A 121,896-nucleotide genomic window follows, 5' to 3' on the forward strand; every position below is an offset into this window, starting at 1 on the left:
TCATTGTTCAACAAGGCATCGCTGCCTATATATACCAGTTTTCATTTGTTCCCCTATTAGGATTGCCTTATCAGCAGCGAAATATCATTATAGTAAGTTCTTAACCTTATACATTATATCACCATACCTTATATTAGTACTTCCTTATATCATTGTTGAATTATTTTACAGCATAATTATATCATCATTTACTTTTTCCAATTAAGGCATAAGTGTATCATTTTTCATTTCCAAAATTTTGGTTTTTTTCCCTTAGCCATTGATAAAACGAGTCCCATATCTTATAAAATTGTTCATCCTCTTGCTCTCTAATTTCAAATGTCAATTTACTCATTTCGGCACAGTCCATTATTTTTCGAATAATTTCTTCCTCTTTTGGTATTGTTTCATTTTTCCAGTTTTTTGCAAATACAATTCTGGCTGCTGTTAACACATTTACAATCAAATATTTTAAGTCTTTGTTGTAGGTTTCTGGTAAAATTCCCAATAAAAAGACCTCTGGTTTAAAGTCTATTTGTTTGTGTATCATTTTTTCCAACCACATGTGGATTTTAGTCCAGTATCTTTTGGCTTCAGTGCAAGACCTGGGAATAAGATTTAATGAACTCCATGAGACTTCTGGTTGCACATGTATAGACTTGCGTTAACCAATGCAAAACTTTTGGACAACTTTGAGATGAAATGCCATTTGTACATATGGTGGGATTCATTTTTTTTTTACTACCGGTTCTGTGGGTGTGGTGTGCTTGGTGGGCATGGCAGAGGAAGGTTACAGCAAAATCCCCACTCCCTCCTGATCATCTGGGACTCGGGAGGCAGAGAATAGATGGGGCGGGGCCAGTCAGAGGTGGTATTTACCGGTTCTCCAAACTACTCAAAATTTCCACTACCAGTTCTCCAGAAGTGGTCCGAACAAGCTGAATACCACCTCTGATTTGTACACAGGCAATAGTATGCTTAATGCAGCAGAGCAGAGGTGGGTTCCTACCAATTTGGACCGGTTTGGCCAAATAGGTAGTAACTTGGTGGCCTGGGTCACTGGAACCGGCAGCGACCCAGGCCTGCCATGCCCCTGAACTGGTTCCCTGGTTGCTTGCCCTGCCCACCAGCCCTGCCCTGTCACTCCTGACCTCCCAGGTTACTTCCCTGCCTAAGCTGCCTTGCCTGCCTAAGTTGCTACATGGTGCCTGTCCCCCTACTGAGCTGTCTCCTCCTCAAGCCTACAGGTAAGTCTTGCTAGCCCCCCCTCCCTGGAGCTTGCTGCGCCTGCCCCCCACTGGATTCACAACCATACCTTCTGCCGCCCCTTCCAGGATCCCCCCCGTACCCATTTTGGCTCCCAGCAGGCTTCAGTTGGGTTTGCTAGACCCAAATTAGGGCATGGGGGCTGCCAAGCAAGCCTCTCTGCAGCCCCCTGGGAGAAAAAAAATGGGAGAAAGAAAAAAATCCTCACCGTTTGGGGATCCCCAAGTCCATGGAGTAGAGGTCTTCAAACTTGGCAACTTTAAGACTTGTGGACTTCAACTCCCAGAATTCAGCTCTGCTGGCTGGAGAATTCTGGGAGTTGAAGTCCACAGGTCTTAAAGTTGCCAAGTTTGAAGACCTCTGCTAGTTGCTATCTTTAGGCTCAGGCTAAGCTAATTAATAGTGGAACTCTAAGAATGTCAGATGATCATTGGGTACGTTCTCAGTTTCAAAATGTCTGGCTTTTCTTCCTCCTACCAAAGACCTTCTGGGGTTCTTCAAAGGGAGGGAGAAATGCTGTCTTGACGGATTCTATCGCACCGAAATCATGGGCTGAGGCCTATATAACCCTTTTGCCTAAAGCTGGAGCTGACCGCACCCAAATTAAAAACTATAGGCCCATTTCACTTTTGAATGTGGATTATAAAATCTTTGCAGCTATACTGGCAGATAGACTTAAATTCTTCCTTAATAAATTTATACACCCTGATCAGAACGGCTTCCTGCCGTCAAGTCATTTGAAAGATAATGTTAGAATTATTTTGGATGCCTTAGAATATTATGAAGCTCGGCCAGATAAACAAGTGGCCTTTATGTTTCTTGACGCACAAAAGGCTTTTGATCGGGTAAATTAGAACTTTATGTTGTCACAATTAGAAAATATGAAGTTTGGAGAAAACTTCTTAAATGCAATTCGGGCAATTTATGTACGACAAACCGCAACATTATTGGTAAATGGAGAAGAGGCAGGTGATATTGAGATTGGTAAAGGCACAAGACAAGGATGCCCGTTATCCCCCCTACTGTTTATCCTCACATTAGAACCCCTTCTTAGAATAGTGAGGAGTGACACACAAATTAAAGGGTTACGAGCTAAAGCTCAGGAATTTAAGGTCCAGGCTTTCGCCGATGACCTTGTTTTTATCCTGGAGGATCCTATGGCTTCTGGGATACAACTTTTATGTAAAATAGAGGAGTACGGTAGGATAGCGGGGGCTACGTATAAACAAAGAGAAGACAAAACTGTTAATTAAGAATATGACTCTGAACCAGAAAAGGGAAGTACAAAGCCTGTTAGGGATTAACATGGCCCATAAAATACAATACTTGGGAATTTGGCTCACGGAGAGATGTTCCTCTATCAAGGTAGATAACTATATGAAATTGCTACAGCAGGTATCTAAAGATATGACTAATTGGAGTGGTAAACAACTGTCTTTGATGGGCAGGATTGCGACAGTCAAGACATATGTATTACCAAAATTTTTGTTTCTGTTTCAAACGGCACCAACTAAATTGGACAAAATTTTTTTTAAATCTTTGGAGACAATAGTGGCTCGATTTATATGGCAAGGCAAGAAAGCACGAATTAAAGCCCAAATATTGCAAAAACATAGAGAACTGGGAGGCTTCGGAGTACCCAACTGGGAAGCATACTATAATGCAGCAATTATGACATGGGTGAAGGATTGGGTGATGTTGAGTAGAAGGCGCCTATTGGCTATAGAAGGACATGACCTCCCTCAGGGATGGCATGCCTCCCTCTGGCAAGAAAGAGACACCCCCCATAGGTACTTCATGGGACATTATATTCGGAAGATTTTGATGGGGGTCTGGGAAAAGATGAGGAAAAAATACTATCCTAGGGTTCCGTGCTGGTTGGCACCATTAGAGGCCTTAACGCATCCCAGTGTATTTAATTGGACAAGAAACATAACATATAAAGACATCATGACAGAAGATGGCAACATGAAAACAAAGATGGAATTAGAGCAGCAGGGCAGGAATCTGGAATGGTGGGAATATTTACAGGTTAGAAACAGGTTTAAAAGCGATAAGGTACGGTTTGGGATCTACCCAAATCCTCAGGGGCTAGATAAGATTTTGTTTGGTGGAGACAAGAAAATGTTATCGAAGATTTACCAATTTTTGACCTGCCAAGATGCTAATGAAGAGATGGATAAAAGCCTTCTAATAGCATGGGAGAGAAACTTTGGCTATGAAATTGAAATGGGCAAATGGTGGGATCTATGGAGTAAGACCATTAAACTTACAATATCTACAGCATTCAAAGAAAACATATACAAGATGGTTTATAGGTGGCACTTCCCCCCAGTGAGGTTAGCCAAGATGTTTCCTGGGTTATCTCCACTGTGTTGGAAATGTGGAAGAAAGGATGGCACATTCTACCATATTTGGTGGTCCTGTACTGAGGCCACGAAATACTGGAAAAGGATTAAAAAATGGCTAAAAGAGGTTACCAGGGCAAACATGGAATGGAGACCCGAGAACCTTCTACTAAGCATTAAACCAGAAAACATGAGCAGTTCAATATGGCATTTGAGCCTACATATAATTGTGGCCACAAGAATAACTTATGCACAATTTTGGAAATCCACTACCATACCGTCGGAAGATGCTATAATTAAAAAGATTTATGAATGTGCAGAAATGGACAGAATGACGGGTTGGCTTAGGGACAAAGGAGAAACGGAACATTACCTTAGCTGGAACTTATGGTATATGTGGGCGACAAGGAGAACAGCAGGGACTTAAAATGGGGAAAGTTAAAAGTGAACATGAGTATTGTAATAGATCCCTGAACTTTGTAATGAGAAGATGTGGCTTAGAGACCTAACAATGAGGAAGTTGGGCTGTGAATGACTGTCACTGCGGGGGGGGGGGGAAGGGGGGTTGTATGTTTAAAATTGTATTTGTATTTGTATGTTTTACTCTTTAAAAAATGTATAACTAATAAAGATTACTTTAAAAAAAATGGATAACGAATAAGGGGACCATGAATGCAAAATAGAAATGTATAGAAGGGAAAACACTATCTGTAAAGAAACCGATACGGAACTGCTGTATGATATATGATGGAACTTCTTGTTCCTATGTTGTTTTAAGTCATGTGTTTGTTTTTGTTGATGTGCTTATGTGTTTAAAATAAAAATTAAAAAAAAACAAAGGGAGGGAGAAAGGGAGGGAGGGAGAGGGGGGTAGGAAGAAGGGATGGAGGGAGGATGGAGGGAGGGAGGGAAGGGAGAAAGAGGGAAGGGAAAGGAAAGTGAATGAGATATGGATGGATGGATGGATAGATGGAGGGAAGAAGGGAAAGAAAAAGGAGAGGAAAGGAGGACCACAAACCTGGCACTAGACACAGCTTCAGAGGATGCTTTGAAACAGCACAGCAATCCATGGCTGGAAGGGACCCCAGAGGTCATCTAGTTCAACCCCCTGCTCTAGCAGGAGACCTTATACCATCTTGGTTATTTTGGTGCCTCTAACACAGGGGAGATATTACCAGAAATTCCCAGGCATTGTCAACCTCTCCACCCCCCCCAGTAAAAAAAAAACCTAGTGCAAAAACTTCATGCAGTATTAAAAAGAATAGAAAAGGGGACTGCTGTTTATTGTTTAGTGGACTGCTAAATTGGCAAAATGGACAGCTAAATTGGCAATGCCCACCCAGTCACATAACCGCCAAGCCACTCCCGCTCAGTCACATGACTGCCAAGACACACCCACAAAATAAACAACGCCCACAGAATTGGTAGTAAAAAAATTTGAAACCCAACATTGCATCATAGTTAACAACAGTGAATGGGTTAAAATATTTTTGTTAAAATGCAGGAATTTGCAGAAAAAACAATGCATACTATTTGTGGTATCTTAACATTCAAATGGTTGGTGGACTTTTTATATGCATTTGCAAAAGATCGGTTCTACTAACTCCATACATGTGCCATTAAGTGGTACATGTAATGTTATATTACGTTACAACATTACATGTATAATTTCATCTTTGTGTTGTCTTGGTTTTGCTAAACAAAGAAATAAGAACAAAAACCTTAGACTTTGTCTAAAGTTCTGATAATTAAACTTTTGAGTTTCCTAATCAGGAAAGTAAGCTGCTATTGAGCAATGGAGGAAGTAACAGATTTTCAGTAATACAGGTAGTCCTCAAGTTACGAATGTAATGGAGCCTATCCAAGGATATCAAGGATTCGTGGAAATGAATCTTGTACCTTGAACGGAATCATGCTCTCCTTTCACCCACGTATTCGCTAATCAAATGCATGTCTTGTTAAGTGCACATGAGGTATCTTGGGGAAGGGAAGGCCAGAGGTGGTGGTGGTGTAGTGATGGAACAGGTCACCTGCTTCAGACCATCCAAGGCCTCAACTGACCCACAGATACCTTATTCTACCTCGCCTGAGATTCCCCCCCCAAAAAAATTGTTTCACCTCCATCTTGCTACACTGGGTCACTTACCTTATGAAGATTTGTGTCCTATCCAGCCTATTTCTTTGCCTGCTTCCTCCTTTTTTGTCAGTAAAGGTATTGTTGAGGCCTCCAACGATGAAAAAGGGCCATACACAGCCTTCCGGACTTCCTTTCTCACTGGAGATTTGCTTCACAAAGATTCCGGCGATGAATAATCATCAAGTGGATCGCTGGAGAGAAAGGAGGCTCGGAAGGCCATGTGCAGTCCTCCGGACCTCGTTTCTTGTCAGCAAAGCTCTTGAGGATTGCGTCCCTCTAGGCTTTGGGAGCCCTTTTCAAAAAGCCTTTGCCAGTATGAACACATCTTTGGAGGGATGTGCCCTCTCCTCCCAAGCTCAGCTGGTGCCAACAAAAACTTTTTGCAAAGGGCCGCCAAAGCCTACTGGAACGCAAACTCCCTGCAGGCTTCGGCAAGGAAAAGACAAACTGAGGGAAGGACTGAAGCCTTCCATCTGTTTGCGAACACCCAGGCCTCAATTCGCAGAGAATAGAGGCCTAAGGTGCAAGATCACACAAGATCAGTAGCACAAGATCTCACGGTACATTCGATTTCTGTTCTCTGCAAATGCACCGAAAGCCTGAAGCAATAAAGCAGGCAAAGAAAGCGCAACAGAATTTCACAAGGTGAGTTTCCACAAGCGAAGTGCCTGTGAAAACCTGGCCAGGGAGGAGAATAGGTGGAGGGAATGTTGCATAGCCTCTGTGGTTGTTCAGAAGAGCGAACCACTGCTGTGGTCCTGCAATATTCATAATTTTGGGGGCTTGTTCGTAAATGCTTATTGCGTTTGCTAAGGGAATGCTCATAATCCAAGGTTTACCTGTAATAATTTTCCTTCCTTGGTCCTAGATATTGTTTAGTTTCATAAAGTAAAGGAGATATTTGGCCAAAAGGTGGCAGTAGCAAACTTTCTATACTTTTCCCAAGATAACTGTGTGGATGTGCTGGAGAAATTGGAAGGAGTTGAGTGACTTTCAATGGGTGTGCGTTGGATGAATTGTAAGAATAGCTCCTGGGACACCTTGCCCCAAACTGATTGTGTTTGTGTTGTTGCCTTGTGCCAAGAGATTTGACAGGCAGTGGTCAACTCATATGTTAAGCACCCTAATCTAAGTAATATGCTTCAGGGAGAGTGTTGAATCACTCAGAGTACTGAACTCCACTGTTACCTGACTTACCTGAATCCTGATTATAAAACATGAATTCTAAGGGACCAGGTTTTTAGAAAAGTTGTGTGGAGCGACTCCGGAGCCCACTTGCGACGCCAAGTGGAAAACATAGGTGCGCGCACAGACACTGCACAATTACAGCCCCGGAGAGTGGAGACTCTTGGAGGGAATCCAGAGGCAGCGGGGCAGAAGTGTCCTTTGCCCTCAGAGGGAGGAGGGGCCAGTTGGAAGAGGGGTTTTGGTCCTGCTGCCTTTGGGGAGAGAGCTTTACTGTCCCACAGCGAAGATTCCATCCCTCATCCTGGAGCTTTCGTAACAATTGGAACTTGTTCTCACTTGCCCGGACTTGTGCAGAGGCTTCCCTCTCTGGGCCTATAATTGTGCGTGTGTGCACGCTCCTATCCTTTCCATGGCATGTGGCCACAGCTGGAAGACAAGGAACGTGAGGGGGACCACAGAGGCCTCGTCCTTCTGAAGTGGACCTGTCCCGAAGAGAGGAGATGTGGTGGCATCGGCCTTGGGATGTTCTGCGGAGCCCCCCAGGGAAAAACGCCACTGCCAGGTACTTTTAATCATATATTTTGGTCCTATGACTGCAAAATGCTGCAAAAAACCATAAATGCAGGCCAGTTGTTCAGTGTTTCAAATATGAATGGATCACTGAACAAGGTGACCACAGTATATATGTGTGTGTGTGTGTGTGTGTGTGTGTGTGAACGAGAGAGATAGATAGATAGATAGATAGATAGAGAGAGAGAGAGAGGTAGAGAGGGAGGGAGGGAATAAGAGAGAGACTGACAGACACAGAGAGACAGAGACAGAGAGAGAGAGACAGAGGGGAGGCAGGGAGGGACAGATAGACAGAGACACACAGAGTGAGTGATTAAGTGAATGAGTGGGAGATAGACAGACAGACACACACATACATACACAGAGTGACAGAGAGAGAGGAAGGGAGGGGAGAGAGACAGACACAGACACACACAGAGAGTGAGTGAGACACACACACACAGAGTGACAGAGATGGCGGGAGGGAGGAGAGAGAGTCAGAGAGATAGAGAGACAAACAGACAGAGAATGACAGAGAGGGAGGGAGAGACAAAGAGCCACAGAGAGAGAGAGAGAGAGAGAGAGACAGACAGACAGACACACACACACAGAGAGAGACAGAAAGAAAAAGAGAGAGGAGAAAGAAAGAAAGAAAGAAAGAAAGAAAGAGAAAGTGGGAAAGAAAGAAAAAAAGAAAGAGAACTTATGACCACAATGGACCCCAAAATTTTGGTTGCTAAGAGCGTTGTTAAGTGAGTTTCACTAAACTTTCCAAGTTGGCCATGCCCACCTGGTCACATGACTGCCAAGCTACTCCTACAAAACAGGCCACACCTACAGAAGAGGTTCTAAACTTTTTTGAAACCCACAACTGTTTCATAGGCATAAAAGAATCCAGAAAAAAAGAAGGAAAAACAGTAAAACCGGAACACATAAACTTAAGAATTCAGTTAGATTGACCATCAAGTTTGTTGGCATTATAATTAAAAGAGCTTTATTTACATAGTGCATTCAAAATGAGTATCATTATTGCAGCAATTACCATTAACAGCTCCATATTCTTCATGATAGCCTTAACGGTGCTTAATTACAACAATTCTTTAGTCAATGAGAACACATCAAAATATTAAGCACAAGGCAGCACTTGTGTTATTTAAAGGCAGTAAAGTATGTTATTTTGTGCTTGTAGCTCCAGTTCAAAAGCTCCTTTTATTGCAAAAACCCAAGAACAGCTGTTCTAAAGCTATTTTCCAAAAGGCAGTTTCATGTTATAATGTCAGCAGGTGAAGGGACTATTCAAGTGGCAGAAACTGGTGATATTTTTTTTGCAATAAAGAAACAAAAGACCTCCTTCCCCAAAGAGGTCTTATCAATACTGCCATTGAAATATACTTTAGGCTAAATTATTCCTCATAGTTTTTCTTTCGGTCAGGAATGCCATCTTTCCCGAGTCACTCAAGCTTCCTATGGACAAAAGTGCCATCCAACAATTGAGAGACAATTGACCTTTGTAATTTCTAGATTAAAAGATAAACTGGTCATAGGTAGAAGTCCAACTTAAGGGACAAATCCAGCTGGGAAATCTTTCCAATAAAGCATGTAACGGAGATGACTTTTGATCTTCTCCAAAAAAAAAATGGTTAGCTATGGCAAGGGTGACCATTCCTTTCGTGGATTTGTCCGAACCCTAAAAAGAGAAAAAAGCAAATAAGCTCATGTCTGATTATTTGAATCCTATTCTCATTCAGCACTGTGTAATGGTAGAATTCGAAGCTTGCAAAGAAGGAACCAAAGAGTATCATCAACTGAAGAAACCAAAGTTTTAAAGAATTCCAAGATGCTCACTGAAACTGGTGTTAAAATGGCTGTTTTCAAAACAAAATGTTATTTAAGCCTGAAGCAGAATGCAGAAGTAGTATACCTAGCAAATAAAATGGAAGAAACTAAATTCCTAAACCTATATTAATTACATTTTATGGGGTTAGGGTTAAGGTTAATTTATGGGTCAGAAGGATGTAGAATATGTTTAGTCCCCATTCAAAAACCTGAGGAAGTGAACCTTAATTCAAACATATAGAGCAGTACATCAAGATAATTATGTTGTTTTTCTTTTGCCAATACCATTCTACATCAAAATATAATTCAGATTCTATATCAGGTAAAGGTTCCCCGCACACATATGTACTAGTCTTTCCCGACTCTAGGGGGTGGTGCTCATTTCCGTTTCAAAGCCGAAGAGCCAGTGCTGTCCAAAGATGTCTCCATGGTCATGTGGCCGACATGACTAAACACCGAAGGCACACAGAATGCGGTTACCTTCCCACCAAAGGTGATTCCTATTTTTCTACTTGGATTTTTACATGCTTTCGAACTGCTAGGTTGGCAGAAGTTGGGACAAATAACGGGAGCTCACTCTGTTACATGGTGCTAGGGATTCAAACCACCAAACTGTCGACCTTTCTGATCGACAAGCTCAGCGTCTTAGTCACTGAGCCACCGTGACTCTATATATCTAGATAGAAAAAATGATCATATTTTATAGACATAAAGGCAGTTTGAAATTTTGCTGTTAGATAAGCACACCTTTCAAGAACTTCTCTCCAGTACTAGACAAATTATAATTTGCTTCTCTGGTTTACTGCAACCAATGGTAATATATGAATAGTACAGTATACGCTACCGCTTTTGCATCTACTAATATAACCATGTCAGTAAGACAATGACAGATAATTTATACAATCTTAAGTGAACATCTGGAAACACCATGTGAGTTCAGCAAGTTTCAACTAAGCAAATACAGGAGTACAGGATTAATTTCTATCTGCTGGCGCTACAGTTGCAGGAATCTAATATTCAAGGGCATATTTGATTTAATGTATTCCTGAAATGAAAGATAAACACTTGTCATGTGAAGGACACATAAAGAAAAGGCATATCCAAATTAATAGCACTAGAAAGCAATTGTGTGTTAAGTTCAAAAGATGAAGATGAATTAATAAACTGTATCCAAAGGGCAACCCATTTAAGTAAAGAAAGGAGAGTTCTAAGAAATTAATGGGATGCTGAAAGAAGAAACTCACCTTCAGCTCGATCCAAAAGTGCCAGGGGTTGGCATGGAGCCCACGTGAATAATACACAAAATAGTCTCCATTCAAGCTATTAACAAGGGGAGTTCCATTTCCAAGAGACCAAGTGGACAGTGTTGAGCCTTGATGTGGTCGAAGATATAATGCCATGTGGCTTGAACCTAAAGCAGATGATAAACAAAAATCTCTACATGAATTCAGAAGAAAGGACAGTGGAGCTGCCATATATTTTCAATCTAAAGCAAATTATACACCACTTGCTTGGGTTTTCGTAATATCCTGGAAAGGATATTTTCCTAATCTCTGGATTAATTTATGACCTATGCTTTTAAAAACATCTAGGAAAATTTTAATACAACCTAATAAAAGAAGCTGGCATTCCTCTTATAACATAATTTACAGAATACAGAATAACACAGCTAGAAGGGACCTTGGAGGTGTTCTAGTCCACACACACCCTTCGAGCATGAGACCCTATACCTGTGATGGTGAAGATATGGCACGAGTGCCAGAGGTGGCATGCAGAGCCTTCTCTGTAGGCGTGTGCGCCATCGCCAGCTGGTCTTTGCCGAAGCACTGAAAAACAGCCCCCCAAACGGCCAAAAACCAGGCATGTGTGCACCGGCCATCTGGTCTTCGGGTTTCCGGTGCTCTGGCACGCATGAAGACCAGCTGCGTGCCGGAAAGTCAAAGATCAGCTGGCCAGCACACACATGTGCACCGGCCAACTGGTGTTTGGGTTTCCAGCATGCATGCACATGCGTTCCGGTTTGGGCACTCAGTGCCAAAAAGGTTCATCATCACTGCCCTATACCATTCTGGACAAATGACTGTACAATCTTAAAAACCTCCAGTGGCAGAGCACCCGTAACTTCCGGAGGCAAACTGTTCCAAGGACTAATTGTTTTCACTGTCAGGAAATTTCTCCTTAATTCTAGGTCTCTCTTTGATAGGTTTCCACCTATCAAATATTATTTCATGTCCTGTCCTTAAATGCTTTGCTTATCATAGTCAAAAATATGTTCAGGTACAGCTTGTAAAATGCATGTTGTATTTGTGATATGCTGTATTCACGCTGATGGGCTATCTCTGGCAACTTTGACTGAAGGTTCCTGATTTAATATTACATCATATTTGGGTAAATAATTAGATGAATTAAATAATTTGCCATAGCTAACTAGTTATCATGATCAAATAATTCCGTATAAGAATCCTCTCAAGGCAAGGAAGAATGAGATATTCACCTACCTATTACTTCAAAGGTTAGCTTTGTAGAATCCCATTGTGTTTGCTCTTTAGAAAGAAGCTGAAAGCGAATAGGGTTTTGGGGAGTAATTGCTGGTGCAGGAAGATACCATGTTTTCCTGTTAAAAAAGGGATTTTTATAAAAGTTATCAATGTAATTAACTGTAAAAGTCCTTTAAAATATTTCAAATTACTGTTAATTCTGTTCCATAAAGTATAATATGGCTAAGTATATTAAAACCTAAAATGCTACTGAAAATGCAAAATGTGACAGCCTTACATGCAAAAGAAATCAAAATGATTAGCCTTTTTCATCTTAACATAAAAATAAAAGGATAAATCTGTCAAAGTAGTGTTTGTCAGAATATTTTTATTTTTAAAAAGCCCACCCTTGTTTATCAGTTCCCCAGGAAATAACGATAAAAGGCTCAAAGTTTTGCTCAAAGCTGAAAACTTTCGCAAAGCGGAATGACAAGAGACGTGAATAACTCTGATGGTATTACTGACAGATGCGGCCAAGCTTATTCAGAAAACATTAACACTTTTTAAACATAAATAGAAAAGGGTGCTTCATGGTATACCCAGAACATTCTTTTTTTTCTTCTTTTGTGCTTTCATGTCAATGTTGATTCCTGTGACTGCTTTGTTTCTTGGCCCAATTTCATGCTGAAGATCCCTTTTGCCTTTCAAGATTAAAGGGATTAAAACAGAAAACGCTTCCTGTCCTCTGCAGGAAGTTTTAGGAAACCCCGTCAGTCCAGCAAATGATACAGGAAGAAAGAAAAATGTCACTTCTTCTCCCACTTTTCAAACCCTAAACTGCATTTTCAGACTCTTTCCAGTCTGACTGCGGCTTTGATATGGGCATTGCCCTGTTTTGTAATTGGTTTCCTTCTGGTAGGATTCGCTTAAAATGCAACAGATTTACTGATTCACTTGAAGATACTCTTTTTCAAAAATATTACATCAATGGCTATTTCTGTTAAAACTAAGTAGTTCATTAAGTGTGATCACAACCAACCGAAAAAAGTAATTCACGGGTAGAATCCAAGGAAATCCACAGAGAGGGGATCCTTCCTCACATGTGGCTGCAATAGAGTCGTTGAGCTCAGGCAGGTGGGGTGTAATGAGCGATATCCCACTGTAGTCCATCCCATTCATCCATATTCCAGAATCACTTTTTTCCAAGTGACCATCTAGGCTATGAAATCTTCTGTTTAAATGCTGGAAAAATGACAAGACAAGAAGTTGCTAAGACTTTGCCACCAGTCTGTGAGGCAGATACAAAATAACTCACTGGGGCAAAGGATGTCCTTTCTTTACAAACGCCTAGGTCAGTGTTTTTCAACCTTTTTTGTGCAAAGGCACACTTTTTTCATGAAAAAAATCACGAGGCACATCACCATTAGAAAATGTTAAAAAAAATTAACTCTGTGCCTATATTGACTATATATAAGGTGTTTTTCCCACGGCACACCTTACACTATGTCACGGCACACTAGTGTGCCGCGGCACAGTGGTTGAAAAACACTGGCCTAAGTGACTTCTCAAATATGCAATATGAGAGTTAAATCTGACTGTGCTTGTTGCAGTAGACATTTTTCTTTCTATATTTTTGGAAACCCACAAAGCTGATTGCATGATAGTCAACAGCAGGGGTGTAAAACTTGATTTCACTGAGGGTTGCATCAGGGTTTTGTTTGACCTCAGTGAGCCAGAGTGGGCGTGGCCAGCTCAACATCACTTCTGTTGGGGGCACCTGTAATGGCCCGAGCACTCTGCCAGCAAAAACGGGCTCCTGAGCTCAGTTTTCACTGGCAGTGCATTGCAGGAGGCTGTGGCAGCTCAAGAGCTCGTTTTCGCTGGCAATAGCACCACAGGCTGGTCCTTTGCTGTTCCAGAGCAGCCCCACGGGCCAGATCTAAGTACCCTGCAGGCTAGATCCGGTTCCTGGGCCTTGAGTTTAACATTGCTGGTCAACAGCATACTAATCATGACGTTGTGAGTCATAAAAAAAGAATAATGATCACAGCTTGGACTGAAGAAGCTGATAATATTACGAAAGCAAGGAAAGGTCAGAGAGGAAGTTACTGAGTGAGCAAGTAGGGTGATTATCAGTTTAACCAAGTTATAAGCAGTAATAGCACACTCTGGATACCAGCATGCCCACTCAAAGTTCAAATATAATTTTTCAGAAATGGCTGCTGCTCAGAATTGCCTTAAATCACAAGATGAGTGACAAATAAATATGATAACCTGGTTAGGTTATGTGACAAACCATAATAATAAAAATTATCCACTGTGATTTACCTGCCACAATGAAGCCAGCTGACATGGCAAATCAAGCAAGTGACATAAATCACTACAAAAATTTGATCCCTTTTCACAGTAATAACAATTTTCATAGAATAATATATTTGTCAATCTGCTATCCTCAGTTCCTAAAATAGTGCTTAACATATTTGATATTACATTCTGCAATATTACACACACACATACACACACCGTACAGAATGGTAAAATGCTCATTTATCATTTAGTTAGGAATATGCCTTTTCAAACCAAGAAGTTGCTACTGAAACTAGTTTGTAAATTTAAATTACCTGTATTTTTGGGAGTATAAGATGGACTGGAGTATAAGGCGCACCATGGTTTTGAAGAGGCAGATTAAAAAAAAAGTTTTTGCACTCTGCAAACCACCCCAAAAAGGCCCGTTTTTTGTGAAACTGGGCCCATTTTTCCCCCCAAAAAAGGACATGAATAGCCCTTAGGAAGCTTGTAGAATGTTCCTGGGGAATGGGGGGAAACGAGCAAAAAAGGCCATTTTTTTGCAAAAACGGGCCCATTTTTTTTTTGTCAAAAAAGGGCATTAGGAAGCTTATAGAGTGCTCTGGGGGCTGGGAGGGGGAAATTGAGCCAAAAAAACAGGCTGTTGTTTGCTCACTTTTGCCCTCCCCAGCCCCCAGGAGCTTTCTGAAAGCCTCCTTCAAGCTATGCATGGCCATTTTGGTGAAGGGGGCAGGGTTTCAGGAGGCAAAAAATGCTGTATTCAGTGTATAAAACGCACCCAGATTTTCAGGCTTTTTTTTTTTTGAGGGAAAAAGGTGCGTCTTATACTCCAAAAAATAAGGTACTTTAAAGTCAACAAAAATTAATTCAAATGTACATAAGATTTAAAGGCCAAATTAGGAAGTTAATAACTTGAACTACATGATTGATATTCCTAAATTAAATTATTTGTTTGTTTTAAATGTCTACACAGGGTTGTAGCTTTATATGTATTGTTATGTGAATCGCTTTACAAGACTTTGCTTTAAAGGGACTTAACATACAGTATGTACATACTGCATTAGAAGGCACGCCTGTTAGGAAACCACACTTTTATTTATTTAACAGATCTGAGTTGACAGGCTCTTTTATTGCTGTTTTATTCCACCCATTTTAACACATAGTACTTTGGTTGTATTGAACATCTAACCAGCCAGCAAATGTGGGGAAATGCCTAATATTTCTGTAGGTTGATTTAAGTAATTGTTTTGATCTGTAGGACACCTCCATTTCCATTTCTTCTTAATCAAATAAAATCATTTACAGGTACTAGTACAGATAAGACACACTTACACCCGTTTGCTTAACAATTACTGTTGGCCTCCAAAAAAGTTACACTATAAATTTGAATTTATTACCACTGCCCCACTCCTATGGTCACATGTTCATAATTTGGGTGCTTGGCAATTAGGTTGCACTTACAATTGGTCACAATATCGTGTGATCACATGATCACATTGTGTGACCTTTTTTTGCCAGTTTCCGGCAAAAACTGACATTGGTTAAGCTGGATTTGCATTTATAATCATGCGATTTATCTTTCAACCATCATAAAATGGTTGTAAAATTGGGTCCAGTCACTTGACCACAATGAAAATTCCAGTTCCAATAGCGGTGGCAACTCCAGGACTAGCTGTAGTTTGCTACCATGTGCAAGTTTTATACGTTTCAAAAACAAATGTTGCAACAGTCAAGAGTTACCTTGATATTTTGCCAGTAAAAGGATGGTATGATAAACATATGCATGGTAAAAGTTATTGTACAACAGAATATGAGTTTGTTTCAATGTTCACATCTTTATAAGGACAGAATCTTTCTGCATATAAAATGAAATGAAATCTTCTATCTAGCTCAGGGGTAGTCAACTTTTTTATACCTACCGCCCACTTTTGTATTTCTGGTAGTATTAAAATTTTCTAACCACCCACCAGTTCCACAGTAATGGTGATTTATAAAGGAGGGAAGTAACTTTACTTTATAAAATTTATAAAGCAGAGTTACAGCAAACCCCTACCGCCCACCATGAAAGCTGGAATGTCCACTAGTGGGTGGTAGGGACCAGGTTGACTACCACTGATCTAGCGGATAGTATAATATTGAGCCATTACAACATAACTCCTGGCTGAAATGTATTATTAACCTGAGTAGGTATTTCAAAGGCCGCTTTGAAGTGTGCGTTGCTATATCCCAGTTCTATACTTTTGAGAGGTTACGATATTCTGTTTTCTTTCATTTGCTTAAGCACTGCCTCACTTGATCATGTCCCAATAGTATGAAGGTCTTCTTGCAAAATCCAGTTTCATATAAGTACTTGTCAATTTAGAGTTTTCAGCAAGAATCGTATTTATCAATTAATGTTAACTGCATCAGACATGAAGTTGGAAATGAACTATTAGTGAGTACATGAACATACAAGCAATGTCCTCATTTCAGTTTTGTAAGTTTTGCCTCCAAACCTCAGGGCAACCTTAGCCACATATTTCGCCATTTGGATTAGTTTTCTTGGGCATTTTGACTACATCTTTCCAAGCCCTGGATTTAATGGGATAATGTGTTGGTTTCAAAAGGTTTGATGACAGCTGTTACAGATGCACCTCTGGAGGTGAAGAACAAGAATTTCTACTGAATTCCTCTGGGCCACTTCCATTTCACATAAGGGGCAGATTGTAAATTGATAACTACAGCTGTGTAAGAAATAGAACTCTCACAAAAATCAGTCAGAGATCTGACTAGAGATTTGTGATTATAAGACATTTGGATTGTCTTTTCCTATTTTATATAGGAACCAAGTTGCCAAGACACCCTCTTATATTAAACCATGAAATAATTGGGCAGTATCAGTGAAGATTTCTTTCTGATTCTTCTTTCCCAGTTCCAGGAATGACACGATCCAAAGGCTGAGGTAAAATGGCATATTGAAGAGTGCAAGATAAGCACATCTGAGATTGAGGTTGATGAAAATAAAGTACACATATTAATTTCAAATCACTGGATTTAAGGCAAAGTACTCCTCCTTTCAAAGGAGAGTCTTAAAAAAGCAAAAACAAATCATACATTTCCTTGCAAATTCAGAAACACTTTTTACCTGAAGAAGCATTCGCTTAGGCCTCGGGTTTGCCAAATCCGAACTGAAAGGGAAGAAGATTCCACTGGAAACAAGGATAAATGTGACTATAAAAATAGTTGTCAAAGATATTAAGGTCAACTTTGTGCTTCTGGACAGATAAATAAAGCTGAGCTAGAAAAAAATGGGAAATAAAAGAAAGCAATTACTTTTACTGAATTACTGTATTTCTAGAAAATAAGTGTGTCAAGCAAACTTAAATGTTAAATGTGTTGAAACAAACCATTTTATTTCTTTAAAACATATCTTTCCACATACAATTTAATTTTAATTTTTTAAGTTTGTGGCGAATCAGAGATCATGTTGAAAGCTAGTGACTTCCCTAAATCCACCCGCAATGTTTCTTGTAGCACAGGCATTTGATTTTGTCCTACCCTTGACTGAGAGATGGATGAAAAAGCCAAGTACACATTTCCTATTGTTCTACAAAACATGACTTTATGAACATCATAGTTTAAAGAAACTAAAATAAGGTTTAGTCTTTAAAGCTCCAAAGATATCTTAACCAATTCTCAGAAGTGATGGCGGTGGGGTCAGGAAAATGTCCTGAAATTTAGTACCCTTGGCAGGTGCTAAATAAGCTGCAAAGATCTATTGATCAATTAAGAGGGCAGACATAATTTGCAACAAAAAAGGCACAAAACTTTATTTTCTGTTACAGAATTTTGATTTATTTCTACTTCCAAGCCCATTCCATAGATCTTCGGGCTTCCGGGGCGGGACCTTGCTGATGGGGGCAGCTTAACGAGCTGCCCCCGGGTCCCTGGCCAATGTTCCCTCTAATTTTTTTTCAGGGTGAGCGGAAAAGTATAGTGTTTGAGCGGCACAGTTTCATGCCTGAGCACCTAAGAGAGCAACAGTTTGAACTTCTGTCTCGTCTGCTTGACATTTGCACAACATTCCAAGCGCCAAGCACCAATTGTGAGCGAGGTTTCAGCCTGATGAATGCCAGGCATGAAAATGTGCTACTCAAACACTATACTTTTCCGCTCACCCTGAAAAAAAAAAGACTTCTGCTCAGCTTTTAGATCATTAGACTGGCTAGAGAGAGACATGGCACCAACAGGTCCTGGGTCCTGGCATTTTGCAGGCAACCTGTCCTCTCACATTCCTTTGGAATGCAACCCATCACATTTGAATTAGATTTTGCCAATTATCCTATTAAAAGATAATCCTATTATTCTAAAATATGACTCTCGATATTAAAAATGTAAATATTTAATGCTGATAAATAATAGCAGTAATTGTTATTTAGTATGATTAAAATCAGTATTGATATATCAATATATCTATCAAAATTGACAATAAACACTAAAATAACAATACAAATATATAATGTGGAATATAAATGTAATAAATATAATATATAAATACAACATAAATGTAATAAAATAATTTATCATGAAACTCTCCCCCTTTAAAGTAATAAGATCAATTAAATAGTCTAGCAAGTTTGGACAAAATGCTATATGTTATGTTACTTAAGAATATATATGCCTCAGAATCAGATACAACATCCACATCATTTCCAACTGAGTCAATAAAATGATATGCCATGCCAAAACTATTTTAAATAAAGATATGAAATTAACCAAGTATTGCATTTATTTTTCAAAATGAATGTAGAATTTTTTTTATTATTTAAGTTTTGTACCCTATCTTTTCTAACTAACGTTAACTTTAAAAAGATGTTACATCAGACTACAATACAAGTAATTAAATGAAGACTAAAATAAGTGTTTTGGCATATTGAGCTTTTTATATTTCTTTCTAATATTGCTTCCTTAGTTGAGAACTTCCTCCTCAGCTTACTTACGCATTAACTGTTTGTTGCTTTTATGGCTTATTCATTCACTGCTCCATCTTCAGTTTTTTTCACAGGGGGCAGGGCTTCCTTCCTTCCTTCCTTCCTTCCTTCCTTCCTTCCTTCCTTCCTTCCTTCCTTCCCTCCCTCCCTCCCTCCCTCCACTCCTTTGGCCACCAATTTTGATCCAACTCTCTCTCTCTCTCTCTCTCTCTCTCTCTCTCTCTCTCTCACACACACACACACACACACACACACACACACACACACACACAGAGACACGTGTTCTTTGGGGGGGGTTGAATTACTCCGCCTCACTGCGCAAAGTCGGCTCAGCATGTGTTCGGCCCCTGCTTACGCTGAATCAAATCTGCAGCCGGCGGGACCATTTCAAAGCCGCCAGTCCTCTTGCTCCTTCTCCTTCACCGGCAAAGCAGCGGCGGTGGTGCCTCCCCCTCCGCTCGGAGCACCTCAGCTGGGCTCTGGGTTATCCCTGCCATCGCCTCCACCTCCGCCGCTTTCCTACTAGCTCCCGCAGCCTCAAAAGCACGGCAGAGGAGGAAGGGGGAGGGATAACGCGGGGGCCAGCTCAGGTGCTCCGCGTGGAGAGAGAGGCACCACTGCGGGAGCTTTGCTGGTGAAGGAGAAGAAGCAAGAGGACTGGCGGCTCATCAAAACAAGTCTGGGGAGGTCCTTTGCAGGCGGCCAGTTCTAGCTGCCTGCAAAGGACTTCCCCACGTTTGCTTTGGTAGAAATCTCTGCGCGGCAGTTAGAAATCTCTGCGCGGAGGTTTCTAGCGACGTGCGCGGCCGCGCACGCGCGCACCTTAGAGGGAACAGTGTCCCTGGCTGCGTTTTCTGCCTAAATACCTGGTAGATAAACTCATTCTTCAGGCAAAGAAGATGAGAGAGAGATCCAGCTGGCAAGAGCTTTTCTTTGAAGTTTGCAGCTTTTTTTTTTTTTTTGCTGCGAACGGAAGGGGGGCCTACCGAAGGCTGAATCACACCTCCGAGCCAGGAACTTCAGCCATAACCACTACGGCGCAAAGTAAGGAACCCCCGCTTAGGACAATTTTTGATATATCTATTTGAGATTAATACAAGCAGAGTCCGTACCCGAGAACCTTATCTGTCCTTTTTTTATTTTTTAAAAAAAGAAAGAGCTTTCTTTGTGCATCGGGTTTCTAAAAAAATAAGCTCCTAAAATGGCGGATGCCACATTCTTAACTGTCCGACAGAGAGAAAGATCAAAGGAACAGCCAGATAGCATTCTCTGACTAATTAGTTTTGTTTTTCTGAAGAGCTTCCAAGATTTTTTTTTCTTATCAACTTTTAAAAGCTGTAAAAGCCTCCTTGTTAACATAGAGACATTCTAAACAGAGATGAATATGAACTGTTTCATTACAATGCTAATCTTTTGAAACTTGCTTTGTTACAATGCTCTTTTCTGAAACCTTTTGAAAAACTTCTAAGAACAAATAAAGGGGGGACTTAATACTTTCTTCTCTCGCAAGCTACACAACGGGCCAGCAGAGTTTGAATAATTGTTGAATAATTGTTTGAAGAAAAGAAATAATGGCATCAAAATCAAAGTCGGGGAGACGTCCTGTTAGGAATACACCTCACACACTTGGCACAAAGCTGCAGCTTTTACCCTTTACGCCCCCTACTGGAGATGAGCTAACGAAAGATTTTTTTTTGAGACTCTTAGAGAATTTAGAGAGGAGATAAAGAAATTTAATGCAGACTTATATGATAAGCTTGATACTAGGATTGCCAAAACAAAGGACGATATGGTGGGACTTGTAACTATATTGACAGAATATGTTGCTGGAATGGAAGATAAGCTAGAGGTTCTTGATGAAGCCAACACTAACTTGACATCCAAAATTGAAGTGGTGCAACAAAAAGTTGAAAACGCAGAAAAACAAATTGTTATGATACACTACAAACAGATGGAGCTTGCATTAAGAGTCAGGGGGCTGCGTGAAAACGAACAGGAGAACTTGAAGCAGATTTTCTCAGAGGCCTTTAACCTTCTGGTGGGAAGACCGGGGATCAACTTTGACTGGCAGATCGAAAAAATTTATCGCATTAACTCTTGGGTGGCAAAACAGAGACAACTTCCTCGAGATGTAATTATATATTTTACTACAAGAGAGTCTAGAAACATGATACTACAAGAGTTTTATAATACCAGGCTACAAATTGGCGGACAGGACTTGATTGTCTTGAAAGAAATACCACCCCAAATGCTAAGAGCCAGGAGAGATTATGCTTTTCTAGTGGAAGAACTCAGAAACCGTCAGATACAGTATAGATGGGATGTGCCATTTGGTATTATAATTACATTTGATAAGCAAAAATATCATCTCAACTCTGTATGGGAAGCCCGAGATTTCTATCATAAGACCCTGAAGGTGGGACACCCTGAATCATCTGGATCTGGAGAAAGACTACGAGAAGGACAAGATAAACAGCAAATCACACAACTACCAGACAGAAAGTACCATCTCCTCCTTCCGGAAGGGTAAGGGACCAGAGAACAAAGACCTAGCTGTACGACTACCAGACGAATGGGAAAACAAGGCAGATTGCAACAACCTCAATAATCATCGGCCATTGATCAAGGAGTCATGTCTGAACTCTTTGCAGAAGAGAAAGAAAATATTTTACTATCTCAAACAGTTCAAGAACGATATAATTTGTTTGCAAGAAATTCATATTAAACTAACTGATCCAAAATATCTGTTCAACCTCGAACTTGGTCAATATTTTGTGACCTCTGCTACGCAAAAGAAAAATGGTATAGTTGTATACTTAAGAAAAGATATTAAGGCTGAGTGAACTGAAGCAGATCCCTTTGGAAGATATATCGCATTAGACCTAATTCTAGAAGGGAAAAAGACTTGATGGACAACTTCGAATTTTATACAAATTACTAATGATTTATCTTCTAGGGTGAAGAAGACAAAGATTGCGGCGAGGGTTCTCTTGGATCATAACCCAGTCTGGACGGAATTGGGAAGGGTAGTGCAGGCAAGAAGGTCTTGGAGGTCGAATGGGAGTTTATTTTGATATGAAAAGTATATTAATGATTGTAAAAAATTGCTATCTGAATACTTTGTTCTGAATACGAATAAGGGTATATTCAGGGAATTTGTAGGAGATGTAAGTAAAGCATATATGAGAGGAGTACTGATGAATATAAAAAAATAAATATATTGACATAAACAAGGGCAAAAATGAAAAGAGTTGGAAGAGGAAACCCAAAGAAAAATTTGAAATGTATTCAAATTGTGTTATAGAGGGAAGGAGGTACAAAGGGGACAAAATTAAGGGTTTAGAAATAGACAGATACTTAGATAAAGAGATAAGGCCCCTAGCTAGAGAAGAGTACAGGCAAAAGTTGAATCAACAAATAACTTCTGGGGAAATCCTGCAGGTAACCAAACAATTAAGATCAGGAACAATGTAAACTGCTTAAAGTTTGTGTAATGGTAAGAAGCTGAGTTCAACGCAGAGATTTTACTGACTTTTTTTCTTCTCTTTCTTTTTTTTTCTTCCCCCCCCCCCTTTTTTATTTTTTTTATTTTTTTTTCTTGGTTTTAATACATCTTAGACTGTGTTTGATAAAAAGCTATACCGTGTACGGGCTCTGGGAAGTCGGGAGGGGGGAAGGGAGGTGGGGTCATAGGGGGGAGGGGGGGAGGGGGGAAATATAGTATGTGCCAGATTTTAAAGTAACATGATTGCACTTGTATACTGTTGCTTTTTTTTAATTTTAGTGTAAAAATAAGAAGCTGAATATATCGATAGATAGTAGAAATACACCGAAGGGAGGAGCAGAGGGAAAGAAGAGGGAGGGGTAGAGAGGGTGGGAGAGAGGATCGGAAGGAGGGTGAGATGGAAGGGAGGGAGTGTATTGGGAGAAAGGAGTGATAGAGGGGGAGGGAAAGTAGGAGAGGGGAATGTTGGAGGGGAGAAAGGAAAGTTGGAGGGGGGAGAAAGAAAGGGTGTATGGAGGGTTGAAGTGGTATATTGGTTTTGTATTTTGGGGAGTATTTTCGACAAGGATGGCTGTGTTTATTGCCCAATGTTATATGGCCCCAGTCATGCACAGTATACATCTGACTGTATGGAATGAAAATGAAAAAATGAAAATAAACATATTTGCATAGATCTTGAACTGCACTCCCTGCCTTGCACAAATGAAAATTCACAAAAGGTAGAAGACATGGAGAAGAATGAGAGCTATAAATGGTTATTTGGAACTGAAATATGTGGTCACCTCAGTTCACAGAATGGAAAATTATCCACAAGATACAGCTAAATGTCTCATAATTTTTGAGCTTGACTTCTCTATGTTCTTCTGGGTCTTTTTCCCTTTTAGTTTTTGTGAGAATAAGGGGAAGCCAAGAGACAATACTCAGATGCAAAAGGAATGCTAACACAGTTCTCACATTCAACCTAAGGGAAATTGTACCTCATCTGACAAACCAGTCTATTACTGCAAATTATTTTTAATGACTAAAAAAGAATTGAGTACAGCACAAATGTATTGTCTGATTTCAAATTTTTGCCACAGGAAATTTCTAACTAGATATTGTATAGAAGAGAGACCCTAATTGGGCATTTGGAGATTTGATTGATAAAATACAAAGTCCAACCACAGACATGCTTACTGAAAAAGTAAGATTGCTTTCGAATATCAGAAGGAGGAGGCTGGAATAAGAAGGGAAATGTTGCCTGTCTGTCTGTGTCTTCTCCATTGTATACATGCAAGATAGCAAGATATGCACCTCAAAATCTTCCCAGATACCTCCATTAATTGCAATTCTGCTTGCAGTTAAAAAATTCCTTTTTTGATTGTATTTGCTCCTTCATAGCAAATGTTTTCATGCTGATGGTGCCTTCTTTCCTCAGGTGAGAACACTGACAGGACACATGTTTAAATATACTGTTCAAAAGTTATCAAATAAGTTCAAGCATAGAATTCAAGCCTTTAAAATTATCTTACCAAATAGGAAGACAGAAATATGCATATTGCAAGGACGAAAATACCCATGACTACATCTGGTGGAGCTTCAGAACCACTGCGCCCCATAATGGGAATTAGGATTTCAAATACAAGCCGGAGAAGGTACATTAAATAGAGGTATGGAATAAACATTCCCAGGAGATAAACTGTTACAAATTTCATTGTAGCACCTGTAACAGAGACATAAACCGATTACAATGTAGAAATTGTAGCTATCGACTTTAGCCACCTTCCAACTCAGAGCATTCTAGAAGTTATCTGGTACAGTATTATGTCAATATAATTCTGTTTGAAGGCAATTATTGTGTTTTTCTTACAAAACAGGTAAGATGACTTAACAGATTAAACAATGGCTTAAAAAGCAGGCTAACCAGATTTTCTGACAATATGAATCATCATAGCTCTAGTACTACCATTTAAAAAGTGGATATGCCAGCAAGTCTTCAGCTCAAGATATAATTACTCAAGAAGGGGAACAATGGAACAAGTCTGGACATGCAAGTGGAGAAAGAAATTACAGACACTAATTTTTAAAATAATTTCCCATGCCTCAGTGCCTTCCAGTGATTACGAGAGTATAATTCTAACTCATCTGAAAGCCAACAGATTGAAGTTTTCTTACAAAGTAGATACATTTATTTTACATATTCTTTCAATCACATGAAGAATGGTTTAAAAAGTAAATCAACCAGATTTTTTAAATCATTTAAAAAAAACCAGCTATTTATGTAAATCTGTACATCAAGGCACAAAAGACCAACCAGGTATGTAATTCATGCATTCTTTAAGTTAAGTTGATAAGAGAGTAGTAACTGTGTGGAAGAAAAAGGCTAACTCAAGGTTCTTTATTTCTGATTGATAAATAAGGGATTTGATAATTGATGGTACAAATTTGGTATAGTATGTCATTTCATCATAGCATGAATTATTCTTTTGGCCAGAACAGAAAGCCCTATAAAAAGCCCACAAAACAAATTTGTGCATTTCTTATAAATTGGTATGTCTGTTTCCTGATACCCTGAGTTGAGTGGAAATTACTTTCAGGCAAACTGGAACAAACATTGAGAGCCACATTGGAGTCTCAACAACAGCAAAATGCAAGTAAATTGGGAAAAATATGTATCTTTTTTTAAATTTACAAACATGTAAAATACACACACATAAAAAACTTAGACGTACACCACATTTACACAATACAATATGAACAGGAGCTTCCTGTTCTTTCTAATAGCAATTGCCAATCAATATTGCTCACCTTTCCCCTTCTATTATATTTCATTTGCATTTCACCATTCTTAACCCTCTTATCTTACTCCTCTGTCTGCTATATTGGCTCATTACCTCTAGTAAATTTAAACCACTTGGATAAAATATGTATCATTTGTAACATCACTCAATAAATGATGTGCAGTAAACGTTTTTGTTTTTGCTTCCAATTAAAAACCAAGTTAGAGGAGATATATCCGTGGTGGGTAGTATAGGTTAGCTGCTTCACATGCACATTTTAACAACTGATTTGAATAAGCTGTGTTGACCAAGCATGACGAAACTGACCTTTAGAAAGTTACACAGATTCTTTTAAAACATGTTCAAGAGCTAATTATGAATAATTTGTTCAATTTTATTCAATACCAATTATGGTATAAATACCAATTATGAATTTTAAAAGGAGGAGCAGGAAAGTCTGAACATTGATACCTAAGCTTACATATTTTAAGGGGGATAAACAAGAATTGGGCAATGCCAAAGTTCAAAATTGGTAGATGTGCTTCCTAGTACATTTTTTAATTTGACAATTTTGCTTTTTCTTTCCAACTTCCTATTTCTTCTCCTTATGCAGAAGGCTGCCAAAAAAAGGCATAGAGTGTTCTTGTCAGACATGTGAACTGTGTTTGGATTTGTGATCTCATGCCTTATAGTAAGTGTAAAGTTCCTAGTACCTCCTTATGGCCCTGGAATACTCTGGAGTAACTGACGCCAAAATAGTTTTGCCATTTTAGAGTTTTATAAGGACTAAATATGAATACTATAAACCTTACTTAAAGTTTATAGCATCTTATGTATCATTTCAATAAAATGGCCAAAATTGGGCTAATAATTCCCACGGGGATGTTTGGGAGGTTTTAAGAACAAAATAGATGCCATAAGTGTTCCAAAAGGGGCTGAAAATACCAGACTGAAGACATCACACTATCAGCACCATTTACAACATCAGCTCTCAGAGGCTACAAAAATATAGGCTTGGCTCGGCTATGGGACGATAAGTCTTGTTGCCATACCTTTTTCTTTCAATTCCTTATAGGTCATTAGTTTTGTGAGGAGTGGAAAAGCTACACATATTGCACAAACATATGCAGACGAAAGTCCTTGGTAAGTAAGCAGAAATCCTGAAATAGACCAAAGTGCAAGTGGAACATCAAAGAAGAGTTCTCCTAGGAACTGTTCATTTGCATGCTGGGAAAAGAAAAACAAAATAAAAATGTCAATCCTTTTTTATTTAAATTTAAAGACAAAGCATCAAGCATTTTAAGAGCAGAAAATTGCTTCTTAATACACAATATATAGAAAGTTCCACTTCCTGTGTAAACAGGAACCGTCCCAATCAGAAATTGTCTACTACTTCTGACTACAAACACAAGGGCTGCAAAAGGAAGCCTTAGAAAAAGCAAGTATAAGGAAGAATCTAGGTGAACACAGCAGGACAGCTTTCCAGAATCTTATCACACTTTTGAACAAATGTGGCTGTACTAGAAATTTAAAACAGTTATTTTAGGGTTTCAATTATTAAGGAAGGGTCAGCATCATCTTGTCAAAAATCACAATTTTATCCCTGGATTCTGATAGCTTTGAGAAGGTCAAAGGGCAATCAAAATGATCTGGGATTCACATACAGCCTGAGAACTGCTTATTGTGTTATAATGAAATTCACTTGGAAATTTTGCTTCGCTAAGGAATTTAGAGGAAATATCAAAACATGTAATCTACAAGGACCAAATAACAGAAAGTAGGGATAGACTTCTGCCTAGAGAAGAGTTTTACTGAGCAGTCTGACTCATCTAACAGAGATCTTTACATTTATGAAAGGAAAATAATCATTGCTAAATTAAATCATGTAATAAAACATAATAGTACTTACTTTATAATAAAATTTCTTGGCTAATGTATGCACAAAAATCAGTATAGCCAGCGCTGCAGATCCGTAGAGAAAATGGGCGACATAGTAGTGGGTATACCAGCAAAGAGATTGTCCAATAAGAGAAATAAATATTGCCACAAGAAGGATGCCAATGAAGGTGACAAAGAAACCAAGCACTATAAAGCCTAAAGCAACGGCAAATTCCTTCAGATAAGTAATTGCTGGAAGGGGGGAAAAGGAAAAAGATATTAAAATCAGAGATATACTGTTCTATTTCTTTTAGGAAGACTCTAAAGTAATAAGACATGGTTCTTGGTATAAATAAAAAAGGGAAACAAAAACCACAAAGCTTTTTCCTTTCATGGCTGAATTGCAAATTATTGCTTTACATATTTTACCTTTTTGTATTCTAGTCACAGTGTTTCTGATTTGACTTAATTGCAACATGGCAAGGCTTTTACTCTTTTATGGAAGAAACTGATTCTATACAGTATATAGCAGGTTGTGTCTTATTAAAATGAGCAGAAAAATTCATTTTGCTTGGTCCCATGGCTCTCAACTCAGTATTTTTCACTTACTCTCTAAGATGCATTTCTACCGATTACTTTTTCTTCTAGACCAAGAAGCATTTCATGCATAAGCCATCAGAAGCATCATATCAGGGTTATGAAAGGAGAAAGGCAATAAGCATAATAGGCCAATGTCTATATATTTGAACCCCTCTCTGGATCCTCTGCCTAGTTTTTGCACCAAAACCAGGGCTTCCCTACGAGCACCTGGTTCCCTCTGTTTTGGGTGAAGCCACCACCCACAACCAGCTGGATCCTTCACAGCATTTATTGGATGGAACTCATGCCTTTGGATCTTCACCTGACTTCCAGGGAAGCTACTTCTGGATTGTTCTTCTCTTCTCCCCAAACATGAACCAGCACTTGCTATGTGGGGGTGGGGGTGGGCTCACCTAACCTGCTTGAAGAGGCTGCTGGCGTGCCAACCAGCACTCCCTTAAGTGATAAGCATGCCCATTCCCAACTGCAGAAGAGCCTTGACACCCGCCCCACACTTCACATAGCAGTGGTTTTCAGGCCCACACCTCCAGTCCTATAATGGAGATTTTTCCTTGCGTTTCTGAGGATGCTTTGGATTGTTGAGGCAGCATAGGAGCATTCTTCATCCTATCTGGGACCATGACCAGGAACTGTGCAGTTCTTTGAGGTCTTGCCTAATTAGCCCTTTGCACCTTGTTCTGCTTTGGTTCCATGACAAGCTTAAAGTCCCGTTGTCAACCTTAGGGTTAGGTTTAGGGTCTTATGAAATTCTGGAAAATCTGCCTCTAAGCTTGACCTCAGAGTGCTGCAGAATTGCTACCTTCACAGCACCATAATCTCCATCTCAAAACTCATAATTGCAACACAGAGTTAATCTAGCCATCCATCATAACCCTGTTAAGTACTGGTAACTGTCAAGCATGCAACTAGTTTCACCATCTTGTTCCTTTTTGCCAAGCCCTGTGTTTTTGACATCTGTTCTATCAGAGTCCATCAAACAGTCCAAGTCATACACGGATAAGTCAGTCAATCATCAATGTCTTTCAGTTAAGGGATAATACAAATAACATCGTCCAGTATCATATAATTAGTCTGGTAATCAAAGTTTGCTAACAGTTGCAAAACTTACAATATCTCACGGCACTTTCTAACAGCATCTAACAAACAGAGAGCTAACAGTCATTCTGACTCCCTCTTATGGCCTATTGAGGAAAATAGCAACCAATCACATTTTACAGTATGATTTAAGAAACAGGTACAACATTGTGACATGATTTATATATTGCCAACCCAACAGTTAGATTATATTCCTAACATGTTCAAACATAGCAAGAAAGTCCTGTGGAACTTCTTCCTCCAACCCCACCCCATATAATTACACTGGCACAGATATGGCTTCAGTCCCCCCATCGGCCTCAGATACCTCCGCCCTTTCCAACATTTTTCCAAACAGTCCACATCCCTCCTTTTTCAGTTTCTGCACAAGCTACTTGAAAGCTCCCTCTTGGCTTTCAAATTTTCTTTCTCTTTTCCTTCACTTCTGCTCAGACTCCTCCAGAGAATCACTCCTGGCTCATACTCTCTCACTGTTGCCTCTCTTTCCTTTGAGATGTGTCACTGGTTCTTGTATACAGGGGAGTCGGCTCCAAAAGCCCAGAAAGCCAACTCCACCCCACGTGGCCTCTAGACGATACATCTACAAATGCTAGTACTCACTACTTGCTATACCACTCTTCCCTAAAACTACTAAAACTCTTGTTCCTCTACTACTTCTCTTTGTGAGCCCTAGTTTTGAAAACAATAAATCTTCTATGTTCCTTAGGCTGCTTCAGGACGTTTTAGTTTCACAAACCACCGTAAACCATATAGTTTCAATTGGGAAACTGTGACCATCCTAGACCAAGCCAAATCCAAAAACGCCAGGGAATTTCTGTGCACTGACAAATTAGCCATCAATAGACACATAGACATAAACAATAGCTACATACTATGCAAAAGAGACAATCAACAAGACAAAAAGGAGACAAAAAGACCAAAAGACGTCCCCACCAGCAATCAGCATCCAGATGAGCATAGATCCCAAGATTAACATCAGACCAGCAATCAAGTAACAGTACCCCAATCAAGAAATTGCCAAACAAGCCAACAATAACCAGCCCAATCAAAGAATTTCCTCCAACAACATCAGGGAAAGCCACTAGCATTTAAACTGAGAAACCCCACTTCTTACTAGCACTGATGGCTGTCAGGGTTTTAGGTAATGAAATACCTGCAAGAAAACAAGCAAGCTCAGACGGCACCAAGGATCCCTCAGATCTTAATGAGACAGGGCAGCAACCCAGATACTGGCCTCAAGAAGTTATCACTCCAGGTGTAGCATCTCCTGTACGCTTTGCATTGGATTTTATAAACATTCACCACAACTACGAAATGCCTTAGCAAGCTTCTGGTAACCGGTCTGTTTAGTTTCTGTAGCTTGGCAAACATTCCTCCTTGTCACATATCCATGCTTTGTGTTAACCATTGGCTCTTTAACAAGAGGGTAATTAGCCCCTTGTTGGGTGCCATTTATATGTTATAGTGTGACAGGGTTTAATTTTGAACTGGAGGTCTACCTCTGAGCAAAGGCAGCAATAGACACAGAAACACAGAACAGTAGAAGAGGCCTTATGCTTTCGACTTTATACAGATTATTTACAACGGATATAAATCACAGTTCTGACATTGGGTCTCCCTACTAGGCCTCTCTATCAGCGACCATCCACCTTTACCTCCCCTGCTTCCTCCCCGTTTCTTTCCACTTGATTAGAGAGAAGGAAGAAAAGAAAGGAATTGGCTGGGATTACTTTTTTCCATCTCAGCTTAATACCTTCCATTTCTCAATAGGGGGAAGAATCTCTCTCAGCATCTTCTGTCCAGATTTCCTCCAAAGCCAGAGCTTCCTACCAGCAGCTGATTCCCTGTGTTTCTTCCAATCTTGGGTGAAGCTACTGCTTGCAACCAGGCACACTCCTCCTAGCCCTCCAGGGTCTTGGGACTCTAGTTATTTGCTTCCTGACTTCTAGGGAAGCAACCCCTGGATTGTTATTTTCCTCTCCCCAAACAGGAACCAGCACTTGCCCTTCAATTCAGTTCTTTGATTTACTCTCAAACTTCTCTCCATATTTTGCTCTCCAGTATCTCTGGTTGCTCCAGCTATAAACATTACTCTCCCCCACCCCTTCTCTCCATTCCTTCTCTCACACTCTGTCTCCAATTTTTGGTTAAACTGGCAACATGTCCCATAGCAATTGAGGAGCTCCTAGTAGCCGATCAGCTCATCAGCCTCATGACAGCAGAGTTGTCAAAGCTAAACTTTCTTTTTTTTTCTTTTTCCTCACTCCAATGTCTGGCTCATATCTGCAAAGTAGTGGCTTTGCCAGCCCCCCAAATCCATATGCCACAATATGCAAACAAGGCTTACTTAGTCTTCCTTTACTTTTAACTCCTGCTTCTAATCTATTTTACTTCCTACTTCTTTTTCTATATTTTATATAAGATTGCTTATTCTTAAACAGAACAATATTCCTGGATAATGCCTGTGTGGGACAGAACATGATATGAACTTACCTCTTTTTCTTGGCTGTAGAACTTTTTTGCTTAGATAAAGCATGGCCACTGACGCAATGATGCAATTCATAATGGCACCGACACGAGCTGGGTAAGCCATAATAAACATGCCAAAAACATCAAAGAAGACAACATTTCCGTGTTGATACTCCTGAGATTTGGTTGATATATCTGACTTTGCTAAGTATTTTAGCACAGCTAAGATATTGTCACCTTAGGGAGAAAAATAGTATATATTAAGGATTTATCTTTTATTAAGTATATCAGCACACCATTTCATTAATAGTATATCATGAAACAATTGGAATTGGGTTTTTTTTTAATTCTCAAAACAAATAAAAATTGAAAGGGGAACAGTAAATGGCTGGACAAAATTCAATATACTGAGGGCCTGGGTTTTTAAAATATAGTTACAAAACATTAATACAAATAAAGAAATAATTCAGTATAAGGGCCAATAATGATAAAGAAGCAAGTAAGATGTAACCAGGGGAAAATTAAAAGAAAAGTGTATAAAAGTAAGATATATCTAAATTGTTTTTAGTAATTAAAATCAACTAACTTTACCCAAACTCCTTAATATAGAAGCAAAATTAATTTATCTACTTACATTTATCCATAAACTTTTTATTTTCAAACATTATCTTTAGGATACTGAGATTTTGGGTCTATTAATTTCAATTTTCGTTAAAGGGAACAATAATCTTATCTTGCCATTGAAAGTCATGAAAAACTGCAAATACTAACCTGCTCTCTGAATAGAATCTGTCAAAATTCGATCCACCGTGTCATATTTTGTATGATAGATGTAACCATTTTCAATGAAAGCCAGGTCTATTCCTGTCAGCATAATAAAATCAAATCATAATATTATTTAATATAATTTTGTAATATAACTTTACAAAGTATTACTAACTAAATTTAATTATTTGACAAATAAGGTTACATTAACTATGAAGAGCCATGGTGGTGCAGTGGTTAGAATGCAGTACTGCAGGCTACTTCTGCTGACTGCCGGTTACTAGCAGATGGCAGTTCGAATCTCACCAAAATGAGGACCCAGATTGTTGGAGGCAATATGCTGACTCTGTAAACTGCTTCAAAAGGGCTGTAAAGCACTGTGAAGTGGTATATAAGTCTAAGTGCTATTACTACTAAAGTTTCTACTAAACAATCATATTTTAATATTTGCTTACAGCTTCATAATTTTGATTGTGTACTTATTATTTATGCTTTTCTTTCTTTCTCACATGTAGCTTCGGAAAATGTTTCAGAAAAATATTAATAAACAGTTTTTATTACTCTGGTTGGTAAAGCTGACAGCGCAGAATGCAGTACTGCAGGTAAACTCTGCCCACAGCCTGGAGTTCAATTCTGATGGGGCTTAAGGTTGACTCAGCCTTTCATCCTTCCTAGGTCGGTAAAATGAGGACCCAGATAGTGAGGGGCAATATGCTGACACTGCAAAGTGTTCAGAGAGTGCTATAAATCACTATGGTGTGGTATACAAGTCTAAGTGATATTGTACTGCTAAACCAACATTTACTCAGAATTGGCCCAGCCATAATGGGGAACAAGGGAGGTTCTCCTTGTCCAACTCACCATTCTTAATAAAACCACTGTCTTTGTAATCCCACCATCATTATTTTACTTCTTTGGCTCAGAAAATCTGCTATGTGCACATCAACATTAGACATGAACATCATTGGACAGCTCTGTATCACAAGTTTTTCTTTGCTTTTATTGGCTTGACAATCCTACCACCTATTTTTCATTGTCCTTCCAAGTATAGGCCCAAAATCTGATCCTACTAAGCCTATCTAACATACCTGGAACATTGCCAAAATCTCTGTAAATACGGAAATCTGTGTCTGCAGGGATGACACCACTCTGAAACACCTCTTGAGCCACGATAGAACCAAAAGGGTGCTTAGCAGCCGAGATGTATGCCTGTACCAGCCAAGGGTTTTCAGGTCCTGTAAGAATTAAGAGAATAACTGTGAAATAAAAATAAAATTTAATGTAGTGTTCTATATTTAAATTTGTGCTTTGCCATAAGCAAAACACATGGCTTTGATTCTAAATATGATTACAAAAGCAAATTCACAGGAATTTTAAATTCCTCTTGTCCCATTCCCTTTCCCACATTTAACACGACACACCTGAGAGTGGCTTTTCAGAGGACACGCTCTACCGTGACCCAAGGGTAGTAAAAAAAAACAAAACCAATGCCACAATTCAATGAAGTCAAAGATGCAAAAAAATTGCTCAACTTATTTGTCAATTGACCACAAGTTTTCCAGATGGTATGATTGGTAATCAGCAAATTTAATTCAAGAGGAACTGTCCCATTTACCTGTACAACTAAGAACAACAATGGTTTGAGAATGTTAGCTGCTCACAAGGAAAAGTCCAAGTCATCTATGTTGCTTATAAATGTTATCATCTTAGGCCATTTGTAAAATTTTGTATGATCTCAAATCACAATATGAATCAATCCTTAGGGAAAAGAAACTGAAGGCTATGAAAAATACATGGCATTGACACATCCTTTCTATCAAGAAAAGGAGTACTTCTTGGTTTGGGTGAATTTCTGCTCAGGGCCAGTCAGGACTCAGTTCAAACTCAGGGAGAATATTATGAAACTTTGTATACTGTCCCCAATTACAATAGAGAAGATGCTTAAGGACTGGAATAACCATAAATTTTCCTATTTCCCCAAAAATGAGGAAAGCCTCATTAATCACAAACTTACCTTAATACTATCCCAGACAAGTTGTATGCAAAGAATGTGAGTAATAAACTCTAAGCTTGGATGAAATCCAAGGAAATTATACAGGACAAATAAGTTGAGATCGTCAGTCAGTGTACACTGTATTTTGAAATTATATCATTTTATCCAGGAATAATTTATATAATCAACCTTATTTGTGGCATTTTTGGACTTTTTAGTTACCTTTGACTCTACAATTAGAAAGACTCTGTGGGATAAACCCAGGAATACCAACATGAATCAGTGTCTTCTTTGTATGATCAAAAATTCGTATGCAAACTCCTTCTTCAGACTTAGATATAATAACCAAGGGCTGTTTTCAGAAGCGATATTCATACAAAGGTTTCAGGAATATATTTTGGGCCCTAATTATTGTTAACTATTCTTTAATTCTGTGACTGAGACAGTGACTAACACAGATTGTTATACCCCTAACATCTCCTATATGGAGATGATGTAGACCTTATCTCCTGCTCACCCATACAACTTAGAATGCCAATGAGTTCTGTAGTTCAGCACTGCAAACTGAATAGGTTGGTAGATAATTTCCAAAAACTGAAAATCATGACATTTGCTAAAAGAGCCAAAGTCCAAAAATGAACATAGAGTAGAATCCAACTGAACCCAATTAAATATATAGAGTGATTTTCCCATCCCACAGGAAACTGCAACAGCCAATAAAATGTATTTTTTTTTACTAACAATGAATTAGTACCAGCTGTCTTAAAACTCCTCCTAGGTAATACTTTGACCCAAATGTTGTATGCCATTCAGATGGCTGTTTAGGTAAGGAAGAATCTTCCTTATATAAATTTCGGTAGCAAGCAACTAAATACTTGCTACATCCAGATGGGTTTCTAATGCCTTTCTTAGGTTATAAAGTGCCTAAAGCTGAGATCAGTATATGGAGGTTGATGTTAAACTGCAGCTAAAACTCCAGCTCTTTCATGTTTAATTCTATTAACATTGGCAGATCACTTTCCATCAAGCTGCAGGAATGTCATACAACAAAAATGAATGTCATGTCAGTTCTCATAGACTGATATAACCCTGGGATACCACTATGCCAAACATATATTTGTGCAGAGACTAAACAGCAGTGACTTCCAGATGAAAATAAACATTTATCCCAGAGAAGCAGGACCTGGGTCAGAAAGGGCTTCTGGAAAGAGGCCAGCTCTGTGTCCTCATTTACCTTTTACACTATTCAACACACATTTACATTCACAAATACCAACTGTATTTAAACTTATTACCAAATATGCCAATTAAATTTCATAAATCTATTTATAAAAGCAATAATTCCCCTTTATCACAGTAATCTGTCTTTAAAAGGCCACAATAAAAGCTCTGTGGTAGCAATGAAACAGTTATGTAACAAAGAATCATTTAACAATTAGCCAGTCTTAAAAACCCAACTAAAAATTACATATAACAGCAAGTAATGAAAACAAAATAATTGTTTATCAGAAATGAAAATCCTATTGTGATCTTCAACTGAAAAGCTGCATCAAAAAGGAGGCATTGTGATTTTGAAATGAAATTATCACAAGACTTATATGAGCGGTATTAAAAATCTTACCAGTCTGAAACACAAGTTCTTTCCCTCCTACTCCAGCAGCCTCTAGATTAATAAATGCTTTCACTGATTTGGCCCACGGGTGTTGTGTAATGAAGCCATGACTAGCCTTGATTTAAACAGTAAAGACAATGGACAGAAAATATGTATTAGATATGTTTGAAATATCTTCTGATTGCACAAAGGAGATTCTAATTCTGGAAAAACGTTGTATTGTTTTCTTGGCTTTCTTGCTTAATTAGTTCAAAGTTTATTAGGTTACAAGCCAGCATCAAAAAACTAATAAACATATATTAAGTGTGTTTATACATTATACAACATAAAATATAAAAAGAATAAATGATATAACAATTCATTAATAAATGTTAAACAGGCCATCTTTTTCATAGTCCAAGAAGAGAATGTGCACATTTGAAAGATTAAGTAATCTAATGATTAATCTTGGCAAGCAGTAGCAGTTACACAAAACAGCCATTTTATATAGTTTCAAGGTATCCTGATCTTCCAAAAGAGCAGCTTGCTAGAATAGTTTTCCCAGCTCAAAGAGGGAAGGACCATTTTAAACAAGCACGGTCAACTCCCTGAGCATTGTAGAGAAAACTATTCTTTTCTTAATTGCAATACAGTGTTTTCATAAAACACATGCCCACACATGTGCATATAATCAAGATTAAGAACTGAACTCAGTTTCACTGTCATGATGGGAAAGAAAAAAAATCTTACTTTTATTTCAAGTATCTGTCAAATCCTTCAGTTTTATACACCTTCATAGCAATTTTAGCATCTTATTAAAAAATAAACTCTGTACGTTTGCTCATATTAAAGTATTAAGAATCTACTCAGTGTTTTCTTACCTGTAAGATACTTTCCTCTGCCCCATTAAAGAGGAATATAACAGATTGTTGCAAAGATTCAGACGATTTTGAAAGCGTGTGCAGTATTTCAAGCATTACAGAACAGCTGATAGCATCATCACTAGCACCTTAACAAAATAAGATATATAACACACTAATTACCTGACGCTGAAACATAATTATAGAACATTTAGAAATATCATAGTATAGAAGACTGGAGGAGCTCCAAACCTGGGTTATGCCCAACAGGTTGACACATTTATATACTTTTCTGCCCATAAAATTTAAACCATTTAATATATAAAAAGTTTTTTTAAAAAAAGTTTACTGTTCATTGCAAACAGGAACTGAATTGTATAACTCAACTCTGCCAAATTTACCATTACAAAATTACTGAATTTAGATCATTCAGGTAGAATAGTAGTAAAAAGAAGAAAATTCACAACCTGCAAAGACTTGCAGCATTAATTGCTACTGCAATTTTTTTTTCCAGTTGGAATGTTCTATAGGACAAATTGGGACAATGTTCAGTAGATTTTGAATTGCCCAGATGAATTCATAAATATTTTCAAGAATCTAATTAAATGAATAAGTTATATTTGTTTTTAAGCAATATAAATTTAATTAAACATATATTGTTCATACAAACAGTATGCAATTTTAAATGAATATGTTGAGAATTAGTTCAACAGAAAAAGCTGAAACAGAAGAGAAGAACAATTATTTCATTTCTCAATCCAATTAGAATAATTTTGAAATAGTTACTGTATTCAATTACACTACATTTTTAAGAATAGAAGAGCTATACCCCAGTGTCCTGTGACTGTCTTGGATGGCTAGAAACACAATGGAATTAAAAAAGAACTCAACAAATATAAAAACATTTTATTATAATGAATTAATGAAGAATTACCTCTGGGCATTAAACAAATAATTTTTCAAGTGTAATTAAACTTCATTTTTAAACAGAAAAGAAACAACACTTTTCTGTGAAATACAATTTTTCCTGTAAAATACTTTGATCTATTTACCTGAAGTATCTGGTAAAGAATCAAAGTGACAATTCAACATCACAGCATGTTTAGCTCCTCTTCTGGGTTCCAGTTTAACAGCAATATTAGTAATATTGTCATAATAACTGGTGAATCCTCCAAGAAAGTCAATACTGAAAGTGCCTGTTGGCCTCTGTATATCTACAGAGATTGTATGGGCATGATTGCTTTTAATTTCAATAGCTTTAACTTGTTTCAAGAGGTAGTCAACAGTGAAAATTTCATTTTCTGGACTTCCAACAATTCTCGGACCAATTGCAGTAATATTTTCTAAATATTTCCTGTGGGACATAAAAAATAAAACATTAGAAAATTATTATAAAATATTTCATAATTTCCACCAATCACTCCATTAAAGAATTTAGATTATTATTACAGAAACAAAAATGTACCCACTTTTTGCCAACAAGAACAGTCAGGTTTTTTTCTACATTTATTATGTATGGTAATTTTTGAAAGACCTAATTCAAGGTTCAACAATTAATATCCCATTTAAACTATTTTGGAGTTCTATCAGTAGTATATATTGCACCAATTGAAAATCACTGACTTAAAACACAGCAATTGATACACATGGGTGAAATGTACAACTCTTATAAATTCTGACTCAAGCATCAAATTTATTGATATGTACTATGAAATAATTCTAATAACTTTTTCATGATTTGTAGGTCATGAGGTTCATATGTAATGCTCTATTACCTATAAGAAAAAATGTAGAAGACTTCAGTACTGCAGCGTACGATTCATACACTTATATGTGACCTACTTAACCTTAAGATCTGGCTATCCCGCCAGGCCTGGGGATAAGATCTTCATACACCCCACCCGAATGTTGAATGAATGTTGTGTTTTATTGCTATTTTTATTTGTACTCACATATTATTTTATGTTTTGTCTTACACCCCCTTCCCATGAGTTGTAAGTCGCCCTGAGTCCCCTCAGGGAAAAGGGCGGCCTATAAGTGACAATAAAATACTAAAATACTAAATACTACTGATTTCTGTGCTTCAGATTTATACATAAGAATAAAGTCGCACTATTGAGAAAACCTACCTACTTTTATATTTACATTATCATAAAAGACTACCACATTTCCTTCAATATGCACAGCATTACATACGTGGAGTTACTGCATTAATGTATATACCGTATATACTCAAGTATAAGCCGAGTTTTTCAGCCCACTTTTTGGGCTGAAAAAAGCCGCCTCGGCTTATACTCGAGTCAGTGAAAAATTTGCCCGAAATGGAGGAGAAAAAGGGGCGGGGCCATGCTGCTGGGTGACGCTCGTGAATGGCCCGGCGCCCCTGTGAGTTTCCCCTCCCTCTGTGTCAGTTTGCCACGCAGCGCGCACCGCACCATCCCCCCTCCTCACGTTCTAATGTAATGCAGGGCTGTCTTACAATTCCCCTTCCTCCCGCTCCTGCCGCTCTGCAACGATGTCCCACCTCCTCCTTGTTATGGCAAGCAGCCACATAGCGATGTCCCACCTCCTCTGGTACAGTGATCCAATGATAGGAATCACTGTGCCGTGTGTCATAGGAGGCGGGACATCGCTCCCGCGGCTGCACGGGACATCATCATCACAGCGGGACATCAGCATCATGAGGTGAGTGAAGTATTTCATTGAATACACCGGTATTGTGTGATAATAATTTGTTATCCAGAGCAAATTTTTACAATGGCTACTGTATATTTAATGGGCACAGGCAGGCTGTATATGTTATTCAATGGACAATGGCAGGCTGTCTAATGTGTTATCCACTTACAGAGCTAGTTTACTGTTTTTCTTTGAAATAAATATTCAAAAACATTATTGGTATCTATTTTTATTTTTGAAATTTACCGGTAGCTGCTGCATTTCCCACCCTAGGCTTATACTCGAGTCAATAACTTTTCCAGTTTTTTGTGGTAAAATTAGGTGCCTCGGCTTATATTTGAGTCAGCCTATACTCGAGTATATACGGTAATACAAAATCAATCTGGAATATAATTCAGGTTCAAAATATTCTAAAGTTGAAGAAATTGTAAAAGTAGGGAAGTTTCTTCTAATGTTATTGGACTATTTTCCTTGATAAATAAACATGAAACCTGGAACTTGTAGATGTTTTTAAACAGGAACTGAGATGGGTAAAATTCAGCAGGTTCTGACAGGTTCTGGAGAACAGGAAATTTTGAGTAGTGGAAAATACCACCTCTGGCTGGTCCCAGGAGTGGGGAGGGAATGGGGATTTTGCAGTATCCTTACCCTGCCATGCCAACCAAGCCACGCCCAAAGAACCGGTAGTAAAAAAAAAATGAATTTTATCACTGAACTGAGATATTTGGCTTTTCTTGTAGCAGTAGAGGTGTAGTCTGCAACCTATCTATATGTAGTATAACAGGACTATGTATACTTTGAATATTATTTGGAAGGGCTTCCCATAAGCACAGAATCTCCCTAATTAAAGTGACTTTTTTTCCCCTCAGGAGAAGACAATGCTGGGAAAAGTGGAAGAAATTAAGAGAACAAGCAGGAGCAAGATGGATTGACTCAGTTACCATGGCAATGGGAACAATGGGAATTGGAAGATCAGAAGCACCAGATTAGGAAGAAAATTTATCCATGTAGTTACTAAGAGTTGATAGCACCTTGATGGCACATAATCCATCAACTTCTTTTCAGGATTGCGTAGAAATCTGAGAACAATGACTACTTAATATTTGCTGCCAATATTTAACTTACTGTCTTTTCCCTGTTCTAGAAGGCTAGAAGGACAGATCCTTCTTTTAGTGGATCTTAGCTGTTTGCTGCTTAGGGAATAACCTGTCCAGGGAACTACATCTTCACCTGCATTAAAGTGTCCAAGCATTTTCATAGTGTTGTATTCATTCAATATGATTTAAGTAACAGTATAATAGAACAGTATGTTATTATTTTCACTTTACTGTTTTAAATTCTTTTATAACATACATTTTCATGAGAAATTTGTAATGTACCTAGATTATATTAGTTACTAGGGAGATTTATAACATAATAGATAGTAAAAAGAAGTATTAATCTGCTTGTAAATTAAGTGCAAATTATATTAGTATGGTAGCATTCATTATGAAGCAAGGTGAGTATGTTAAAGATTCTAGACTCAAAATTAAATTATAATCAAATCAATATGAGTTAATTCTATATAAACACCATTTTGGATAGATGAGAAATTGTTCAAAAAGATCAAAGATCAAAAGATACTGAAATATAACTGATAGCTCAAATTTCATTTAAGAAATTAATAAAAAATAATGCATTCTGCATCAGCTACTTTTATTAAAAGAAATGTTGTAATTGATTTTGTTACTCACCCCTAAAGTCAAGAATAACCTACAGAATAATATTCACAGAAAGCTAGAAAAATGTTTATTTATATATATACAGGTTGGTATAAAAATGTGGATACCATATCTACAGATATAAGAAAGAAATATTCAGAGGATTAAAGAAATGGAAGCAGTATAAAAAGGGGATATGTCACTCTTTGCCCTTTCCTGATTTCATAACTTTCAAAAATATAAAGATGGATCTTACTTAAATATTGTAAGAAATAGAAATAGCAAATGTAGATCATTTGTCTATTCAGCATTGCACTAAATTGTCTATATGGTTTCCACATCAAAAGAAGGTTGCACAATTTACACCAAGGTTTAAATAAACCTCAAATTAACCATACAAAAGTAAACATTGGGTAAGGTGATACAAAAATCTACAAAAGGCATTCACTCAGAGTGATTCATTACTGGTGTGGTTATTCTTCCCATTATTCAGGTCACTGCAGGAGAAAGCCATTCAATATTTAACTGGCTTGATGTATGCCTCTATGCCTCCAAATCAAACATTTTCACCTCAATAGTGAAGTACTGCTTATTCTCTAAATATTGAAAGGAACTCTTATCAAGAGCCAAGGTGGCGCAGTGGTTAAATGCAGCACTGCAGGCTACTGCTAGATCAGCAGGTCAGCGGTTCAAATCTCACCGGCTCAGGGTTGACTCAGCCTTCCATCCTTCCGAGGTGGGTAAAATGAGGACCCAGATTGTTGGAGGCAATATGCTGACTCTCTGTAAACCGCTTAGAGAGGCCTGAAAGGCCTATGAAGCGGTATATAAGTCTACTGCTATTGCTATTGCTATTGCTATTATCTCTTTTCATTATGTTCATTTTGGCTTCTACAAATGCTCCATGCCAAGTGATATAGATTGACCGATCTTACTTCTCAATACAATAGCAGAGTTGGAAGGGACCTTGGAGGTCTTCCAGTCTAACCCCCTGCCTAGGCAGGAAACCCTATACCATTTCAGACAAATGGCTATCCAACATCTCTACAAGTTCTCTCTGCACATGCAGTGGGCCTGAGGGAAAATCAGCAAGGATTGCTCAAAAGGGAATTGTCTAATATCTGAGCATCCATTGGGACAGAGGGGGTGTAATAAATTGCATAAATAAATACATATATTGCTTAAATAAATTTGCATGAATACATTGCATAAACAAATTGCACATATAAATAAAACTCACATACAAACTCTTCAACTTCAAGAGAGAAATGTTTGGTTCTGAGCAGCAAATATTATTTATGTTCTCGTTAAATATATTTCTTTGCATACTTTCTTCTCCCAAAAAGATTATCTACCTACCTACCTATCTTGTATGCATAGGGATTTCCCATTATTTTATTCCTATAAGAACTCTTAAGATAAACTGGGCCAAAGGAGAGTGATTGTCCCAATTTCATCCTGTGAGTTTCTACGGCTGAACCTTGCTCTTCTTATTCCTGGTCTGTTCACACCACAGCCCAAATAGAGAATACAATTCATTTTTCAAAGGAGCATAAAGATAACTATGGCTTTTGTACTTTCCTTCTTGAATCAAAGTAGTAACCAATAGACTTTTACTGTCACTCTGTTATTGTCCGTGCAGACCAGATCAGAAAGCAGAGCAAGGATTCCACAAATGGCATTTTACTATTGTAAGGTATAATAAAAAAGTAATCTTTTAAAGCCTGCCAACTTCCTTCTGCCCCCTTATACCAGACTCAAAGCAATGTTATTTCAAATTTATTTGTCACATCTTCATTCTGAGGGCTGAGTTATCCCTTATTTTGCCTTAAATGTTCTTGCATCTCTTCCTTAAGGATATATACACATTCCTCTATACCAGTGTTTCCCAACCTTGGCAACTTGAAGATGTCTGGATTTCAACTAACTTCTGGGAGTTGAAGTCCAGACATCTTCAAGTTGCCAAGGTTGGGAAACACTGCTCTATACTTAATTGGAAATGTCAAAGGCCACTATCCTCTTTTACATAAAATAGAGATGTAGAACCTACAACCTGGTGAGATAAAACCAGGAATTCAGGAGAAGCCCCCCACCCTTTATGGTTTACTGAAGGACTCTATTGGCCTAAACCTAATTTCCCTCCAAAGATCAACCAGCAAAGTTTCTCGTTTAGCAATAATCATGGAAAAATGGGAAGACCCTCGCGAACGTTAGTATGGCAGCAACACTGAACGAAACGCGCAGTTTCTTCTCTTCAGTGAATTATGTATCTATATATCTCTATAAAACATCACTCGGACTAGGTGCTTCTTATTCCAAGCGGATCAATTACCCGTCCTCTATTGGCACCCACGGGGAGGCGGGATGAGCGCACGGCACTGTCAATTACCTGGCGCGCGGGGCGTTGAATTCCGCGGGGTCGCTCGCCTCGTTCACCAACTGCTGGAAGGAAACATGCACGAGCCCGCGAAGACCCAGCAAGTAGAGGAGCAGCGCGAGCGCCGTCAGCAGCTCCGGGAGGGAGCTCGCGCCTCTCCCTGCCGACTTTTTCTTGCCGTCCCGCTCATCTTCTTCTTTCTCCCAGATTTGCTTCGGAGGCTCCTGATGCTGCTGCTGCTGTCCCCGCCGTCGGCCTTGTTGCTGGTTATTATTGTGTAGCGGCGGCTCCTGGCTCCGGAGGCGCCTCACCGTGCTTACTGCCGCCGAACTCCGCTCCATTCGAAATCCTGAGCCGGTCCTTGCTAAAGATCCCGTCGGGACTTGCCGCGGTGTAAGAAGCCTACGGCAGCGAGAAAGGTCCAAAACTTCCTCGCCGCAATCAGTACCGCTTCTCATTCGCGAGGGGGGGGGGGCAGGGAGGGAGGGAGGGAGAAAAGGAGGAGGACCTTCCTCCGAGTCCGCCAATCGGCGGGAGCGCGCGGCTGCGGGAAGCTGCAGCGGCTCTGTGAAAAGGGGCGGGCGGAGAAGGAGGGAACCCGAGAGACGGGGGGGGAAAAGAGCCTCGTTTTCTCTTCTTTTTTGTCCCCGTTTTTTTCCTCTTCGCCCTCCGACTGGTCTCGTTTCTCCTCCCCCCTCATCACCTTTCCCCTCCCGCTCCCCTCTCTCGCTCTCAAACTCACCCCTCCCCTCTTTCACCCACCTTAGCGCGCGCGCCCCCTTCTCCCCGCTTTTGCCTTTTCTCCCCGCCCCGCCTCACCTACGGGCGCTCTCTCTCTCTCTCTCTCTCTCTCCTGAGCCGAGCTAAGCGGCTTTCCTCGGTTCCTTCTGTTCCTGCCATCTCCCATCCGCTCTTGCCCAGGCATTTGCCACTCTCTTCTCCCTTCCCCAATTTTCTCTTTCTCCTCGCCCCCGTCACCCACCTATTTGCCTTACAGTCCCTTTCATACCGTTAACAGTAACAGAAGGGACCTTGGAGGTCATCTAGTTCAACCCCCTGCTCAGGCAGGAGACCTATTCTAGGGATTCGAACCACCGAACTGTGGATGGACGAGCTCAGAGCCACTGAGTTACCTGAAATCCAAGAGCGGAAGCGGTGGGGACAGCGGCAGCACATCTTCCTCTTCATTCTCTTTGTTTTCTCTTTTCCTCTGCCTTGGCACTGCTTTCTACTCCCCCTATAGTGGAAGTGAATTATTTTTGAATGGTGTATGAAACTACCTCCAGAAAACAGGTCTCGACACGCCATTCAAAAGAGCAACAGAAAAGAAGTTTCCTGACACAACTATTAATCAGTGGAACAACTTGCCTCCAAAAGTTGTAGATGCTCCAACACTGGAAGTTTTTAAGAAGAGATTGGACAACCATTTGTCTGAAATGGTATTGGGCTGTGAGGGTGAACCTATGGCACGCCTGTTCCCTTTTCTGGCACACTTGCGCACACGATGATTAGCTGGCCTTCGTACATGTATCAGTGTCGGAAACTGGAAGAGCTGGTCTTCTGTTTTCTGGCAAGTTCATGCATGCTGGCCAGCTGATTGTCGCCTGCATGCGTACCAGTAACTGGAAGACTAGCTGGCTAGCACGCATGCCCATGCCAGAAACCAAGAGTTCATTGTCCAGCACTCTCCCTGGTCAGCTCCTTCCGGGTTGGGGCCCCAATGAGCGTGTGCATGATCATTTTTTGCAACCTTCTAACAAGCAAAGTCAATGGGGGATCCAGATTCATTTACTAACTTAGCAACTGCAGTGATTCACTTAACAAACATAGTGTCAGCCTCTGTTTTGCTGCTTGCTTTCGGCTGCCATTGAAACGGGGACGGGGGGGCATTGAATGTGGGTGGGGAAATGTCAGCACAGGAGGATTGTACAAAGGAGGTGTTCTCACCATCTACTGCACATGCTGCAGATAAAGGATTTGCCGCCCAGACCAACTGTCCAGCATACCAGCCTGATGATGCTTTTCGAAGATGTCTCCCACATGACACCTGTGGGGGTGTACTGATTGGACTTTGGACTAAGGTTACCAGGGGAAGGGGTAAGTTTGTGACTTTCAATGTCCATTCTTGGATTGTAGGCAAGTCTTCCTTCTTCCAGTATTGCGCCACCAAGGTGTCTTGCTGCCGTTTTGAGGTGTGGACTGACCATAAGAACTTGGAGGCGTTAAAAAAAACCCAGAAATTATCCCCCAAACAGATGAGATGGGCACAACATTTTAATAGGTTTGATTTCACTTTAAAGTATATTGCAGGGGGGAAAGAACTTTATGGCAGATGCTCTATCTAGACTCCCTCAATACAAGAGCTCAAAGCTTAGCGTGGTTCACCCAGTCATCCCAGCGAAGAATCTTGCTGCTCCGGTGGTCACCAGAAGCCAGAGCAGCTCTAATTTTGAGGTCACAAAGGACCTTGTCTCCAAACTCAAGGAAAACCTTGAGTCTGATGAGTGGTTTAAACATCATTCGAATGAGTGTACCATGAAAGACAGTCTACCTTGGATAGGGGCTAAATTGTATGTTCCTGCTGCCATTAGAACTTTGGTTGTACAATGGGCCCATGATTCATGCATGGCAGGCTATTTTGGATTCGTGAAAACTCTGCATCTCATTAAAAGGCAATTTTGGTGGCCGTCATTGAAGAAGAACATTGAGTCCTATGTGGCCAGTTGCCCCACATGTGCTGCTGCGAAGCGCCCACCAGGGAAACCCCAGGGCCTGCTCCAAAGCGTAGCCCATCCAGAGGCACCATGGAAGGAAATATCTATGGATTTCATTGTGGAATTACCAGAAAGTCAAGGAAATACTGTGATTTGGATCGTTACAGACTTATTTTCCAAGCAGGTTCATTTTGTTCCGTGCTCCAAAATTCCGTCAGCTAAATCCTTGGCTAAATTGTTTATTACACATGTATATCGCCTGCATGGTGTACCAGACCGCATTTTCTCTGATAGGAGGGTCCAATTCACCTCCTTATTTTGGAAGGAGTTTTTGAAATTGATTGGCTCCGCCCAGGGGCTAAGCTCCGCCCACTAACGGAGCTTGTGAAAGGACAAATTCTGTTTTGGAACAGTACCTCCGATGTTTCATTAATTATCAACAAGATAATTGGGTTGAGTTTTTAACCTCATGCTGAAGTGGCCTAAAACAATTTGGTGCACAGCAGCACGGGTTTTACACCATTTAAAGTAATGTTTGGCCATGATTTTGTACCTGTTCTGGAGGTGCCACGAGAAAAGCCGCAAGTCCTGTCCCTTTCAGAATGGAGCGACTAACTCCGCAAAATCTGGCCTTTGGCATACAAGGCGTTGGATGCTGCTCATTGAGCACACAATAGCAGTAGACTTATATACCGCTTCATAGGCCTTTCAGGCCTCTCTAAGCGGTTTACAGAGAGTCAGCATATTGCCCCCAACAATCTGGGTCCTCATTTTACCCACCTCGGAAGGATGGAAGGCTGAGTCAACCCTGAGCCAGTGAGATTTGAACCGCTGACCTGCTGATCTAGCAGTAGCCTGCAGTGCTGCATTTTAACCACTGCGCCACCTTGGCTCTTGGCACAAGAAACAGGCTGTCAAGAAGAGGACTAAGCGAAGGAAATACAAGATTGGAGATCATGTATTTTTGTCTACCAAATTTTTCCAAACCACCCAGAAGTCTAAAAAACTAGGTCCTAATTATGTCGGTCCGTTTCCAATTGTAAAGATTATTAACCCTGTATCGGTGCGACATGACCAGTAAAAGCACACTTAATTCTGCAAAATGGAGTTGAGTAGTTTCTTTCTTGGTTTCTGAGTGAAGCAGCCTTGACACATAGCAAGAAAAATTGTAAAATGGGACAAAACTCACTTAACAAATTTCCCACTTAGTGGCATAAATTCTGGGCTCAATTGTAGTATTAAGTTGAGAACAACCTATAACTTGTATAGTTTAAAAAAATATTCTTAGACATTCATAAATTTATTTCTCAATACAATACAATACAATAGCAGAGTTGGAAGGGACCTTGGAGGTCTTCTAGTCCAACCCACTGCCTAGGCAGGAAATCCTATACCATTTCAGACAAATGGCTATCCAACATCATCTTAAAGAATTCCAGTGTTGGGGCATTCACAACTTCTGGAGGCAAGCTGTTCCATTGATTAATTGTTCTAACTATCAGGAAATTTCTCCTCAGTTCTAAGTTGCTTCTCTCCTTGATTAGTTTCCACCCATTGCTTCTAGTTTTACCCTCAGGTGCTTTGGAAAATAGTTTGACTCCCTCTTCTTTGTAGCAACCCCTGAGATATTGGAACGCTGCTATCATGTCTCCCCTAGTCCTTCTTTTCATTCAACTAGACATACCCAGTTCCTGCAACCATTCTTCATATGTTTTAGTCTCCAGTCCCCTAATCATCTTAGATGCTCTTCTCTGCACTCTTTCTAGAGTTTTCACATCTTTTCTACATCATGGTGACCAAAACTGAATGCATACTACTGACTCATATTTAAATGGTTGTCCACTAGGACTCCAAGATCCCTTTCACAGTTACTACTGTTGAGCAAAGTATCACCTATACTGTACCTGTGCATTTCGTTTTTGTTGCCTAAATGTAGAACCTTACTCTTTTCACCATTGGATTTCATTTTATTAGATAGTGCCCAATGTTCAAGTTTGTCAAGATCCTTCTGTATCGTTAGTCTATATTCTGGAGTGTTGGCTATTCCTGCCAGCTTGATGTCATCTGCAAATTTGATGAGTTCCCCATTTATTCCCTTATCTAAATAATTGATGAAGATGTTAAAGAGTACTGGGCCTAAAACAGAGCCTTGTGGTACTCCACTGCATACTTCCCTTCATGAAGATGCAGTTCCATTGAGGACTACACGTTGAGTGCGGTTGGTCAGCCAGTTACAAATCCATCTGGTGGTGATGCTGTCTAACCCACATTCTTCTACTTTATCTAGTAGTAGGTTATGGTCTACCTTTTCAAAAGCCTTACTGAAGTCCAACTAAATTATATGGATGGCATTCCTCTGGTCCACTAATTTTGTTACTTTGTCAAAGAATGCAATAAGATTAGTCTGGCATGATCTGTTTTTGACAAACCCATGTTGGCTTTTGGCTATTTGTTTGCTTCTAGATGTTCGCTAATTCGTTGCTTGATTATCTTTTCCAGAATCTTTCCTGGTATTGAGGTCAGGCTGATAGGACTGTAGTTTCCTGGATCTGTTTTTTTCCCCTTTTTTGAAGATGGGAACCACATCAGCTCTTTTCCAGTCCTCTGGTAATTCCCCAGTGCTCCAGGATCTCTGAAAGATATAGTTCTGAGTGGTTCTAAGATCTTGTCTGCCAGTTCCTTCAGAACCCTGGGGTGTAATCCACTTGGTCCTAGTGATTTGAACTCATCTAGGGTAGACAAGTGCTCACTTACCATTTTATTCCCTATTTCAGCTTGTGTTCCTAATCTGATTTTTGTGGTGCTGTTTTTGATAGGTTGAACTGTTTTATCCCTTTGTGTAAAGGCAGATGCAAAACATGAGTTAAATAGTTCTGCTTTCTCCCTGTTGCTTGTCACCTTCTTGCCACTTTCTCCCAGCAATGGACCAATTGTTTCCTTAACTTTTTTCTTGTTTTTAACATGTTGGAATAAGTTTTTTTTGTTATTTTTTAATTTTGTGGCAAGCTGTTCTTCATTGTGAGCCTTAGCTTTTCTCACTTCATCTTTACATACTCGGGCTATTTGCTGATATTCTGCCTTAGTTATGTCCCCCCACTTTCCACTTTTTATACTTATCTTTTTTGTCTTTCAATTTGTCAGAGAGTTCTTTATGCAGCCATGCTGGTTTCTCTTGGGAGCTGTTATTTTTCTTCTTCATTGGTATTGCGCTAGAGTAGGCTTTTGTAATCTCATTTTTCAAAATTTTCCAAGCTTCTTGAGTTGTTTTCCCCTTGAGGATTGTCATCCATGGAATTTTTCCCAAGCTCTCTCTAAGTTTATTGAAATTAGCTCTCTTAAAGTCCAAGACTCTAGTTTCACTTTGTTCTACTACTTGTTTTTGCTTAATGTTGAATTCCAATATTGCATGGTCATTTGCCCCAGGGTTCCTGTGGCTTCAACACCTTCTATCATTTCCTCTCTGTTAGTGAGAATCAAGTCTAATATGGCTGATCCCCTTGTTCCCTTCTATACTTTTGGGGAAACAAAGTTGTCTGCTAGGTTTGTTAGGAACCTGTTGGATCTTCCACTTGGTGCAGAGTTTGTTTCCCAGTTGATGTCAGGGTAGTTAAAATCCCCCACTACTATTGTGGTGTGCTTCCTATATACCTTAGTTAGCTGACTAGCAAAAGGTTCATCTACTTCCTCTGCTTGGTTGGGTGGCCTGTAGTATAGACCTATGGCAATGTCATTTCCCCCCCAACCTTTAATATTGACCCAAATGCATTCAAGATAGTTCTCATCATTGTTGTGCTCTATTTCTGTAGAGAGGTAATTATTTCTTATATATAGTGCAACTCCACCTCCTCTTTTATTTGGTCTATTTCTTTTAAATAATTTAAATCCTTCTAGCTGTATGTTCCATTTGTCGGTTTCATCCCACCAAGTTTCTGTAATGGCAACAATATCGTATCTGCCCTCTTTTACTTGAATTTCTAATTCGCCCTGTTTATTCCTCATACTCTGTGCATTGGTATATAGACATTTGAGTGCATTTTGATTGACCCTGTGTTTACTGTCTTCATAACCTGTGTCATGTCTGACTGCCCCTATTTTCTTGCCACTTGTATGATTCATGCACACGGTATGGCAGTCACTATTAAATGCTTGGTTTTTGCTTGACAGCAGAAGTGATAATCTTACCTGCACAAATCTTTGTTACATGCACTGATAACCCGATTTATTTTAGATTGCTGGGGACAGAAATGTTCTGTATCAATTAATTCTCTGTCCCCACTTTTCAGTTTAATGTTTATTCAGAAAATATGTGAATTTAATGCCAAGTAACTCAGTCCCTTTCTTGGATGGATGCAAACCATCTCTTTTGTACAGTTTTTCATTGGACCAGCTGCAGACATCATGACTAATAAAACCAAAGCCTTCCCTTTTACACCACTCCTTTAGCCACACATTAAACACTGCTACACACTGGCCCTTCCCTTTTTGTTTCTTATGTACTGGTAAAACCTCTGAAAAGATAAGCCTACAACCTACACTACTAACTTCATACCCCAAGCTCTGGAAATCATTCTTCACAGAAAGTACATCTTTTTGGGACAGATCATTTGTGCCAAGATGTATAATAGTATCAACATCACAGTCCTTACTTGCATTCTTGACTATCTTAAGAATACGCTTCTTGTCTCTGCTGGCAGTAGCACCTGGCAGACACCTGACTGTTTTAAAACCTTCATATCCTTTCCTAATTTTACATCCCTTATGATTGAATCACCAACCAGAAGGTGACTTCTCTTTTTGCATACCTTGCTCTTCTTGTGCGACAGATGTGATACTTGGTTCCCCATTTTGCCTTTCTGAAGTAAGTTCTTCATTTTGGACCACGATCCCCTGCTTATTTGAGTCATCATTATCACAACTACCTTGACCTGTCTCTTTAGTGTCCCCATTAGGATCAGCAAGGGCGCTATATCTGTTATGCTGGGTCACAGCAAAAGCTTTGTGTTTATGGTTCACAGCTCTCACCCTGCCAGATCCCACAGTTGGCCAGACTGCTCTTCTCCTGCGGGATCTTTGCGGTGGGGGGGGCTGATAGCGTGGCATCTCCGTAGAGTGGAATGGCTGAATTGGACACCTAATTTCTTCTTGGAGAGCACACATTAGAGATTCTAGATAGGTAATCTGTCTATGTAGACTAGTAATTTGTTTACAAAGGGGACAGTATCCAAATTTGAAAAGAGTACTGCAAAAGATAGGTGCAAGACAGCTACTACATTGAACTAAACCGGTCATTTTGAAATAAATAAAATCACAATTTCAAGCGCCCTAATCTCAGTAACAAGTTATCAGTCTTTTTTTCTAATAGTTTCATGGATGATGTACTCACATCTCCAATATTAGATATAAATTGGTTGATTCTTCCTGGTATGGTAAAAGCTGCCAGACACTAACAATGATGTAGGTTAACTATCAAAAGAATTTCCATTTCCTTTTTTAGAATTAAAGGGAATGTATTCTTAAAAAATTGAGGAAAGGCTGCATGGGGATCTTTTGCAGAAACACTGGTGCTCTTAGCCATCACAGGAATACCTCCTTTTGATCTTAGTGTAGTTTACCTCAGAGTAGGCATGGAATTGCCTTGTTAATTGTCTTCAACCTAAGATCAGGTTGAATAATTCAATATTATGCTCCCACTTATGAAGTGGTCAATTTGGTTGACTTTGCGTTGATAGTGATTTCTCCCTGCATCTAAGAAAAGCAGACCACTGACATTTAGAATCTTAAATTCTCTGAATGTTAAATCAGCCCCTGGCAAGATATGAACGTATTAGTTATATTGTCACATGGGTTATTTGTGACTATGTGCTGTTAACATTGACAAAGAACTGTTTATGTATACGTAAACCATATCTGGTCCACATTCTTTTATGAGAGTTGTGAAACACAAAAGGCTTTCAACAGTACCATAAGCACTACCCAATGAGGAAATTCTTTTTTGAACATTAATGCCAACTCCCAGAGCTCATACTAAAAGTTCAGGAACTGAAAATGGTCCCAATCGGCCACTCAGTTGTTCAAAACCTTTGTGTTTTCATCTTATGTATGATCATCTGTGCAAAGAGACGATATAGCTGACTGGAGTCACTTCAACAGCAAGGGGCAGCAGTTAAAACTGAATTAATTAATAATTTAAACTGGTATCAAATATTAAACTGGTATCAAACTGGTGGCCTGTGGGCCAGATGTGCCATGCGCAAGCCACGCCCACCCCAGTCTGCAAAGGGAAAAAACCATCGCAAAATATCACGTGATGGCAATGTGACACCGCAAGTTTGACACCCGAGTTATAGAGAAATGTCTGTTATTCAGTTGAACTTACTCCCAGTGGACAGAAGTGGAGTCTTGCAACTTAGATGTATTTGTTTGTTTTGCATCCCATCTTTAATTCAGGAGTCAAAAGTGGCACAGTTAGGGGTCTCCATGTCAGGCCTGCAGTTATATCCCTTTTAGGATCTTTGGCCTGCCACACTTTCTCACTATTTCATTACCATAGTTGTTGGGAGGGGGGAATAGAAAGGAGTAGAATTGTGGAATGTGTTGTTGTCATTCTTTTCTATCCGCACCTCTGCTCCTGACCGGAACCAGCTGGGTGGAGATGCCAGCGTGGAAGAAGAAGATTGGATCATGTGATGGATTTGTGGGTGTGGGGACAAGATCATGAACTTTCAACTGGGTGGGAATCCGATGTAACTGCCAGAATTGGGATTCCACAGTACGATGCCAACATGTCTGTCTTATTAAATTGGAACTTTAAGGATAGTTCTGCCTTGGACTCTGATTTAATTCTGCATGATATTTGGAACGCTGACATTCCACCTATTTTCCCTACAACAGCCCCTCTTCAAGATAGGTTGTTCTATCCACCTAGAATAAAGTCCAATACATTCAGGAATCCTGGATCCTCTGCTTTATGATTGCTCTTTGTAATCTGCTAATAAGTAGCTGATATAAAGAGAATACTGTCAGATCACAGAACATAATTCTTTCTGTCCATCCACTGGTTAGTCCCAGTTGGAGTACAGTGTCCAATTCTGAACGCCACAGTTCAAAACAGACAGTGACACGTTGGTTATAAAGATTGTAAGAGGCCTGGAAATAAGCCTTGTGAGGAATTGGATATGTATAATTTAGGGAAGAGACAGCTGAGGGGAGATACAGAAGCAGTCTTCAAATATCTGAAAGTTGGTCATGTGGAAAAATGAGTTGATATACCCTAAAGCAGGGGTTCTCAACCTTTTTTTGTTCATAGCTCCCTCATTTACCTCTGAAACCACCCCTTTATAGTCCCTGTTAGCCAGGGAAGGGTACTTTATGGTTTTCCCTGTTTATGAAGCTAAACTGTATCTTAAAAAAGACTGTGCCCCCCCTAGAAATATAGCCCACCTTGAGAATCATTGCCCTAAAGTAATGGTCCCCAACCTTTGCAGCTTGGCAGCCTAGCTGGGAGGGAGTGGGGAACCGGGCTGGGGAATTGGGCCACATGAGTGATGGGCTGGTGGTAGTGGGCCGTGGCATTGGGGACCCTAAAAAATCAGAACCAATAGATTAAAACAACAAGAAAGCAAGTTTAGGCTACTTGCAGCCAGTAGTAATAGTGGCAACCATATTATAAGATCAACACAACCTTCTTCAGCTTGTTTTCTCTAGGTGTCTTGGGAATTTATCTCCCAAAATGCCCAGACAGATAATCTGGAGAACATTAGATTAAGGAAGATGACTTACTATTAAGTTGTTTAAACTAGTGGGGGAGAAGCTAGACTAAGGAATAAAAGCCATTTTATAGCTAAACCATGCCAATTATAGTGATCAAAAGCTGCATTGCCAGGAATTCACTCGTGATAGTCATGAGGGTTAGCTAATCCTAAGGAAAAATGAGAAAACCTTTCATAGCTCAGCCAGACCCTGGATGTATAGGAACTGGTAAGACTCCGAATTTTTGTTTGCTAGGTTTTATATTAAATTTCAGCTTGGTAAGGTTCCTTATTTCTGAAAAATAAATTTGATGCAATTGGTGATTATTTTACTTCAGTGCATAATTTACTATCTTGTTTTTAAACAATACCATACTTTTGTTTTTAGATTATTGTGAAATCAAATTTTAGTGTTTTAAAATTTAGTATTAAAACTAATTAACATTTTATGTACCCATAAATCAACAATCATCAAAACTAATGAATTTTTATGGTGCTTTTGTTTGTTGCTGTTTTTTAATTGTGTGATTTTTGTTTGAAAGAAACTTAAATGAATGAATGCTGTTTTGATTCTGATCTTGCAGAATGTTAGCCTGTTTACTGCCTTTAATTGGATTTACATCGCGTAATTGCGGCTAACCCAAACTGTGTATATATTTTTCTAAGGCTGAAGTCATACAAATTAGATTAAACCATTCAGCTTGATTTAGTATGGATGATTAATTTTCTTTGGGTATTTATATAAATGACAACAAAACAAATCCATTAAAAAGTTTGAGACATTAGAGAAAGTATATCTTAACAAAGCTCATTACCCCTCCTTGATTACAGGATATATACAAAATGAAACAAGTGTGTTTCTATTCAAGCTATGCATTTTTTCCATGTTCCTTCATCGTACGGTAGTTCCTCCTATATCTCCACATCTGCTCGAGCCACTTCTTGGATCAGATTTAAAGAGTATACAGAACATGCAAAAAGAGATAAATAGGTTCTGTTGAGAGATACTTGTAGCATGGATATTTAATTTTGTCTATATGTATTTTATTTCCCTATACAGACACACTTGTTCCACTCCACATTAAATACATTGTGTGATATGGTTGTAAAAACATTAGTCTGGTGCACTTGCTCCAGAGTTATCAAAAGCTATGTCAGATAAAACTAAGATCTGAAATCCTTTTACCTGTTATAACGGGAACCATATTTCTGCAGTTTATAAATAAAAGGGGTTTTACATTCAGATACCATTGTAATTTGGATAATCTACTCTTGACAGCAAAATTTAATTGCAAAATCTAACCTGGAGTCCTGTTTTTGTGTTTCTGATACTGATTGGAAAGCATTTGTCCAGGAAGTTTGAACTGATTGGCAGCTGCTCTCCAGTTTTTTCTGTAAGTAAAGGCCCTTCTTCTGTGAGTTGTTTCATTTTTAATTGAATTGTTGCATCAGTGAGCAGATCATATGTTCTGAGTATCACCTCTTTGAAATATGTAAACAGAATCAATCATTCATTGTATGCTCAAGCTAATCATCACATAAACTTTTTTTAAAAATGAAAATAGCCTTCGGGGCAGAATCAAATTAGCATTCTCTAAATAAGACAGTACTTTTTCCAAAGCACAAAGGCCATGTTTATAAGCAATCTGCACAAGCTCTAACAAGCACTTCAGAAAGCAGCACCCAGAAGAGACAATGGGAGGAGATGTTTCTGTGAAAGTGGAGTGCCTCATTTCTCTTAAGGCCCAAGACAAAATTACCATGGAGAGCTATTCTCAGCAACTGGAAATGATGAAGAATAAAAGGCTGAAGTAGCTGACAGAAATCATAGAATCATAGGGCTGGAAGAGACCTTGGAGGTCTTCTAGTCTCACCAAGGCAGGAATCCCACTCCTGACCACAGCACCAACAGAGATGGTATTCAGCTGGTTCTGACCAGTTCTGGAGAACCAGTAGCGGAAATTTTGAGTAGTTTGGAGAATCGGTAAATACCATATCTGACTTGGCCCTCATCTATTCTCTGCCTCCCAAGTTCCAGTTGATTGGGAGGAAATGGGGATTTTGCAGTAACCTTCCCCTGGAGTGGAGAGGGATTGGAGATTTTACAGTAACCTTTCCCTGGAGTGAAGTGAAAATGTAGATTTTACAGTATCCTTCCCCTGCCACGCCCACCAAGCCATGCTCACTAAGCCATGCCATGCGCACCAAGCCACACCCACAGAACCTGTAGTAATTTTTTTTGAATCCCACCACTAAGCACCAACCACAACATTGATAAAGCCTGCTGGATCATAGCCCTAATAAAACCTTGTTGGTGGAAAGGAGGAGTATAAGATGCACCTTCCTCCCCCAAAAGAGGATGAAAATCTGGGTATGTCTTATACACTGAATAAAGCATTTTTGGCCTTCCGAAACCCTGTCCTCTTTGCAAAAATGGCCGTTCATAGCCTTTAGGAAGCTTCCAGAGTGCTCCTGGGGGCTGGGGAGGGAAAAAATGAATGAAAAATGGGCCATTTTTTGCTCATTTTTGTCACCTCAGCCCCCAGGAGCACCCTATAAGCCTCCTAAAGGCTATACATGCATTTTTTTTTGACAAAAACAGGCCCGTTTTTATGAAAAATGGCCCATTTTTAGAGGTCTGCAGAGTGCAAAACCTTTTTTTAATTTGCCTCTTCAAAATCTTGGTGCGTCTTATACTCCAGTGCGTCTTATACTCCTAAAATACGTTAGTACTTCAAAACAGAAACATCTAAAGAGACTTTTAGATTTCCTCAGAAGCTTGGGGATGAGAACATAGCATAATGATGCTTGTGCTATAGTATAGTTACAACAAAACACCTTTTGCTGAAAAGTAAGACTATATTTTTGCATTTCATTTCAAAAATCTTATGGGAATATATTGTACAGACCAGGCATTGCTCTATTTGTTTTTTTTTTTTAGGTGAGACCTGAACAAAGCAAGATGCCTAGGGGACAGCATTACCTAGATGGCAACTATGTTAAGGGGAAGGGATATACTTCTCTTTCTGCAGAAGAGTAAGCATTTTGGGTCAATTAAAAAAGAATTCAATGTGAAATATATACTTTTCATTTGCGGAAAGGGCAATAGATATGAGTGTTTTTCTTCTTTGTCCTATATTGACTCCCTGGTACTACATATGGTTCACTTATGGAATTGTAGAGGCATGTAACAATCCACTTTGCTATCCACTTTGTTGTGGAATCGAAAATATATAGCAAAATTTATGTTAGATTGTACTATGAATTAACTATGGGTAAACCAAGAAACTTGCCAAGAAATGCAAGTTTTATCCATGCTTGTTCAGGATTACAGGTTGTTTTATAGTGGTTAGTTCTAGAGAGTAAGGAAGATGAGCCTGAAATAAATATGGGAGCTTTGTTATCAAAGCAATGAAGGGAAAAACACATTTTAAGTCCACAACAGCATTAGTAAGTGACTGAGATAGCACTTCCCTAATTCACAAAAGTATAAGAAAGGAGAGGAGATGCAGCAAAAAAATCAGATTTGCAAGATTCTCAATAAAAGCAGTTTCATCCTTCTTGATTTCTTGGTTTGGGCTACCAAGACACTGGCAGACTTTTACTGATTTTTTAAAATAATTGCTAAATAATTTTATTTCATAAGATAAATTGGTATGTATGCCATTTATATACCATCTCATTGGCAAATTACAGCATATACAACAAAAATACAATAACTGAATATAAGATATTATAATAGATAATATAATACAGTGCAATAAACTAACATTAGTGTCTGACCAAGGCCAGAATCTCCTGGATTTCCCTCCTCACCTTTTCATACACCTTTTCACACCTTTCTTTCATTTTCATTTTCATTTTTTTCATTTATTTGACATTTATAGGCCGCCCTTTTCCCTGAGGGGACTCAGGGCGGCTTACAATTTGTAGGAAGGGAGTGCAAGACAAAACACAAAAAGAAAGTGTGGAATGTAATAAAATAAAACAATAAAACACAACATTCATTCAGCATTCGGGTGGGGCGAGATTAGGGTCTTATCCCCAGGCCTGGCGGGATAGCCAGATCTTGAGGGCTGTGCGGAAGGTCTGGACGGTGGTGAGGGTACGAATCTCCACGGGGAGATCGTTCCAAAGCGTCGGAGCTGCTACTGAGAAGGCTCTCCTCCGCGTAGTCGCCAGTCGGCACTGACTGGTGGATGGAATTCGGAGGAGGCCTACTCTATGCGATCTGATGGGACGAAGGGAGGTAATCGGCAGAAGGCGGTCTCTCAAATAGTCAGATCCACTACCATGGAGGGCTTTATGAATGGTAAGTAGCACCTTGAAGCGCACCCGGAGATCAACAGGTAGCCAGCGCAGGTCACGGAGGATTGGTGTTATGTGGGCGAACCGTGGTGCGCCCACGATCACTCGCGCGGCCACATTCTGGACTAGCTGAAGTCGCCGGATGCTCTTCAAGGGCAGCCCCATGTAGAGCACATTGCAGTATTCCAGCCTAGAGATCACAAGGGCTCTGTAGAGTTATAGAGACAGATTAATAGAGATATTACAGCTAGACGAACTTCAGTCGGTGGTTGCCTCAGCATCCAGTCTCTACCTTTGAAGGACAGAACATGGAATTAACACCAGAGGTGGTATTCAGTAGGGTCTGACCAGTTCTGGAGAACAGGTAGTAGAAACTTTCAGTAATTCGGAAAACCAGTAAATACCACCGCTGACTGGCCCCGCTCTCATCTAGTCTCTGCCTCCTGAGTCCCAGGGAGGAAATGGGGATTTTGCGGTAACCTTCCCCTGAAGTGGGGAGGGAATGGAGATTTTACAGTATCCTTCCTCTGCCATGCCCACCAAGCCACAGAACCGATAGTAAAAAAATTGAATCCCACCACTGATTAACACCCCACCTAACTCTAGTCAAGTTGATACATTGGAACATGAAATAACATGAATAAATCTATGACAAATGATGATTTGTAATTAAGATTACATTTGTAACCCTTAACCACAATTTAACCCATGGTTGGTATTTGAATGTTGCACTAGTCCTAACTACATAATGTCTCAGCATGTTATATAAACACTGACATGAATTTCACATTGGTAGAGAGTCTCCATGTACTGAACCAATTGGAGTAATCAAAAGTCCATCTTTATTCCTTTGTTCATAATTGATCATGAGTTTCTAGCATACAGTTTTTCATAGATAAAGGAAATTTCTCTGAAATCATTTAAATATTAATACATTACTTATAAAACTATGCATTTATTAATAACAACTGTTATGTTATGTCCATTTAAATAATAAAGCTATCTTTTGTAAAGTTTGAAGTCACCTTTTCTCTGCATGTACCTTCAAAATGTAGAATAGTCATTCCAGATCCTTAGCAGTAATTAGATCAATTTGTCTATTTCAACAGGGCTACAGGTATTGGAATTCTAATAGTTGTACTTGCAGTTTTACTGATTCTTGGCTGTTGGTGTTGTAAAAGGCACAGTGGTTATACAAGGCTTTTGGTAAGAATAAACTGCTTTCATATTGCTTTATTCATTAGACCCACCTCTTTAAACTCAAGTTGCATAGAACTCATACCATATAATTCAGGTGTTGTTCCTTTTTCCCTTGTACATATAAATATTCTGTAATGAATCATTGCCAAAGGAAATACACTCTTGTCTGGAGCTGTTTAAGAATCCTTTTGTAATTACATTCAGACAACATGCTTAACCGGGTCAGCCACAATCTTGTTCACTGACCCAATTAAGCACAATCGTGTTCAAAGTTTTGTTATTTACTTTTCTCAATTTAAGTGGCTCTGTTGTTACATCGTCAAATCCCCAAAACTTTAACCTTAAACTGTTTACTATTGACCTCACCTCATTCCTAAAAGGTCTGTAAGAGGCGTTGCATAAACTCAATATCGTGCCTACCATCCCTGTCCTACTGTCCCCATTTATTTGTACCCATTTCATTCATAATGTTTATTCTTATACCTATTATCTTGTAAACGATTGACAAATCAACTAAATAAATAAATAAAATAAGTGGCTGTCCATCTCACCAATGTAACTCTGGGCAGCCAACGGGAATTAAAACACATGGAAATGCAGTGTGTGTGTGTGTGTGTGTGTAAAAAAGCTTAACTAATCAAAGAGATTCCCCAATGCATCCTTCACCAATAGTGTAAACCTGACTCTCCCAGTCTCTTGCATGGCTTTCTGAAAGAGGAACAGTGTTGGGGTCAGCCAAATCTCAAGGCAGTATGATACTCTAGCGTGCAGATCCAACTATTATTTGGGCCCATTATATGACAATCCCAAAAAAATAGATCTGGAGCCTGCTCCTCTGGTCAACCTGATGTAATTGACAGGAATTGTGTGAATAATGCAGTCTCTCATATGTGCCGGAGCCATGCCATGTAGAAATTTGTGAGTACAGTAATAAATACTTTGTACAGTAATAAGTACAGTAGTTTGAATTATACTTGGAAGCAAATTGGAAGCCAGTGCCTGGGATGGTACAACAAATTAGATTCAAATTTGATTTAATTAAGACTATGTTGAAATAATGTTTACAATATATTTAATAAATTCTTGTTGCTGTAATATGAAAAATTATGGTTTGCTGGCAAATTCGGATGGCTCTCTGAGAGCTGCATCCAAATTTTAAAGAGACCTGAACATGGGCCTTCAGGTTGGGAACATTTGATCCACACTATGGGCACAAATTCAGCTATGAATTGAGTTACTCAATAGCCATTGGAAAGTTAATCATTTTGCATTAACATAACCCGAATGTATTATCTCTTCTTGCTAAAAAGTCTTTCTAATGTTGCAGTGTTTTCCTCCTTGCATTTCAAGATCCCTTTCATATCTCCTTTTCTTTCATTTGCTTAATTTATACCCTTTCTGTTATGCTGAACTCTTTCTAATATTGATCTTTGTGCCAAAGAGTAAGAATTTTGGATTGGCCTCTCTGACCACCTCAGAAGGCAGAAGCTCCCTCAGTGATTCCAAATTGCCCTTGCGGGAATACACCAGCAGCTATAGTCATGTGGTAAGATGATTGCTTATCATTACTTTTGATAAATGCTTCAGGAGAGTACAATTTAAACAGTCAGTTTAAAAAAAAGTTAGGAGAGATATGTTTCCTAAAATAATTGAAAATGGGCTGGATATAGATTGGATAAAATAATACTAAAATTAAAAATGAAGTAAAAATCCTGTCTGCGTTCATTGCTCCTAGCAGGCAATTGAATTGAATTGAATTGAATTTCCTTTATTTGTATGCCGCCCTTTTCCCTGAGGGGACTCAGGGCGGCTCACAATTCAAAAAAGGGGGGGGGAGACAAACAATATTCCAATATAGAAACAATACAACATATTAAAAGAGAGCACAACAGTCACACAATACATATTATATACCCGTGTTTCCTTTCCTCATTTTCCTTTGGCTCCCAAAATAAGCACTAAGGCTTATTTTTTGGGGTGTCTTATTTTTTTAATGTACAGGAGGCCCCCTTTTTTCTGTTTACTCCCCACACCCTACTTACCTCAGGGCCCCCACAGCCAGGCCATTCACGCCCCAACACATGCCTCGCCTTGGGGCCGCGGCCACAACACACCCTCAGCCTCCTGCTCCATTACGGCCATGAGCAAGTAGGACCACACGGGCTCCTGCTGCACAGTGCTGCCAGTGCTGCTGCCATGAGGCAGGTGTTGGGGCATGGATGACCTGGCTGTGGGGGCCCTAAGGTAAATCAGTGTGGGGCATGGGGGCAGGCCCACCCTCCCAACTTGCCTTGTGGCCATGGCACTGCGAGTAACCAGATGGAACGGGTGGGAAGCCAGCTGCACAGGCTCTTAAGTAGGGCTTATTTTGGGGGTAGGACTTATATTAGGCGCACACATAAAACATGTTAGGGCTTATTTTCAGGATATGGCTTATTTTCAGGGAAACGAGTATGCAGAAAGCTTGTGCAAAATTGACATCCAGCCCCTTCATGCTTACATTTTACTTATAAACATATTTCCATTTTTATTGAATATATTCAGCATTGTCGATTATCCAATGGTGATCAGAATATTACACTTATTTACCTGTTAGTAAACTACTTACAAATTTGTACTGCAGCATAATTTCATCTGACTCTGATGAACTATGGAGCAGTTATTTTCCCTCATGTTGTGACTGTGCCTTTGGGTTTTGGCTTAGGGAAAAATAGTCCTGGAGAGGCAAACACTGCTCTGTACACACCGATGTTCTCTTTTCCCTTTTTGGGATTTGACAGTAAGAATGAATGTTTGGGGAAGCAGATCCACCAGGGTTGTCTTTTTAGAATATTCACACATGGTAATCTTCTACATTCACAGTGGTTTGAGGACAAGGGAAAGAGAAAGGCAGGCTAGGAAAAAGAAATAGATTTATCTAAGTAGCCAAAAATTAAAAATGAGTTAAATGAGACATCCTTGTATTGTCAGTCAAAATATATAAACACTATACTGTACATTTTGATTGACAATACAAGGATGTCTGACTTAACTACTTTTTAGTTTTGGCTACTTAGCCAAATCATTTAATTTACAAGAAATTGTATTAAAACTTTGAATTCTAATTCAACTATGCTGTTCTAATTCATGCTGTTACTAAATTCATTTTTGAAATTCCTTTTCTTAAGCTGCCACCTTGAGGTCAGTGACAAGATAGTCTGGGCACCTGAAATATTCCAGTGATTTCTGGGCTTCTGTCCTTTTTGATGTCAATTATATCCAATTACTTTATTATTTTCTCTAGTTTATCCAGTTTGTCCAATGGAAAAATTAGTAGACTAGGTGCTCCAAAAGATATAGATAGATTTGGACAGGTCTCTATGATTGTATCATAGTGGCATTCTGTTGCTTGGTAACTGGTTTATGTTTCTTTTACACAACCAGAGGTCTACTATACAAGGTCGATGAAAAGGAAAAGTCATTGCCCAAGAATGGACTGTTAGTTATATCGATGATAAATATGAATGGTTTAATGAGGGACTTGTGGCAACTAGTGACTTCTACTATTGGTCTATTCTGTAGAACAGCAGCCCCCAACCTTTTTGGCTTGGTGGCCTAGTGGAGGAGTGAGGGGGGATGGTTCTGTGTGAGCGAATATTCATGCACGGAATTCCATTTGTGCAAGGGGCCAGTGTGCGCACCTGTCACACAACTGGAGCACCCACAAGCAGCCTGATGCTTCTGCAAGTGCAGCTGCATGCAAACACACATGTACACCTGCTGCATGTGTGTGCCCAGTTGCAAACAGGCCACAGCAATGTTCTGGGGGTTGGGGACCCCTGATGTAAAAGATTATTCCTGGGAATATTTTTTTTAAATTTAAAGGTTGAATATTGAGCTTTGAAATCTTTCACTTAAACACTTGGTTATATCTTAGATGAACAGAGAAGCATAATTTGGAAACCAACCAACAGTACATACATACACACACACACACACACACACACACCAGAAACAAACATTTCCAGCTACCATCCAGTACACAAACTATTTCTTACAATGAATGCTTACAACAATCGATGAATACATGCAATAATATATTACTTGCATAACTCCTTAACATATTGACTACTAAAAAGTAGCACAGTTGTGCCTCTGGAAATTGATAATGGTGGAGGATTGTTCTTCGGAAATATTTTCATATTAGCACTGGGAATTTTGAAATTTTACTTTTCTTTGCATATTATTAACTTACTCAACTTTCATTGATACAGGTGCCAGATGCTCCACCAGCTTATGATAAGAGCTCCAGCAGCCTGTTGCCACCACCATATGCACCATAAACAGAGGAATTACTTAAGTGCTTGCTTACTTCAAGTAATTTCTAGGAGCATCTGGGAGGGAAAACGCAAGCTAATATGAATATTTTCAGAAATACTTGCTTAAGAAAATATAACTGTCCTCTTTTGCATGAAATGCTTAAGATGTTGAAGCTATAGCCTATGTATCTTCATTTTATATATCTTCATTCAATATAAGATTAACCTTAGCATGCTATTGCATTTTTATATATATAATAAATATTACAAAAAACCAAAAACCTGTCTTCTTTGAATCCTTGACAATACTAACAAAAAGGGAATCCCAAAGATGCTTTTTCAAGAGGCAACTGGACTTCTTTGTTTTTCTTTGAAGATGTTTTGCTTCTCAGCCAAGAAGCTTCTTAGATGAGAAGAAAACATCTTCAAAGAAAAACAAGGAAGTCCAGTTGCCTTTTCAAAAAGCACCTTTGGACAATCATGACCTGGATGACTGAGAATCTCCATAAACAAAAAGGGAATTTAGTTAACCTTGCTTTAAAAAATTCATCAGGATTGTGGAGATCACCTGGGAAATCCAGAGCTATGAGCTAAACTGGGAAATAGAAATTTCCTTGGAGAAAACAGTGAAAAACACTTCTACATTATGCCAAGAAAACTGCAAGAAGTTAAATTTGAGGCAATTTATCTTTTAGATATTATATTAAAGGATGCAATATAACTTTTCCCGTATTTAAACTTTGTCATCTGATAGTGTCTATGTATATTCAACTCAATAGCTTCTAATTTTGCAAGTTGTCTAAAGAAAAATAAGATCTGAAATTATGGTCTATCTTCAGTTCTGTCCAATCTGGTATAAAATGTGCACACACTCACTTTCAGGATATGGTTGTAGTCCTTTAGGATGCAAAAACTTTTAACGATCCTTACATTTTGTTCTTAGAATATGTCTTCCTGTTTACCCTTTTCCTTTGGTAGTCCTTGACTTACGACCATAATTGAGTCCAACATTTCTGTTGTTAAGTAAGACATTTGTTAACTGAATTTTGCCCCATTTTGCAATGTTTCTTGCTTCAGTTGTTAAGTGAATCCCTGCCAGTAGATAAGTTAGTACCCTGGTTGTTAAGTGAATCTGGCTTCCCCAGATTTACTTCGTGGGGATTGCTTGGGTGAATGGATGTGTATGTCTGTGAGGACTGAGACTGGAACCTGGTGCCTCCTTCACTGAGTGCTGTTGCAGAAGTGCTAGGGAGCCCAGGCCCAACCCCAGTCCTAGAATGCTTGAATCAAATGGCCTGCTGGAAGGAGCGGCTGCTACCGGGGGGGGGGGGGAGTGGGGACTACGGGCACAGGGATGAGCCGGAACATTATGGTCATTACGGGGAGGGGCAGGTACGGCAGGGACTTCAGGGCTAGCCATTACCGGGGAAGGAGGGTTCGCTATGTCACAGTGATCCCTCCTTCCGGCCCTGTTAGTTCCACTCCAAGGCCAGATGGCGAGAGTAGTCAGGGCCCTGGTCTCAGGCTGTTGTTGCTAAATGCCAGGTCTGTGGTTCACAAGGCTCCCCTCGTCCGGGACCTAATATTAGACAAGGGGGCAGACCTGGCATATATTACTGAAACCTGGCTGGGCCCGGAGGGAGGAGTCCCCCTCACTGAAATGTGCCCAGAAGGATTTCAGGTGCTTCATCAGCTGTGACCCCAGAAAAGGGGTGGGGGAGTGGCTATCATCATCCGAGGGTCTTTAGTTCCTCGAAGGAGCCCAGCTCCGGAGCTTGTCGGGTGTGAGTCCTTGCTGGTGAAGTTGGACCTTGTGGGTCAAGTGGGCTTGTTGTTAACGTACCTTCCTCCCAACAGCGTTGCAACAGACCTCCCCTTGCTCCTCGAGTCAGTAGCCGAGCTGGCGGTTGAGTTCCCCAGGCTTACGGTTCTGGGGGATTTTAACCTGCCTTCGCTCGGTGATCACTCTGATGGGACGCAGGAGTTCATGGCTTCCATGACGGCCTTGGACTTGACCCAAGTAATTCGGGGTGCGACTCACTCAGCGGGTCACACACTTGACCTCATATTCCTCTCAGAGCAGTGGAGACGTGATCTAGATTTGAGGGGTATTAAGATCTTGCCCTTGTCATGGTCTGATCACTTCCTACTGAGGCTTGACTTTCGGAAATCAATCCCCCACTGTAGGGAGGGGGAACCGATTAGGTGGTTCCGCCCCAGGCGCCTGATGGACCCTATGGGATTTCAGACGGCGCTTGGAGAAATACCTGATGCTCTCGTCCGCAGCCCGGTAGAGGCCTTGGTCGCTGCTTGGAACACAGCGGCGGCGGGGGCTCTAAACCGGATTGCGCCTTTATGGCCTCTCTGAGGTAGCGGATCCAGGAGGGCTCCTTGGTTTACCGAGGAACTCCGGGAGATGAAGCGCCAAAAGAGACGTCTAGAGCGCCGCTGGAGGGCCAGTAACTCTGAGTCAGACTGAGCACTGATGAGAGCCTATGTCAGAGCCTATCTCGTGGCAATACGGGCGCCGAAATGTGCGCATTTTACCACTCTTATTGCATCCGCTGAATCACGCCCAGCCGCCTTGTTTAGAATAACCCGCTCCCTCTTGAAAGGGAGGGATGCGGACGACCCTTTACAAGGTAGAGCTGAGGAATTTGTTCAGTTTCTAGCGGATAAAGTCGCTCGGATTTGGACAGACCTGGACTCCAATTGCTCAGTGCCAACCGAGGTACCGGGGGAAGGTATTGAGCAGAGTTTATGGACTGAGTTTCAACTTGCCGCTCCTGAGGAAGTGGACAAGGCCATGGGAGCGGTGAGCGCCTCCACTTGTATACTGGACCTGTGCCCCTCCTGGCTGGTCGCGAACAGCAGGGAAGTGACACGCGGCTGGATCCTGACGATAGTTAACACCTCTCTCCGGGAGGGATCCTTCCCGCTCCTCCTGAAGGATGCGGTGGTGAGACCCCTCCTGAAGAAACCGTCTTTGGATCCAGCCATTTTGAGTAACTATCGTCCAGTCTCCAACCTCCCCTTTGTAGGGAAGGTTGTCGAGAAAGTGGTGGCCTTTCAACTCCGACGGTTCTTGGATAAAACCGATTATCTGGATTCCTTTCAGTCTGGATTCAGGTCTGGCTACAGCACGGAAACTGCTTTGGTCGCGCTGATCGATGATCTCTGGAGAGCCAGGGATAGGGGCCACACCTCTATCCTAGTGCTCCTTGACCTCTTAGCGGCTTTCGATACCATCGACCATGGTATCCTTTTGCGGCGGCTGCGGGAGGTGGGAGTGGGAGGCACTGTCCTTCGGTGGTTCTCCTCCTACTGCTCGGACAGGTCGCAGTCGGTGTTGGTCGGAGGGCAGAGATGGATCCCTAGGCCCCTCGAGTATGGGGTGCCGCAGGGTTCGGTCCTGTCCCCCCTATTTAACATCTACATGAAGCTGCTGTGAGAGATCATACGTCGGCACGGGATTAAATACCATCAATACGCGGACGATACACAGTTGTATCTGTCTGCCCCGTGCCAACTCAGTGAAGCGGTTGAAGTGATGTGCCAGTGCCTGGAGGCTGTTAGGGTCTGGATGGGAGCAAACAAGCTTGCACTCAATCCCGACAAGACCGAGTGGCTATTGATGCTCCCTCCCAAAGATGGTCCAGCTATTCCATCTCTCAGCCTGGGGGGTGAAATTATACGCCCCTCAGAGAGGGCTCGCAATTTGGGAGTCCTCCTGGATCCGCAGCTGACTTTAGAACACCATTTGTCGGCTATGACCAGGGGGACCTTTGCCCAGGTTCTCCTGGTGCACCAATTGCGGCCCTATCTGGACCGGGAGGCCCTTCGGATAGTCACTCACGCCCTTGTGACCTCAAGATTGGACTACTGTAACACGCTCTACATGGGGCTGCCCTTGAAGAGTATTCAGACTTCAGCTTGTCCAGAATGCAGCCGCGCGAGCGATTGTGGGTGCACCTCGGTACACCCACGTTACACCTATCCTCCGCGAGCTGCACTGGCTGCCCATTGGTCTTCGGACGCGCTTCAAGGTGCTAGTCGTTACTTTTAAAGCCCTACATGGTATCGGACCTGGGTACTTGAGAGACTTCCTCCTGCCAATTACCTCCCACAGACCAATTAGATCCCACAGACTAGGTCTCCTCCGAATTCCATCTGCCGGCCAGAGTCAGCTGGCAACTCCTCAGGGGAGGGCCTTCTCTGTGGTTGCTCCGGCCCTCTGGAACGATCTCCCCGTTGAGATCCGGACCCTCACCACCCTTACGACTTTCCACAAAGCCATTAAGACCTGGCTGTTCCGGCAGGCCTGGGGCTGCTAAATCTCCCACTCGATGGTATGACTGTTGTGTTTTTAAAATGTGTTCGTCTTTTTATTTTTTTATTTTGTACCCCCTCCCCGCTTCGATTGTTAGCCGCCCTGAGTCTCTCGGGAATAGGGCGGCTTATAAATTGAATAAATAATAATAATAATAATAATAATAATAATAATAATAATAATAATAATAGACTTTGCTTGTCAGAAGGTCACAAAAGGGGATCATATGACCTTGGGACATAGTAATGGTCATAAATATGAACCAGGTGCCAAGCATATGAATTTTGATCACAGGATCATGGGTAGGCTGCAACGGTCATAACTATGAAAAATGATCATGTCACTTGTCAGTGATGTTGTAACTTTGAAGGGTCACTAAATTAACTGTTGTAAGTCGAGGACTACCTGTAATGAGAGAAAGAATAGCTAGAACAGGTTTGGAATGGGAATTAATTAATTATCAACTTTTAAAACTCTATTCAGAATAATTCACAACAAAATATTGATATATTCCCAAAATAAAATGGAAAACAAACAATTCAAATATTAATATGAAAAAAATAGCACAATTCATCAGGTTTGCATTTTATTTGTCGAAAAGACTTTGGAAAAGCTGCTAAAAATATGTTCTTCATTTTCTTCAGGTTTTGTTGCAGTAGGATTTGTTAAAAGTCTGCTATTAGCATTTTGTTTGTCTTTCAGCAATTAGATTCCCGCTAACTCACATCCTTACGTGTGAGTGATAGGTGAGGGTACTGGTAGGAATACTCTGGGACTGGGACACTATGGGTTAGATCACAACATTCAGTTTCCCTTGGTCTGGTCTCCATATTTGTCACCATTTTAACATCAATGAACTTTTGTGTGAGGATGGCATTTTCTTGTTTTGTATTCCATGGTATTTTGCACTGGTGTCGCATTGTTGTTGCAAGTCATGTACACCATTTAGGAGCTTTTAAAAAATTAAAATTAAAAAATAGCTTTATTAAATAAATATGCATTTAACTTTGCATCTAAATCTGGCAATCTTAATTCAAATTTAGATACTTAAGCTGCACTCCGTTATATATTTAGGGGTAATTGAAGTGCTTGATGAATACCTGTTTGATGAATGATCTAACTGGTTATATTATAGATTCATAAACTTTTCATTATTTTAAAATTACCATACAAGATTTGAATCTGGAACATAAAACTCTCTCCCCATTATGTCCTTTTAAGCAATCTAAATTGGGTCACTTTCAGCAAAAGAGCAACAAGTTACAATGTCCTCTACAGCTAGCAAAAACCTGAGGCAACAAATCTGGAAAATTGCATTAAGAAAGAAAGGATTAGTAGTTATTTCCTGGGCACCAGTTTTTTTTAAAGAAAAAGACACCACAGATTTGTCTCATCTGACTTCTAGTTATTTATAAAGCAATTTTAAAGAAACAGGAGGTTCAAGTCGCAAAGAACGTTGTATCAATTCAAAATTTATATTAAGTAACCACATTTGCCATTCATGCCAAAGAAGAATAATCTCTTCTTAAGCTTTTTAGTGATATAATCAAAAGATTATAATATAAATATTGTTTCCTTTTTTGGGAGCAGGGCATTACTATTTAATTTTCAGAAAGACAGCCTGGGGCATAAGAGGCTATCTCTTTAATACACTAGGATTATGAGGAAGATAACTGAAGTACCCCAGGAAACAGGTGGGGAAAACTGGAAGGTGCTATTCCAAATCAGAAGGTAAACCAGGGTGATGCTTCATAAGGCTTCTGGAAATAAGGTTTGAGTCTTGTATACTCTTCTACTTTATGGCAGGGGTGTCAAACTCGATTTCATTGAGCGCTGCATCAGGGTTGTGTTTGACCTTGGCGGCTGGGATGGGCATGGCCAGTGTGGGTGTGGTGAGCTTGACGTTACTCGTGTTGGGGGTGTCCGTTTTCAATTGTGACAGCTTCTTGCCGCCACTGAAAATGGTGCTCGGGGGGAGTTGCATGGATCTGGCCCCTGGGCCTTGAGTTTTGACACCCCTGCCTTATGGAATCAGCCAAGTCTACTATATATAAAACTGCATATGAATCTGAGATATATTCTAAGGTTCACTCCATGTCCTCTCTGGTGGGAAAATCTAAATCTCAGATCCTTGCTTGTAAAAAGTACACTTTTAAGATTTTTATATATTGCTAGCTATGGCATTATGGGAATATATTAATATGTAATCCTAAAAGCAGCATTAAATAATCTTAATGAGAAGAATGTTTGACAGTTATGTACTAGGATAGTTCTGTGTTAACCACAGTGCTCCTATTTCTGATCCAAGAGGAAATCCTAATTTTTATTTTTATTTGAAATTTGGAAGTAAATTTCAGATTAAGAGTGCTTTATGGCCATCATCCACTTATTTAGCCATGAGCAGATCGTGATTCTATCCAAGAGGTACAGCTGCAAACCACCAATGTGAAGCTTGCTTTCAAAAAATACAACCCATAGACAAATCATTGGTTTCTCTCTGATTTGTTCCAGATATAAATACTTAAGTGTGTTGAATTTGGAATGATATAATAGAAAACAAAGAACAGGAGGTGATTTCAAGTGGCAAGAGCTATTGGTTGTGTTTGAAGATAAAGTGGCTGGTGGCTACTGCATTGCTAATACTTGTCTTATGAGAACTACAACTAAACATACATCAAAAAAAGGGGAGAGGGATAGGGAAAAAACATGATGCAAACTGTGCCCTTTAAGTACTTGTTTGTGAAATCCTAATGAAAGTATGAATAGTGGAACTTACGGTGAGTAACAAATAATTGAGTAATATTTTCAATTTCAGGATTTCTTCAAAGTCAACTCGCTTCATTGTCTACCTCACAATTATTGCATTATTGTACATCATAGTGTATTAGCTGATTAGGTTTCATTGTCATTTTAATCAAGACAAACAGAAATGGTTATCTTTTAATAAACCCATTGAAATTGTGAGCAAATGTTCATGTTCTATGGCTAGTATAACACTTTAGGAGGTCTATAAATGATATACAGAAGTGCTGTAAAAGTTGAAGAAAAAGAATCATAATTGTGAGCCATTTACTTAAGGGGAAATGCCATGTTATATTGGACCATGTCTAAATATGTGTGCTTATTATGTAATATTGGAAACCTCCATTGATTTCTTAATGCATGTACATCTTACTGACAAATATCCTTTCTCCACAGAGTATTATGAAGCAGAAATACAGCAACTTTGTTTATTACATACAGATTCTTCTGCATTATTGCTAAACAGTACACTTATCCAAAATTACTAAAATACTTAAAAAACTATACATTATGTAAACAAAACATAAATAAGACAGAATAGTTCTTTTTACACATGGTTTAGTCCATACTGTTAAGGAATTGGGATTATGTACAATTTTACACCATAGATTGCATTTTTACAACACATCAATATAGAACATGGGAACATTTGAAAACAAAATAGAAAATTTCTAAATTATGAGAAAGAACAGATCCTAGTAAATGTGCTAACCAAGAACCAAACATTGCTTTCTATATCTCTGAACAGTTTTTCTCCCACTTTAATAAAAGCCTTTAAAAGCTTTGTTATTAAAGATATCTCAAGAAGTACCTTCTCACCATTTTTTTAAAAAGGAAAACCGAAATGATGCTCAATCAAACATGAATTTTAAAAAAAACCAATGATGGCTTTGTGCACACAAATCCTTGAGATATGACAGGTGTTTTAACATGTTAACAGGTAACATTTGTTGTTAACGGCAAACTGTGTAGCTGCTATCTACTGTCATCTTGGATCCCTTCCACTCATGAATTCTCAATGATACGCAAAAATATTTTTTTGCTTCATTGCTTCGTCTGCTCAAAACATGCCATTACATGCCTTGGGTTCATGGACATAAGTCAGATGTTTCAAACAGTGTACTTTAAAAAAACAATTATAAATTAATTTTATACATATACACACACACGCACACATACAAATGCCCCAATATTTCAACGGCTCATTTACGTGAAATTCAAGACGCAGCTGTGTCTGGGACACCTATGTTGGAGTTCAGAAAACTGGGGAAGACAACAGCAGAATTCTTAGTTGTAGAAATAAGGTCAGCAGAGAAGGATGAAGACAGAGATGAAGTTTCTGAAGTTGGAGTCTTTATAGCATTCAAAATGGCTCCTTCAGGGCTGACCATCAGTTTTTTAATAGATGTATCTAGGTGTAATACAGACTTATTGTTTTGTAGCTGTGAGGTACTAGTGTGAGTTGCAGGAGCTAAAGTTGTCTTAGTTTGAGTAGAAGATGAGGTGGCCGCTACCAAAGATGTAGACAGTGTTGTTGCAAAAGATGGAGTGCCTGACTTTGAAGTATTGGCAATTATTTGTGGAGTAGCATGAACAATAGGCACAGGATTTGCAATCCCAAGAGAGTTCACAATTTTGGTAGAGCTTTTTAAAGGCAGTTTTGATGGCTGCCAGCTTAAGGAATTACCCATCATTTGTGTAGTCTTCTGGGGAGTGGGAGCAGCAAACGATACACCTTGAAATCCATGGCCATTACTAACAGTCAAGAGAGGTCCAATTTTTGAATTTGCAGAAATAAGTAGAACATGACTGCCAGCTCCAAGGCCCTGAGATGGAACAACAAAACGAGTACCACTGATCATTATTTGAGTTCCAGGTGCCAAAGGTGTACAGGTGTTAATTATTATTTTCTGTTGGATATGGGATTCATTTAATTGGCTGCCTACATTATTAACTATTGATGGTGAGGATGGAACAGTTTGAATTGTAGAGGTACCAGGAGCACAGGAGAAAGCTGAAACTGGCTTTACATTAAGTGGCACTGGTGGGCAAGGCAGAGGAACTAAATTAGAAAAATTAATCACTTTACTTGCATTTGCGGATGCTTTTTGAAGTTTCGGAGTACTTCCATTTGTTGGCACTCCAGCTGAAATTCCCGCGGGCTGAAACTGAGCTAGTGTGGATTGTTGACTTTTTGAATGGGACACACATTGTGAAGTAGATGGAATTGCTGGCAATTGAGGAACTGTATGCAACATTTTAGGGACACCATTCACTGGTCCAGGCAAGGAAACTGTTACTGGCAACTGAAAAGCAGATGATAAACTTGAATGAGTAACTGTTGGTTGAGCAGTAGAAATCAGTACAGATGAAGCTAGGTGCCCTGTTTTCACAGTCGATATAGCCATAGTACTTCCAACATTAGAGGAGGACAGCCGTGTAGTTAAAACTGGTATTATTTTTGCTGGGGGTTCCATTCCACCTGCCAAAATAGTAGGCCGTGTTCCAATAGTAGCTCCACTCAGTGTTACAGAAGTAGGATCTAAACATGGGCTGCTGGTTACTGTAGTGGTATTTACTGCTTTTGCTGCAATGCTTTGACATGCCAAACTCGAACATACAGGAACTAAACTACTATTGGTTGATAATGGGAAAATTACATTATGATTATTTTTATCTTCCAAATCTTTTGGTGCTGTAGGCTGCATAATGTTAACTGTTGAAACATTCTGAGCATTGCCTGTGCTATTTATAAAGGCCTGACCAATATTAAGACCTATTTTTACATCTTTTACTTGAGAAACAGTTGGCGATGTATTGACTTTTAATGATGATCCCACAGTAGATGGAAGGAGGACAAGCTGAGGTTTCTCTGTGCTTTTAACATATGTCTTACCAATGGAAGGAGGGAAAGTCTGTTTAAGTGGTTCTGTTGTTACATTTGCATTTGACTGAATACTGGCAAGTGGAGTATTAATGAAAACCAGCTTCTGCGCACTAACACCAGTGGATGTTGGAGTAGGAATTAAGTTGACTCCTGTAGCTCCACACACAGGAAGAAGCGAAGGATTTGTGACTAACATAAGTTTTTGAACTTGGGCACTACCCAGACCTCTGCTGGTAATGGAAGTGACTTCAGGTTGTGCAACAGAATATTTTGCATTATTTACGTTGACTTGTTGATTAATAAAAGAACCCTGGGTAGTACAACACGTGGAACTCTGCCCAACATTTTCTGTAGATAAGCCCACTGCATTACCAGAACTGTTTGGTGGAGTTGTCATGACAATGTTTGATGACATGGAAGGTAAGAATGGAGAGGAGGATCCATGTAGAGTTTTTGACACTCCTTGATTCACCACACCACTATTATGAGACTGCCCAAATGTGACTGTGGTGTTTTTCCCCTTTTTTGGAGTTGCACAAGAGGAAATAGTTGGGATAGAAGTTGTTACTGGAGACATTTGGGCAAGCGTTGGGAAGCTAGGTATCGCTTTTGTCACAGCGGAAACAGTAGAAGTTGATAACTGTGTGGATTTGGGCATTAAAAATGCTTGAAGTTGGGGTGCATATGTAAAAACAGAACTTGGAGAGAAGTTACTACCAGAAATTGGTTCTGAATTTGTTTGCACTTTTACGATTCCTGTGTTCCCGCCACGTGTCCTGACAAGGATAGACTGTGAATCTCTTATGCAGATTGTTTTCAGCTCTTGTTTTGTTTCACTAATATCAGCAGTATTTTGTGGAGAGGAACTGGTGTAAGAGGTCACACTCTGTGATACTGTTGTCAAAGTCTGAACTGCTGAAGAAACAATAGGTAAAGCAACAGGGGAGGAGGCAGCTGAAACAACAGTCTTGGTAATTTTTACAGTCTCGCTTTGGTTCATTTTCACTACTGATGCTAATGTGTTACTAGTGGAAGTGACAGAGGGCAGCAGCGAAATTCTATTCACTGAATCAGGCCCTTGTGGCAATTGTATAATATTTTTTTTAATAGTTGTGTTAGGCAGAAGGGTAGTAGCAGCATTTATTGAAGAAGCTGGAATAGGGGGGACTAAAGTAGTGTTGGTGTCGGTTGACTGTGGAAGAGAAATGCAGTGTTGTTCAATTGTATTTTGCTGTAGGGGTTGGTTTTCTTTTGCTCCACTTTTACTTTCTCTGTGCTGGATAAGAAAATTTTTAGGCAAAATAAGGACTTGCTGCATGATTTTCTCTCCTGTGGTTTTTTCTCCTGATTTACCATCAACTACAGGCTGCATCTGAATCTTCACTGCATTATTGTGCAAGTCTACTGGCATGCAATGGCCAGCTGGCATTTTGTACAACACTTGCAAAGAACTCTTTGAACTGGTCTGGCAGGTCAATTCTGGTTTAATTGGAGAAGAACTGACAGTTGATATAATCAGTTTTTCAGAAGTAAAAGTGCTTCTACCTACCGTTGATGGCAACTGACTTGTTAAGGCCACTTTGTTCCCAATATTCTTAGCCAGCAAGGCTTGGATAGGTTTGGTCCCTTTTATTAAATGTGGTACATATGCTGTAGAGTCTGTCATGTCCAATGATTCTGAAGCTGAAGATTCTATCTGCCTATTCAAGCAGCTCTCAATTGACAGATCATTTTCGATGCTACAGATGGTAGCATCATTTGTGCTTAATTTTAGCTTTTTCCTTGGTAAAAAATCATTTGTGCTGTCATCTAGGTAATAGTTTTGCTTGGATTGGCGTTTAACAGATTTAGGCACTATCTTCTGCATTTCTCTACACGTCAAATCTCTTTTAAGTGGTCTGGATTTTCCTGTACCAAGGTCCATTTCTGGCGAGTTCATGTCTTCTAGGAGGAAAAGAAGAATCAAGAAGGGAAGCATTTTTAGAAAAGCAAACAATAATTCTTAATTCATCAGATCACACTGTTCCAATAAAACAAAAGATGTTTTGGTGGTACAATTTATGATGTGCTCAAAAACGTACCATATTTTCTGGAGTATAAGATGCACTGGAGTATAAGATGCACCACGGTTTGGAAGAGGCAAATTTTTTTAAAAAAGTTTTTGCACGCTGCAAAAACTTTTTGCGAAAACAGGCCCGTTTCCTCCCCCAAAAAGGCATGAATAGCCTTTAGGGGGTTTGCAGTGTGCTCCTGGGGGCTTCCCCTCCTCCCCCAAATGAGCAAAAAAGACCAGTTTTTCACAAAAACAGGCTCGTTTTTTGTCAAAAAAATTGCATGCATAGCCTCTAGGAGGCTTATAGGGTACTCCTGGTGGCTGGGGCAAAATTGAGCAAAAATGGTTTGTTTTTCACTCATTTCTGCCCTTCCCAGCCCCCAGGAGCTCTCTGAAAGCCTCCTACAGGTTCTGCACGGCCATTTTGGTGAAGGGGGCGAGGTTTCGGGAGGCAAAAAATGCTGTATTCAGTTTATAAGACGCATCCAGATTTTCAGCCTCTTTTTTGAGGGAAAAAGGTGCGCCTTATACTCCGAAAAATACAATAATTATTTTAGGTCTATAAATCTTCATTTATTTTATACTCAATTTAATATTTAAGCATTTTCTGAAATTATTTAATCAACTCAACAGAGATGATATCTCATTGTTTATCCTGAGATAGGAGATATGTTTAAAAATCTGAAATTGTTTCAATCAAAAGTATGAAAAAACATCTTGTCAGAGTTACCTATCAGCATCCCTCTGTTCCCCAAAGGGAAAGAAAGAAAGAAAGTGAACTTTTTTTTACCATTGGGACCTGGGGAAACAACATAAGTTGATTTGTCAAAATTACCAGCAGACTATGTTGTAATTAATGTTCCTTGAATTTGCATAATATTCTAAAATAAATGGTTAGTATAAACATGTAACTACTTTGTTATCAAATTTCTTTTTGGTAAGACAGCTGAAGACTCAATCAGTACTGCACCAATGAATCACAGGGTAACAAAAGTACTTACCCATATCCATATAGTCTCTTTTAAAAAATTCTGTGTGTTCTGAAGTTTCACTGGTAAATGTACTGGAAATTTCTTTGACAATATTTATTTCACTCTCCTCATTAGTCCACTGTTCTCGAATAAATTTATCATGATCCGGTTGCCGTCTGAAGTCATCATAGTCCTTTTTTAAGCGAGACCTTTGATGGAACATTGTAGATAGTAAGATTTTTTCATATTAATATCTAAAAACAAGTAAAAGATTGGTGAATTCTTACGTTTTACATTTACCAAAAATATTCAGTTAATTACCTGTTTCTATGAAATGCCTTCATTAATTTTGGTTCCCATGGTAACAACTCATTTAGCAGTCGTATTAAAGTACAGTGGAGTTCCTTTACAGCTTGCTTTCGATGATACCATCTTCCCTGTAAATATGAAAATACTTATTACAGAGTAAGTTTTAATCAATAAAGATAAAATGTGCAACTTCAGGAAAAACAACATTATGGGTTCATCTATTTTGCAGTAATCTGTTTCTCATTAATTACTGCAGGAGATGTCTAGTGTTCCACCGAAAAATTAAAGTAGAAAAAGAATATAGAACTAAATTACTACAACATGATTCAACTTTTCTTTTTTTGTGTCTTTTAACTGTAAGATGTCACTTTATTTATAAAGCAGATTAGAATTAAAACTATATAACATAATGAATGTCTATTTCAATAAAATGTCTAAATAATGTCTAAATATCATAAATCATAAATCCAGCTACTGGTACAGAATGCCAGATTGGTCTATAACAAGACCTCCTCATTCATGATTTGATGACTCAGTCTGCAATGTATTACTAAGACTTGCCTGGGTCCAGAAGAAGTTTTGCCCTTTCTGAAATTTGCCCAGCTGACTTTCAAGTGTGGCATCGGCCGAGAAGCTGGGGCAGGGGTGTTGCAATGGTTATCAAAATATCTCTTATAGTTTTTAGGGGGCATGCCTCATAGGTTCCCATTTGTGAAATCTTGTTCATCAAGCTGGACCTGGGAGAATGGTCACACTCTGGATTTGGTGTTCCTGTCATAGCAGTGACAATGTGATCTAAAATTGGTTTTTTTTTACTGTCCCCTTTGACATGATCAGATCACACCCCAATTTCAATTGGATTCTCTATAGGGAGATGGGACTTATTGGATTGGTCTGTCCCTGGTGACTGATGGACCAGAGTGGTATCAGAATGAGCTGATGGTTATTTCTATTGGTCTGCTGCACAGTCCATTTGAAATGTTGGTTTCCGCCAAAGGAACAGCTGAAGATTTGGATTGGATCACACCTATGCAATCTCTACTCTCACAGATCCCTTTGCTCTCTATGGTTTATGGAAGAGTTGAGTGAAATGAAATGGGAGATGTCTAGTGCAGTTCTAATGCTCAATAAGGAACTTAACTGAACACAAGTTCGTATTGTCATTAATAATTAGAAGTAAGGGTGGTGAAGCATTGGTGCTTCCCTAACCTTCTTGCATTTGCAAATTGCTGCCCTGCAGTCCTGTTTCAGGTGACATAGGACCTGTTGGATAAGAGACCATAGAGAACCTCCTACAGAGGCATGTGGAGGAATTTGTGCAAGCATTTTCTGAATAAGTTGCTTGGATTCGTTCCCATTTGGATGCTAACTACATGCAAGTCCAGAGAAGAAGCCTATGACAGAATCTTGCCCAATTAATTGGGAATGGTTTGAACCAATTGGATCTGAGAAAGTGGCCAGGACTATGAACTTGGCCCCCTGCTCCTTAGATCCATGTGCCTTCTGGTTCATTAAAACAGCTGGGGGATGTTGTATGAGTGGGTTCTGGTGATTATTAATTCTTCTTGTAGGAGAGGATTGTTCCTTTGTCTTTTAAAGAGGCTTTGATTCATTCCCTCAAGAAACCATTGTTGTATTCCACTATATTGGACAATTTTAATCCAATCTAACTTCCCTTTTTATGGAAGATGGTAGAGAAGGTGGTTGCACAGCAGGTTCACCTGATCTTAAATGAAACAAATTATTTGAATCCCTTTCAGCCAGGGGTCAGAGCCAGACATGGGATGGAAATAGCATTGGTCTAGCTCTGTGGCGAACCTATGGCACATATTTCCAAACTTCCAGTTGGCCCGTTGGGCTTGTTTTTTGCCCTCCCCAGGCTCTGGAGGCTTTCCTGAAGTCTGGGGAGGGTGAAAATGGCCTCCCTTGGCTCCGCAAGGCCAAAAACAGCTGGCCAGCACACGCATGTGCGCCAAAATTGAGGGCTGCCATATCAGCAAATATGGCTTTCCTGAAGCCTTGGGGGGTGGGGCGAAAACGGCCTTCCTCGGCCCCCTGGAGACCCTCTGGAAGGCAGAAACAAATCATTTCCAAATTTCTGGTCGGCCCGTTGGGCCTGTTTTTCATCCTCCCCAGGCTCCGGAGGCTTTCTTGAAGCCTGTGGAGGGTGAACACCCCCCCCCCGTGTGACTTTGTGGCAAGTTCCCCTTCTGACTTTCTAGCTGACAAGCCAAGGGTTTTAACCACTGAGCCACTGCGCTGACCCGCTAAGAGGGAATGCTTTGATCAAAATCTCCCAGATGATTTTCATGCTACAGGGAAAACTAGAAGTGGAGCTTTTCTTGCTCCTAGTCTAGCATCATAACACTTTACCATGGTGGATTTTACAAATGAAGAAGTAGTATTTTTAAAAAATATCTCATCCCAGAATATATTTATAAGACTAGATGGAGCAGTAGTCTATATGATAGGAATCTAAATTTAGGTTAAAGAATCTGGTTCAAATATTTTAATGGCAAAAATCTTACATTTATATTGAAAAGTAAAACCCACTAAGTTCAGGGTAGCTTAGGGACAGATAAATGGGCCCTACATCTAAATATATTCCTGATCAGCTCACAATTGGATTGTTATAAACATGGCCAAATGGCCATGCCCTTTTCATTTATTTTATTATTTACAAGAATACACTAAGCTGTCTGCTGTTTTGTTCCTTGGACTATGAAATAAAAATGGAGGCCACTGACTTTGTCTGCTTCAACTTATCCCATGATAAACTAGAATTCTTTGGGGCAAAGTGAAGTGTTGCAATACTTTTGGCCACATCTGTATAATGCACTCTATATGGCTTGTCCTTGAAAACCATCTGGAAACTACAAGTAGTCCAGAAAGTGGCATCAGAAAGTGGCATCAGAAACAATGAAGGAAATGTCACTTATGTTCATTGCTTTCCAAGCTGTACTAGTTGGCTCCCAGGTACTATTTAAGAATCTGACTATCATTGTCATTTAACAAAGCACTTCTTGGGATACAGCCTGGCTATCTGAGGAACCTCTTATCTCTAACTGTTTCTGCCCATCCGGTATGATCACGCAGGATGTGTTAATTGGCTTCTCTTTATCCAGTTTTAGGACTTCTGTGAACAGATTATGTTTCAGGCCATAATGTTGAGAGTTAAAAAGGGTTCACAAACTTTTTAAGCATCACTGTACTTGAATTTCAGTTGTATGTTTACTTGCACAGAAGGAAATCTTACTGAAAGAAAAATGCTTACTTCTGAGTAACCTTACAAGAATTAGCTTATAGTGTTAACTCATAACCTAACAGATGGCTGAGCAGAAGTCTTTTCTACTTGCTAAGTGAAACATTTGTTAAGTGAATTTTGTCCCATTTTACAACCTTTTTTGCCACGGTTATTCAGTGAATAGCTACAGTTGTTAAGTTAGTAACACAGTTCTTAAGTAAATCTGGCTTCCCCATTGACTTTGTATGTCAGAAGATGGCAAAAAGTTATCACATGACTCTGGAACAGTGCAACCGTCATAAATATCAGTCAGTTGCCAAGCATCCAAATTTTGATCATATGACCCATGGGGGTGCTGCAACAGTCATGTGTGCAAAACAGTCATAAATCACTTTCTTCAGTGCCATTGCAACTTTGAATGGTCATTAAATGAATCATTATAAGTTAAGCACTATCTGTAATTTCCCGTTAGTTTCATGACATAAAATCCATAATGTACTAAAGTGATACAATTATGTTTCCTATTCTGAAATCTTTCAGGAGGCAGTATTTGATCAATCTGTTAGGGGTTTGGAAGACAATATAGAAATATAAGTTGTTTTATTTGGCTAAAGTTAACATTATAAGGTGTAATAAGAGATAATGCTCAAATACTGATATCCAAATATTTTCTTTTATTTAAATTAACTGGAAACCAAATGTGTCCTAGTTAAAATCTTGTAAACTTTTTCATGATTGAAAAAAAAAAAGAGAGATTAGGGAGTCCAGATGTTGTACTGTCTCAGTCAATATGTTCAATGGTGGAAGACACTAGGAATTTTTGTTCAGTAACAGTTGAACAAGAAGATCTAATTGAGAAACCATTGATTAGCTATCTAAAAGAAATGATCTCAATAGCTTTAATATGATGCATCAAGAAAAAAAATCACATACCGATTTCTTTTTAATATGCTCAATATCTTTGAGTTCATTCTCAGTTTTTCTAATTAATTCCCTGAGTTCATCAAGATTAGTGCAAATAAGCTGGAATAAGAGAAAAAAGTTAAAACTGTTAAAAATCAGAGACATGCTACACAATCTATTAGAAAATAAGTATTACTGCACTCAATTATTTACAAAATAATTGAATATATGTTGCACCAGTTAGCTTTTGATTCCACTGAGCATTCTCTCCTATCATTGATCTGCTCATACGAGTTTTTCCCCTGAAGTATAGCTGCATGTTTCTTAAGTTTTATTGCCATTTGGGTTTCATAAAAAGCGGTGGGCAGACTTTGTGGTACATATTGTCCCTAATGATGCTGAAAGCCAGCAGGAAAATGAAAAAAAAATGATGTAATTTTTCAGGTTTGGAGGGATTTTAATAGTATGAGTGGTTGCTATTCTGCATCACAGAGGCCTTCCAACTCTACTGCAACTATAAAATATTTTCAAATTGTCCAATTCTGATCCCTCTTGGCAGAATTATAACACATACACATAAGGGGGAAATTTATGTATTTAAATTTATTTAGCCTATAACCACAGACTCTGACCAGCTATTTTAAAACCAGGGCAGAATATCTCAGTTGCATCACGACCTGGCTTGTGGCCTCCACATTATTATATAAGGATTCATAGTTGGAAAATAACCACTCCATCAATATATATAATAAATATTGAATACATAATACACTGTGGGGTCCTTGATACTCTCTGAGCTTGGTTGGTTTCTTGTAGATGTTTCACTATCCAAATAGGCAACATCATCAATGCTAGAAAGAGTGCGTTTGCGCTCTTTATATACTGTACTAGTGGCTTGCCCTGACAGTGTTGATGGGAATCGTCTTGGTGTTGAGTTGTTCTTTACTGTTAGGTTGCTTGTCTGAGTTCATAGTTTGGGATATTGTTTACTTTTTGATCTTTGATCTAGTGTTAAACTTGTTAATCTCTGCTCATCTGCGTGTTGATTGCTGATGAGGAAGTGTTTTGGTCATAGTGATTCCTTTTTGACTGTCTTGTTGAATGCTACTTGTTGTTTATCTCGAAGTGCCTGTTGATGGTTATTTGTCTCAGTGCCAGGATTCCAGAAATTCTCTAGCAGTTTTGGACTTGACCAAAGCCCTAGATCAAGCTAGATGTTCACAGTTTCCCAGTTGAAGTTATGGTTAAGGAGTTTTAAGGAGTTAAGAGTTTTCATCATGTGCTCTGACTGATAGTTGGTGTTCATGGATGTACCACTAGCATATAAAATGAGAACAAATCCCATTCCTTTGTAGCACTGTATCTAGTGTGGTAGTGAAACATTTACAAGTAAACAATCAAGCTTGGACAACATCAAGGTTTCCACAGCTCAACCCTGAGCTACAAATATTCTCTTCCACGTAATCTTCTTCTGAGACCAATTCTCAGAGTATTGTTACATGCATGGGTTACTGGATCCTAACCTATGCAATTCAGAAAAATCTCTATAATCTAGATAAAATATTCTATGATTAGTTCAGGATAAATTCTGTTTATTATTAATTTGGTAATGTTAATTTAAGTATTGTTTAGAGTGAGGGAGATATTAACCAGACATTGTAGAAGTTACCTTTCAAATCATTTATTGAACCAAATAAAACCCAAAAGGTATTACCTGGAATTCTGGGACAATAGGCTTTGTAATAGATTTCCTTTTCTTTGTAACTGCTTTTTTAGATATGGATTTCTTTCCTTTAAAGGGGAAAAAAGATTTGCAATATAACTATATAAATTCATATGTGTAAAAATATGGACTTGAAAATTAATTTTCAACAGTTTATAGGAATCAAGAATGTTTCAGTCATAGTAACTCTGCAGACAGCCTACTATTGTAAGGCTTTGTATAAGACTTTCATTCAAATTCAAGATTTGAATTTAAAAAAATCATTCTTTTATTTTTCTCAGACTAGTAATATTCTAGTAATGTTGGATTTATATTGAAGGATCTCTTAAAAATAATTTTTATAAAAACCAATATTCTTGGCTTCTCTTGTATATATAGGTCCTTTCTCTTCTTTTTCTTTATTTGCATACACAATTCGGATCTTATCTGACAGTATTCAAGCCTAAAGTTTTAAAGGAATCAACATCTCTCCCATCTGGAATATTAAAAGTAGATAGGAGCAGAAAATCCTAACTACCTTTAAAAGTAATAACTGATATTGACATTTAAGATCACAAGCTGACTCATAAATACAGGCAGTCCTCGACGTCTGATAACTGAGCCCCAAATTTCTGTTGCTAAGTTAAGTGAGTTTTGGCCCATTTTAAAACCTTTCTTGCCACAATTGTGAATCACTGCAGTTGTTCACTTAGGAATATGGTTGTTAAGTGAATCTGGCTTCCCCACTGCTTTTGCTTGTCAGAAGATCACAAAAGGTGATCACATGATCCTGGGACACTGCAACTGTCATAAATAAGAGTCAGTTGATGACGTAACGGGGGGGATGCTGCAATGGTTGGTTTGGTTTATTAGATTTATATGCCGCCCTTCTCCCAAGGACCCAGGGCGGCGTACAACATTAAAAGAAACACATAATACAAAAATTTTAAAAAATTAAATAGAATATCCCAAACAAACCCAATTAGAATTGACAATAACATTAAAAAAAATCGAATTAAAATTAACAATGATCAATAATTAATTTGTTTTGTTCAGGCCAGGCTGGCTTGCTGGAAAAGCCAACTTTTTAGGGCGTGTCGGAAGGACCGGAGGTCGGGGATTATACGAAGTTCCGGGGGCAGCTCATTCCAGAGGGAAGGTGCTCCCACAGAGAAGGCTCTCCCCCTGGGGTTCGCAAGCTGACACTGTTTGGCCGATGGCACCCTGAGGAGGCCAACTCTGTGGGATCGCACTGGATGGTGGGAGGCTACCGGTGGCAGTAGGTGGTCTTGCAGGTACCCTGGGCCTAAGCCATGGACTGCTTTAAAGGTCATAATTAGTACCATGAATGGTGTGAAAAATGGTTACAACTCACTTTTTTCAGTGCCGTTGTAACTTCAAACAGTCACTAAATAAACTATTGTAAATGGAGGGTCATCTATATTATGCAGACTATTGTATTTGGATTCAGATTGGATAGCTGTTGTTTATTATAGGCTAGACGTGATGCGGGAGGTTAAGCTGGTAGTAATTTTATTTCTGAAAAGAGATAGAAGCACAAAATATATTCATGTCTTCCAGATACTTTACCCTATAACATTCAAAATTTCTTGTCCTTAGGATTGCATCTGGAGGACCTCAGGCTGCCCCTTCTTGATCTATTTAGTTGCTATTCTAGTTCAATATTAAACATTCTTGATATTTAAATAGTGAATACAGCTGCCTCTCCACTAAACATCATGCAGTCAAATTGGCGCAGATAAGAAAATTATCAGCAAGCATGGAAAAATCTCATGTTTGCAAAACCTCCGTGCATTTAGTACTCAAGGAATGTTCATTGCGAGACAACAGAGAAAATCAAACACAACGCAGGATTGGAGAGACTAGTTTGATATTTTTAAACTTTTCAAGACTATGGCATACTGACAGTGTTCTATTAATTTTTAAAAACTGTATGACTACTGAAACTGTGAGTGGGAATCATGCTTGGTGCAATTTGGCTTGGAGAAGCAGATTTCTGTCTTCTTGCTGTGCCTCTACTTCCAACTGCTTTGTGATCAGAAAAGGGAATTTTGCTTAAATGCAGGAAACAGTTTCATTTGCTTTATGAATTGACATGGGCATTGCAATTTCCTTGCTTGAGGCACTCCAGTGCTGATCAAAGTGATAAATCAAAATCTCCCCCCTCCAGCAATTTGCCAGCAATTTGGGATCATGTGTATAAAGGTGAAGTATTTTATGAACATTCAGTGCATACTTCCAACATTTTTAATGAAATACTGCTGTTCCCAGAGTACACATCAAGGAACACTGGAATATCACTAACTAAAAACATTTCACACTGTTAACATTTTATTGCAAGGTTTTCTTACTGTTTGATTTTGGTAATAAACAGTCAGTTTGGCTGGAATATTTTATACTTCCTCCTTTATTACCTATTTCATATATTTGATAACCTATAAACCTGTACCTTCAAAGATGAGATAGTAAATTCTTATAAGCAAATGAATGACCAAAAAAAGCATATTTTTTCCTCTTAGGTGTCATGTCGAAATGATACAATGTAATATTCTTACATAATATACATTACAGGTGTTCAAATTGCAATGAATATATTCCTTTTATGGCCTATTTGATTGATAGAATAGAATGAATAAGCTACCCTCTGATCTTCAACTTACTGAAGGTCAAGCTCACTAATGTTCTATTAATGGTATTGTTTTAAAATAAACTTTTCCATGTGAATGTTTTGAGAACATGGATAATCAAAACTTAACACAGCTTTAATTTTTTTCTTCCATATTTAACATTTTAATCAAAACTAAGCAGGCAATCATATATGTCACAAAACATACCTCAATATCAATATTTAGGGGCCAGATAAGGAACTCAAAAATTTAAGGAGAATTTCTGCTATTATGAAACTAGAAGTAAAGCTCATGCGTTCAACTCCAAATAGTTGAATTTTGCTTAATTTTAGTCATTTGAGCTAAGTTTATCAATGACTCAGAAACATAAACTCTGAGAACCTAATACATTATTTGAATGATCAAAAGAAGCAATGCATTGATGTTTAATTGCTGCAATTTATGACAGTAATGGGGAAGTTTTAAAAATAATGGTCTTCAAATATTGAAGAAATTGTTTTGCTTTTAAAGGCAGTTCCCCAAAAGAGGGGCCAGAGAGACCCATAAGTTATTTATTTATTTATTTATTATTTCCTGATAGTTAGAACAATTAATCAGCAGAATGACTTGCATCCAGAAGTTGTGGGTGCTCCAACACTGGAAGTTTTTAAGAAGAGATTGGACACCCATTTGTCTGAAATGATATAGGGCTCCCTGCCTGAATAAGCGGTTGGACTAGAACACCTCCAAAGTCCCTTCCAACTATGCTATTCTGTTATATGCCACTCATTTGAAAGTTTGAGGTGACTCTGAGCAGCTATTAACAATGTTGGTTCTTTCCCCTGGAATGTCTGCTGTGCTACCTCAGCATGGTGGTGGATGAGTGAAGAACATTGGGAGTGTATAAACAATATAAAGTAATTGACAATACATTGGCAAATGATGAGCCCCTTAGGTCAGATGGCATTCAACATAGTACTGAGGAAGAGTTGAGAATCTTTCAGTATGTTAATGATGTTTATAATGTAGCTACATTAAAGCCTTCAGGAAGTCTAGTTGCTGATGTTGCCAGGAAGGAAAAGAAAATCCAAAGCTGCAAAGACAGAATTACAAAGGAAATATAGAATGTAAGACGCATGAACAAGCTCAGAACAGAGAAATATGAAATGAAACAACTACACATTGCCATCATAGATATTAGTAAATAGAATGAATTGGAATTATACTCCAGTCATGGAGTCATGTGGGAAAGACCCTCGGAGAAGGGACAAAGAATTTCTGCCTAGGGAACAGAGATAAGAGAGAGCTGGCTAGTGGATAGGGCAAGAGGCCCAGAAGTGACCCTCCTTAGTTTCTCAGGTGTTGCTTCCAATCTGGTTTAGGCTGTCACATACTTTTAGTCAAAAGATCACATTGTGATCACACTCAAATGTGATGTCTCCCAGATTTCTCCTTGAATGTCCACTCAGGGGAAGATGAGCCAATTTCCAGTTCAAGGGTGGGTTGCTGCCTGAATTACTGCCAGTTTAGCACGCAAAAAAATAATAATTGTGCAATAGAACCAGTTCAGGGGTGTGGCAGTTATTACCTACTCGGCCGAACCGATAGGAACCCACCTCTGGTCCAGTTTTCTCTTGAAAAAGCACCTTTGGGACAACCATGATCTGGAATCTCCATAAACAATGATAATGATAAGATTTTGATCATTTACCCAATATTTTCAAAGAGAATATCCAGAATCATTTTGAAATTGTGAACCAGAAGAACTTTGCAAAGAACTAAAATAAGCTGTTAAAGATTTATGGAAAAAAAGAGTGCATAAGATTAAAGAAAAGAAAAAAAAGCAAATGTCAGAATGCATAGTGGAAATTGCCAAGAAGAGAAGAGAAATTAAAGCCAAGAAAGACAAAGATTTCAGGACAAAATTTGACAAAGTATTTCAGAAAGCTGTTAGAAGAGACATAAAGCAGTATTATGACACCTGTAAAGACATTGAAAATGGAAACATAGAAAAGCAAGCAAAATCTTCCAAAACATCACTGCATTGAGAAAGAGGTACCAACTTTGAATTGGAATGCTAAAGGATACCAGTGGAAGACACTAATTTATTCAACTGATAGCAACTGATTCAAAGAAGGTCAAACAAACATGAAAGGAGTATACTGTAATTCTGTAAAGTACAGTTATCAATATCCAATATACCTTGGAAGATATTCTCAAATTTTAAAAACCTCTAGTACCAAAATATCACTAGTGAGATCCGTATACTCTGGTCACTGACAAATCAGAAGGTTGCAGAAATAGAAATAATATATTCAAAAATATGACAAGCAACAGAAGAAGAATTAGAAAGGATTCTAATTAAAGTATTCCAACAAATACAGCATGTTGTGAGAATACACAGTGGCCAACAGATTGGAAAAGGTCAACCTATATTTTAATAGCAAAGAAAGAAAATGTAGTAGACTCTGCAAACTATCATAAAGTATCCTTAATTTCAAATGGTAGCAAAATAGGGTCATCCAATGCAAATTAGAATCCTGTATGAAAAGGGGGGTGGCCAGCTATGCAACTTGATTTTGGAAAAGGCTGGAATATGACATTATTGCTAAGGTGCTCTAGATAATTAAGACAGCCAAAGAATAGGAAAAAAATATTGATCACAGAAAGACCTTTGATTATTTTGATCATGTCAAGCTATAGAATATTGTTTAAAAATGAGAATCCTACAAGATGTCCTTTTGCTCATACAAAACCTATACACAAGTCAGGAAACCACAGTTATGATGGAATATAGCAAAAAAGATTGGCCCCAGATTGGCAAAGGAGTGAGAAAAAGTTGCATACTCTTTCCTTATTTTTTCAACTTATATGTAGCATATATATGTAGCATATACATACATACATACATACATACATACATACATACATACATACATGCATACATACATACATATTGAGGAAAGCTGGATTGGAAGAGGAATTCAACACTAGGGAAGAAACATTAGTAGCCTATGTAGTACTGATGAGACTACTTTTGTAAAATACAAATCTGAAAGCTTAATATAATTAGTCTTCAATTTATGACCACAATTGGGATCAGAATCTCAGTTGTTGAGAAACTTATATTAAGTGGAATGCCCATGTGACTGCTTCATTCAATAACTGCAATCCTGCAGTCCTGCCTGCAGTCATTAAGCAACCTCCTAAGCTGCCTGCTGAGTTTAGTTCCCCTCTGTGCACAGAAGGGAACTCCTCTGAATGGTTGCAGAAAAACAATTCAGATCTTCAGGTCTGAACTCCATTCCTACAGCCCTTTGGAGGAGTTCCTCTCTCCTTTATGTGTGGGAGGGATGCTACCTATACTGTCTAGGTTGGAAAGAAAATCAAATTCAGAACAATTTTTAGCAGAGCATTAAATGTTTAAATAGGAAAACAGCCAGCAAAATTATTTCCCCCTGTTGCTTTGTTCAAGTCATCTTACCAGATTTGTGCTTCTTGTGTTTGGCTTTCTTTTTTATCATGAGTAATTTATTCTGGATCTCAGGTTTATAAGATTTTAATGAGTGGAGATGAATCTCGCGTTTTCTCTGAAGGCTTTCATTCAAAATATCTTTCAATTTCTTTTTCTTCTTCTTCTTCTTCTTTGCTCTTACTTGACTAAACATTAGTGTTTTCTGTTCTACCAGATTCTTTGAAGTCACTTCTTTAGCAACCTTGTGACAATTAAAGTCTGGATTGTCAGTCTGATTACCATTCACATGAATCTGGCACATTTTAAGTGTGTTTTCTTTTAATGGAATTCCCTCAAGTTTGACTACTGAAGATTCACCACATTTTTCTTTGTTTTCAAGAATCCTGATTTCTCCTGGGCTAAGAGGTTCCCCCAAACCATCTTCTGAAACAATGCCTTTATCTTGATTTTCTTTACAGCAATCTTTTGTAAAGTCACAATCCTTATGTGTTTTTTCTTCGCAATTATATTTGATTTCATGTTCTGGTATGACATTCAAGAGATTCAAGTGAACTTTTGCCAAGCAAAGATTTTTTTCAGGTTCTTGTTTTGTATGGGGCAACAGCTCTTTAGCGTCAAATCTAATTTCCCCATTGCTTTTGATGCCATACTCACATTTCACCTTCTCCAGTTTAATGCGTGGTACTCTTTTTACTTTAATTGGAGAAATGGGAAATTCAGGGGCATGAAAAGGCTTTTGCTTATAAATCCGTACGTCTGCACCACAGAATTGTGGGAAGTGAACATAGGCATGTTCCAAGTAATCATAACCCAGAATCACTTCCCTGCACTCATGAATAGGTTGACCAAGTACTGCATCCTGTACATCTTTTTGAGTCTCATATACGAAGTCGCAGAGGCCTTTAAGCAACCATACCTTCTGACAAAATGGAAGTTCATGAAATGGTTTTTCCTCCAAAGGATTGACTTCTCCAAGAACTTTGAAAAACTGAGGACAGAGACCAAGTTTTTCTGCACAACTGTCTGGATTATCAGTTTGCCCAACCACTGTATACCACTGTTGTACTTTCTGTCTAAGTGCTGCTTCCCAAGTCCTGTAAGGTAAACTTGGTCTTCGATGCAAAGTAGATCTTCGATGGGGAGGACTTAACAAAGAAGTCATTATTTTAGACAAAAATGGACTACACTGAGGCATCAAAAGACAGCGTTCCAATTCATAAAATACTATTTCAGGCAAATTTAAAATATGTTGTGCTAAACAAAGAAAATGGCCAACAGCTGGAATTTCCCACATGTTTTCCATTTGAGTAGGTGCTGCTTGAGACAGAAGAGACTTTTCCCATTCTTCTACTTCTTTTTGACTAGCTTCTTCTGCCTCTTTTCTTTCTTGGTCTCGAAGTCTAAAAAAAAAAGGTTTAACATTAAAAAAAGGAAGACAAATGGAAAATAGTTTGTACATAAAAGCAAAATAAACTTTATAGTAGCGTAACTAAGATTTTGACTAAGTCTTAGATAATGCAATACTTCTATAATTCAAAATCTACTAAAACAGCAACCTGATTTAGTTTGGCTACTTTATTATCTTATTGTCACTGGATATTAAGTTATTCTTCAACTAGAACAAGTTTTGTAATGTAGCACCTAGGGGTGCTGATGCAGCATATGGTACTATACTTCTTTTGCCCAAGATAAATTATCCCTCACATCCTATTTTCCTATTAATACTTATAGCATGATGTAGTATAAAGATAAAATATTATAACAGCAGACATTTGCACTGAGTGCATAAAAAAAACAAATAGTCTGTTATGGTGCCTGTGTTTAGTGAACAGCTGATGGACTAAATACTAGCAAAATATTTTTATTTATAATATATAATATTGCATAATATTAGAAAGATAATATAATTATTAATGTCTCAAATTAATTCTATTGAAATCTTACCACACTCATGCACAGAACAGAACTCTACTACTAATTTTTTATCATTATCAAGACTTCATTCTGAGATCCCACAGTATTCTATGTAAAGGAAAAACACTTTCCCAGAACACTTGCTCATACAATATAGTTCCACATGCTGCAGTCCACATAATCCCACCTGCTATAGCCTCCTGGCTTTTACCCAAGCTTTTTATTTTAAGGAGATTAACTGTAAGGGTACAAAGGATGGGAAAGCCCTGCTATTTCTGCCACTGTACTTTTGGGACCCAGGTTCTAAAGGAATACACTTTAAATCCTATCAAAGGTTTCTTCATTTATAAAGACCACCATATTGATAAATATGTCAATATATATTTTAAATCACAATATTCCATATTGTGGATACTTTGTCCATATTCCATACTTTGTCCATATTCCACAATCCATATTCCCAATATATTATCTTTTAAAAAAAAAATCAGACTACTGAATACTAAATCTTATGTTCTCCTGTGCGCTGCTTGGAGAGTCCAAGCATGGGTTAAATTTTGCCTTCTGCCCAAGGACTGAATTGAAACTTCTTTAGCTACACCTCTGGTTGCTTGTTCTAGCCAGTTTTTTTTTCCAGTCTAGCCCATACCTTCAGTTTATTTTATATTTCATCTATTGTACAAGCTATTTGGTATCTGTTTCAAGTACATTAGTGTCCTAATAATAAGCCACTTGGCCAATATCAATTCTATATCCTCTTTCTGCATCAGGTTAATTTTAATATAAGAAAAAAGATCCTCAACTCATAAGCATTGCAGCAGCTATTGATACAAGCACTGTCCATTACATTCTATGTTTCAGTGAATCTCAGAGCTGATTGGGTACAAGTTGTTACATTAATTAGTGAACAGCTGATGGACTAAATACTAGCAAAATATTTTTATTTATAATATATAATATTATAAATATTATATTATTTATATATAAAATTGCTATCTCTAGATCACAGCTTTTGCTAAACAAATTCAAGGGAAAATGACCATTGGCTTACCTGAAGGGTCCTTTTCCGAACGCTGCAGGAGAGTCCAAGCAAGGGTTAAATTCTGTCCTTCTGCCCAATGGACTGGATTGAAATTCTTGACCATGCCTTCTGGTCTCCCGGTATCTTCAGTTTTTTAATGAAGGCATGGTCCCGAAAGGTAAGTTGATGTCAAGTCAATGTTAATGTTCCATCCTTCCAAACAACATCCACAGACGAAAAGTAAGAACAACTCCGATGGAAAGGAGATAACTTTAGGGCGGGATTGGACTCTCCTGCAGCACACAGAAAAGGACCCTTCAGGTAAGCCAATGGTCATTTCCCTGTGCGCTGCTTGGAGAGTCTAAGCAAGGGACATACCCAAGCAAAGAAATGTCCAAGGGCGGGAACAAAAAAGAATAACAACCCAACCCTAATGCGTCTCAGAAACAATGGCCTGAAGCACTCTCCTGCCAAAGGCCGCATCTGTGGATGCAAATTTGTCCAGCTTGTAGTGTCTGACAAATAATGATGGGGACACCCAGGTTGCCTCTTTGCAGATCTCCTCGACCGATGCCTGAGTGGCCCAGGCCACTGTCATGGCCGCACTGAGTGTGGAAAGTGCTGTCACTCGAGAAGGAACGGGCCTGCCCTGCTGTCCACAGGCCAGGGAGATGCAAGCCTTGATCCATCTCCCAATGGTGGACGAGATGACCTTTTGACCCAATGAGGTTGGTTAAGAAGCAATAAACAAGGCCTCTGACCGACGAAGGGAAACCATGTGTCTGATGTACCTCTTGACTGCCCTTCGAACATAGAGAGAGTGCCAACGACGCTCTATCGGGTGATTTGGGCATGGGCAAAAGTCTGGGAGGACAACTTCCTGGGCATGATGAAAATATGAATTAATTTTTGATTTATAATGATGGATCGAGACGGAGGACAAATCTGTCTGGGTGGATGGTACACAAATCATCCCAGACCGATAGAGCCACAATTTCTGAAATCCTGTGGGCTGAAGTAATAGCAACAAGGAAGGCAGTTTTAGGAGACAGGTGTTGTAAGGATGCATGACGTAATGGCTCAAGGGGGGGGGGAGAGCAGTGAGCGCCCTGAGCACAGTGGCAAGATCCCAGGAAGGATAATGATGGACAACCTGGGGACTCAGGTTGGAGGCGCCACATAGGAAGCTGCTTACTTCTTGGTGCCTGCTGAGTGGCTGATGGTTGCCATAGGAGAGCACAATGGACAAGATTGCTACTTGGCGTAGTAAGGTGTTAGCAGCTAGACCCCTATCAAGGCCCTCCTGTAGAAAATTTAGGATTTGAGAGGGGGGAGTGGCTGTTGGTTGAAGATGGCGTGTTGTGCACCAGCTAGCAAAGGTGATCCAGGTGGCATCATAGATCCACGAGGTGGAGGCTCGTCTGGAGGCTTGGATGGTGCTGATCACCTTGGTAGAATAGTTGGCTCTCCTCAGGAGGTCCCTCTCAAGTGACATACGGTTAGCTTGAGCCACTGGGGCTCTGGATGCATAACTGCTCCCTGGTTGAGAGAGACCGACTCCTGAGGAATCCTCCAGGGATGTGCGATGGACAGGCACGTCAGATCGGCAAACCAAGTCCGTTGGGGCCAATATGGAGCCACCACAAGAACCTCTGCCTGCTCCTCCAGAATCTTCCTGATCAGTCTGGGAATGAGCACCAGTGGAGGGAAGGCGTAGAGCAGCCCGGGGGCCAGGGGGATCAGAGGGCGTCGACTCCTTCTACCCGGGGACATTGGAATCTGGTGAAAAATCAGGGGAGCTGAGCATTCTCCAGAGTGGCAAATAGGTCAACCAGGGAATGACCGAACCTTTGAAATAATTGGTGAAAGAGGCGCGGATGGAGATGCCACTCCGAGTTCTCTAGTCTGGTGTGGCTAAGCCAGTCCGCCTGGACATCGTTCACTCTGAAGATGTGCTCTGCCTGAATGGATTGTAGGTGACGTTCCGCCCACCAACCAATTGCCTCCGCGTCCGTCATGAGGGACCGGGACCTGGTACCCCCTTGGTGATTTATTTGTGCCTTTATTGCCACATTGTCGGTGTTGGATGCAGTGCTGGAACTTGGGAAGCTCTAGCCTGACTGCCCTCAGCTCCAACCAATTGATGTTGTGTGAGAGATCGCAAGCTGACCAGTGTCCCTGAGTCACTAGGGTGTGCAAGTGAGCTCCCCAGCCGAAGAAGCTGGTATTGGTTGTGATGGTCAGTCTGGGCGGTTCCTTGAAGTAAGTCCCTTTCAGGAGAGCTGGTGAAAGCCACCACCAGAGAGAACGAAAAACTTTGGTGGGTAGAAGTACCTTGACCGGTGAATTGCTAGTCTTCGGTCTCTGCATTGGTAGGATAAACCACTGCAGATCTCTCGTATGGAGTCTCGCCCAAGGAACAATCGAGAGACACAAGATCATCTTCCCCAGCAATTGTGATAGGGTAACAATGCGAGTTCTGGGGGAGAGGCAAACCTTTTGGATCAGTTCTCAGAGACTTTTGACTTGGTCCGGTGACAGGAAGACTTGGCAAGATGAAGTGTCTATCATGGTCCCCAAGTGCCGAATCCTGGTGACTGGAGTCAGGTGGCTCTTTTCGAGGTTGATGGTCAAACTATGATTCTGCAACGTCCGCATGGTGATGCGTAGATCTCATGTTGCTTGCGATGCCAATGACTACTGAATCAAGATGTTGTCTAGGTAACACTGTAGGCGGATCGGTTGTGACCTTAGGTAGGCAGCCACTGCAGACAGGATCTTTGTAAACATCCTTGGGGCTGACGACAGGGCGAATGGAAGAGCCTTGTACTGAAAGTGGGTCCCGGCGTAGAAGAATCTTAGCTAGCGCCTGTGCTCGGGCCTGATGGGGACGTGGAGGTACGCCTCCTTTAAGTCTATTAATGTTAGGAAGTCCCCTTGACAAATGCAGCCCAAGATAGATTGGAGGCACTGTATTTTGAACTTTTTGTAGACCACATAATGGTTCAGCTCCTTTAAATATAGTATTGCTCTCCACCACCACCCCCCGAGCTTTTGGGCACTAGAAAAAGAATGGAATAGAACCTCCTGCATTCTTGCCCTGGGGGAACCACTTCTATGGCCCTGATCTTTCTGAGGTGATGGATCTCGGCCTCCATGAGACCCCTCTTAGTTGGGCATCTGGGAGTCAGGCAACAAATGAAGTGGCATGGAGGGGGGGAGAGGAATTCCAGAGTGAGGCCTATCCGAATCGTTTGGAGCACCCACGCATCTGAGGTAATCTCCTCCCACTGTGCAGCAAAGAGTTGGAGCCACCACCACCCCATGGGAGAATTGGGATGTGGCCACTTGTTCCGATGGAAGGGCTTGTTTCCAAACCCTCTCCGAAAGGAACGCTGGGAGTAGGGCTGCTGACGGGCCCTGTCCCGAAATGGCTGTCAATCCTGATTACGATCCGTCCCTTGAGCATAGGAACGCTGAAAGGAGGAGTTGTTGTTCAGAGAATCAGCTGGGCGAGAAGCCTGCGTGCAGGAGAAGGAGGACGACTTGCGGTCGTTTCCTGGAAACCGTGGGCATCACCTTCCACTTATCCTTGTTATCAACTAAAACTGAGTCAAGGGCCTCCCCAAATAACTTGCCCCCTTTAAAGGGAGTGGAAGCAATCTTCCACTTCGAACCCATATCCGCGTTCCAGTGGCATAGCCATAAGTCTACGAGAGGTGACATTAGAGGCCATGGCGTGCAAAACAAACTTCGCCACGTTAAGGGTGGCATCTGCAGAATATTCCGCCGTGGCTACAATTTTGTTTACGTCATGCTGCAGTCTGGCGTCCCCTGCCGGGAGCCTAGTGAATAACTGGCGAAGCCAGGCAATCGTGGCCCTATTGAAGAACGAGGAGGAGGTGGCCGCTTTAATGGCCCAAGCTGCAGCTTGATGGGTTTTGTGACAAGCCCGTTCATCTGTTTTGTCCTCCGCCTTAAGTCCCTCTAGAAGGTCCGGTGGGAGCACTGAAGAGGAAGGGAGAGGCTGAACTAGAGGATCAATGGAAGGGAGCTTAAGAAGATCTTCCATGGTGGGATCCACTGAGTAAAGTTGTTTGTCATTACCACCAGGGGTGGCCAGGATCCCAGGTTGGACTCACTGGCGTTGGACTACATCTTTAAAGAGTTTGGGAGAAGGGACGATTTCCTGAGTGGGGACCTTCTCATCGTACAGGCCTTTACTGTGATCCGTAGGATCCGCAGCTGCCTGATCCGGAGGCACCACCACCTCCATGTGGGTGGACACCTTGGCCTTGAAGAAGATTGATTTGAACAGGGATGGTTGAAACAACCCAGCAACCCTGGTTTATCTGGAACGGGGTTCTCATCATCCGATAAGTCATGACTCCCCACATCCTCATCGTCCCAAACTGATTCAGCACTGGCCACTGATGGGGATGGAGATGAAGGCCTGTGGGGGCACCGTCGCTCTCCAGGGCCCCTGAGGGGTTTGTGGAGCTAGAGGGGCCTGAGGCGCTGGAGCAGCCTGAGCAATGGGAGGAGCTGGCTGTGGAACCTGTGGTTGTGCCTCAGACCTTTGAAGACCCTCAGCTATCCCCTGAGAGATTGCTGTAGCAATCACTGCCGCATTTCTGCTGAGAGGTCTGGGCCCAGGTCTTCTACTGGGCGGGTCCCCGCCATAGTGGGCCTAAGAGTGGGATCCCTAGCTTGAGGAACAGGAGGGGGGAGCCCTCCCTATCAGAAAGTAAGTTGCACTCAAATAGGTCCGCATCCCCCCCCAGGGAGGGGGAAGGGGACCTGGACCCCCGGAGAGAGAAACTTCTCTGAAAACCCCCACACACTCAGAGATAGCAGGAGGAGGAGAGGGGCCCCCAATTGGATCCCGACCAATAGGGCTTTCTGGATGATCTGGCTGGTGGACTTGTGCCACTATTTGCCTTTGGGCCTTTGCGAATTCTTTCTCCAGGGCCTTCTGGCGTCTGGAAGCATCTTTTTCCTGCGCCTTAGATGGCTGCCTGGAATAAGGCTTGCTAGTCTTGGTCCCCCCAATAGCTTCCCTAGCAGCCCTGCCCACCTTCCTGAGATAGGGCCCTGTCGGATTGGGAGACTGGCCTGTCGGAAGAAGGTCCACAGAGATCTCATCCGCATGGTGGTAGTCGGCTTCTGCGGTGGTCAGGCAGAGATCTGGCAAGTAGAGTGTCTGCTGGCAATTCGCTGGGAAGCAGAGAAAGCATGCGCCAACGGAACACAATTTAACGCTGCCAAGGGAAGAGGATTGTGAAGGAGTGTGCCAGAGATCGAAAGGCTAGATGTGGAGGGTTTCTCGGCCTGAGAAACCTCTGAAATAGCCCCAAATTCTCGCCGCTTCAAGAGAGTGCTCCAATTGCCGTCCTGACTTTCTCCAGCCACCGGTGAGAAAACACGGCAATTGTGCAAACTGCGAGAAACTTTGCCGCTCAAAAATGGCCATTGTAAGGGGGCGGCGCAAGATGGCGGCGCCCAGGGAAGTACCATGTTGCCTCCGCTGTGAAGGGGAAAGCCAGCTGTTGCTCCGCTCCGAAAGCTCACCTCCTCTGAAGACTTCGGTGTCTCACCACGTGGGCTGTCTGACGGACAAACCCCGGTGGTAGAAAACCACCCAGCTAGCAGCTCCCAGTACCCAGATTACCCCGGGAGGCCTGGAGAGCCGAGCCTCTCTGTCATTATGCAGAGAGGCGAAGGAACTTAATGCTGCTAGAAGGAAAAAAGGTCTAGGCAAGGAACAAATAAGGAATAAAAGGGAATCGAATGCTTGTAAAGAATACAGGTAAGAAAAAGAAGAAAAGTCTCAGGAGAGACTAAAAAGACGTCCTAATGGGCAATGGACTGAATTGAAAAACTGAAGATACCGAGAGACCAGGAGGCATGGTCAAGAATTTCAATCCAGTCCATTGGGCAGAAGGACAGAATTTAATCCTTGTTTGGACTCTACAAGCAGCACACAGGAAAAAAACAGTATAATCTGTACATTATTTTATTCTGTAAAGAATCAGAGCTATCCTGCTCTTGAAGAAAATTTAGGGAAAATATTAATCAAGTGGTTCTTTTTTTCGTGACTTCCAGAAAGTTTGAGACACAAACAAAGCTTCCATGCATTCATCCTTGGAATAATTATGTGGATTGTTTCAAGATTGCACATGAAGTATTAAACAAGAAAAGGGTATTTTGTATATTTAAAACTATCTTAGCTTGGTTCATATATCAATACTTGATTATATTGATATGCTTTTGTCTTAACAATGACTGGATTTACAAATCAAAGTGCTTTGTTTAAACTGAAGTATTGACAATCCTCTAAACTGCATGCAATAACAATACATAGCCAAGCATTCCTAATTATTCTGTTCCCAGATATATTTGACTCATCTATAATTAATATGCTCCTCAATTACATAGAGGATGATGGAGATTGGATTCACATATATAGAGATTAATTCAGGAAAAGTTACTAATAATTAAATGATGAATAAAAATACAAACAAAAGGATTAATATTAACTGGATTCAGACATTATGCTAAGTCATGGTTCATTTAGTAAGCCACAATTGCCTGGTTCATACACTACTTCAAAAATCATGGCTTGACAAGCACAATGAGGGAGAGCTCATGTAAGCCATCTTATGTGCCGTATGGATGAGGCCATCTTGGAAATGTCTTTTAACAGAAAAAGTTGAAGCTAGCTTAATAAAATGACTTTAGAATTACAAACAAATGTTCAGAGATATAGATACATATTTGTGGAATTAATTATAAATGTCAAATCCAGTATTAATGTTTGAGTACTTCACATTATTAACAAACTATTTTTTATAGATTAGGTGAATAATTTTCTGGATCCATATTGCAAAGGTAGTTGTAGTGCCTCAAACATTTGGCATAGCTGTCCAAACCCTTACCAAGGTCTTCTGCCTGAAAACAGCTGTGAGCAACCAATGTCTGCCATCACATCATGGTTGCTCACAGAGAACTTTGTTTGTGAATGAAGTGCCTCTCTCAAAGATATGCACAAGAGGTTTGTTTACTTTATAGACAGGGACCAATGCACCAAATATTGAATTTCTCCTAACAAATACTTTGGGCCATCAAGGTACTTAATGTGTATCTATGGGACCCTGGAATGTAAAGTGATGACTAATAATTGACCAATTAGGTAGATTTAATAATTGAATTCTATTCTTGATAGAATTCTGTCCAAAAATTGTATAAGTTTTCTATCTGTCATCAAGCTAAAAAACAAGATATCTGCAGATTTCCTATCTTAATATAAAAGAACTTCTGAACTCCAGAAATTGAAGAAGTGGTCAAAATGAAAGAATGGTGTAGTATGATTTTTTAGAAGAATGGTACCAACTAAAGACAAGAATTGTACTTTTATCTTCTCTTGTTGCAGAGGAAGATTTATAAAAATACATTATTTACAAAAATAAAAAAATTACTTATCAATACAATTGAAGATCTATACCTTTATGTAGATTTAAATAACTCTTACTTTTTCACAAACTTATTTCTATGCATATGTTTTTCCCTAAACTTTATCTCTCAAATTTGTTATGTAACTTATTTTACAGATATACTACGTTTTACAATTTGCTATATTCTTATACATTTCAATGGATTTATTATGAGTATATTTTTAGTTTCTGTGAGTCTCAATATACGTATTTCCTTCTCTCCTTTTCTTTTATACACAGGACTGACCTGCCTATACCAGTGTTAGTTACTGGGGCTTAGCAAGCTGTCCCTATCCACTCTCCTAGCTGTGGAATATAACTGCCTTTTCCTCAATCCAGGCATTCTACGACTGTTGTGTTATGGCTTAATCGTAACATGAACATGCTACATATGAGTCCTGGACATTTTTTCATTGCCATTTTATATAAGAAAAATTTGCAAAAAGGTATGCAAAAAAGATACATTCAGTTTATTAAACTTGGCTAGGAAAAAGCCATAAATTTCAGAGTTTATGATATTTACTATTGTTATCACACTAAATAAATAGAGATGTTTTGCGAGTTTACAAAGGGACTTTTGCCATCAACTAAAATAACTCTACATGCCAAAATTAATTTTCATAATTCAAAAGAGAATCTTTCCTGAAAGTTAATTATGATTAATAGTAAAAGCTTTCTAAGCCAAGCCACTCTACCAAATTAGTAGGCTGCTTTTTCACCTTCCTCCTGATTTTATATAGCCCCATATATTAATGCTACATTAAACTTAATTGTAAACTATTAATAATGTAAAATAAATGGGAGATATGTTAACTATGTTGATATTTGAGCTAAGGTCTAAATTAACCACCACAATCACCACCCCTGAAAAATGAAATGCTTTGCTATCAAATAGTTTTCTAATAAAACAAAAATACATGTTTTTTGTTCCAAAGCAGGATATTAATAAAATGAACAGTTAAGGCTACCACCACTATTATGTGAGTAGACATATTGGTGCCTTCCTTTCCCCTGCATCCTCCCATGAACTTCTGAATGCTGATTGGGAGACAAGCAGTGAAGAGAGACTGGGTAGGTGTTCTCTGAACAAGTACCTGTCTACCAGTATCTAGGCACAATTGGATGCTATCCACAAGAAAATAATGATTTAAAAAAAAATTCTGTAGTCTTAGAGCAGTTTCTAATTCTTGAAATATAAAAGTGTATTTCATGTGTTTTGGTTCCAAAAAAATGTCTTATTTTTCTAAGAACAGATACAACGGCATAATTATCTGTTAACCATTTAGATTTCTTTTGGAAATCCGTTTTGAACCAGAAATGAGGGGCAAGTGAAATGTTTAATCTTTTAAGGGACAAAGCCCGGAGGGACAAAATAAAGAAAGAATAGCTAAACACATTCCACTTTTGCCTTTTACCTCTTTTCTTCTTTTGCTTTCAGTTGTTCTTCCTGTCTCAGAACCTGAACCATTACGGATTCAAACACGCCTGTAGTCAAGCCTGCTAAACTGCGGGGTGTAGAACGACGCCTTGTTGAAGTACAAGCTGTTCCCTTCTCATCTTCCAGCCCATAGAACCCTTTAGATGTTACTGTTATTGCTGTCTTCTCTCTTAAATGCCTTGAAAGAAAAATCAAACAAATGCACAAGAATGTTTTTCCTGAGCAGCAGTAATCCAGCAACTACACTTTTTCACATTTACAAAGGCAGCTCAATTAGACTATTAATTAACACTAATTAAGTGTTATTCTGACATGTATTCTGATAGCAAAATATGCTCTTTATTATGTGCTTTGTGTTATCATATGCTCTGTAAGTAAAAATAAACTCTTTTTTCTAAAACAGTAACCTGGATTTTATTTTGTCATCTTCCATTAACACATCTGACCATTAATAAAACTTCAAGGAAAAATAAGAGACTCTGGAATGGGATAAATATTGGTGTAGAACAGAAATGCTTGCTTTTAATGTTTCTGATTTTTACAGAAACATTATTATAGTAGAGAGGAAGCAGTCACACAATTTCAAATGCTGCATTCTTACTAAGTACCCTCAAAGTACATTGTGCTAGTGATGATGCTTCCCTTCTATAACTTAACAATTTAAGCAGGGGAGATTCTGAATTGGAGGGAAGAAGTGCAAACGAGAAGGTGAAAATATAAGCAAGTGTAATTAAAGGTAATACTTGGAGATTCGGTAGGACTTAATCCAGATAATCATATATCTGTTAATACATAGACTGTACAGATATATAGGATAGTATTTTAAATGTAAGGGGTAGTTTGAGTATTTTCTCACAAAAGAAATACTGAAGATCAAGTGATTCTGAACACATTAATTTTTTAATGAGAACATGCTTTTTACAGATTACTACTCATATAGCTCACACCATTTGTGGCTTCCAGTTCTGCTTTTGTGGTAACTATGGCTTATTTTATATGCCATGATAGTTCACAGTTGTGCAAAGCACACTACGAAATGAAGAGAGCAAGAGAGGACGACATATCCAAATTCATATTGTTCAAGTCTACCAAGATCATTACAACAGGTTTTTATCCCCAATTGCCTTTTATTTGTAACCCTTGAGTTCTGCTTGTTTACTATAATTACTGCCATAACAACTATTAGTCTGAATGGCTATTAAACTTTTTGTATTAATTGTTACACTTTATCAACTATCCATAATCCCATAAGCATCTCACTCATACACAAGTGATTATGATTTGCCTTATGGATTAACATAATAGCTGACAGATGCAGAGCTTAAGCTTCTCATTTGTCTGCATTTCCTGGAAATGCATATTTTAGTTGGAACCATTACTCAATCACTTCTGCTTTACTCGTCCTGCCAGAAGCAGAATATATGAAAGCTTTTCCTTACCCCGGATTAAATAAGCCAGAATCTACAGACAAGAAATAAACATGAGTTCCAGGTATAGAAGAGCAAACTAGAGATACTGGTTCCAGCAACATTCTAAGAAACAAGGCAATGTGTTTCTTTGATCTGTTTAGTTGCTCCCACTGAGCAGCCAAGTGAAAATGACTGAGCAGGTGTGTGCAACAAGCTTCTAATTAAACAACTGTAATTCAAAACGCTTTGATTTACTCTGACATTAAATATAGCCAATGCTTCTTTTATCCCATTTCACAAGTGCATTGAAGCATTCTCTGTTTTTGAAGGATAAAACTCAGATTTCAAAATGCCCCTTTATTTGTGTCATTCTTCTATATATTAGCTGTTACAGATGTACTAAATCTTGGTTGTTATTAGGGACTGGTTTACTTTTCAAACCCATTAAGCTCATAAAGGAATATGCCCTACTTAGTTCATTAAGACCTGCTATTAAATAAATATCCAAAAAGCTGCAGCCTTTAAAATGTTACCCATTTATGGGACTTCTAGGGAAGAAATGATGAACTGAAGATGGCTACACCAAGAGCGGATTTGATAATTTGGGGTTGCCCAAAAGTGTTCCAGACAATTGCTCCTTGCAAGAACTGGTAGGTTTAGAGCCCTGTGAGATGAGGAAATTCGTTTGTCCAAACCGGTTAGCATCTTTATGCACATCCTCTAATCATTTTTAGAAATTGCTCATTAATTATTTTTCAGCTATTAATCTTTGGAATGACAAGTTTCTATAGCACTGAGTAAGTTTCCTTCACAAAATAAAATGTATATATATATATATATTTAGATCTTAAAAAATTCTTATTTGGAATAAACAACAAAAGGCTGATTAGAACATTCATTTTGGAATGTTACAAATGGACTAAGGATCCAGATGGATTTGAAATAAGATTTTGAAATTAATAAAACTCCTTTCCATGGAAAAGTGAGTAGATAAATAGGTATTATTTCAGTGGGAAAGTAACAGTTCCATATTTCACCGTACACTTTGCACTGCAACATGTGATGTTGGTTACCTGATCATGGAAACATCTTCAGACAGATGGCTCAATGGCTTAAAGAAACAAAGATGAGCACAGTCCCCTAAGTCAACTATGGCTAGCAGAATAATACCTGCAGGGACTCCTTTAACATTTTCCCATGAAAAAATGCTGTTGTTTTTATTTTAAAAAGCATGATAGGATAGGACTTTGAAAGTTAGACATTAACTGGACCAGAAGAAGCTGAACATTACAAATGAAGATGGATAATACTTACTGATACAAAATGAAGCAAAATATTTCAATATTGCACATATTGGATGATATACTTGAACAATGGAACCAGATGTTAATTTAAAAAGTGCCTGACATTTTAGACAGGCTGTGTTTAAAAAAGGTATGGATGCTTTATCAGACCAAGGCTTATTTGAAACCTTATCTGATTTAAAAATGATGAAAAAATATGTTACACCGAATGTACCAATAATACCATAATAATTAAATGGGATATACAAATAGAAAACTAAAAGAACTATCTGGATAGCTTCCTTATGTTTACAAAAGAGACTTTAGTTCTGAAGATTTTTGTGAGAAGCTACAAAGGAAAAAATGAAAAGAAATTAAATTCTAGGACAGCAGTCCTCAATCTTTCCAATTTGGCAGTCCAGCCCTGCGTGAAAGAAGGGTCTTGTAAGTGGCAGCTGCACAAGCACGCATGCAGCTTCATTTGTGCGAGTGGCAGGTGTGCACAGTCTCCACTCATGCGAAAGGAGCTTCATGAGAGTGGAGGATGCTTGTGCTCACGTGTGAACGCCACTTGCACAAGCGGAGGGTGCTTGTGTACGAAGTGCCCTCTGCTTGCGCAAGTGAAGCTTCATGCATGCATGCTTGCTCATCTCTCCCGTGGCCTGGTTTCTAACAGGCTGCAGTCCAGTAGTGGGGTGTGCCCTGGGAGTTGTGGATTCCTGGTATAGGACATTATTTGTAACAAAGACCAAAATCAGACTTGGGCATTTTACATCGTACGGGGAATCCGGCCCTTTGGTTGTCCCTGTTTGGCCCACCACAGCAGCAATGGTGACAGTGGAGGCTGCAGTTGTAGCAGTAGCTCCAGCTCTATTTGTTCAGTCCTCCACAACAGTCCCAGTTTCGCATGTAGCTCCTTGGGAAAATTAATTGCTCATTCCTGATCAGGAAGGAATATAAAGTTGGTTTATTTGATCAAGGTTAAAATAGATACTGTACGTTTTTATCTCTTGTAATCCTTAATGGACATTTGCTGACTAGGGTGAATGACAAGATTTTAAGGATTTGTTTATAGATAGGTGATATGAAAAGATCATTTATTTTATTTTTAGAGAAGATGGTAAGTTGCTAAAATTGTTTATGCATGTTATGATAAAGGGGAAAATTATTTATTTATATACTTCTTTTCTCTTCTTTTATTACATTATTCTTTTTTCTACTTTTCCACCCTTTTTCTTCTTTTAGTTTTCTTAATTTACATTCTTTTAAAAAAATATTGCAATGTTTCATAAAAACATGTTATTAGAGCAGTTCATTTTGTCTCTACTACATGTGGACTCTACATGGTGAATAGATTTACATGCTAAATTAAGAAAGTATGGCCATAACCAATATAAATTGATTTTCATATACAAGGTACTATATATAGTTCTGGATGATACATAGTTTAACTAAGACAGATAAAGAACTACAAAGTAAGCAGCTATAATTGAGCTAAATTGCATTAACATGTAATAATACATTTACAGAAAGTTTCCTTATAAAATTTACAGAAAATCTTAGTAACTGTAAGCATTAACATTTAATGTATATAATTTTGTATATACAGTAAGAAATCAGCATCTTACTTAGCACATTACTCATTTATTGGTATATCACGCTAAATTAATTTCAATTCCACAACTAGAACCCATGCTTTTAGGTAAACATATATTTAATTTGAAAATTAATTTGGAAGTCCAGTTCCCCCACCATAGTCTCCTCCAATTACGGCATCCTTTTTTCTCTTCCTGTCCTACCTGAAAGCCCTATCAATTGTGGAGCCAACCAGCGACAGAGAGCTGCAGCAGAGGGATGAAAGAGGGCGTTGGTACTTACCTGATACGCCTCCTCTCATAGTGGGGGAGGAGTATCCAGAATGGGTTGACCTTATCCTTTCATGTTTGGATTGAGTCAGATAAGCTCTTTGGGCAACGCACCCTGGCACCAGTTATTCCCCAGTTTTATTGACGAAGAGCTCTATCTGACTTGTTGCACCATTCACTCCAGACTCTTAATTCAGTTCTTAGCTTTTATTGTCTTCAACATCAATATTTATAACTTCATAAACAATGAACATGACACTTAAATCATACAAACATAGTCAGGGAGGGACTGGATCCTCCCCCCACACAAACACATACACTATGAGAAAAGGTGTATCAGGTAAGTACCAACACCCTTTCTCTATGGTGAGGGGGGAGGAGTATCCAGAATGGGACATACCAAAGCCTGCACGTCCCTAGGGAGGGAGACTCCTGAGGCCCCATATCCCCCACTCAAGCCTGTTGAGGCATGGACCCTGCCCTGTGAACCGCCTGCAACACCCTGTGGCCAAACAAGGCTTCTGCCGAGGCAAAGGAGTCCAGCTTATAGTTCCTAACAAAGGGAGAGGGGGAAGCCCACATGGCTGCCCTGCAGATTTTGGCCAGGGATGCCTGCGTGGCCCAGGCCGTGGATGTGGCTGCACTCTGCGTGGAGTGAGCTGTGATATGATTTGGTGTCTGTAAGCCCTGTGATTGGTATGCAGTGGCAATGCAGGTTCGCAACCACCTGCCTATCGTGGTGGAAGTTACCTTGTTACCCAGGGACCCTGGTTGGAAGGAGAAAAACAGAGCTTCGGATTTCCTGTTTGGCCTGGTTTCTCCTGAGGTAAATCCTCAGAGCCCTCCTTACGTCCAGAGTGTGCCACTTCTTCTCCAACAGGTAAGAAGGGTCTGGACAGAAGTTGGGCAAAATCAATTCTTGGGCTCGATGGAAGCAGGAGCACACCTTGGGGATGAAGGACGGATCCAGCCATAACACCACCCTGTCTTGGTGGAAGACGCAGAGATCCTCCCTGGTGGACAGCGCTTGCAGTTCGGATATCCGCCTGGCAGAGGTGATGGCCACCAGGAACGCCACCTTCAGAGTCAGGAACTTAAGGGAAACTGTTCGTAATGGCTCAAACGGAGCGCCTGTTAGAGCGTCCAATACCCTGTGTAAGTCCCAAGAAAGGTACCTGTGTATCGTGGGCGGTTTGAGATTGGAAGCCCCCTTGAGCAATTGCCTGACCATGGGGTGGTGCGTCAAACCCTGGTTTCTGCCAAACAGGAGAACTGATGATATGGCTGAAACCTGTCTCCTAATTGTGTTAGGAGCTAACCCTCTATCGAGGCCCGCCTGGAGGAAGTCCAGAACCTGTGGCACCATAGCCTGGATAGGATTGTATCCTCAGGAATTACACCAAGAGTCAAAGGCCCGCGACGTGGAGCCGTAGATGCGCTCCATGGAGGGTCTGCGGGCGGCCTGGATAGTCCTTATCACCCTGGGGAGAAGAGGTCTTTCCTCAGGATGCTCCGCTCAATCGCCAAGCGGTCAACTGGAGCCACTGAGGATCTGGGTGCTCCAGCAACCTCTGGCTGAGGGATATCCTCTCCTGGGGGATTCTCCAGGGCCTCTCCACAGACAGAGACTGGAGATCTGCAAACCACAGCCTCCGGGGCCAGTGAGGAGCCAATAGAACCACTTCCACCCTCTCCTGAAGGACCTTCCGTATGACCCTGGGGATCAGGAGCAAGGGAGAAAAGGCATACAGAAGGCCCCTGGGCCATGGACTCTGCAGAGCATCCGTCCCTTCCGCTGGGGACCTCCACCAAGTCAGGGAGCGGGAGACCTCTACCGGGAGAAGTACCTTGGTCTGTGAACAGCTCGTGAGCCTTCGCTGGAATGGCAATAGGAACCATTGGAGATCTCTGGTGTGGAGGCGAGCCCATGGGACGATGCCAATGGCGGAGACTATGGTGCCCAGCAGTTTAGACAGAGTGGCTAAGGACACCTTGCGTTTCCTGGCTATCGAGGAGGCTAGCTGTCTAAGCGCTATCTGTCTGTCAGGCAACAGAAAAACCATGCCAATCTGGGTGTCTATTCTGGCTCCTAGGTGAATCAGACTAGTAGAGGGGTGGAGATGACTCTTGGCTAGGTTTACCGTAAACCCGTGATCCCTCAGGACTGTCATGGTGACGTCTAGATCTCGTAGAGCACCCCTAAATGAAGATGACTGCAAAAGCAGGTCATCCAGGTAACACTGGATGCACACCGGGACCTGTTTCAGGTGCGCTGCCAGTGCTGCCATTACCTTCGTGAATACCCTCGGGGCCGAAGACAGCCCGAAGGGGAGGGCCTGGTACTGATAGTGGTATCCCATGTAGCAAAACCTGAGATATCAGTGGTGATCCTGGGCAATGGGAACGTGCAGGTAGGCCTCTGTGAAGTCTATGGAGGTGAGAAAGTCTCCCTGCCTAACCCCCTCCAAGATAGAATGCAGAGAGTGCATCTTGAACCTCCTATAACGAATGGAACGTTTCAGGCATTTCAGGTCAAGGATCGTTCTCCAGCCCCCTGAGGCCTTGGGGATGACAAACAGAATGGAGTAGTGCCCCTGACCCTGTTGCTCTGGAGGCACCAGCTGGATCGCCCTGATCTCCAACAGGTGTTGGATGGCCTCCTGCATCAGCAACCTCCGGGTCGGGTTCTTTGAAACCAGACATATCTGGAAGAAGCTCGAGGGACTGGAAAGAAATCCAAGTGAAAGGCCATGCCTAATGGTCTTCTGCACCCACCTGTCAGTGGAAGCGAGGTCTCAGTGGTTGGCGAAGTGCACTAAGCACCCCCCAATGGGGAGAATGCTGGGCCTAGCTTTAATTTTTGCAGAAGGAGTGCCCCCCACCTCCTCCGCCCCCTCGAAAGGGCCGCTTCTGCTGCCTGCCTCTCTGTTGACTGTCAGGGTACCTCTGCCTTGCAGGGAATCCCCCTTGGTACTGCCTGTTTCCAGAGAACCCTGCCTCTGACACCCTAAAGGAATCCTGACCCCGAAAGAAGGAACCAGAGTCCTGACCCCGGGAGTAGGAGCATCTGGGGTATGGAGTCATCCTGAAGCTGCCTTTCTTCTGGGTGGTAGCCAGGACCTTCCTCTTTTCCTTGTTCTCAATCAGGAACTGGTCCAGAGCCAAGCCAAAGAGGGAGTCCCCTGTGAAGGGGGCCAAAGCCAAGCGCCACTTGTGATGAACCTCTGCCTGCCACTGCCATAGCCACAGCAGCCTGCGTGATGCCACTGATGACGCGATCGCCTGGAAGCAAATCTGGCTGAAGCCAAGGTGGCATCTGATGAAAACTGGATGGCTGCCACCAGCTTGTTGATGTCCTGATGTGCCCGGACATCTGCTATGGGTGTGTGTTGCTGTAGCTCCTGCAGCCACAGCAAGGATGATCTGTTGATGAAGGAGGCTGTGGTGGCTGCTTTGATCGCCCAGGCCGCTGCTTGATGATCCCTCTGCAAGGTGAGGTCCGCCTTCTTGTCCTCCGTCTTCAAGGCATCCTCTGGCTCCCCAGGCATGTTGGTGGATGTATGAAGAGCCATGACCAGAGCATCTATGGCGGGCTGCGCCAGAAGTTTAGCCAGCTCTTGGTCCACATTGAAGAACACCCTGTCTGAAGAGGAGGGTGAGGGACCAGTTGTAGATGCCCACTGGCGCCTTACCAAGTCAAGGAAGGTCTTGGGTGTAGGGACGGTGTCCGCCTCAATGGCCTGCTCATCGAAGATGTTCTCCGCTGAGAAGCCCTGTCATTGAGGTGGGACCTCTGCTGCCCTGCTGCCTAGCTTGACTGTTGTCTTGGCCTTGAAGAGCAGGGACTTAAACAGTGAGGGCTGGAACAACCCGGCTAATGTAGGTTTAGGGGGAGGCATGCCTTCGTCCCCTGACAGCTTGTCCTCCCTGATCTCGCCTTCCTCACTTTCCATGTCGCTATTCTCCTGGGATGAATCTGAGGAGCTAGGGATCTCTTCCTCCTGGGCTTCTGGGTATTCAGGAGCCCTGGGGGGAGGGGGAGCCCGCTGTGGCTGTTGGAATGCTGCTGCCATGCATTGCTGAAATGCCTGCATCATTATCTCCTGAAGGTTGGGGGCCCCTGTGGGAGGTTTCTGGCTGGGCCCTATGCCCCCCTGAGTAGGGGGAATGCCAAGGAGGGGAAGTCCAGTAGGCAAGGCTGCCCCCATAGCAGGAGTGGTAGGGGATTGCCACCCAAAGTCCTGAGGTGTCTATAGGGATTCTTGCTGGCAGGGCTGGATTCTACACTGTGCCTCCACTGGGTAAGGGAGTGGCTGGAGTTTTCCCCCCTTTGCCTGGGGGTGGCCTGATGGCTGGCCACCTTCTTGCAGACCCTCTCTAAAGTCTTATGCCTCCTCCTCTTGTACTTAGAGGGCTTGGAAGGCTTGTGACCCTCCCTTCCTCTGGATCTGGGGGAGAGGTGCTTGCTTTTACATTTAGCCTTTCCTTCCCCCCCCCCCTCGGGCAGTCTCTGGGGAAGCCACTGACCTGGATGCTTGCTCTTCTGCCCCTCCAGTGGGGCTGCAATCCATGCTTGCAGCTGCCTAGGTTTCTTCTTCCTGGTAGTTGCTGGGCGCCGCCATCTTGGACCACGTGGGTCCTTCCGGCTTCAAAATGGTGCCGTGCGACTGGCAAAAGGGGCGTGAAATTCAAAGGTACTTGCAGAGCGGCTTGTGCTCCAGGGAGATGCCGCATGCCCTCTCAGCCGAATTCTTTTCCTCCTGCCTCTTCTCCGATGCCGCTGTGGCCAGGAAAGGCTTCTTTGGCTTCCTCACAATCCTCTGGCCACGTGGAGGCAGCGCAGGCACTCTGGGGCGTTTAGGAAGACCCAGTTCGTCGCTCAACCCCTGAGGGGAGCGACGGAGTGCTCCAGTGACTTACAACCCTCCACGGCTAGGGCTTGCCTCCAGGAGGCTTGTGCCCTCTCCTCCTGCTGCCCGGCCAAGATGCTCACTGAGTGTCTTTGGATTCACTCAGTGGCCAGGGCAGTGTGCCGCCCCAGGGAGGCTGGTGGCAGTCCCGATCCTGTAGTAGGAGGCTGTGCGCAGTGCAGAGAGGCAAGATTCGACGGGTCCAAATGAATTCTCTTTAAATCCTAGTAAATTGTTGGAGATCCAGAATGTGCAACCTTTCACGATCAGATGAGTCAGAAAAAACTGGAGAATACCTGGTGCCAGGGGGCGTTGCCCAAAGATCTTATCTGACTCAATCCAATCATGAGAGGATAAGGTCAACCCATTCTGGATACTCCTCCCCCCTCACTATGGAGAAAGCCACATGCGGCTCCAGAGCTGTGGGTTGCTGACCCCAGCTCTAGACTTGTCACATCCAATTCCTGAAACAGTTCTCCATATGTTTTTGTCCCTAGGCCCCTAATTATCTTAGTTGGTCTTCTTTGCACTTTTTCCAAAGTCTCAACATCTTTTTTTAATGTGGTGACCAAAACTGGATACAGTATTCCAGGTGTGATCTTACTAAGGCTTTATTACTAATGAAGTACTAATACTTCACTTGATTTTGATTCTATGCCTCTGTTTATACAACCAAGGATTATGTTACCTTTTTGGCTGCTGTCACACACTACTGGCTCATGTTTATGTGATCATCCACTAGGACCCCCAAGGTCCCTCTCACAGTTACTATTGAGCCAGGTTTCACCTAATCTGTACTTATACCTTTGGTTTTTCCTGCCCAGATGTAAAACCTTGCTTTTATCCACATTAAATTTCATTTTCTTAGATAAACCCATTGTTCAAGTCTGTCAATATCTTTTTGGATCATGAGCTTGTCTTCCAGGGTGTTGGCTAATCCTGCAAGCTAAGTGCAATCTGCAAATTTGATGAGTTCCCCTTCTAGTCCTCCATTTAAGTCATTTATGAAAATATTGAAGAGTACTGAGCCTAGGATGGAATCTTGTAGAATCCCACTGCTTAATTCCCTCCATGTAGATGTTGTATCATTAAGGAGTATGGTTTGTCAGCCAGTTACAAATCTACCTGGTGGTGATTCTGTATATCCCACGTTTACCAAGAAGTAGGTTGTGCTCTACTTTGTTTAATGCCTTGCTAAAATCTACAATGTCCGCAGCATTTTGCTGGTCTAATAAGTCACTTTGTCAAAGGCATGATCTGTTTTTAACAAACTGGCCGGCTACTAGTTATAACTTTATTTATACTGTGAACTCTAGATGTTCACAGATCTGTTTTTTGATTATTTTTCCTAGTATCTTCTCAAGTATTGATGTTAAACTGATTGGTCTGTAGTTTCCTGCATCTGTTTTATTTTCCTTTTTTGAAAATGGGAACTACATCAGTTCTTTTTTAATCCTCTGGTAGCTCCATGGTACTCCAGGATTTTTTTAAAGGTACGGCACAATGGTTCTGATTTAACATCTGCCAGCTCCTTCAGATTACCTCCCACATTTATATCCCAGATCTTGATGAATATTAATCACCCATGTCCTGGTGATTTATATTCATCAAGATCAAACAGGTGTTCTCTTATCATTACTTTAATTTTTATTTCTAGTCTGTCTTTTGTAGTTATGTTTTTGGAAGGTTGGGCTATAGTTTCTTTTTGAGTGAAGACTGGGCTTTTTAATTATATTTTTCAGAGTTTCCCACGCTTCTTGAGCTGTTTTTCCCTTTATGATTTTCAACCATGGAATATTTTCTTAGGTTCTCTCTGAGTTAGTTAAAATCAGCTCTTTTAAAGTTTAAAACACTGGCTGGATTATATTCCATTGTTTGTGTTTGCATTATATTGAATTCCTTGGTCATTCTCAATCCAAGGTTCCAGCAACTTGAATTTCCTCTATCACTTCTCTATTACTAAGAATTAGTAGTAAGAATTCAAATTAGTCTTATATTTATTTTTGAGCTTTTTGCTTATAACCACACCTGTAAGTCATAAGTCTCCTTTTCCAAACTTAAGGAACTACCTGTTCCTGCATTAAATTCAAAATATTACAATCTCTCAAAAATCGAATTTACAAATGTGCTGCCATTCAATGAGACATTAAAATACCAACTTCCAGGTTGTTTAATAAATTATTGTAGGTGCAAATTTAAGCCGATTGGGCTGCAATGCATAAGGAAAGTCAATTGTGCACATTTGAATTTATTGAAATAATGTTGAAGAAACCAAAATATTATCAAACCTAAAGAAAAATAATGGTTAAAAAGTATACAGGTATTCCTTGTCTGATGATCGTTTGCGTAACAATTGTTCAAATTACGATGGCTTCGGAAAAAGTCACGTATGAATCAGCTTTCATTCTTATGGCCATCACATCACACCCACAGTCATGTGATTGCAATTCAGGCACTTGACATCCACCTCACATTTATGACTGGTTGCAGCATCTTGCAGTCATGTGATCACAATTTGTAACCTTCCCAACCAGTTCCCAACCAAAAATATTATTGGGGAAGCTGGATTTTCTTAAAAACTATATGATTTGCTTAATGACAGCAAAAAATGGCCATAAAATTGGGTTAGTCATGTGCTGATTCACTTTTTGAGTGGTCTAACATATAACTGATGCCAGTCTTAAATGTGGTCATAACAGGGGTGGGTTCTTGAACTGGTTAGTATCGGCCACGTGTTGCTTGTGCATGAGCAGTTGACTAAAATTTGTTCTGCGCATGTGCAGAAACATGCCGGCAACAGTAGAAGAGACCGGAGAACTGGTTTGGGGGCATGACCAGCCTGGGTCACTGCCAGTTCTGCAACCAGGCCAAATCACCACTACTGGTTCAGCCGAACCGGGAGCAGCCCACCTCTGGGTCATAAGTCGAGGGCTACTTGCATTCTCATTTGCTTGGGATTACAATGAAATATGGTTTCAGTTTATTATGGGGGACTGTGAGCATTGGGGGGGGGGGAATAAAGATAATGGAAATTTGCTTTTTTCTATCCATTCCACAACTAACTTTCTGGCTCAACTAAGATATCAAAAATTGTGTAAAGTATTTGAAAGAAAATGTATAATGTCCAAATTGATCACAGGGCATCTGCATTGAGCCAAAATCCACTAAATGATAAAACATGTTACAATTTTCAAGCTTGCTCCCTTATGTACTTGGATGTGATGCTATAATTGTCTCCTTGCCCTTACTGGCATCAAAAAATTTGTATGCCATAACTTAACCAATATGGATAGCATAAATTAAGACTATGGATTGCTATGTATTCCTTTCTAATTAACATTGCATTATTTTTAGCATTTTTGAAAAGTCTTCACATTAAAATTATCTGAAAGTTAATTGATTCTAAATTTAATGCAATTCTTCTCTCCAAAGAAAAAGCAGATAGAAAAATATATATTTTGTGTAAATGTATACAAAATATTTGAATATCCAATTTCCTCACCTTCACAACCATGTCAACATTCCCATCTTGTCAAACATTTTAGGTGAAACAAATCCTGGAGATCCTCTATATGTCCAATAAATACTGTATATGTGAGACTTTTGTACAGGCATATGTACACTGTAAATATACTTATCTCCCACAAGTAGGCAGGCAGACAGACAGACTCTTTCTGTTAGTCTGTTAGAAATCAGCCTCACACGTATACACATTTCCAATTTTTTTATCAGAAGAAACAATTACAAAGAAAAGAAAAGAGATGTTCCTGAAGTATAAGTAGTCCTCAATTTACAACCACACTTGAGCCTGGAATTACGGCAATAACTCTTTGTGGTCATTAAAGACCCATGTGATCCTCTTGCTTAACAATCACGATTCTGGTTCTCCCCATTGTGCTCATTAAATAACCGTGCAGGTCATTAAGCAAAGCAGAGGTGCCTCCATAGTGGGAGGCCCTGGGAGGCATGGTACAGACTGAGGCCTGCACTGCAGCACCTTCCCATCTCACAAGAGGCCTGCATCAGGCCTCCCAGGGCCTTTCCCAGCCGAGGCATCCCTTGGACAACTTCGCATCGCACTGGGTCTCACATTCTTGGGCCCATCCTGTCAGGCCTTGTTCCACTTATCTCTTTTGAAGATTGCCTTTCCAAAAGAGCACCCAGCCTGTGCTATGTGAAACCTTCCTGAAGAGACTATCTCGCACTATTCTGGAGGGAACTGCCATTTGTTTAGAATGGCATGATTTTTCATCATGCCTTCTGAGAGACTGCAAGAATGGCAGATGCTTCCAGAATGGCACGAAGCAGCCTATGCAAAAAGGCCATGCATTGCATTGGCTGGGTGCTTTTTTGGAAAGTCTATCCTTGGAAACTGCCTTTCTAAAAGAGAATCAATTGATGCACACATGGCCTCCCTATTACAGAAGCCCCTCATGCCATCCTGGAAGCAGGTGCCATTTGGAGGTGGCTGTAATTCTCAGATTGTAATTCTAGGTAGGCAACATGGTTTTTAGTTGATTTGCTTTCAAGAAAAATGATCTTCAGAAGAGGTAAGTGGAGCGCGGTGAGTGTGGGACCCAGTGAGGCAGGAAGCAGGCCTAAGAGACTTAGCAGAGTTGGATGCAGGAAAAAGATGGGCAGGGGCACTTGCAATACCCTCACAGCCAGTCATAAGGGCAGGTAGATTGCCAAGTGTCAGAACTGTGATCATAGGGGACTGCAGCAGCTGTAATTTCAGACATATGTCATATGTCCCTTCGTTGAGCACTGTCGTAATTTTTAAAGATTGCTGAAAAATGCTCATAGGTTAAGGGCCACCTGCACTATGGAAAAGAAGAAATCAGAAGGGAGGAAAAAAAAAACCCCACAAACGAACCAAAGGGAAATTGTAATTTCATAATGAGGAAGAGGGGGAATGGGAGAGAAAAGTCCTGTCATTGCAAAAACTATTTAATTCACAAAACAGCATCAGGCATCATCTAATCTTCAAGGTTATCATCACAGAAATTCATGCCACGCAGCATGTATGCACACATCTGTACCTCTATTTTTTTCCCCTAACAGCTTTTTCTTATCTTTGAATGTAAGGATTAAGAATGGCCACTCCTTCTTTTGGGACAAGCTATTCTACATGACAAGAGCATCTATACGGAATATTCACTTCCATGCACTTTCCACAGATGTTGTAATAGAAGGGGGCTTTCAACAGATTCTCTGTAATGATTTGGCACTATAAAGGGCTTCTCTCATGTATACACCAGAGAGAAGGGAGCAACTGAAGGCAGAAGTTGGGAGTTAACTCAGAATCCTAGCCTTAGATTACTTCAATCTGCCAGTGATAAATCCCAAGAAAGGCAGGGACTGAGAATCTCCTGATAGGTTAAAATATTAAGGGAACCCATTTATAATCATTTACAATTATTTATCTAAAATTAAAATTAAATTGATTCCTTAAGCATAAAACAATGACCGTACTGTCTTCCTCATGGTTGAAAAAGCAATAGATCCTTTAGACATCTCCCTAGGTTAAAAAGATAATACTATAATTTTGAAAAAGAAAAATAAGAAAAGATCCTTCACACACTGAGAGTGTGCAACATACTCTCTGCATGTATTAAGTAGGAAGATTCTATCTGGAAAAAGGTAATTTCAAAGGTACCCTGACACCAAGCATAGCGATCTTTATAGATAAAAACACATTTTGAACTGCACACAGAAACACACTGATAGCCACTGCCTCTCACATAAAAATGGTGTAATAGAGTCTGGTCGTTTATTGGGCAGCTCCATTGTGCATCACTTGAAGTTTCCATGTGGTCTTCAATCAATGTAAAGTGGGTTAGTATAGTCCAATCAAGAAATGAAAAGGATGTGAGAGACTGGCTGGCTGCAGAATTATAGGAATTGATGTCCATACCTCTTCAATCTACCAAGGCTATTGAAACACTGATGCATAAGCTTAGATTACTATTGTTAGTAAATTTTACTTTTGGGAAAAAATGATGGCCAAATAACCAACAACTCAAAAACACGATCCATAACAGATTACAGTTGATGGCTCAGTAGTTAAAGATGTTGAGCTTGTCATCTGGAAAGCTAACAGCCCAGGTTTCAGACTCGAGTCAGGTTTGAGACCCTGAGCTCTGAGTGACGGGATGAGCCTCTATTACTTGTTCCAGCTCTTACCCATCTAGCAGTTCAAAAGCACGCAAATGCGAGTAGATAAATAGGTACTACTTCTATGTACCTATTAAAGGTACAATGTTCCATGCACCTCATCATATAGTCATGCTGGCCACATGACCATGAAAATGTCTTCAGACAGCACGGGTTCTCTTGGCTAAGAAATGGAAATGAGCACAGTCCCCCTAGAATCAGACAAAACTGGACAGGGGAAAAGTTAATAAGTGTTTTATTGTCTTAAATGTTGCTAAGCTAAGTAACCTGCTTCTTCAGAATAACATTCCCATAACTTTATAGTAAAATTAATTATTTTGTCATATTAAGGAATGTATTTAATCTCTGATGGCACAGAGTGAAATAACAAATTATGTTATCTGATGGTTGTAACTAGGTTCTTAATAATCTGAAACTGACACTGTTCTAACTGAATAAGGTTTTATCTAAAAAGGGTAAATGTTGAAAAAAATATTATTCTTGGTCTGTTCTGGCTTTTCTATACAGTATCTGCTTAAATTCTCCCTCCCCAGCTGCCACCTCTGTTCAATTGTGTCCAATTCTTGGAGACTGCCTGGACAAGTCCCTATAGTTATCTTGGCAAGATTTTTCAGATGTTATTTACCATAACCCTGTTCTAGGACTGAGAGAAAGTGACTAGTCCAGGTCACTTAGCTGGCTTTGTGTCTAAGGGGAAACTAGAACTCAGAGTCTCCCAGTTTCTAGCCTGATGAACCATTATATCAAACTGGTGTAAAAAGATATTATTGGAGTCTCTATTAAGCTTTATAAAAAGTAGCTTTCTCTCAGAATTCCAAAAACCAAGGTAATCAAATTTCTTATTACTATATTTATATTTCAATTTTCTCTAGGAATGCAGCAAATGGAAGATTCAAGATAGCTACAGGGAAGTATTTCTTCATAAGTTCATTATTAAACAATAGAATTTGCTTTAAAATGTTTTAAAAGAAAAAAGAGACAAAGTTATTGATGGCTACTACACATGAATGACTATTGTGAAAAGATTCCTGTATTTTTCAACAGAATGTAAAGGCTTAATAGAAAAAAAAATTTGTTTTGAAAAGGGAGATATATGACAGGATAGAGTCTTAAATATAGGACTATTAAAATTAGTGTAAAGTGAGAATTGCTATCATATGTAAGCCACTCAAGATGTTTTGTACAAAGTTTCTGTAATACAAGAATTAGCTATGAACAATTGTACTTGTTGAAACATACCAGTGAAATGAGGAACGTAAGAACAATTTAGAAATAGTCTGTGTAAAATGAAAAGCTTATCTAGTCCATTCTTCTATTCCCACCAACCAGATAGCTTATACCATGTTTTGGCCCCCCAAATAAGGCTTGGCCTTATTTTCGTGGAAGTCTTATTATTTTTGAGGTGCAGGAGGTGGTAAGCGTGGTTATGGCTGCTGCTGTGTTGCAATATTTTCGGGGAAGGCTTATTTTCTGGGGAAAGTTTATTTTAGCGCATGCACTCAAAAGCCCAATTGAGCTTATTATCCAGGGAGGTCTTATTTTCGGGAAAACAGGGTAGGAAGTTTACCAACAAAATATGAATATAACAGCCTCCTGCTCATGTTCCCTAACAATTAGTAATAAAAAACATCCATTTTCTGGTGGTTTTTCTGGGGTTAGAAATAGTATATGCATTGTACAGATTGAAGTTCACGGAAAATTCAGTCTCTTACTTTAAATATTGGTAAACAAACCAAATCCAGCATGATCTCCTGCTTTCTGAAATAAATGGGATAAGGCAGGGAAACAAATATTGCTTAATTTCTCATTACATCAATGGAAATTCTCCACTGATCAAAACATTCTTGAGTAGCAGGAGCTCCTTCATTTAAAGTATGCAAGATTAGATTCAAGTCCTATCTTCACAGATAAAAATTACATAGTTAATTCCTCATTGTTTTATTAATTTAAACATTTGTATTTATTAATTTAAACATTTGTATTCCATCTTTCAGTTCTAATTGAACAATCTTTAAAGGTAATTTTCCTGGCCTAAAACCAAGAGACAAATCTCAGTTTCATCCTCCTTTTCTCATTTACTAATCTATGATATTAAACTGAATCCTCTTATTAATTGCTTCATCAGCAATTACAGAAATATATCAGAGTGTTCACCTATGGAGATAGTCCATTCATCCTTGCAACTTCAAAGTTGTAAGAATAACTAGTCACACTTGCCAGATTTAAAATGTAAACATCTGATTATAAACAAAGTTAGGGAATACAAATATATCGTGTGTTTGTGAACTTTAATCTGCTCAAACTACTGGAGTTCATCTTTTAGCATTTTAGGTCATATTTTAAAAAGTATCATTTGTTAGATCTATTCATTAAAGATATTTGTTTTCATATTGTAGCACAAAATCCAGTATCTTTGGTTTCTGATCAGGGGAAATAATAAAGTATTGCATTATAAAAGCAAAAGAAACCATTATATTTGCTAGAACATTATGACCAAATTAATTATATATTATCAGTGACTGGAATTTCGAGCACTGCTGGGAAAAAGAGTATTAATGAGCTAGTGTAGCATGCTGAACACTGGCTTTATATATTTTGGTATCTGCATCCAACCAGCTCATCCAGTAATTAAACACCATCTTTTCAACGCAGTTATTTGCAGTAGATCAAAAGTAGGCATCCACAGAATGTTCATGTTCTTCAATATGGGTTTCTATTGATCAAGAATACCCCTCTTTCATCTTCAAACTGTCTTGCTTCATTCAGGCCATTACCAGCATCAATCAGTAACTCAGAACCTGAACTATTTCAGATTTAGAGTTAAGGCAGAGTAAAAATATACCATCTAGCCCATGTTTGTCCATTGAGAAGAAAGGGGTTGGTCTGATAAACCAAATTTTCAAACTTAGGTCTATTTCTGTGACTTCTGTGGCAATCAATCAGAACAATTAGAAATATAGATTTCTTCTGATGCTGTCAAGTCTTCTTTATTTAAATAGGTAATTGCACACAAAAGTGGTAGTTCAGGCAAAAGCATTTAGTTTTAAGAATATTTATACAGCACAAAATTCAAATACTGTAAAACAGTATGCGAGCTGATGAAAAAATAATCAAAAATGCTGATGAACAAATACAAAAAAAATTCTAGATTTTCCTTACACTTCATTTCTGTTATTCTCCACCAAGAGTCTTTACCAATGTTTCCAAATGAAATGAAATACTGTATAGCTCATTAGCAATAATAGTGTGTGCTTCATATACAGAAAGTCTTGGATTAGAATCAGATTCTGGCAGCTAAAACTCTGTGTAACAGCATAGGCAAAATAATACTAAATGGATCAATTGTATAAGAGAGATTCCTTTTCTAGTCCACGGGAAGCTTTTCCCTGGTATATCTTATGAAGTTATAAAAGAAGTGATATTATATAATACATTTTCTGACCAAAGCATCTTATATGATACTCTATTTCTCTAACTACGACATTAAGAAGATAGAATGAACAAAAAAAAAATACACAGGTATTTTGTGGTGGTGCTCACTATAAAATAATCATACTTTCAATGGATGTTTAGCCACCCTCAGCAAAAAAAATCTTGCAGAAACTCAGAACAATGTATTCATAGGTATTCTAGTGGCATCGTTTGCATTTCACACTAATTCAAAACACTTTATAACTCAGTATTATATAAAACCAGGCTATAATTACATCACTTTACCCCACTTCTAAACTTTGTCATAAATGATCATCAGCTGTGCAATACAACAAACTCTATATTCATGATCAAAATCTTATTAGTTCAGTGGGGTTTAAAAAAAAGTACAGTTAGCTTGTACAGGATTCACACCCTCACAGCCTATATTTTTTTTAAAAAAAAACCTCCTTCCACTCTGTAAACTTTCTTCCTAAGTATTCCGATACAGCAGATATATTACACCTACCGAGAAAGCAGAGCCAGTTTCTGTTCAAGCATCATCTCCAACTTCTGGGCTTGTTTGGAGAGCCAGTGATCTACCCCATGAAGCCGATAGCAGGTCTCCAACATCAATCGGAAATCGGCCACAAAATCAGTAATTCCTCTGTACTGGCCAGAAGCAAATTTTTCTTCCATTTTCAACAGCCACATCCCTGACAATTGCTGAGTTTTGGGGCAAGGCAGAAGACAGCCACTATTTTCTTCCGCGGGAAAGTGGGCAGCGCCCGTTTGGCTGCGTTCACTTTTTTGATTTTCCCAAGATCTCAAAAAAGGAGCCGTCAGAGGCCGGTGTTTTTCTAAGAGAAACTCGCTCAGGATCCGATAACCCTGTTGCAATTCCGGGCTCAGGCTTTGCTCCCAATCGGGGTGGCCGCCAGCGCTCCCTCCTTCGAGCTTGTCTGCCATCGGGAGGCAGCCGGTGAGCGCCGGGTCCGTTAATGCCTCCGTTCCGTGCTCCCCAGCTCCGGCCGTCGTGGCAGCCACCACCGACACCTCCTCCTCCTTCTCCGGCGACGGCATCTCCATGTCGCCGCCGTCGCCTTCTTCTTCTTCGCTGCCGTCGCCCTCCTCCTCCTCCCCTTCGGGCTGCGCCGGATTCATGCCCCGCCGCAGCTGCGTATGTTGGCGCCCGTGGAAAGCGGTCCCGGCATCCAAGAACTTGGAAGAAGTCGGCGCCGCTTCAGCCGGCCTAGACAGCTCCTGCCTGCCTCTTCTGGTTAGGCCGGCCTCGGTCAAAAAAAAGAAGGTGCCGCTTCGGCGGCCCCTCCGCTTTGCGTGCTTCGCCTGGCCCCCGAGATGCGGCGGCAGAGGCCCTCTCGTCGTGGAGAAGAGCCGTAACCTGTGGCGGCAGGTGAGAGCCCCTCTAAACTCGCCCGGGTGGGAGGAAACGGCTTCGGAAAGCCCGCCGAGAGTTCCCTCAGAAAAGGGCTGCCCGGGACCCCTCAGCCCTTGCGCCGCAGGACCGAGAGGGGCGTGAGGCACAGCCGACAGGGAATACCTGCCTGAGTGGAAGGAGCGGCTACCGAAGGGGGCTCCGGGCTCATTGCCTCGCTCCCCCCTCCGGAGCCAGAGGCGTCCCGACCGGTAGGGAGGCCTGCGCTCCCTTCCTGGCTCTGCACCCGGGCCTGAACGAGGCTTCTCTCCAGCCCCGCTGCCTCGGCTGAGGGACGCACGGACGAAGCCGGCGTGCTGTCAGTTAATGGGGGGCGCTGCCAGACTTGAGCAGTCCCCTCCCCCACAGCCAAGAGACAGAGAGAAGTAGTGGGAGAACCCAACCTCCACCGTCTGCGCAAGCGTAGTCGAGGCGGACTCTCCGGTTGCGTTGACTGCGTGCTTTGTATTGGACACCTGCTGGAGAGTGACATCATCAGGGAGTGACGAGAGAGAGCGAGCGAAAAGACGGGGAGGCCGGCCGCTCGGTTAGAGCCGTTGGTTGCTGGTAACCGAGAAGGATGGAAAGCTGACCGTAGGGTCCAAAGGGAAGAACTGCCACAGATGCGAGTTCAAGTAAAATCG

General features: G+C 40.2%; 3 protein-coding genes across 7 annotated transcripts; 1 reads left to right on the forward strand and 2 right to left on the reverse strand.

Annotated features, from left to right (window-relative positions):
- Positions 1 to 8,434: 8,434 nt before the first annotated feature.
- Positions 8,435 to 43,805, reverse strand: ERMP1 (endoplasmic reticulum metallopeptidase 1). 2 transcript variants are annotated; one of them, XM_014076300.2, is made up of 15 exons: positions 43,338 to 43,805; positions 37,625 to 37,926; positions 36,594 to 36,721; positions 35,743 to 35,848; positions 33,217 to 33,363; positions 32,135 to 32,227; positions 31,388 to 31,600; positions 27,231 to 27,451; positions 26,374 to 26,548; positions 24,074 to 24,264; positions 17,212 to 17,364; positions 12,820 to 13,022; positions 11,802 to 11,917; positions 10,548 to 10,714; positions 8,435 to 9,154 (listed from the first exon to the last, which is right to left on the reverse strand). In XM_014076300.2, exons 1-15 carry the CDS (start codon positions 43,781 to 43,783, stop codon positions 8,990 to 8,992), a joined length of 2,826 nt encoding a protein of 941 aa, XP_013931775.2. In that variant the 5' UTR covers positions 43,784 to 43,805; the 3' UTR covers positions 8,435 to 8,989. The 2 variants fall into 2 exon arrangements, with proteins under 2 accessions (XP_013931775.2, XP_087572170.1); XM_087716044.1 differs by lacking the exon at positions 27,231 to 27,451 and having other exon boundaries at positions 26,374 to 26,481.
- A 10,145-nt stretch (positions 43,806 to 53,950) lies between these two features.
- On the forward strand, positions 53,951 to 63,839 carry MLANA (melan-A). 2 transcript variants are annotated; one of them, XM_087715122.1, is made up of 6 exons: positions 53,951 to 54,016; positions 55,131 to 55,181; positions 56,729 to 56,823; positions 59,205 to 59,301; positions 60,737 to 60,841; positions 63,549 to 63,839. In XM_087715122.1, the coding sequence occupies exons 3-6, from the start codon at positions 56,750 to 56,752 to the stop codon at positions 63,615 to 63,617; spliced, it is 345 nt and encodes a 114-aa protein (XP_087571248.1). In that variant the 5' UTR covers positions 53,951 to 54,016; positions 55,131 to 55,181; positions 56,729 to 56,749; the 3' UTR covers positions 63,618 to 63,839. The 2 variants fall into 2 exon arrangements, with proteins under 2 accessions (XP_087571248.1, XP_087571247.1); XM_087715121.1 differs by lacking the exon at positions 53,951 to 54,016 and having other exon boundaries at positions 54,073 to 55,181.
- A 7,300-nt stretch (positions 63,840 to 71,139) lies between these two features.
- On the reverse strand, positions 71,140 to 121,650 carry BRD10 (bromodomain containing 10). 3 transcript variants are annotated; one of them, XM_014076302.2, is made up of 8 exons: positions 120,347 to 121,650; positions 100,740 to 100,940; positions 88,906 to 90,296; positions 82,807 to 82,883; positions 81,123 to 81,212; positions 76,958 to 77,073; positions 76,667 to 76,845; positions 71,140 to 75,553 (listed from the first exon to the last, which is right to left on the reverse strand). In XM_014076302.2, exons 1-8 carry the CDS (start codon positions 120,979 to 120,981, stop codon positions 71,943 to 71,945), a joined length of 6,300 nt encoding a protein of 2,099 aa, XP_013931777.2. In that variant the 5' UTR covers positions 120,982 to 121,650; the 3' UTR covers positions 71,140 to 71,942. The 3 variants fall into 3 exon arrangements, with proteins under 3 accessions (XP_013931777.2, XP_013931776.2, XP_013931778.2); XM_014076301.2 differs by having other exon boundaries at positions 71,140 to 75,556; XM_014076303.2 differs by lacking the exon at positions 100,740 to 100,940 and having other exon boundaries at positions 71,140 to 75,556.
- Positions 121,651 to 121,896: the final 246 nt, after the last annotated feature.

Source organism: Thamnophis sirtalis, unplaced genomic scaffold (assembly GCF_051295495.1).
Source record: "Thamnophis sirtalis isolate CommonGarterSnake01/CBP01778 unplaced genomic scaffold, rThaSir2_p1.2 scaffold_5, whole genome shotgun sequence".
In the NCBI taxonomy this organism is placed as follows: domain Eukaryota; kingdom Metazoa; phylum Chordata; class Lepidosauria; order Squamata; family Natricidae; genus Thamnophis; species Thamnophis sirtalis.

Coding starts and splice junctions, on each gene's coding strand:
- ERMP1 (XM_014076300.2), bottom strand. CDS start 43,783: ATGAGAAGCGGTACTGATTGCGGCGAGGAAGTTTTGGACCTTTCTCGC. Junction 37,927..43,337: donor TTCAACGCCCCGCGCGCCAG/GTAATTGACAGT, acceptor TATGTCCCACAG/GAAATATTTAGAAAATATTA. Junction 35,849..36,593: donor CAGAGGAAAGTATCTTACAG/GTAAGAAAACAC, acceptor GTTTAAATCAAG/GCTAGTCATGGCTTCATTAC.
- BRD10 (XM_014076301.2), bottom strand. CDS start 120,981: ATGAATCCGGCGCAGCCCGAAGGGGAGGAGGAGGAGGGCGACGGCAGC. Junction 81,213..82,806: donor CTATTGTCCCAGAATTCCAG/GTAATACCTTTT, acceptor CTCTTATTCCAG/CTTATTTGCACTAATCTTGA. Junction 76,846..76,957: donor AAGGCATTTCATAGAAACAG/GTAATTAACTGA, acceptor GTTCCATCAAAG/GTCTCGCTTAAAAAAGGACT.
- MLANA (XM_087715122.1), top strand. CDS start 56,750: ATGCCTAGGGGACAGCATTACCTAGATGGCAACTATGTTAAGGGGAAG. Junction 56,824..59,204: donor ACTTCTCTTTCTGCAGAAGA/GTAAGCATTTTG, acceptor CTATTTCAACAG/GGCTACAGGTATTGGAATTC. Junction 60,842..63,548: donor CCAGCAGCTATAGTCATGTG/GTAAGATGATTG, acceptor TCATTGATACAG/GTGCCAGATGCTCCACCAGC.